The 115,105-nt window shown below is 34.6% G+C and overlaps 8 protein-coding genes and 3 pseudogenes across 11 annotated transcripts; 5 read left to right on the top strand and 6 right to left on the bottom strand.

The window, feature by feature from the left end:
• Positions 1 to 20,769: 20,769 nt before the first annotated feature.
• LOC120181173 lies at positions 20,770 to 23,073 on the bottom strand. Its single transcript, XM_039186359.1, has 8 exons — positions 22,831 to 23,073; positions 22,652 to 22,745; positions 22,436 to 22,561; positions 22,182 to 22,340; positions 21,776 to 21,894; positions 21,433 to 21,624; positions 21,262 to 21,352; positions 20,770 to 20,957 (listed from the first exon to the last, which is right to left on the bottom strand). Exons 1-8 carry the CDS (start codon positions 22,983 to 22,985, stop codon positions 20,877 to 20,879), a joined length of 1,017 nt encoding a protein of 338 aa, XP_039042290.1. The 5' UTR covers positions 22,986 to 23,073; the 3' UTR covers positions 20,770 to 20,876.
• A 1,204-nt stretch (positions 23,074 to 24,277) lies between these two features.
• On the bottom strand, positions 24,278 to 26,654 carry LOC120181144. 2 transcript variants are annotated; one of them, XR_005521738.1, is made up of 5 exons: positions 25,810 to 25,967; positions 25,342 to 25,605; positions 25,089 to 25,255; positions 24,778 to 24,923; positions 24,278 to 24,393 (listed from the first exon to the last, which is right to left on the bottom strand). XR_005521738.1 is itself a non-coding variant. In XM_039186344.1 (4 exons), exons 1-3 carry the CDS (start codon positions 26,470 to 26,472, stop codon positions 25,357 to 25,359), a joined length of 462 nt encoding a protein of 153 aa, XP_039042275.1. In that variant the 5' UTR covers positions 26,473 to 26,654; the 3' UTR covers positions 25,037 to 25,255; positions 25,342 to 25,356. The 2 variants fall into 2 exon arrangements, 1 of the variants encoding a protein (XP_039042275.1); XM_039186344.1 differs by lacking the exons at positions 24,278 to 24,393; positions 24,778 to 24,923 and adding an exon at positions 26,428 to 26,654 and having other exon boundaries at positions 25,037 to 25,255; positions 25,810 to 25,977.
• Positions 26,655 to 27,151: 497 nt separating this feature from the next.
• On the top strand, positions 27,152 to 29,190 carry LOC120181175 (ATP-dependent Clp protease adapter protein CLPS1, chloroplastic-like). Of its 2 annotated transcripts, none has more exons than XM_039186362.1 (3): positions 27,152 to 27,259; positions 28,338 to 28,488; positions 28,808 to 29,190. In XM_039186362.1, the coding sequence occupies exons 1-3, from the start codon at positions 27,196 to 27,198 to the stop codon at positions 29,067 to 29,069; spliced, it is 477 nt and encodes a 158-aa protein (XP_039042293.1). In that variant the 5' UTR covers positions 27,152 to 27,195; the 3' UTR covers positions 29,070 to 29,190. The 2 variants fall into 2 exon arrangements, with proteins under 2 accessions (XP_039042293.1, XP_039042294.1); XM_039186363.1 differs by lacking the exon at positions 27,152 to 27,259 and adding an exon at positions 27,475 to 27,493.
• Positions 29,191 to 29,359: 169 nt separating this feature from the next.
• LOC120181159 (GDT1-like protein 4) lies at positions 29,360 to 43,554 on the bottom strand. The gene is made up of 7 exons (XM_039186350.1): positions 43,486 to 43,554; positions 43,352 to 43,399; positions 43,155 to 43,223; positions 43,042 to 43,086; positions 42,907 to 42,968; positions 29,489 to 29,680; positions 29,360 to 29,393 (listed from the first exon to the last, which is right to left on the bottom strand). Exons 1-7 carry the CDS (start codon positions 43,552 to 43,554, stop codon positions 29,360 to 29,362), a joined length of 519 nt encoding a protein of 172 aa, XP_039042281.1.
• LOC120181176 lies at positions 30,482 to 59,010 on the bottom strand (annotated as a pseudogene).
• Positions 30,556 to 35,650, bottom strand: LOC120181174 (GDT1-like protein 5). 2 transcript variants are annotated; one of them, XM_039186360.1, is made up of 13 exons: positions 35,427 to 35,649; positions 35,265 to 35,333; positions 34,339 to 34,398; positions 34,180 to 34,227; positions 32,809 to 32,897; positions 32,624 to 32,660; positions 32,480 to 32,527; positions 31,656 to 31,724; positions 31,535 to 31,579; positions 31,371 to 31,432; positions 31,131 to 31,203; positions 30,951 to 31,035; positions 30,556 to 30,711 (listed from the first exon to the last, which is right to left on the bottom strand). In XM_039186360.1, exons 1-12 carry the CDS (start codon positions 35,442 to 35,444, stop codon positions 30,964 to 30,966), a joined length of 690 nt encoding a protein of 229 aa, XP_039042291.1. In that variant the 5' UTR covers positions 35,445 to 35,649; the 3' UTR covers positions 30,556 to 30,711; positions 30,951 to 30,963. The 2 variants fall into 2 exon arrangements, with proteins under 2 accessions (XP_039042291.1, XP_039042292.1); XM_039186361.1 differs by lacking the exon at positions 34,339 to 34,398 and having other exon boundaries at positions 35,427 to 35,650.
• Positions 59,011 to 67,851: 8,841 nt separating the features above from the next.
• LOC120181172 lies at positions 67,852 to 69,405 on the top strand (annotated as a pseudogene).
• A 1,078-nt stretch (positions 69,406 to 70,483) lies between these two features.
• LOC120181157 (CTL-like protein DDB_G0274487) lies at positions 70,484 to 92,924 on the top strand. Its single transcript, XM_039186349.1, has 8 exons — positions 70,484 to 70,546; positions 72,925 to 73,382; positions 74,142 to 74,325; positions 74,460 to 74,684; positions 74,804 to 74,920; positions 75,369 to 75,602; positions 92,160 to 92,419; positions 92,563 to 92,924. The coding sequence occupies exons 1-7, from the start codon at positions 70,484 to 70,486 to the stop codon at positions 92,400 to 92,402; spliced, it is 1,524 nt and encodes a 507-aa protein (XP_039042280.1). The 3' UTR covers positions 92,403 to 92,419; positions 92,563 to 92,924.
• A 1,797-nt stretch (positions 92,925 to 94,721) lies between these two features.
• On the top strand, positions 94,722 to 97,780 carry LOC120181130 (transcription factor TGA2.3-like). The gene is made up of 11 exons (XM_039186327.1): positions 94,722 to 95,080; positions 95,284 to 95,390; positions 95,479 to 95,552; positions 95,665 to 95,859; positions 96,038 to 96,112; positions 96,193 to 96,252; positions 96,344 to 96,421; positions 96,507 to 96,564; positions 96,699 to 96,970; positions 97,065 to 97,310; positions 97,401 to 97,780. Exons 1-11 carry the CDS (start codon positions 95,010 to 95,012, stop codon positions 97,545 to 97,547), a joined length of 1,383 nt encoding a protein of 460 aa, XP_039042258.1. The 5' UTR covers positions 94,722 to 95,009; the 3' UTR covers positions 97,548 to 97,780.
• Positions 97,781 to 98,083: 303 nt separating this feature from the next.
• LOC120181156 lies at positions 98,084 to 99,802 on the bottom strand (annotated as a pseudogene).
• A 3,121-nt stretch (positions 99,803 to 102,923) lies between these two features.
• Positions 102,924 to 103,760, top strand: LOC120181155 (protein PLANT CADMIUM RESISTANCE 4-like). Its single transcript, XM_039186348.1, has 3 exons — positions 102,924 to 103,272; positions 103,358 to 103,429; positions 103,528 to 103,760. Exons 1-3 carry the CDS (start codon positions 102,924 to 102,926, stop codon positions 103,758 to 103,760), a joined length of 654 nt encoding a protein of 217 aa, XP_039042279.1.
• Positions 103,761 to 115,105: the final 11,345 nt, after the last annotated feature.

The following is a 115,105-nucleotide window of genomic DNA, read 5'->3' as shown; positions in this document are numbered from 1 at the left end:
GTGAAGATGATTATGTGATGAGATTTTATGATTTGGGATTATGAAGAGTTAAGTTATTTTAAAGAATTGGTTGTAAGAATTGATGAAGAATCTAATGATTAAGTTAAAGAAAACAGTTTAGATTTTTTTTTGGGAATATGGCAGTAAGTTTGAAAATTCACCAGAAATTCTATAAAAAATTATTTGGAGATGATTGTTATATATTATGTTCTTATATCAATCTAGTTTTGTTTAAAATAAACGAGGATCAATTTCAATGTGTATACAAAAAGATATGAATTTTTAACTGAGGAAAGGTCAGAAAAACGAACAGTATATTCTGCACAAAACAGATTCTGTTGATCAACTTTGAAAATTCACTATAAATTGTACAGAATGAATTAGAATGAGTTCTTTATATGGATAGATTTTTATTCGAGTCTAGTTTTCAATGGAAGAAACAGAATTAAATTCCAGTGTGTATATCAACACATAATACTGATTCTTTAAAGGTAGTGCAAGTTGTCTGAATATGGAAATTTTAGAATTTAAGTTGAAATGGATTAGAAGATGAAGAGTAATTTTTAAATGTAAAAGTACCATTTGGGTGAGTTAGAATAATTCTGGAAATTCTGGAAAGTGTGCTGATTTTGGAGTTTAAGTATTAAGTTGGGATTGAATTTCAAGTTTATCAAGTTGTAAGGTTGAAATTGAAAAGCCTAAGAAAGTTTAGGATGAAATTGTAAGCATTTGAGTGTTGAATTATTGATTTGAACTTTTATTTTAGTTGCTGGAAATTTTATATATTTGATGGGAAATAATCATATTAGTGAAGAGCTATTATGAAATTAAAGGAAAAGTTAAGTTGAATTCTAGAAAGAATTTAAAATATGTGGTTAGATTTTATAATTCGTAAAAGTTGAAGAATCATGCTGAAAATAATTATTTATGGAATTGAATAAGTGTTTCGATAAGTTTGAAGTTATAATGGAGTTATGAGTTTGGTTGTTATCGATTTAGTTATCGATTTTACTATATAGATTTTCAAATGTTAAAACGAGCTTATATTAGTACGATACTAATATGTAGTTCGAACAATTTTTGTTTTATAATTTGGTATTGTCAGACTACGTTAAATCTAGCAATCCAAACGATTCGAAAGGAAAGGACAAAGCTCGTGACTAGGATTATTATATACAAGTTCTGTAGTGAGGCAAAGGTGAGTGCAGTTATTTATTTAATTATTTTGATCGAGGACGACTTGCGATAAGTCAACCTCATTCCAATTTACAGTATGATTTATAAAGATTATTTTCATAATATGTTATATCAGTTTTATGAATGATTTAGGGTATGAACTGCCCAAGCATGATATTTTGATTATTGGATTTAATTATGACACATGAGCCCATTGTATGTATAATGAGAATTATGGGTACACTTGGCATGCCATTAGTTGAGTATTATCAGCTTTGGTACATTCGTGTATCAATGTTATCATATCAGCTTTGGTACATTCGGTATCAATGTTATCCTATCAGCTTTGGTACATTTGTGTATCAATGTCCATCACCGTTGGTGCTTATTCAGGTTATGATGGCACTGAAGTGCATCATATCTCAATATCAGTTACGATTTGCACCATGTTGTGCATAGTGCGCACCTTACTCGCGTATCTTATGTTCTTAATAAATATGCATTGGGCTATGAAAATGAATATGCAAGTTGTGAATGATTTTCAGTTAACAGAAAGCATGATGTGCTTATTTTATTAGATATGATTTATCACAATTTTCATGAGTTCATGATTTAAAAAGAAAGTTCAGGTCTCAGTGAAGAAATCGACTTGGATAAGTTGGTTTGCCAGTTTAATGTTTTAAGTTGAATTATTTTATTTACGTTTATGATAAATTTCAAATTTTACTCACCCTAGATTATTATTGCCTCACTAAGTTATACTTAGTGCGTGATGATTTTCATGCGTAGGTTCTAATAAGGATAAGTACGATCAGTAAGGAGCTATCGGAGCATCTTTCTGGAAAGACATACATATCATCAGTATCAGTAAGATGTCTATGACGTTTCTTTTGACTTATAGTGGCATGTATAATTATGTCAGTAGTTTCTAATTATCATATTTATTTTAAATAATTTGTAATAATAAACTAGGATTATTTTAGTTTATTTTACTTAATTTAGTTTTATCGGTATCTATGTATGACAAGAATTTATTACATTATTATGTTTTTAAAAGATTTTACGAAAAGACATGGTTTAGTCAAATTACTGAATAAATAATGAATTTATTTTCATGTAATAAAGAAATAAATTATAAGCTGAAATATAATTTAAAATATATTTTTAAAGTTAGAACCAGAGTGTTTTCAAAAGAAACAAATTTTTACGGAAATTTTAGTTCAGTAAATATTTTCAAGTTGATGTGACATCTTTGACTAGTATATTGAGACATATACGGGTTAAGGGTGTTACATTTATTGGTATCAGAGGTACAGATTTAGCCGATTCTCGGCCTAAACCGAGCCTATAATATGTCAAAAAATATACACATGTCACTAGGATGTCGAAATTACTGATATGATATGGTATGATGATTTTATTTATGATGTTGCTCCTTACTAACGTAAATTTGTGCTTTTGTTTAGATGTCGGGTTCGGAAGGCATAAGACAGGCCACCAGAATTAAAGGTGAAGCAAATGAAGGCCAGTAGTGGCAGACATGTGGCTGAATGATATAAAAATAATGTTGGACAGTCTTCAATGTACGGAGGATGAGAGATTGGGGGGAGTAGTTTTATTGTTACGAGGTCAGGCTCGTATATGGTGGATGAACGTGACGATACTTGTTCCTCCAGATCAGATCACATGGCAGTTTTTCTTAGAATCATTTCAGAAGAAATATATCGGAGAGCAATTATTACTCAGATGAAGCATGATTTCTTTAATCTGATCCAGGGTGGTAAATCTGTTTACGAGTATGATGTGAGTTTAATAAACTTGCTCGATATGCCTCAGAGATGGTTTCCACCGAGAGAGATATGTCAGAATTTATTCGAGGTCTCCGTCCAGACTCAGAGACTTTTGTTGGCTGCGAACTTAACACTTTTCAAGAAGTGGGAACAAAGCAAAGATTTAGAAATGACGCAAAATGAGAATTTTCTGATAGAGAGGAGACGACAATCTAAAATATCAGGAGCATCATTCTCATCTCAATCTAAAAGAGGTCGAGATTCAGGTTATCAGCACCAGAGTAAATCCGAAGTTGGTGCACCTAGTCGAAGAGGATCCGAGGCTAAGGAAAAAGGGCGTCAGGTACAAACAATGACTACAGGAGTTGGCAGATCAGCTCAGTCTCAAGGACAACACCCATTATGTCCACGGTGTGGAAAATATCATTCTGGTGAATGTAGAGCGGGATCAGGAGTTTGTTTTCGTTGTGGAGACCCAGGTCATTATATCAGAGACTGTCCAATGGCAGGAGAGAGATCTGTTCAAACAGAGCGATCAGTGGCAATGCCTCCGAGAGGTGGTCGAGGTAGAGGTAGAGGAAAGGGATATTCAGAGACAGCCTCCCAGTCTGATGTTCGTGCTCCAGCGAGAATTTACAACATCAAGACTAATGAGGATCGTGACGATCCAGAGATCATAGCAGGTACTTTCTATCTTTATGATGAGCCTGCATTTGTTTTGATTGATTCGGGTTCAACGCGTTCCTATGTTAGTTCAAAATTAGTTAAAAATAAGAATATTCCGTTAGAACCCATCAATAGTGATATGATAGCTATAAATCCACTGGGTCATAGTGCTAGAGTCACAAGGATTAGCAGAAATTGTCAGCTAAAGATTCAAGGGGTTATATTCCCTGTGAATCTTTTAGAGTTACCATTTGATGAGTTTGAGATTATATTGGGCATGGATTGGTTATCTCGGCATTATGGTTGGGTAGATTGTCGCATGAAGCGATTATTTATAAAGGATGCAGAGGGTACCGAGATAATAGTAATTGGAGAAAAAGCGGGGTCTTTGCCTAATGTAATATCAGCCTTTACGGCAATGAAAATGATGGAAAAAGGTTGCACAGCTTTCTTAGCAAATGTGCTCGATACCCGGACATCTGAAATTCGATTAGAGAATATTCCGACAGTTCGAGAATTTTCAGATGTATTTCCTGATAATTTACCCGGATTACCTCCTGATCGAGAAGTGGAGTTTAAAATTGAAGTTTTCCCTGGTATATCTCCTATTTCAATGGCTCCATATAGGATGGCTCCAACGGAACTCAGAGAACTAAAGGTGCAATTATAGGAGCTATTAGATCGAGGTTTTATTAGACCGAGTGTATCTCCTTGGGGTGCACCAGTACTTTTTGTTAAAAAGAAAGATGGCTCAATGCGATTATGTATAGATTATCGTAAACTGAAAAAGGTGACGGTGAAGAATAAATACCCTCTTCCGAGGATCGATGATCTGTTTGATCAGCTCAAGTGTGCTTCAGTATTTTCAAAAATTGATCTTCGATCAGGGTATCATCAGCTAAAGATAAAAGAGAGGAAGATATTCCAAAGATGGCTTTCAGAACTCGATATGGTCATTATGATTTTGTTGTGATGCCGTTTGGACTAACCAATGCTCCAACAGTATTTATGGATTTGATGAATCGAGTCTTTCAGTTGTATTTGGATCAATTTGTGGTTGTGTTTATTGATGATATTTTGGTGTATTCTAAAACTATGGAAGAGCACGACACACATCTCCGTATCGTACTACAGACGTTGCGAGATAAAAAGTTATATGCTAAATTGTCAAAATGTGAATTTTGGCTATCAGAGGTTGCCTTTATGGGTCATGTGATTTCAGCAGAAGGAATTAGAGTAGATCCCAAGAAGGTACAAGCTATAGTGGAGTGGAAACCTCCGAAAAATGTTTCGGAAGTCCAAAGTTTCTTGGGGTTAGTTGGATATTATCCGAGATTTGTGAAGAAGTTTTCAATAATTGCATCTCCACTTACCAAACTACTTCGAAAGGATGTACCATTCGTCTGGAATGAAAAGTGTCAAGAAAGTTTTGAGAAGCTTAAAGAGATTCTGACTAAGGCACCGGTACTAGTACAACCAGAGTCAGGAAAAAAATTATATAATATACAGTGATGCGTCTCATAATGGTTTGGGATATGTTTTAATGCAAGAAGGTAAAGTGGTAGCCTATGCTTCAAGGCAGTTAAAGACGCACGCATGAAATTATCCGACACATGACTTGGAACTAGCAGCTGTAGTGTTTGCTCTGAAGATATGGCGCCACTATTTATATAGTGAGCGATGCTATATTTATACAGATCATAAGAGTTTAAAATATTTACTCACTCAGAAAGAGTTAAATCTAAGACAAATGAGATGGGTTGAGCTTCTCAAAGACTATGATGTGATTATTGATTATCATCCTGGAAAGGCTAATGTGGTAGCTGACGCACTTAGCCGAAAAACCTTTGCTGCTATGAGAGCGTTAGATGCACGACTATCAATGGAAGATGATGGTGTATTAATTGCAGAATTGAGATTGAGACTTGCCCTATTGGATCGTATCAAGAATCTTCAGAATAAAGATAAGAAGTGTTTAGGTAGAATGGAACAAGCAAAGAAAGGGGAAATGATAGATTTTGAAATTAAGCCTGATGGATGTTTGTATTATCAGAATCGAATTTGCATACCCGATGACGAAGAACTGAAGAAAGATCTTCTTTCTGAAGCTCATTATAGTCCTTTGACTATGCATCCAGGAGGAAACAAAATGTATCAAGATTTAAAGAGTCGGTATTGGTGGGCAGGTATGAAAAGAGCTATCACTGAGTTTTTTTTCTAAATGTCTAACCTATCAGCAGGTAAAAGCAGAACACCAAGTACCTTCGGGGTTGTTGCAACCTATCTCAATTCCTCAATGGAAATGGGAACAAGTTACCATGGATTTTGTGACAGGTTTACCTTTGACACCTAGTAAGAAAGATTCGATCTGGTTGATAGTGGATAGATGACAAAGACATCACACTTTATCCCAGTTCGAGAAGATTATTCTATGAACAAGTATGCTGAGTTATATATCAGAGAAATAGTACGACTTCATGGAGTACCCATTTCGATAGTTTCCAATAAAGATCCGAGATTCACTTCGAGATTTGGAAGTCCTTGCATGAGACATTGGGAACCAGACTAAATTTCAGCACATCTTATCATCCTCAGACAGATGGTCAATCTGAAAGAACTATTCAGATACTTGAAGATATGCTAAGGGCGTGTGTTATTGATTTTAAAGGATCGTGGGAAAAGTATTTACCTTTAGCAGAGTTTGCTTATAATAACAGTTATCAATCAAGTATCAAAATGGCTCCTTTTGAAGCGTTGTATGGAAGAAAATGTCGAACACCACTGAATTGGTACGAATTAAAAGATCGAGATGTAATTGGTCCAGATCTAATTAAGGAGGTGGAAGACAAAGTGAAAGTAATCCAAGATAATCTCAAAATAGCAGCAGATAGACAGAAATCTTATGCTGATTTAAAAAGAAAAGAGATTGAATATCAAGTGGGGTGATAAGGTATTTCTTAAGGTGTCACCTTGGAAAAAGATTCTAAGATTTGGACGAAAAGGGAAATTGAGTCCAAGATTTATCGGACCATACGAGATTGTAAAGAGAGTTGGACCAGTAGCTTATCAGTTGGCGTTACCTCCAGAGATGGACAAGATTCATAATGTATTTCATGTATCAATGCTTCAAAGATATCGATCAGATCCTTCACATGTAGTTACACGGGAGGAAATTGAGACTAAGCCAGATTTATCATACGAAGAGGAGCCAGTAAAGATTTTAGCACATGAAGTCAAAGAACTAAGAAATAAGACGATTCCATTAGTAAAAGTACTTTGGCGAAACCATAAAGTTGAGGAATCAACTTGGGAACGAGAAGAAGACATGAAGAAAAAGTTTCCTCATTTATTTAATTCAGGTATGTAAATACATATGGAAAATTCGAGGACGAATTTTATTTAAGGGAGGAGGAATATAAATGTAACACCCTTAACCCGTATATGTCTCAATATACTAGTTAAAGATGTCACATCAACTTGAAAACATTTACTGAACTAAAATTTCCGTAAAAATTTGTTTCTTTTGAAAACACTCTGGTTCTAACTTTAAAAATATATTTTAAAATATATTTCAGCTTATAATTTATTTCTTTATTACAGGAAAATAAATTCATTATTTATTCAGTAATTTTACTAAACCATGTCTTTTCGTAAAATCTTTTAAAAACATAATAATGTAATAAATTCTTGTCATACATAGATACCGATAAAACTAAATTAAGTAAAATAAACTAAAATAATTCTAGTTTATTATTACAAATTATTTAAAATAAATACGATAATTAGAAACTACTGACATAATTATATACATGCCACTATAAGTCAAAAGAAACGTCATAGACATCTTACTGATACTGATGATATGTATGTCTTTCCAGAAAGATGCTCCGATAGCTCCTTACTGATCGTACTTATCCTTATTAGAACCTACGCATGAAAATCATCACGCGCTAAGTATAACTTAGTGAGGCAATAATAATCTAGGGTGAGTAAAATTTGAAATTTATCATAAACGTAAATAAAATAATTCAACTTAAAATATTAAATTGGCAAACCAACTTATCCAAGTCGATTTCTTCACTGAGACCTGAACTTTCTTTTTAAATCGTGAACTCATGAAAATTATGATAAATCATATCTAATAAAATAAGCACATCATGCTTTTTGTTAACTGAAAATCATTCACAACTTGCATATTCATTTTCATAGCCCAATGCATATTTATAAGAACATAAGATACGCGAGTAAGGTGCGCACTATGCACAACATGGTGCAAATCGTAACTGATATTGAGATATGATGCACTTTAGTGCCATCATAACCTGAATAAGCACCAACGGTGCTGGACATTGATACACGAATGTACCAAAGCTGATATGATAACATTGATACACGAATGTACCAAAGCTGATAATACTCAACTAATGGCATACCAAGTGTACTCATAATTCTCATTATACATACAATGGGCTCATGTGCCATAATTAAATCCATAATCAAAATATCATGCTTGGGCAGTTCATACCCTAAATCATTCATAAAACTGATATAACATATTATGAAAATAATCTTTATAAATCATACTGTAAATTGTAATGAGGTTGACTTATCGCAAGTCGTCCTCGATCAAAATAATTAAATAAATAACTGCACTCACCTTTGCCTCACTACAGAACTTGTATATAATAATCCTAGTCACTAGCTTTGTCCTTTCCTTTCGAATCGTTCGGATTTCTAGATTTAACGTAGTCTGACAATACCAAATTATAAAACAAAAATTGTTCGAACTACATATTAGTATCGTACTAATATAAGCTCGTTTTAACATTTGAAAATCTATATAGTAAAATCGATAACTAAATCGATAACAACCAAACTCATAACTCCATTATAACTTCAAACTTATCGAAACACTTATTCAATTCCATAAATAATTATTTTCAGCATGATTCTTCAACTTTTACGAATTATAAAATCTAACCACATATTTTAAATTCTTTCTAGAATTCAACTTAACTTTTCCTTTAATTTCATAATAGCTCTTCACTATTATGATTATTTCCCATCAAATATATAAAATTTCCAGCAACTAAAATAAAAGTTCAAATCAATAATTCAACACTCAAATGCTTACAATTTCATCCTAAACTTTCTTAGGCTTTTCAATTTCAACCTTACAACTTGATAAACTTGAAATTCAATCCCAACTTAATACTTAAACTCCAAAATCAGCACACTTTCCAGAATTTCCAGAATTATTCTAACTCACCCAAATGGTACTTTTACATTTAAAAATTACTCTTCATCTTCTAATCCATTTCAACTTAAATTCTAAAATTTCCATATTCAGACAACTTGCACTACCTTTAAAGAATCAGTATTCTGTGTTGATATACACACTGGAATTTAATTCTGTTTCTTCCATTGAAAACTAGACTCGAATAAAAATCTATCCATATAAAGAACTCCTTCTAATTCATTCTGTACAATTTATAGTGAATTTTCAAAGTTGATCAACAGAATCTGTTTTGTGCAGAATATACTGTCCGTTTTTCTGACCTTTCCTCAGTTAAAAATTCATATCTTTTTGTATACACTTTGAAATTGATCCCCGTTTATTTTAAACAAAACTAGATTGATATAAGAACATAATATATAAAAATCATCTCCAAATAATTTTTATAGAATTTCTGGTGAATTTTCAAACTTACTGCCAGATTCCCAAAAAAAAATCTAAACTGTTTTCTTTAACTTCATCATTAGATTCTTCATCAATTCTTACAACCAATTCTTTAAAATAACTTAACTCTTCATAATCCCAAATCATAAAATCTCATTACATAATCATCTTCACCATGTAATATTGGTACCAAATGATAGAAAATTTCATGTAGATTAATTCTCTATCTAATCCAAAAAATCAAGTATATTGCTTCAAAAATCAAAATAAAAATCCTTACCTATTTTAAGACTTCAACTCACGGCCAAATGAAGGAAGAAGCTGAAAATGTGCTGCTTCTCTTGATTTTTCTAGTCTTTAATAGATAAGGACACTTGGCATTTATTTAATTAATTGAATTTAAAATTCAATTAATGAGAAATCTCAAAATACCCTTAGTAAATCTTGAAAATTACCAAATGCCATTGTATTTTAAGTTACTAAAATTCCATTGTTCGAACAAATATGAAAAACCATACTGTTCTGAGCCAAATTTCTCTGATATAAAATATGAAAAATAATATTTCCAACCATTTTCTAACATCCTTCAAATTTTTGTAAAATTTCAGCTCGATCCGAATATCTGATTTCAATACTGAAATTTACTGCTTTATATCTTTTATCAAAATTCTCGTACCAAAAATATGATCCCCACAAAATCTCTGTTTTAATCCAAACTTTTCATTTACAAGCATAAAATATATAACTTTTAAATTACAACTTTCAGTCCCTACACTTTTAAAAGTTTATACTTTAGCCACCAAATTTTCAAAACTTACATTTTAGTCACTGGTCAAATTTTTGGGTATTACACGGCATGTTATCATTCAACTTAGAATACCGTTATTTTTTACGAAAAATGATGAGTTTGGAACATAATGAATAATTAAAGGATGTAATAAAATAGTACCATATAATCGATGATCATTTGTATACTTTACACAAAAATAAAATCAAATAAAATAATGTCAATAATTATCTATATTCCCCTTTTTGTTTGTTTGTTTATTTAGGAAATTGTTTAATTCAAATCTTGCAACGCATAAATGAAACTCCTCCAATTATTTATTTAAAAAATAATTTTAACAAACTATATACATGGGTGAGGGCGGCCATGGGAGGCTAGTAGGGCGTGCCCCTAAATGTTAATTTGTCTTTTCTAGGCTTTATAGTGTAAACTACACAACTAATTCTTAAACGAGAAAATAATTTTAGTGACCGAAAATGTCTTATAATATACGATTTTAATCAACTTTTTTTGGATTTGTGAAAATGACCAACAAATTCGTAACGCGAACTCCAATTTCGCAACTCAGTTTCTAAATTCGCAACGTGAATCTGTAAATCGCAACGCGAATCTGTAAATCGACACACGAATCTGTAAATTGCAATGCGAATTTGTAATTCGCAACACAGAAGTCAAATTCGCAAAATGCGTTTATTTTTGCAACGCGAATTTTATTTTCGAATTCTAAACACAATATTAATTTCGCAACACAAATGTAAACAATATAATCGCAAATCATAACCTAAAACCCTAAATCACAACTCAGTCTCATCTCCATCTCTCACTCTCTCCGACGACATACGTCCCCATCTCCGACGAAATCCGTCTCGATCTCCGACGAAATCTGTCTATCTCCATCTCTCAGAGCCGCCCTCACAACCATTCACGGTCAAAAATGAAAAATCAACCACCGAGGGTTAGTTTTTTTTAATTATTTTTATTTTGAAATTTTTGTATTATTATTAGATTTTTCATATTTAAATTGATGATAAATTTACTGGTAATTTCAATAATAGATTAACCATTTCACTTAGATTGCTTAGTAAATTCATTTGGTTGCTGCCAATATTGCTAAACTGTTTAGTCTTTAACCCTGTGAAGTTAATATTTGTCTTTGTTTTGTCTTTTGGTTGAAGTAATGCAATTCATTCAAGTTTTAATTTGCAGAATACTATTTGAAACTTAAATTCGCAACACGAAAATGAAAATCGCAACGCGAAAATGAAAATCGCAACGCAATTGTAGTTTCGCGTTGCGATTTTCATTTTTGCGTTGCGATTTTCATTTTCCCGTTGCGATTTTAAGTTTCAGAAATTATTCTTCTTCTGCAAATTGAAACTTGAATGAATTGCATTACTTCAACCAAAAAACAAAGAAAAATACTAACTTCACAGTGTTGCGAATTTAAGTTTCAAGAATAAACTACTACTCTTTATGTTGTTCTTGAACCTGCACTAAACCTATATGTTGTCCTTTTAAATGTTTAAATAAGTTCTTACTTTTGGAATGTTATCTGATTCATTTTGTGAACTATGATAGAATAATGACTTGGGTGAATACCGTGCAAGTTTGAAACATATTTGGCTTTGTTTTCACTGTTTAATATCATGTCTGTTTATAGTGTATAATTTGTAGTTTTTGGTATAGCTAACTTGGTATGTTTATTGTTTTTGTAGAAATTTTTTTCGGCTTCATTGACCTTAAGAAATAAATTAAACCTAGCCACTACAATTGCGTCGACGCTTACACCTGTACAAAGAAAATTGTTTGAGGATACTTGCTTCGGGTCATGGCTGAAAGTACAACATCCGGGTGGAGATGCTATGTTGACCCATTTGTTTCTTCAGATCATGACTAACGATCTACCCGAGAGGATACAACGTGGTGATGAAGAGATATGGTTTCATTTTCCTCCGGTGTATACTTGTTTTGGGCGGGAGGAGTTTTGCTTAATCACTGGTCTACGCTTCAGACATGATGATGTAGGTCAGTACACTAGTCATATCACCCGCCCATCATGGTTATCTCGGGTTTTTCCTGAGCTGGAAAAGGCGAAGCCGAGTTTACACGTCGATGACTTGAAAAGATTATTTGTTAAAGATGGTTTTACTCGGATGGATGACCTCGATGTTGTCCGAGTATGCCTTTTATTACTTTTGCATGTCGGCTTTTTAGGCAAAGAGGCCAGACAACCTATTTATGAGGACCTAATATTATTGGTAGAGGACCTAAATGCATGAAAATTGTTTCCGTGGGGTTCATATCTATTGAAAGTGTTGAACTATGTTTCGATATAACAATTTAAGGCAAAATGGTTTTTGGACTTGAATTGAATTTACAAAATGTATTTGGACTTAGTTGAATTTATTCAAAATTTACAAAAATAATTCAAAGTTCTTTTAATTTAAAATTGAGCACAAAAATATTTTTATGAATAATAATTTACTATTTGAACAGTAAATTACTATTTAAACAGTAAATCACTGTTTGAACAGTACTCCGAGGCTCAAAAATTCCAGTATGTAAAAGGGGAACCGATTCCCCCCAAGGGGTACCGATTCCCTCACTGTTCATCAGCCCAACGGTCTTAATATTTGAATATTATGAAAGGGTATCGATTCCCTATGAAGGGGTACCGATTCTCCCCATTCTGGGCAGCCTATTTTTACAGAAAAATAATTCCCAAACGGCTCCAAAACATCCCCAACGGCTAGATATGACTTCAAACACATTCCAAGCTATAAATACAAGCTAAGGACACTTGAAGAAGAAAGAGAACAACTATCCAAGCAATCAAACACAAGAGAAGAGTTTTTCATTCTTATTTCATCTTTCTCTTGTAAATATTTTGTTCTTGTGAGCTCAATCTTGTAAACACCTACCTTAGAGAGGTTTTCTTGTTTACATATTTTATCCTATTGTAAAGGGGAAAGGTTCTAGCTTATCCCGTGTAAAAGCTAGGGAAAGGTTCTAGTTTAGCCCGAAAAAACTAGGGAGTTGTAAGGTTATCTCTTTGTCCTCAAAAGAAAGAACAAATTAGTGAATTTATTGGAAAATCCTTGGTGAGGAGCTAAGGTAGTGGATGTAGACTTTGGTTGAGAAAGTCGAACCACTCTAAATCGCTGTGCAATTTTCTATCTTTCAATCTCCTTACTCCCTAAACACAAAACCGTTCCGACCCCTCTTTGCAAATCATCCCGGTTATCGTTTCGAGCTTCCGAAAATCCTAACTGAAAACTACCTGGAAAAAGTTGTCGTCTGCCTTTGAGGACCGAAAAAGTTTGCGTGGCCATGGATTCAAATACACTTTGGCAGGCTTTATTTGGGCCTTTAAGGTAAGAATTTCTATATAATGTTTCCAAAATTATAATTAATTATTTAACAATTACTAATGTTTGTGTATTATATTGTTTGTAGATTTGGATATTTAAGGCTTTTCCCAGCATGCGAACATATGCAATCAAAAATTCAAATGATATTCCTAGGGCTATTTCCTGGAGGAGAATCCGACTGTTGGATTGGGAAGAATTACTACCATATACGACGATGAATAATGTAAGTTAACACAAATACTACCATATATAAACAAGTTATTACTAGTAGACGTTTAACTTTGTTTGACCTTTTATATTGTTAGGAGGCCAACTATCCATTACAGAGGCTGACACCCACAGAGGCTGAGCTTGCCACTGATTGGTGGCAAGCTAGTAAGCATTTTTTTTATGGTACGGATGATGAGCACCGCCCACTTCGAGAGCCATCACCTGATCGAGCCGATTCTACAACTTGACACCCAGAGCCATCACATCCACAACGAGAGCCATCAACTATTCCATCACATCATCGAGCCTCTTCTCCACCATCACCTCATGATAGGTGACCGGCAAAGATGCCACGACATTTATCTCCCTGTTCTCCACCTCCACGGGATGAGTTAGGGGAGTTACGTGATGAGGTCAATGCTTTGCGTGAGGACATCGGTACTTTACGTGACGACAATGGTGCATGGCATGATGAGGTACGGTCTTTATGTGGTGAGGTAGAGGTTTTACGCGATGACAATGGTTCTTTAAGTGGTGAGGTATCTACTTTACGTGATGAGGTAGCCACTCTAAGTGAGATTGTTGCATCGTTACAGAATGAGGTTCATACTCTAAGCAATAAGGTAAGTTTGTTTAATACTATATTAAAAATGCAAATAACCTTTTTCGGCATTATTTATTTGTTTATTTACTGATTTATGTATTAATTTATTTTTAGCGGCCTGATAAAGTAGATGTTTTACGTCAGGTTTTTCTTCCACGACGGGGTTCACGCATCAGACATCGTGCACGTTCCATTACGTCTCCGGTCACCCCAATAGTGCCAAGACTCCGTAAGAAAAAGCTCGATTCACCTGTGATCGTTCAAGAGGCATCTCCTATCGTTCAAGAGGCCCCTATCATCCTTCAAGAGGCCAACATGATGGATAAGAGTTGGCTTTCGTATGAGTTATCGGTCAGTACTATTCCGGTATCTAAAGTGGAGAGGAGAACACTACCAGACATAATTCTGGATAATACCCTTTGGGCTAAGATTGTAGTTGATTCTTTTCTATATGAGCGAAGCCAGGGGTGTTACGCTGATATATGCAAACTCGACGATGATATTCATTTATTTCTTGAACGGTCTTGGTGGGGTGTGCTATTAGGGGTTGAAGACAATGGCTATTTCGAATGGGGGTAAGTCTTATATTATTCTTATATTGCATTTTGATTAATTTTTTTTAAATTTATGAAATTCACTAATATATGTATTTTTTTATAAAACAACATATTGATGCATGGGTGTCACGTCTTCTGATAATAAGGAAATTGAAGAAAATAAAAAATATGTGATGGACTATTATGTCGACGTCTTTTCACGTAGCTCACTTGAAGGATCAGAGAGACACTTCATATGTGTTGGGTAATGGAAAAGCTAAACGTTATCCTGCGTGGTGGGAGGTCGATAAGGTTAGTATTTATTTTTGAATAGTTTAAAAGTGTTCATAAATAAAATTTTGATGTGCGCAATTGAATTATTATTTATGATTGCAGGTGTTTATCTATGTTTTGGAACGTCGTCATTGGCTTCTCGTCGAGCTTCAGCTCCCATCCCTGAAGACAATGGTATATGACAGCATGTTGAATTACATACCATTGTCTGATTTGAGATATATCATTTGTAAGGGATGGAGCACTCATTTGGCTAAATACTTGGATGCGATTGATTATTGGACTAATTCTGGAAACAAGAAGCCAAAGAAGTTTAAAGTTACAATGATCAGAGACGAGACAATGCCACAACAAATGGAGGGAGTCAGAGGGGATTGTGGTCCTCTCGTATGCATGTGCTTGGAATATTTGACGACAGGAAGTAAACAGTTTCTACCTCCCACAGATAGAGATAGAGGTGCAGTAGGCATGTGGTTTTGGCATTTTATGGCTAGAGCGATATATGCGAGACGTTGCCTACCTGAATCCGCGTGCTGGAAGTGTGCATAAACAATTGGTAAGTTTAAGCAAGTGTTGTTAACATATTTACTCTTTGTTGGTTTGAAAATGTTTGGTTAAGTGCCTAGAATTCAATAATTTGTTGTTTGTTGGTTTTAGATGTGTAGAAAGTGTTGTTTGACCAAATGTTTGGTTTCTGTAGGTTAATCCTGAAGTGAGCTGTGTGAAATTGATGTATTTGTGCATAAACAACTGTCTAGGGTACACTTTTTTGCTTGTTTAATTGATTTGTAAAAGTTGATTTGTTTAATTGATGAGGAAATAAGAATTATTTTTTGCTTGTTTAATTGATTTGTAAAAGTTGATTTATTTAATTGATGTGTAAATAATTCTTATTTTTTGCTTGTTTAATTGATTTGTAAAAGTTGATTTGTTGTTTTAAATTTCATTCTGTATTATGTTGAAGGCAAAAAAAACATGTTGAAGGTACACTTTCACAACGCGAAAGTCAAATTCGTTGTGAAAGTCAAATTCGCGTTGCGATTTTCGCGTTTCAAATTTGACTTTCGCAACAATCGCAACAAAAAATCACAACGTGAATTTGACTTTCGCTTTGCAAATTCAAGGAAAACACCTTTAAAAAGATAACAGACAATAATCTGATAAGTGATAACAACTGAACAGATCATAGCAATGTTCAAACTCAAGTTAATAATGAATGTCTAACTTAAATGTATGCATTCACACATAAAATACACATAATACAATGTTTGCATTTAAAAATCACCTAAGTTAATAAGTCCCAAAAGGTGAAGCCGGTTATGATTGGGATTTTGATTTTGATTGCGATTCTGATTTCCTTTTGCTTGGCACCACATGAGCTTTGGATTTTGATGAGGATCCATATTTTGGTAGAGGAAAAGATGATTGTGATGGCACTGGTGATCCACAGGTCAACCTTGTATGACCACTTTCCTTGCACCGACTACATGTCGATATCCTCTTCTCTTCATCCTTAGACGGTATACGATCGTGATTTTTTGGTCGGCCAGGTAGCCTGTTGTCCATGACTGGTGGCAAAACTGTTTGTAAGTCATATGGTATGTCCCACTCAGAAGGATATGGAATAGGGTAGACAATCTCGGCATAAGTATGTCGATATACTTCTGTAGTGTAGCAATCCATAGCGTATGCGCTTGAATCATCTTGGTTTATATGAAGAGCAACTTTTATAACATGACCAAACGGATAACCAGATGTTTTCCATTTCATACAACTACACGTCTTTGCATTTAGATCGACAATCCCATTTAAGTTATTATCCAATACTTCAAACAAAGTGTTTGAACATAGTTCAACTCTCTATGACGTTGACTTCACAACACGTTTCGTTATCTTTTTTTTTCAGTCCATGGTGTAACACGACGTTCCAATGTTCTTGTAAATTTAAATAAATAATACTTAGTAAAATATATGATAAGTTACGAATTTAAAGAAATAATACATGCATGGTTTCTTTTCTTGTAGTACCACTGTTGAATAGAGGCTCGAAAAAACTTCATTAACATAGTAGTGGGTAATTTCCGGGAATAACGACTTAGAGCGTTGATTGATTCTGCATTATTAGACGTCATGAAATCATATCTTGCTCCAAGTTGATGTACTTTTGACCATCTTTCAAACCCGACATCTTCTAGTGTTTGAGCACATTGAGGCAAAACACGTCTTAAACAATTTATATGCTTATTAAAATCCACTTCCCGATAAGCTTTTACAGCCTTCCAGTATGTCCATTTGTGATTTTTTATACCAACAGACCTTGATTTTAGATTTCTGTACAAATGAACACCACAAAGTCCATGAAAAGCATTTGGGAAACACCTTCAACATCATTGTCAATTGAGTTTACCATATCGGATATGATTGTCAGATTGCTAATAGGACCTATGCAATCCCTAAGATGCCCCATAAACCATGTCCATAGGCAAAACACGTCTTAAACAATTTATATGCTTATTAAAAATCCACTCCCGATAAGCTTTTACAGCCTTCCAGTATGTCCATTTGTGATTTTTATACCAACAGACCTGATTTAGATTTCTGTACAAATGAACACCACAAAGTCCATGAAAAGCATTTGGGAAACACCTTCAACATCATTGTCAATTGAGTTTACCATATCGGATATGATTGTCAGATTGCTAATAGGACCTATGCAATCCCTAAGATGCCCCATAAACCATGTCCATGAATCAAATATTTCAGATTTGCCAACCCCGTAAGCTATTGGAAGTATCTCATTATTAGCATCCATGGCTACTGCTAATAAGTTTACTCCAAGGTATCGACCTTTCAAATGTGCTCCCGTCAACTATAATAACTGGGTGCATGCAAGTAATAAACGAACGAATTTACAAAATAATATACACAAGACATAATCATTTAAATGTGAAATGCATGCAACTAACAAAAATGAGTCAACAAAATTATATTGATTTACTAACCGCAGCACCAATGGCGATAAACAGCAACTCAAAGCGTCCATCTCTATCTGTTTTGATATGAGTTACCGACCCAGGATTTTTCAGCTTTAAATTGTGACAATAAGCCGACAGTTGGGCAAACAATGCTTCTGGAGACCCCTTCAACAATTCCAAGGCATAACATTTGGCTCTCCAAGATTGAGAATATGAGATACTAATCTTGAACCGAGCATTCATGTCAGTCATAATTTCATGTCCCCGATATACCCTGCCATTAAAAAACATTAACTCAGCCAGAAAACCACCCAACACCTTTTTGTTTGCATGTCTATGGTGAGGAAAAACTTGGGTTCTTGAACATGTATGTTTATCAATAAAAGTCCTAACTTGAAACATTTCGCAATCTTTTATCCTCTTTGCAATCATACGCCACATACAGTTTTTGTCAATCATACACTTTGTTTCGAAACAATATTTGCTTGATTTGTTAACTTTTAGTTGATAGCCATCTTCCACACATTTCGTATACAAAGCTATCTTCAAGTCTTCCTTTGTATCAAAACAATCATCTTTCTTGATACGAATAACTTTTGTGTAACAATCAACTGCTATCTTTACCAACTCTTCTTCTGGTATCTGAAGTAATTCTGGCATATTCCAGTTATACTTCCATTGCATTTTCTTCTTTTTCTTTTCTTCGGGGACTTCTTCTTCTTATTCTTCTTCTTTTTTAGGGTTATATGAATTACAGAATGGATGTTCAACATGTTCATTCACAGCCGTAACTTCCTCCTCATTATTATCAACAACATCTTCCTCGGCAGCGGCTGTTTCATCATCAAAATTCGGGTATTGACCAATATCAAAATCATTACACGCATGGTCTGTTTCTTCTTCTGAAACATCATCAAAATCCGAGTATTGACCAAGATCAAAGTCCGGGTATTGACCAAGATCAAATTTCGAATACTGACTAGTACTCACAATTTTTTCTGTTGGCTCATAATCGTCTAACTGGTCAATACGAAAATCGTAATTTGGTGCTGAAAGTTTATTGGGATTTGGATTAGGAAAAGGTTGTGGGTTTTGAGATTGTGTTTGATATTGTGTTTGGTATTGGAAATGTGGTGAAACAAAATTTTCTTGGTGATGAAATTGTGGTGGAATCATTAAATTTTGAGGTTGATAACAACGTTGTACATTGTGAGCACCATAAACCTGGGGTTGAAGAACTTAGTTGATTACTACTCGCTACTGACCCAACTTCACTACTTCTAGGTTCAACAACATACAATGTAACATCATCTTCTTACGAAACACTAATGTAAGCAATGAATCGTTCAACGTCTTCATTGTCGGCTAACAAATAAACTTTACCTTTTCTCTGATAAAATAGCCTAAATCCACTTAGAGGCTCTAAATTCAATTTCTTTGCAACACGTAACATTAGAGTTTCATAAGTTAACTTTTTTAATGACAGTTTTAGTTGAAGATTCATGGGTAAAGGCATATATTGTAAAACGCCATGAACATTCTCCCATGACCCTCCAAAACACAAATCTATCCAAACATGATCAACATTAGATGATTTCATTCTACAAATTGTAAATTAATTTACTAAACAAACGAGCTATAAACTGCATATCATTACTAACTTAGAGAAAAACATACCTTTATTAAGTTGATAGTTGATAATTTGTGAGAGAAATCATTGAAAAATTATATAGAAATAAAATTATGTAAAAAAAATTAGGGATGAGGAAGGATGTCGTTGGATATAGGAACAGATGTTGTCGGAAAGAGTGATAGATGGAGATGGAATGAGTTACAATTTAAGGATTTATGTTATAAGTTGTTGCTGCTGCGTAGTTATATACCCAAAACATTTGTGTTGCGAAACTAAAATATGTTGCGAAATTAAAATTCGTGTAGTGAATTCAGAAATCGAGTTGCGAAAACAAAATTCGCGTTGTGAATTCAGAAATCAAGTTGCGAATTTGAAATTAAGTGTTGCGAATTTGGAAACTAAGTTGCGAAATTGGAGTTTGCGTTACGAATTTGTTGGTCATTTTCGTAAATCCAAAAAAAGTTTGTTAAAATCGTATATTATAAGGCATTTTCGGTCACTGAAATTATTTTCTCTTCTTAAACTAACAATTAATTCTTAAACTATCAATTTTGATCCGTTTTAATATTTAATCTTTTAATTTTTTCAAATCATAACTAATGTTCAATTTTTTTTATTTTAATACCCTAATAATAAAAATTTAATACGTTTAGTACTTAAACTATCAGTTTAAATACTAAACATGTAATTTATCCTAAGTTTTAAAGATAAAGAAATGATAAAATTGTCTTTTGGCTCTCTTAAAATCGATAGATTTCAGTTTAGTCCTATTGAGAAAATTATATACTCCTACATTTAAACAAAAATAACGATGAAATTATATTTTGATCTTTTAAAAATTATGATTTACTCAATTCAAAAAAAAATTATGATTTACCATTGTATAAAACCAAAAAAGCTTCGGCCCTGTATTTAGTGCTACTTATTTACTGATCAAGATTAATCATCTTTTAATTACCCAGTGGGTTTATTGAGATAATATTTTCTATTGATATTTTATCTACTATAAATTTTAAAATTTGTTTTTAACAATGGTAGATTATATGATAGATGAACATGCCCAGTGGCGTCATGGAGGCCGGGGGCTTGATACTAATGCATGCACCGTTATATACACAGTTTTACTATCAAATTTTGAAGCACTACAAGAGATTTTAAGGGGGAGGAATTTGCAATGGTTCACCAGGGGTGGGCTCTAACACCTTTGCATCCGGTAGCTCCTTCGACAAAAGCTCCTGTATTTCGAAAGGAAAATACATCATTCATGCACTTGAATACGTATCGTTTAAGCGATAACCGATGTTTAACCGAGTGATAAAAAGATGAAAGATCGGTTCAACTAAGTCATGCAGATGAACACCACAGATAAGACTCGTTCCAGATTTAAAGATCGATTTCCACACAGTTTATCAACGCCCACATGCAAGAGATTCAAATACGTTTACAGCGTTTATGAGGATATAATCAACTTGAGGTGGGATGTTTACACCATAAGGGAGGCCTAGGTTCATTTACTTTTCAAGGAGAAAGGAATCTGACCTTGAATGATTCGATTGTTCCTTCGGACCGAACTATGCTAGCAAGAAACCCTTTGCTATCTAGATCTCCGTTCTTCATTGGCACAATGAACCTAAAAGAAAGAAAGGAGCAAGAGAATTGTAAAACTTCGTTGATCAGGTTTAGCGTCAAGGAATAGTTCAGGTAATTTACTTGGCATCCAGCAGTTTAGCTAACTGCACTGCATCTTCTTGTCCAGAAACCAAAGTAAATTTCGGAAGAAGCTGCTTGATGACTGGGGTGATAATGATGTCGGCACGCTCCTTCTCGAGAAAATCTTTGTTGTATAAGCAATGAGGTTCATAATAGAGTGTTAATTGGCCCTGTGGAGAAATGACTAGATACCTGAAACACAATTCCAAGACCGTCGTGGCAAAAGCCATACATGTAAGTTCAGTCATAAGAATATAATATAGCACACCCAATGATTAGTAATGGAGAGTGCAAGCGTTATACTTAAAGTCACATTCGCAAGTTGAAGCTCAGAGAGCCTTACCCATTCTCAGGTCGTTGCCATGGAGGACCGAGAACTGGCCCAGGAGTAGCTTGAATTCTGACTTTGGAACCATTGCTCGATTCAACTTCAGACTCCTGACCAGGTTCTAGATATGTGACCTGAAAGATTCTAATGCAACAGTGAACGGAAGTAAAGCCATATGCATGGATACATCGAACAGTAGCAAATTCGGTTGAAAATTAGTTTGAAACCAGATGCTCTACAACTAAATAGATTAATAAAATGACAAGTTGTCCTGAATGAATTGTTTACATTTAACACTAGCATCAATTTATGATGATATATTCAATGAACCAGACCACAAAAAATGCAGTGGAGCGTGAACCACTAACGGTAACATATGCCTAGTAGAACCCCTGAAAACTAAATTAACGATTTAACTCACATTTCTGAAAAGAGGATCCAGCAAAGGCTTGGCATTTGGAGTTGCGACGACTCGAAGATTCGGGGACATTTCCGAGAGTGGTTTTAAGGTCCTTAAATGGCAGTGATCATCAAAGTTTTGTGTAATCAGTAAGCAATCAAGTTGAGGAAGATCAGAAAGCTGCACAAAGGAAGTTACACCCCAATTACAACAAACACACTTATTAAACAACAAAGAAAATTATATACATATAAAACATGGATACAAAAAGAAACCTTGAAATTCTTAATAAATTTCTTGGCAGCATCATAGAGCAATGGAATGCCGAAGTCCAAGTTACCAACCAGAATTGGATCAACCAAAAGTTTCACCCCACTTACATCCCACAGCCAACTATTCCCCTAAAAACCAAAAACTAAAACCATGTCAACAACAAAAAAGAGGGAGAAAATTAACTGAAATTACTAAATTAAAAAGAAAAAGAAACCCACCTCTAGGTAAGTGAGGTTGAATACATCAGTCCCAGAAGAGCTGGACCCAACAGCACTCTCTTCAGAAACAACAGCAGAAACCCCCTTATCCCACCTGTGAAACCAACCCAAAACGAAAACATATACATATAAATACTACAGAAAGAATCGTAGGTTTTGGTTTAAAAGTTAATGAATACCTGCAGGTTGAGAGCTTTAATCTATCTGAACGGAAGCTGAATGGGGTTCGAGGAATTGAGGATAGACGGGCGGGTAAGAGAGCGGATACGGGTCTGGGGCCTCTGTTTCTCAATGGTTTGCAACACAGAGGAGCGGAATTGCAATGGACCGCCATGCTGTTTTGCTTCGCTTCGCTTCTTCAGTTTAATGATTTGGAAAGCTCCCAGCACACGAACTGGTTGTGGCACCCCGTTTACTGTCACTACAGGTTTAACTAACCCCCAGAAACATGCCTATCCTTCTCTGTACTGGTTTTGATTCCGACACTTGGCACAACTCTTAACCTTTACTTTTCTTCATTTACTTTTGAAAATTGAACTCTTCATCTACTGATATTTTTTTCTTAAAATTTTGTAATGAACTCATATCAGTAAATTTAATTTTACTATTTAATTATATTCGTTTTGTTTTAACCTTATTTTATTGCATTAATTTTATTTTAACCTTATTTTATTATTATAATATTGATATGATATTTAACAACGTTGACGTGATAGCTCATATGTAAATGATAATAGATGATGACTTAATAAAGAAGTTGAATTAATTTTTATAACCGAATTCGATGACATAATTGACTTTTTTATCGAATTCGAAAACATAATTGATTTTAGGATAAATTGAACGTTCAGTACTTAAATTATTAATTTTGGTCTATTTTAATACTTAAACTTTTATTTTTTTTAAATCATACCTTGTTTTTTTCATTTTAGTACCTCTTTAAAAACTTAAGTTAAAAAAATGAAAGTTTAGGTACTAAAATAGACAAAAACTAATAGTTTAGGTACTAAACGTTAAGTTTTTAACATCGGGTACTAAAATGAAATAAAAACTAAACATTAGATATGGCTTCGAAAAAATTGAAAATATTAGTTACTAAATCGGACCAAAGTTGGTAATTTAGGTACTAAATGGGTAATTTACCCATGATTTTAACTGAAAGTTTAAGGGTTTATTTATTTTTAAAAATTTCAAAACATAAAATGACCTGTATTATCTACCACAATGTTACAAGTAAAAATTTTAACCCTTGGCATTCACCAGACCGTAAATCCCTTTGTTTTCAAAACTGTGGTAAATTCACAAACAATATGTCCTACACATTAACAAGGCGAGGAAAGACGCTTGTGAGCATTTCCTCTCTCAAAACCAAGAAAACGTTTACTACACAAAATGCTATGCACAATTATATCTTGAAACTAAGTTCTCTCTCCCACCTTTTGGGACTATACGGTATCGCATTGACAATCTTGTTACCGTGTAGCCGCGGCAACTCGTCTCCGGTGGGGATCTTCTCGTGCCAAACAAATTCGTTCTCGTGTTCGAATTTCCGTAGCATGAGCATCGATTTCTTTTCCGAAGATGGATCTCCAGGATTCTTCTCCTGGAACTTTCTTCGCGTTGGTTAGTGCATCGCGGAGAACTCAAACGGCGACTCCTAGTTGCTCGGCTATCTTTAGACTTTCTGCAAGGTATTTCAGACTTCTCAACTCATGTAGAGCTTTGCAAGATGATATAAATTCCTGCACAGTTCATCGTTAACGATATAGTGTCATCTGCTTCATAGATGATATGTTCTAATGCAACAATAAACAAGGAGTTTCTCTAAAAGTAGTCTATTTGCACTAAAATCACTCTACTATTAGGATTAACACAATGCTGCAAGGTATTCGGAGAAGACGGAACGTAGATTTTTTTTGGTGAACGAAGATCACCGATGAAAAAGTGTAAAGAAAATCACCATATGTTCATAATAAGTGAAAAAAGGCTAATCATATCATGTCAAAGTTTATGCTAATGATTTATAATTAACCAAAGTAGGCATATTTAAAGTGATAAAACTGATTAAGCTTGCTTAATCAAGGAATAAGACATGCCAGCGATTTTTGGAAAGAGTGTGTAATTACCAAAAAACTCGACGAAATATCTTTGCACTCTCCAGTATTTGAATATAGAATAGCAGTGGCTTCACCAAGTCTATAATACCATAGTGCAGCTTTGCCAAAAGACCAACAGCTGTTCCTTTTTCTTAAGCCTTCCTTATGGTTGCAGCCTGTTTCATGATACAATAACCATCAGAGAAAAAGGAAGTAGTAAAGAAGCCGATAAAAGCAAATCGTTGCATATTAAAAAAATTGCATTTAAATTTCAGGCCAAGATGCCAGAAATCTGGGGTATATATCCTATGATATTGAAATGCGAAGGCCTTAACACTAACCTGGGCTTCAGCCAAGCAAATTAGGCGCATAACAGAGCAAATGGATGGAGTTGCTTCCGGTGGCCTTTCTACCGAGTGTGCAGATTGTAAAGAAGGAAAAATCTCAATAGCAAGATACTGAAAAACACCAGCTGCTTCCCTGAAAAGAGTGGCAGATTGCACCAAATCTGGCAAAATGAGAAGTAGATAGCAATGTTACGAACACAAGACTCGTGTGATTAATAAGAATATGATGTGAGAATGCACTGCCTACCTGCTGGAAGAATTTCTATAGCCCCCTCTCCCGAAGCAATGCGGAGTAAAGGTAAAGGGTCATACCAAGCTCATAACGCAAATTATCAATTTGAAAAAACTTTGGACCCCTAAGGTTAAAGAAAGATGATGAGTTAAGAGCGCTACTCCAACGGATCTTAAGTTCTGAAATCCAATGAGCAACATGGTCGTTGCTGCACACCAAATCAACATGAAAAATAAAGTTCTCCAACAGTGGCAGGTATTGCTCCAGTTTCTGAAGGTCCTGATGAAATTCAAACCGAAAAAAGAGGGGAAACAATCAGAATAACCTATTAAAACCTCGTGTGATTAGGAAAACTAGCCAGAGACAATCTAAAGCAAGTCTCAACCACAATGAATCATGCATTACAGAGACGGAGGTGCAAAAGCAAATGGTAGTACAGATTACAGAAGCAAAAATGTGAATAAAGCAACATTAAGAAATCACCCTTAGACAATGAGAAGTCAAGCCTCCAGACATTTCTCTTGCAATAGCTTCAGTAATGAAGCTGCTCTCATTAATGGACTCCTCGATTACTCTACGCCTAGAGCTCAACTCCTTCAAATGTTCAAGCGTGGCAGAATCACGCGCAGAAAACACATCTTCAAAAATAATCTGCAAGTATAGCAAACACATCAATAAGGACCCTAAAAGTAATCAACTTGAAAAGCTATACTCTAAAACGCAACATGGATCCATTAAAAAAATACATTTGGAAGACTAAATAAGCAAAGGCGCCCTGTAAATCCTTCAAACAACAAGAATAACAAAGCCTTTCAATTCGGATAAATGAGCATCCTTTATTAAAATCACATCATCTTGTCCGCAACTGGCATTCATTCTATATCACATTTCCTTTATTGTGATCAGACTATCAAAATAAAGCCAAAAACAAAGACTAAGCCATGGAAATGGGCAATCAAATAAGGCACTTCGATCCAACTGAAAGGTTCAAATTTTAGATCACTAACACAGACAATCTCCGATCATAATCCACTTTTTACAAACTTGGAGCAAAATCAAGAGAACATCAAAACAAAAGGGTGAGCCTAAGAGTAACGCTGCCTTCTTGGAATGGAGCTTTCCGGGCTGAAGACAATGCAGCAGCATCCTTCTCGAACACGCAAAACAAAACCCAAAGGTCAAACCCACACAAAAATCCAAGAAAATGGGATAAAGAAAGACAGGGTTAACAAAATTCCAACGCAGAGGGAGAAAAGTGGAGTGAAAAATGGATAATGGGTGTTCTTTTGTTTCTTGTAGTTGTTAGTTGTAAGCAGAGATCGAAGAGTTATAAGCCATTAATGACCCAGGTCGATATCAATGTGTTTTCTTCTCGGTTTCCTTCGATTCGATTAAAATGTTACAACGAAACGAAGAGAACGAAGCGAAGCGGAGTCTTCGGTTCTTGACCCGCTGGCTTCCCGCGGAATCTAGGCTCAGGTTCCTTTGCGGGTCGGGTTTGCTAAATTATAAAAGGTATAATATATCAATTAGTCCCTAAACTTAACAACCATTTTAACCTGATACCTAAATTAAAAAGCTAAATTCTGATTTGTGGCCATTATTTTTAGCATTTTACAAGATGTTAAGTTCAAGTGAAATTAATCTTATATTACGGAAAACAGAAATAATATAAAACATTTTTGGTCTTATTTAAAAAAAACATTTCTGGTCACAAATTATTTAAATTCAACTAAAAATTGAAAACCCAAAAATAAGAAAAATATAATTTCCCCGAATATTTTATTTTTAATTGAAAAGAAAAACAGTGGTTGAGAAACATTTTTCATTACAGGTACAGAGGAGAAGGGGGACATCGCTTGTGGAGTCATGGAGACTGCGATACGTGGGAGATTAACACTCTCACCCAACACTGTCTTCAATCCCAAACCAGGTTCTCCTTTCTCGGTTCCTCTTCTCCTCTCAAACTTTTGCCCACTTTTAATCTGTTGGTTTTTTATCTTGGGTTTCTAGTAAAGTTTGTAACTTCGCTTTGTCGACGATTATCGTATCTTTTGTGCATAATTTCTCCAGTAATTCGTCAAACAATCCAACTTGTACACACACAGATGCTCTGTTAACATTTCGGATTTTAAGGGGTGAAATTGGTCTTTTTGTGCTGAGATGGGTATTTTCGAAATCCATTTTATTTATATTCGTCGCTTTGTTTATGAATAATGCTTGTGAATTGGGACTAAATTCATCTTTTCGATTAGAAGCTTCTCAGATAGGATTATCTGAAAAGCTTTGAGCTTAGAGTTAATTCAGTCTTCGAGTTGCACTGTTGGGTTTAATACTTTTTGGAGGATGTGAATTTAAACTTTTGCAGGCAAGGCAAAAGCAAAAGCAAAAGCAAAAATTGTTGCTTTAGAGTGGACATGGATGGAAATCATTATAAAACAACTCGCCTCTATTCGAGTTACCGAGTATATGGTCATAAAAAGGGTAACCGTCCCGCAATATGAATACGGTTTTTGTTGTTGGTTTGGTGAAAAATAGGAATATTTATGTCTACTGTCTGGTGAGGCATTAGCTCGTTGAACCATAGCCAGAGGTTATCTCTTCCGAAAAAAATGAAGAGCTAGATGTAGAAACTTGGTATGCTCAACCTATGGAGTACTCGGTCTCTGAATAATCTGAAATGGTTTCTTGAATTTAGTAGTTGTTTCAAATTAAATTAAAGGTTTGAAAAATATGGCTTTTCATCATTGATAATCAGAACACTGGACATTTGTGATGGTAACGTAATGTTGTTTGATTAATCTTATATATTTTCCTAATGGATTGAGTTCCTTTGATTGTTTTATTGACTGGATTTGATGAACCTCCTTACCTCTCAGCTGCTTAAATAAATAATTATATTAGATATCTAACAGAGCAAAAGCTATAGCTGATATGGTCTCTTCTATTCGGTTTCATTTCTTCTTGTTGGTTTATCAGTATTGATGATTAAAGCAAAACTATGTAAACAGGAGAGAAACAATTGCATTGCAGGGGGGCACGCACAAACCGTGGTATTCTCATGGCTATTTTGACCACAGGATCAGGTAAAGGAGCAGGAATTTTGGAAAAGCCAGTTATCGAGCGAACAACTCCCTGTCGTGAATCTGAGTTTGATCTCAAGTGAGTGCCCAAATTTAAAGTTCTTTTTGTTGATGTGAATTATGGTGTTAATTTATGTTATACCATCCTTCTCATAAATTTGCTGGCACATATCCCATTCTTATACCATTTTTGTACATCATCTATTTGACGCGTGATTATATTAATTGGTTGTATGAAATCCATTTGCTGGTGTAATTGCAAACCGAGGGGATTTCCAAATGCATTGGCACGATTAGCAGTTTAGCACTTGCAATGTCTCTGTATGGTACCTCAATATTTGTCATCCGGTAGATTTTTTCCTTTTCTTTTAACATCTTTGTGGGTTTGAATTGCTTAGGAAATCGAGAAAAATCGCTCCACCTTATCGAGTCATACTGCACAACGACAATTTCAACAAACGGGAATACGTTGTGCAAGTACTGATGAAAGTCATCCCTGGAATGACACTTGACAATGCTGTTAACATCATGCAAGAAGCACACTACAATGGCATGGCAGTGGTGATTATATGTGCCCAGGCCGATGCCGAGGAACACTGCATGCAGCTACGAGGGAACGGGCTTTTAAGTTCAATTGAACCAGCTAGTGGTGGTTGCTAAAGAGTCGGGGACGACTGGGCCAGCCATTTCATCATATATCACCATTTTTAGAGAGCTTTTAGATGGTGTATATCTCAGTAGTTCTCTTATTGTATGATCCCTAAACAATACATCCCCTATATAGTCGAAATGAAAGACAAGAATCGTTCTCCCTGGCTCTTTTGCTTACTCTCATTGATTTTGAATGAGTTGAACAACTTTAAAAGAATCCAGAATAATAAGAAAAATCCGGAAATGAACCTGAAATTGAAGTCATAACAGAAGAAAGATAATGGGAAAAGATTTGAGCATCAGAGGCTTATGCCGTGAAGCATTCCTCCGGTTCTGAACAGACCAAAATATGCACTAACCATTAATAAGCCATCAAGACTATACCCGGGAGAGGAATGATTGGATTCCGAAATTAATGAAAAGAATACCGGTGAATGCAACCTGCATCAAAGTGATAAGAACTAGGTTTCACAATTTGCTCGAGATGGAAACATGCTGACGACAACTGTGGCGTGAGGGTAAAACGAAAACAGTGGGTCTGAATTATGATTTTCTCAGTTATCCAAGACGCCAAGCTCTTCCCTCCGAAGACAGCAGCAACGGTGCACAGCGCTTGTCCTCTAGGAAAAAGAGGAAGTAACATTACTGATATGAAGAATAGGAAGGAAATAGCATTGCTTCTGTAAATACAGAGGGATATCACACGGTAAAACTTACAGAATGTCACCTAGAACCACACCGAACGGGTCCTCATCGGCAGCCAAGCCAATAGTGATTCTAGATCCAGAAATCAGGAGGCAAGCCAGTTGACTGGAAGTCAATCTTGTTCTCGAGAGCGACCACAGCGATTCTAGTGATCAAAAGCATATGATACTCTGGTAAACTGGTGTTGGCATAAGTTCAACCAAAATTTCAAAGACGTTTCCTCAAGGCCTAGACCGTCTGTCGAGTCTCGAGCTAATGTTTGCACCTATTCTCAAGATTCTTTTGATCATTCATATACTCCATTTGTTAGTTCATCTGCAGGTTATAGTGATTCTAGTGATAGCGGTTCAGTTACATTTGGTTCATCTGCCTTGTGATGGTTCGTCTCTTATCATTTATCATATCGGCCAAGCGTCTATGGTAACTCTATCTTAATAGAATGTGCCCTTCTTTAGAGTGCTTTTAGTCTTTTAGATGGTGTATCAAAATTAAGACGAGAGGATATCACTGATTTTGAATTAGGATCTGTCCCATTTACTATTTTCTTTCCCTCCAAGTTTTTTTTTTTGGTTTTACACGTACTGATTTTGACTGAGTTAACCAATTAAAAAAAATAGCAAATTCTGAAAAAGAACCAGATCATGGAAGTCGTAACAAAACTCCCACAAACTAAACAGTAGCAGTAGGCAGAATGGCATGAAAGCATACACAGTTGTTGACAATAACTAAATTACTTATCGCTGAGTTTGTCCAGTTTCATTTCTGTATGTCTAAATATTTTGAAAAAAAATTGAAAAATAATAGTCAATGAGTCAAAGTAGAAGATAGACCCTGTCACTTCCAAAGATAATATCAGTATCAAATAGCTCTTGTGCACTATCATTCTCCATGACTTGGAAGATCACGAGTTCTGGATTTCAATGTGTAAAGTTTGCGATATCTGTGACTGCACAAAGCAAAGTAACCGTGTTACGGACAAATACAGGGAAGGATCCAGGAACAGTATATGCAGTGTGTGAGCCTGCAGGAATTTTGGGTAAGCAAACACTTGTTATGTTCAACAACATTGGATCCTGATGTACAAAAAGTTATCATCTACCTAGTACCATAACCGTGGATCAATTTGGATTTCATGATATTCACTTGGTGTGTATGAATAATCAACACATCAAAATCTGCACTAACCATTAGTAAGTCATCAAGACCCAACAGGGGTGAGGAATGATTGGATTCCAAAAACAACGAAAAGAACTCCACCCGAGAGTGCAACCTGCAAGTGATAAAAATTGATTTCAGATTTTGCTCAAAATTAATATGCAGCAACTGTTGCACAAGGATAAAACGAAAAGCATTGATCTGTATTACAATTTTCTCAGATATCTGCGACGCCAAGCTCTTTCCTCCAAGGACAGCAGCTGTGGTGCACAATGCTTGTCCTCTAGAAAAGAAAAGAAAAGAAAAAGGGAAAAAAGAGCAACATTACTGATTGGCATATAAAAAAGAAAGCTAACATGAAGAATATACATACCTAGTGGTTAAACTAGGAAGGAAATAGCATCGCTACTGTAAATACAAAGAAACATATCACAAGGTAATACAACTTACACAATTCCACCAAGAACCACACCAAATGGGTCCTCATCAGCAGCCAGACCAATCGTGGCAAGCTGAAAAGAGAGTAATATAATGCTTAATCCAAAATAATGAAGAAGCCATAGAGGGTTGTTACAGAAGAGAGAGAAATATGCAGTTCATTTGCCGGAGTTCACCTGGCTCTTGTCCCCCCATTCACCGAAAAATGTGATGGAAAATGCCTGCAAAATAGGCACAGTCAAATTGTTTGACAATACGCAGGCTTATCAATATTAAACTAATAGGTTAAGTTTTAACCTTTAGTAATATTGGAGAGAAGAACTGTGTGAGAAATGGCCGGCTCTTCTTTTTCAACTCATCATCATCCTTTGAACATATAGTTGAATGTCATCAGAAGATTAACAATTTTACTGAAAAGTATTAACTTGAAAATATCAAATATAAAGCAGGACATGAATTCAGAAGCACGTGATAGATAGAGCTCACTATTATCATGAACATTTGCTGACTTTTATGTTCAAACAAACTTTATTTCCCAAATCAGATACACCGATGCATGAAATAAAATCAATAAAGTATACCATTGGCAAAGAAATTTGTTTCATACGATTAACAAGAATTCAATAAAAGAAGAAAGCAAAAAGTGTTATATGATCTCATGGAGCAATCAACATTTCCTTCAAGTATGTAGGTTAAATTGTTTAGCATCAAGGAAGTAGATATTGCTTTTTCATGAAAGAAACGAAGGAACGAAATTAATGTTGAAAGTAGACGTGGATATTAAGCCAACTGTATTAAGAATTTTATGTTCGTGATATTTTGGATTTCAAAATAGATTGGTTCAGGCCATTGACTATTACAAATTATTTCCACTCAAGTTGACTTTAGGCCATTTCAAAATTTAAAAAATATATTAAACTGCATTTGTAAAGGAACAAATATAATATATATTTTGCTTAGTTCAAGTTACTGGGTTCTTTCAAGGTTGAATCTGGGTCAACTCAAGTCAACTAAATTTACAATCACCTACGTTTCGGTTGATAAACTTGCAAGAAATTTAGTAACAAAAATGTATGTCCTATCAGTTAATCAAATGTGTTTTGACATGGTTGTTTTTGTACCTTACTTCCCTTCTTGACTGTTTTTGTGTTGTCCTTCCAGTCAGCATCCTGGTCACAACAATAAAGTAACATAAACAATGTCATTTTTTTACATTGAAAAGAAAATATCCACTTAAGCATCAGGAAATTTATTTAAAAAATTACCAGTTTTGCTTCAACTTCAGCTAATTCTTCATCGTCCCTATTGTGGAAACATAGTTAGGTCGCATCAAAATCAATTTATAGTTAAACAAAAGCATACTCTACCTAAGCGTGACAAATAGAATCACGCCCATGAAAATGATAAAGAACAACGAAAAGGACTAAAGAGATAAGAAAAAAGGTATTACCCACTCTCCATAAATCCATCCCATAAAGACCACAGACCAAATCCAAAAAACAGCACTGTTGTTACGTGATGAGTCCATTTCCTAGATATCTGCATAATAGAAATCATACAGGAAGAGAATGAGAGCATTTTTCATATCAGTTTCAAGTTTTGAGTCTGAGGTTCAAGATGAAATTCAATTAAATTAATTATCCAAGCTGACAGCTTTTTGATGCTTTGTTGCTCAGACTCTTTCTTTTTTTCATGAAGTACCCATGTCAGACTTTTAATAGTGTATTTCATAATCTGTAACTTCACAAAATAGGGATCAATCAACTTGAATTCAATACAGCCAGTGTTAAAAAGGGCGCAAGGCGCACCAAGGCGATAGGGGTATTATAGCCGAGGCGCAAGGCGAGCACCTTATTGAAGTGCTTTTTGAAAATAAAAGAAATATAGTTTTTTTCAGTTGTATAGTCGAGCAAAATATATGAGAAATTAAAATTTTTAGGATGCCACCACACCCATCACCCCCTTTAACTATCCCTTAACAATATGAATAGTTATGTTACAAAGCAATTCTAATAGCTGTAACTATCAAATCAGTAATAATACATATACAAATCATAAGGTGCTAAGAGAACAAAAAACACATACTGCATGAGTGGATGAACCATTAAAAAAATTCTCCTTAAGATATGTAGCAAACTAGAATTTAAACATTATACAAGATTACCCAAACAACAAATAAGCAAAATGATAGCATCAAAGTTTTTCTTTAAAGGAAAAAAGTGAAAGAGGAAAAGATAGCTTTATAGGGAAATGTATATGATCTAGAAACTTTTGATAGTGAAAGAATCAGAACTGAAGTTTGGGTTTAAAAGCTTCTTGTTTCAATGCATAACAAGGGGTGCAATAAAGTGCAACCAGTTGTGAGAAAAGCAAAAAAGAAGCAGGTGAAGGATGAGTTGGATCGTATTAAACAGGCTGAAAAGAAAAAGTGGCGTTTGGAGAAAGCCCTTGCAACCAAAGAACAAAGAAAATGGAAAAGCGGCGCCTTTTTGTTCCTCGGGCACGCCTTGCTGCGCCTGATCAAAGTCGCCTCACCCAGGCCAAAATAAGCGCTTCACCGTCACCTCATCGCCTAGGCGCGCCTCGGGCGCACCTTTTTAAACACTGAATACAGCTCCTTTCCTAACACAAAGCTTCCCTCTTTTCATCCTCTTTGGCAATATTTCCAGGCAAAGATGACCAAGAATAACTTAGTTAACTAGATATAGCTTGAAATTCCACTAAAACAAGCTGTAGTGTGATTGTTCAGGTCCTTTCAAAGGTAATTAAAAACTATCCAAATGCAGAAAAGTCTTTCTCAAACAGCAATCTGACCACTTACAAGATTTGGGGCAGCCCAGCCAACAACAGCAGAAAGAATAGTCATCACCTACAGACAAAATATTCCAAATAACTATGATGCTCGAGAAAACAAAAATGTTTACAAAGTTAACTTGAATGAAATGGTTGTCCAGAAAAGAGGGGAAAGAAAAACACTTACAATTAAAGCTGCCAGGCATCCTGACAACACAAGTCTCCTTGGATGACGCATTGCCAAGATCTTGAAACAAGTACAAGAGTTTAAAAAACATCAGTGTTCAAGCTATTGCTGAAAAATATGCAATCAAAGTGGTGATGGTCAGACAAGCAGAGTATCAAGGGATTTGAAATAATATTTAAGTAAAAAATATTAAACTAGAATATCCTAAAAATGAAGAACGGAAACGTCATTAAAGTAAAGCTACAAAACGACAGGTGTTTTCTAACAATTAAGTTACATATGCGCCTCCAAAATAAAGATGTATCGGCAAAAAAAAAATAATAGTCTTATACATCAAGCATTTGAACTCAGAAGAAGACATTAACTTGTTACACTTAAAGCATTAGACCATGTGCTAAGTTATCGTTTTCAAAACAATATATGCTCCATTTCTTCCCTCAAATACAACAAGGCTTACGAATGCAACTTTGAGTCACTATAATAAATACATGACTTATCACAAAAAAATAAAGTAATTGTTCAAATATTAAAGATTTTAACCTCGTGAATGACACATAATGGTATGATTTTCTTCCTGAGAAATTTTCCTACAAGTTAATTCCAGAAACACTACTAGGTTACCAGAATCCATAAGTATTTTTTCAAAATATTAGCATTTTCAAGTATACTAGCCAATGAAATATAATATGCAATGCCTTTCTGAAGGATGGGTTGAGAAATTGAATGCTTAAAGAAGCTCAATGGATGTAAAACTAGGGTCATTAACACATTATTCACCACTCACACCATCTACAATTCAACTCTAGCTTCAACTTTCAAGTCCCTTCAAAATCATTGAAATCGCGAGGCAATAAATAATTAGAATAGAATTAAACCAACCAAAAAGGGAAAAATAAATAAATATTGAAGTTCAAACTTTGACTAACCGCGGCAGCGAAGAACGTCTTGTCACCAATCTCCGATAGCACAGTCATGGCTAGAGACTTGGAAAATCCCTTTCGAAATCGGAACAACAAAATCGATGATTGATTAACGAAAAACAAAGCTAAATAATAACAAAGGCTTTAATTGGAGATATAAAAAAATACTTGCACAAGTGTGGTCATGATTGCAGCTGCAAGGATAGCTGAAAAGGAATCCCCAAACTTTCGCGGAAAATAAAGATATTTTCTTTTCTCCTTCTGGAGTTAGAAAATTGACTTTCTTCTCTGTCCGGGTGAATCCGAGAACTGAGTTAGTAACTCGGGCTGTGTCGCTGCGAGTTCTAAAACAGTAGTATTTACCCAGCGGCGACGACTACGACAAAACAGATCCAATAAATAGTTGAAGAGAAAAAGGAAGTTTCGTAAAAGGTTCAAAGAGGATGTGTTGCTAGGCGCGTGTTGTTCACTTCCTAGAACGATGGAAATGATTGGATTGGGAAGGTGAGAATAAAGAAGAGAAAAATTCGATTTGATTTAAAAATTGATTTTTTTAATTTGAAAAAAATCGATTCGAATTAAATCTGAATTGTAGTTTTATAAATTTGAATAGAATAAAAATAATTTAAGTTTAAATTGAGTTGTAAAATATAACTCGAGTAATAACTTGTAGGGGCGTGCGTTCGTTAGAGTCAAGTAAAAAAATTTGAGTTATTCGAGTTGATTAGTGTTATTTTACAACTTGAAATTGACTTGAAATTTTATTGAGTCTAGTCGATTTTTTGAGTTTTTATTTAAATTTAATTATAAATATTTATAATACTATAATACTATTTAATTCTAATTTAAGTAATTTTGATATAATCATATATACAATACAAATATAATTATTCATATTTTTTTTATATTTGATATACATATATCATATAAAGTAGAAGAACTCGACTTAAACTTGAAAATAAATTCACTAATTACTAAAATTTTTGAGTTATTCGAGTTGTATTTTACAACTCGATTTGAACTTTAAATTTTTTCGAATTGAGTAGAGTTTATGAAATTACAACTCGAAGTCAATTCGAGTCGAGTTTTTTCCGAATGGAATCAAGTCAAAAACTTAATTTTTCGAGTCGAGTCAAATTTTGCTCACCCTTAATAACTTCAATAACTCTAAATTTTAGTAATTAATAAATTAATTTTTATGTTTGAATTAAGACCTTGAATATATATAATATACGTATATCGCATATAAAAAATATGAAGAAATATATATATAATATATGGTTATAAAAAAATTTAAATTAAAATCAATTTTAATAAATTAAAATTATTTTATTTATCTCAATTTGAGTCGATCGAACACGCATCCTATGATAAGATTTGACAGCAAACTTTATGGCGTTAGGGTCACGCGGATTATTTAACTGAGTTTATTACGGAAATAAATGTGAAAGGGTTGGCGTAAATTAATATTTTAATTTAATGTTTATTTACCTTTCAATTTCATTACGTTGTATTGACTTAAAAGAAAAATTATAAATATTTTGTACAAAATACATATTCATTCAAAACTATTAATATTTTTCTCTTTAATTATATTGATGTTATTTTTGAATTTTTAAACTGTATCAATATGCTCTTTTAATTAACAGAAATAGTTGTTAATCGTTTTAATAGTGACGTAATAATTAATTAAGCTTATATAAGAGTCTATAATAACTAGGGTAAATTGTATTGTTTATTGTAAACACCAATTTTCAACCTATGTATTATATTTAATTACAATAAAAAAGAAGGAAAGACCAAAGAAAAGGGCTGGAAATCCATCCATATCCAAGCATTAAATGCCCGGTTGTCCCTGCCATCTTTACTGTGCTACCATCGCCTATCATTTCCATTCCTTTGCTGCAACCTGCCCCGGTCATTGAACTTTTTAAAGTTTTCATTTAGGCCTCTTAATTTTTTAAAATTACAATACAGTCTCCCAACACTTAATCTGTTTGCAATATGGTCCCCAATGTAACCGGTTGTTTGACGTCGTTACACTGCCGTTAGTACGTTTGCAATATGATCACTGAACTTTTCAGGCACTTGCATTTAGGTCCCCCAATTTTTAAAACTTGCAACACAGTCCTCAATTTCATTCTAAACCCAAATTTTTTTTCGATTTCGAATTTCCTTTTTCGTTTCTCTCTTCTCATTTCCAGCATAACTTTTCAGTCGGGATGCATGGGAAATCCTAATCTAACTTTAAATTATGTGGAGGTGTTGACTTGAATAAGGGTCCATTGAGAGAAGACCCGACCAAGGGACTATTGGGACCATCAACGATTCAATGTGTAATGTTAGATACAAGTCGTCTCAGGTGAAGCATAGATGTTTGATGAAATGCTTGTGAAAAAAATAGGGTTAGAAATGCAGAGTTGACAAATACTAATAAGATGAACTAAGTATCATCGTTGAAAGTCACCACACAAATTTGGAATTATTTTGTATAAATGGCATATAATAATTTCTTCGTTTAATCCTTGTGGTTAAAGATTTTCCAATAGATTATCAAATATAATGAAATCACAAACACCGCATTCACCTCTCAGTCTCTTTCGCAACTCGAAAGACATCATGACAGTGTCAACCAACACTGAATATTCAGATCATTGACATACAGTTCCAGAAACATAAAAATTTCAACAAAAAACACACAATGCGAGCTGAAAATAGGAAAATGCGAAAGAGGAAAAGCTTACTTCCGGATAGCCCAAAAGATAAAATAAATACCTTCTTGCAAGTGAGGGGGAGTACTGTTTGTGTTTACAATTTTACATGGCGGAAAATTGAATAACAAAAACCAAACGAGAGTGCATGTGAGCGAAAGAGACTGAGAGGTTTAACGAAATTTTACTGGCGAGTAGATTGACTAGCAATGGGGGCTCATTGATTTTCCCATGAGAAATTTTGATGTTGACGCCACCTTGGATTGTAGGTATTGGAGTAGGGATTGTTATTGCCTACATAATTGATGGACTCATGATTAGTCGGCATTCGCTCTCGTGGTGATTGTCATGGCATAATAGACATGTCAAACTAGCTGTCTTCACTTCCTTCACCTCAGTGGAGCGTTGTATATTCTTCAACATATTAGTGATAGTTGAGAGTTTAGCGGACACAAAGTCCTTGGCATATAACTTGAATGCCCCAGGTGCTTTTCTCCCAATTCCAAACCTTGAGGAAGGAAATTGATAATCATTGTTGGCAATCCTATCAAGAATAGCAAATGTCTCAGTAGGTGATTTGTCAAGAAATGTCTCATTTGCTGAGGCATCAAGCATCATCCTCGTTGGTGTATTGACTTCATTATAAAACATTACGACTTGCATCCAATCTTGTAAACCATGATTAGAACATTTACGAAGAAAACTCTTATAACGATCCCAACATTCATACAAATTCGTCATCAGTCTAACGAAATGATGTTATGTCATTCCTTAGCTGAGTGTTCATGTTTGGCGTGTTATAGCACAACAAAAAGCTTTTACAAAGATCACCCATGCTCCATCGAGCCAGATGGAACACCACTCAACCAAGCCCTAGCTCGGTCACGCAAAGAGTAAGGAAATAGCTTTAATTTCAACACTTCATCATGTACTGCTTGTTGGCAGAAAGAATCACATGCTCCAAGAAATTGCGAATATGTTGTTACATCTTCATTTGGCATGCCCCCAAATTGACCTATATAATTCAACATATTGAACATGACTAGTTTGAGCTCAAAATAGGTTGTCTGAATTTAGGGTGCCACAATCACAGGGTTTAGATCATCCAAAATAGGATTGAAGTGATCACGAATAGTACAAGGCCCAGCATTGGGAATTGCCTCGACATTCTGATATTCCTCTTGACCAATGTCTTGATTTCCAATTTGATACATATTTCCTTGAACACATTGATCACGTCTCCTTTGTCTAAAGAGTTTCAATCTCAAGTTCAATTGGTATCAATGGCTCGACAGAATGGCTTCTGGTTATACACCAAATAAGCCTGAAAAAGATAAAGTAAAAATATCAAGTAAACTATACTAAAAAAATAAAGAAGCAAAATAAAATACTATAGCAAACTAATTAACTTCACGTTGCCAATCCACGGTAATGGCGCTAAAAACTTGTTGCATGTTGTGTGTGTTTAATATTGAATGCAAATGATGTGCAAGTATACACAATCGCACAAGTAATATAGTGATAAGTGAGTATCGTATCCACAGGGATTGGTGGAATTTATAAGTTTAGTCAAAGCAAAGAATTATTTTATCTAAGTATAGTTAAGATGATATATATACAAATGATTTTGCCTAGCAAATGGAATGTTTAAGAGTGGAATCACAATGGTGGTACGATGGATAGCAAATAGAAATGTCGTGGCAAAGGAAATGTTTATAGTCTGAATAGGTGAAAATGTTAAGGCAATGCAAAATGGTCAATGCACAGAATAAATGAAATAACTTGATAATCCTCATACGGGAAGCTTCTACGGGAATGAACTGTGGGGAGTCACTTAGGAAGTTTTAAACTTATCTTTTAAGTTGATCTAGTCTTCTAGTGCCTTACTTGTTCGACGGAGTTTACTAAAGATGTTATATATTATCTCTAGTCTAAGAACCTAACAGAATAGGATGCCCCATCATCTCTTCTCGGACTGAACAATGACACACTAAACCATTTATTACGCTTTACCCCTCTTAGTCGTTGAAACCCTAGCTTAGTTTCTCTCGAATACTAACGAATTAGGTTCTAGTAATTAACTACAACCCATTCCTTACACTAATCTTACTTTAGTTTCTCTCAAATACTAAAGAGTTAATGATTATGTTTCTCTCGAACACCTAGTATTCTACTTAAGAAATGGACACTATCATGCATCCTACAATCTTATGAGATTAAGAACTCATAAGCAAAACAAGTAATAAGCAAAAGAAAACATTAATCAACCATTCAAAACAAAGTTTAAAGCATCCATCAATGAACTCCACCAAATATAGTCTAGCTCATGGTGGGGTTCAAATAAACCATGGAAAATCTCAATTTGTTCATTCATTCCTTACAACCCAATCAAAGATCAATCATAAAATGGAGCAAAGGTTAGAGAAGAAAGCACTACATGTGCACGGCCAATGCTTTCTTTGAACCACTACGAACGGCTATAGCGGCTAGCTCCTCTCGGATGCAAAGGCCACTCCCTCGAGCTTCACCAATGAAGGAACACCACTAAAAGCGGATGGGAAAAAGAAAAAGGAAGAAGTTGAGCTCGTCAATGGAGGAAGAGAGAGTCGGAGAAGATGATGAATTAGATCCCCAAAATAGTGTCATTTTCTTTATAAATCTAAGGAATGTTCTTAGGGAATTTTGAAAAAATTCTCATCATACCCCAAGTACACTCCAAATGTGTGAAGATTGATTCCATAGGTGGCAGTCGGTCCTATTCAGGTGGTTACCAGCACAAAACACGTGCTAATAACTGTTGTGGTTTGTGAAAATATTTTTGTGTTTTTTGCGCCAGAAATGTCAAGGCATTACTGTTTGCTTCAGCAACTTATGATGCCGCGACATTTTTCTCTGCTCGTCTTATGCTCCTTGTTTTTGCACATCACCAAATAGCCACACCTTTCCCATCATATAGCGCCTTCACAAAGTAAAATGCAATGGCAAAAACACAACCACCAAAATGCAACTATATAAAATTACATGCACCTAAAATGACCTATATGAGCCTTTAAATAATCAATAACTTAAGTGAAAAAGACCTTAAAAGTAATCTTTTTACGAAGTTATCATTCAACCGAAGTAGTAGGTCTCTAGATAATCTAGAATGGTATCTTGAATTTATTACTTGTTTCAAATTAAGTTAAAAGTATGAAAAATATAGCTTTTCATCATTGATAATCAGAAAACTGGACATTTGTGATTGTAACATTATGTTGTTTGATTAATCTTATTTATTTTCCTAATGGATCGTGTTCTTATGATTGTTTTATTGATTGGATTTGATGAACCTTCTTTCCTTTCAGCTGCTCAAACAAATAATTATATTAGATATCTGACAGAGCAAAAGCTATAGCTGTGATGGTCTCTTCTATTCGGTTTCGGTTCTGTAAACTGGCTTCGATTTCTTGCTGGTTTATCAGTCGAGTGCATATGTTGGTGGTTAAATCAAAACTATGTAAACAGGAGAGAAACAGTCACGTTGCAGGGGGGCATGCACCAACCGTGGCGTTCTCATGGCTATTTCGACCACTGGATCAGGTAAAGGAGCAGGAATTTTGGAGAAGCCAGTTATCGAGCGAACGACTCCTGGTCGTGAATCTGAGTTTGATCTTAAGTGAGTGCTCAAATTCGAAGTTCTTATTGTTGATGTGAATTATTGAGTGTTAATTTGAGTTGTGACCATCTTTCTGGCACATATCCCATTCTTAGACCATTTTTGTACCACATCTATTCGACGCACAATTAGCACTTGCAATGTCTGTGTATGTTATCCCGATTTTGGTTTCTAGTAGATTTTTTCCTTCTCTTTTATCTTCTTTTTGGGTTTGAATTACTTAGGAAATCGAGAAAAATTGCTCCACCTTATCGAGTCATACTGCACAACGACAATTTCAACAGAAGGAAATACGTTGTGCAACTACTAATGAAAGTCATCCCTGGAATGACACTTGACAGTGCTGTTAACATCATGCAAGAAGCACACTACAATGGCATGGCAAAGGTGATTATATGTGCTCAGGCCGATGCCGAGGAACACTGCATGCAGCTACGAGGGAACGGGCTTTTAAGTTCAATTGAACCAGCGAGTGGCGGTTGCTAAAGGGTTGGGGACAACCAAGCCAACCATTGGGTTCCTTATCACTGTTAAATATGCCCTTTCGAGAGAGCTTTTAGATGGTGTATATCTCAGTAGTGCTCTTATTGTATGATCCCTAAACAATACATCCCCTATAGTCAAAATGAAAGACAATAATCGGTCCCATTTACTTATTTTCTTTCTCCCGGGCTCTTTTGCCTACTCTTACTGATTTTGAATGAGTTGAACATCTTTAAACAAAAATTCCAGAAATGATAAGAAAAATCTGAAAATGAACCTGAAATTAAAGTCGAAACAGAACAAGAAAGCTAATCGGAAAAGAGTTGAGCATCAAAGACATGCTGGGAAGCATCAAGCATTCCTCCAGTTCGGAACAGACCGAAATCTGCACTAACCATTAGTAGCTTCATCAAGACTGTACTGAGGAGAGGAAGGATTGGATTCCGAAAATAATGAAAAGAACTCCACCGGCGAGTGCAACCTGCATCAAAATGATAAGAACTTGGTTTCACAAATTGCTCGAGATGTTAACATGCAGACCACAACGTGCGTGATGGTTAAAGGAAAACAGTGGGTTCGAATTACAATTTTCTCAGATATCCGAGACGCCAAGCTCTTCCCTCCGACTACAGCAACAACGGTACACAAAGCTTGTCCTCTAGGAAAAAAAGGGATTAACATTACTAATCAGCATATGCAAGAGAAACCGTGAAGAATATACATATAGAGTGGTTAAAAGAGGAATGAAATAACATTGCTTCTGTAAGTACACAGAGGGATATCACAAGGTAAAACTTACAGAATGCCACCTAGAACCACACCGAATGGGTCCTCATCAGCAGCCATGCCAATGGTGGCAAGCTGAAAGACAGTAATACAATGAAGATGCAATAATGGCATGTTAAGGAAGAGAGGGAAATTTGCAGAAGTTCACCTGGCTCCTGTCGCCCCATTCCCCAAAAAATGTGATGGAAAATGCCTGCATGCGAAATAGGCACAGTCAAATTGTTTCACTACAATTCACAATAGGTCATGTAAAGTTCTAACCTTCAGAAATATGGGAGAGAAGAACTGTGTGAGAAATGGCCGCCTCTTCTTTTTCAGTTCATCACCATCCTGTTGAGCACACAGTTCAAGGTCTTCAAATAAGAAGCAGGCCATGAATTCAGAACGACATGACAAATAGAACTACACCATTATCATCAACACATACTGAGTTATTAGTAAATCAAAGGTTTTTGTACCTTACTTCCCTCCTTGACCTTTTTTGAGTCGACCTTCGAGTCAGCATCCTAGTCACATCAATGCAGAAACATAAACAATGTCTCTTCCTTTCATTATACATCAGGGATATATATATATATATATATAAACTTACCAGTTTTGCTTCAACTTCAGCTAATTCACTTATCCCTATTGTCGAAACATAGTTAGATTGTCGAAACATAGTTAGATCAAACAATCAATTTATAGTTAAACAAAAGCTTACTCTTCCTAAGCATTACCCATCTTCCATAAATCCATCCCATATAGACCAAAGACCGAATCCGAAAAACAGCACTGTCGTTATGTGATGCGTCCATGTCCTAGGGATCTGCATAATCGAAATTAAAACCGATCCAAATGAAGAAGAATCTTTCTCCAACAGCAGTCAAACCACTTACAAGATTTGGAGCAGCCCAGCCGACAGCAGCAGAAAGAATAGTCATCGCCTACAAATGAAAATGTTTCAAACAACTACGATGCTGGAGAAAACAAAGAAGTTTACAAAGTCGACCTGAATGAAAAGGAGAAAATGTAAAAACACTTACAATTAAAGATGCCATGCATCCTGACAAGACAAGCCCCCTCGGATGACGCATTGCTAAGATCTTAAGCAAGATTTTAAGAAACATCAGTGTTCAAGCTATTGCTGGAAAGATGCAAAGTAGTTATGTTCAGAGGATCAAGGGGCTTGAATTTACATACAAGTTGAAATATGAAAATCAGTATGCCCTAAAATTAGCAGGCTCTGAGATGACTTGTAGAAATTAGAAGAAGAAGTAAAGATTTGATTTGAAGATATTTCAGCTTGATTATTCCCTTAAGTTTAATGTAACATACATACTAGAGACTTGGAAAAACCCTTTCAAACAACAAAAGAGAAAGAAACGATGATACATGAACAAAAATCTAAACTAAACTAGAACGAAAAAAATAAAATTTTACTTGCACAAGTGAGCTCATGATTGTAGTAGCACGGCAGGGTTGGGATAGCTGAAAAATAAACCCTTAACTTTCGAAGAAAACACAGGTTGTTTTCTTTTGCCTGTTAAGAGTTAGAATATAAAGTTTCGCCACACACCCTGAGTTGTTAACTCGGGCGGTGTTTTTGGTACCCAGGGGAGGCTACTACAATATAAAAAACACGAAATAAAAAAAATGAACGAAACTTATGTAACCAGGGGAGGCTACTACAATATAAAAACACGAAATAAAAAAAATGAACGAAACTTATGTACCCAGGGGAGGCAACTAGCGACTACAATACAGAGAGATCAAATAAATAAACAGTAAGTTACGAAGGAATAGTGATTAGGTTCACGTGGCTTTTCTACCTCGTACCCAAATATTCCGATTCGTTTTAGTTGTCATATTTGTTTGGCCTGTCAGTCCGTTACTTTCATTATTAGGATCACGTGCCTTTTGCCGTCGATCGTCACCGTTTAATATGGTACCAAAGAGTCTCTCATCCTTTTTTGACGTCATTATTGTTGAATCCTGGTAATAGCACTTGTTCACGTCCTTTAGCATATGTTCGATGATCGAATCATTTGATCGTTTCCTCGTCGGAGATGTTTCACATCAGATGTCTGAAAATAAACAGACTAGTTTATGGCTTGATGACACCAATTTCTGAACGGATTGTTGCCTAAGTCGCCTGTCGATGATCACTGCCAGCAGAGATTCTTATTCTCTTGAAGTTGTTGTGACAACTGTTCAGTGTCAAAATAAATTCATTTTTCTCAATTAATAAATAAGAAAATACGTAGTATAGAGAAATAAGGTTTGAATCCTCAGAGACTTAGAAAATCATAAATTAATGTTTGAATAGTTTTTAACCAGGCGAAAAATAGTAAAATGGGGGATAAATTAAAGCAATTAAAGTAAAATAGGATGATGAAGATTGTGAATAAATATGGTAAAAATCGCCTCAAGCTTCGCTTTGATTCAATTTCCTTTAGATCATCGAATAAGATTTTCTCTTCGGGATTCACGTCGGTTACTTTGTCTAAAAGGGCTATCCCGTGACTCTATCTTGTATACCGAACACACAAGGCAATCTTTGATTCTGGCTTCGATAATTGATTCTAACGACATCAATTGTCGTAGATCAATTACCGTTTAAGTTCGTAGCGTCCGACTCGGATTGTTACTTCTATAACCGTCAATTCCGATCTCAATTCCCTCTTGGCGAAACTATCTCGCCAAGTGTGTTCCCACGAAGTCGAATTGCTTTCTATAAGCCGAATCTTCCTCCCACACATTTTATCGCAACAACCTCTTAACCAAAGTCAATCTTTGATTTTGAAACCTGTTTTGATTTTGAAAAATAAGCGCAGAGATTGAGAGAGATATTCCGAAGATATTAAGGGACCGTTTTAATTCTCCCGTTGAAATTGAATCATCGCGACAGCTCTCGGCTTTTGAAAAGTTTAGCTAAGCATGAAAAAAGTCATACTTAACATTTTGAAAACAAAGCTTGAAAAAAAAAGAAAAACTTGAAAAGTAAAAAGAGAACTTTAATAAAACTATAGAAAAAATAAGAATGTAATTTGAGTGATGAGTTTAGGCTTACCCCAAGTGTGTATTTATAGCCTCTCAAAGCCTAAAGGATAAACAAAGAAAATAAATAAAATAATCATAAAGATAATTATTTTTAATTTAAATTCAAACTTAAACTAGTCTCCTAATGCAACTCTGCTCGTCAATCTTCCAGAAGGCGTGCGGAGGAAGTCTTCTAGAAATCGTCGCTGACTGGACCTTCTAGAAACTGCCACGTCAGACCGAGTCGTGCCCATGTCTCCAACCGTGACCAAATAATAAAAAAAATACAGAATTCGCTCGTTTTGTCACAAATTCTGGAAAGCAATGACCTGTATAAAAATAAGTATAACACGACCAATTTAGCAGCAATAATTCCACAAAATCGAAGAAATAACAAGCAAAGATTAACGATTTTGAACACTCATCAAATTCCCCCTCACTTATATCATGCTTGTCCTCAAGTATGATTAATCAAACTAGTCAAAAATTTCATTTACCGTTGTTTGTCAAGTTTCACATTCAATGAAACAAGGTAGAGACCACAATAACTATTCAAGTCAAGAAATCAATCAATTGAACATCATCAATTGGAGCAAGTCAAGTGCAATTGTAATATCATTCATTCATTAATCTCAATGCTCATAACTCAACACCTTACCGGGATTCACTCAAATCACTCGATGTGTTTGGGGTAAAGAAACTCTCAATGTCAGAATTGACACGGTATTACCATAAGCCTGCAAGTAAATCAAATCTTCACTACTAATAAGAACAAAATGCATAAATCAAAGGGTCTTTTATTGGTTGTAACGAGGCTTAGGTAAAGATGGGGAAAATGCTAAAAATTCAAGGCAATGAACTGACAAATAATAATTTCAACTCCATCAAAACATTAAGCACAACAAGATAAAAGACGACATATCAAACAACAAATTTCTTGTCGAAATGCATTTTTTTCTTTTTCACACTTTTGTTGTTTTGTTTTCTATTTTTATCTTTCATGTCTTTTTTTCTCTCTCTTTTTCTTTCGAACATCCTTTTTTTTGAACTGTTTTTTTTTCTTTCTTTCATTCAACATTTGTTTTTCAATGGAGGATACAACAACAAAATTATTCACTTGCCCTGAAAAAGGTAGAAAAGAGGGATAAAATAAAAAGACTCGGGTTTATGAATATGGTGAAAACAAAGAAACGGGAATATGCTCAAAAGTGGTTAGCTAAGGGGAAAATACATAGGTAGGCTTTTTAGTCGGGAAACAGAATGGTTAATCCTAAGGTGCCCAAATCATCTTTAAGCATCATGTTCATATGTAATCTCGACAGTATTTAACATGCAGGTTCTAGAATACCAATGCCAAATTCGACACACTCAATCCAACAAAATGCGAGCGAAAATGATATGCTCGTAAAGGCTCAAATCTCACCAAATTGTTTCATGCATTGAGCTAATCACATTTCAACAAACGAAGTCATGGAATATCACAAAAACACCAACTTATCACAATTCATGCTATTCGCTATCAATAATATCCTAACCTAAGCAATTATGTGTTCCCAAATAAGCATAGCAATCCAAAAAATTTCAACATGGCAAAGACAATCAATGAAATTTCCGATCAATTCAACCAACATATACTAGATTCAAAGCATAAACATAAGCGAAAGGAAATTTAATCCTACACTCTACTCCCCCTCACTTAAAGCGTTTTGCCTCAAAACGAAAAATTAAAGTGCAAGAGAAGGAATAGAGTACTCCCTGGATCTAGTGTCGACCACGACCATGGTGGGAGGTGAAGAAGTGAATGGCTCGGGTTTGATGCCGTGAGCTGAAGCATGGTCAGGTTGTATCGTCAGTGGAAAATCAGGTTTTAAATCCTCTGTAAAACCGTAAACCAGATGGAACATTAGTAATAGTTGAATGAGATATGATCAAAATTTACTTCAGGAGTATTTTCCGATGTCGCCGAATGCATTGATAGTTGTGGAAAAAAAAGAAGTAGTGACTACGGTTGGCGTAGACTAGAAGGATAGTGATGGAGAGCGCGACAGAGATGGATAACGAACAGTGCTAGATCCGGGTGGAGGAGTTGCGGCGTTGCCCAATTGGTTTCGCACCATTGTGGAGTGGACAGGTTGAAACACGTTAGCACGAGCGTAATGGTTTGGTAAGGTCAGCGACGGTGAGAACAGGAAGAAACAATGGTGTTTTTGAGGAAGGAAAGAAGTGTTTTGAAAAGGTTTGGTGATTTTTGTTTTCTGTCGTAGGGGGATGTTAGAGTTGGAGGTGAATTGGATTTTGATTTTTTTAATAGGATAAAAGGGAGTTTAAAAATTAAAAGGTGATAGAGATAGGGATGGTGGGATCCATTTGAAAGAGAAGAGATAATTGAGGAGTGGTGGGCGGCAGAAAGATAATCAAAAGGGGGAAAGAATTTTCATATGGGTTTTGCTAACATGCGCTGACCTTCAAAGGGTTGTGCTAACGTGCATCGACCTTCAAAGGGTTGTGCTGACGTGCGTCGTTTAATGAAAAGGTGTGCACGGGTCTTTCCTTGTTCCACTGTTCTGCGTTTTTTTACCAATGTTCCCGGGGTTCCGAAATTGGCATTATTCGACTGAATTTGCCGCAATGCTTCGTCGTTTAAGTCTGAATAAAAATATTTGATTCCTGCATAATAAAAATAGAAATTAAATAAAACATGATCGATCGAATAAAAATAAAACAAAAAAAAAAGTAAATATAAATATATAAATGTAACGGAATTGAAAACAATGGGTTGTCTCCCATGAAGCGCTTTATTTATCGTCGTTAGCTTGACGACCTGGTTCAGACTACATGTTTCGTGACAAACACTTCTACTTCATTCGCTTTTTCCAACTAAGAAATTCCTTATGAGAAATTTGAAAATTCTCAAAATATTTCTTCGAATATTTCCAATTTTAAAATCTTGTCCAGAAGAATGGCCGTCAAAACATCTTTTTTACCAAAAAATGATTTCTTCAAACGGCTCCTTGATGATTTCGACTTAATTTTTGGTGCCTGCAAAAAGGAAGGTAAATCTTTATATTTTAAAGGAGTTAAGATCAAATTTGAATCAACAACTGAAATATTTTTCAACTCCCTTATGTCGTCTTTTTTATCATCTGATTCCTTGCATAAATCATCAACCAAGTTAGATTTACCATCAACAAGTTCAAAAATGCCAACAAAATTAATACTATGAACGTTATCCGGATATATCATTGCTTTATAAACATCAATTTTTAAGATCTCACCGTCGAACTCCATAGTAAGAATACCGCTTCGAACGTCAATTTTTGCATTTGTCGTGCTTAGAAAGGGACGACCGAGGAGGATTTTAGAACCAATGTTTCTACGATCATTTTCCATATCAATCACATAAAAATCAGCAGGAAAAATTAAGTCTTCTACCTCTATTAGAACATTTTCTATGAGTCATTCAGGATAAATAACTGATTTGTTGGCTAGCTAAAGTGTAACTCTCGTCTTCTTCAAAGGCTTGGTGGAAATTAAATTATAGACGGAGAGAGGCATTATATTAATTGATGCACCAAGATCGCACATAGCTCGCTTGATTTTAATCTCACCAATTTACAAGGTATTGAAAACATATCTTGGTCTTTGTACTTCGGTGGAAGCGGTCGTTGGAAAACTGCTGAGACGTTCGCGCCTAAATCCACTTTCTCGACCCCGATAAGCTTCTTTTTAGTCGTACAGAGATTCTTCAAAAATCGCAATACCTTGGAACTTTCCGGATAACCTCAAGGAGAGGTATATTAACTTCCACCTTCCGAAGTACGTCTAATATTTCATTTTCCTCGGTTTTTTTTATCCATTTTGACTAATCTCGATGGAAAAGATGGTGATACTTCATAGGGAGATGGCGTCGGATCGTCCATTTGTTCTTCATCATTCTCTTTCTGGGATCCTGCGTCAGCAATCTTCTTCTCTTTTTGGACTGCTTGGTCTGATGGAATAGGTGGCGCCACTACTGTACCACTCCAAAGAGTGATGGCACTGTCGTTCTCCCTCGGGTTTACTTCAGTTTAAGACGGAAGCTTACCTTGTGATTCCATGTGACTTACGGTTTGAGCCAGTTGGCTCATCTGCTTGTCTAACTATTGTAGGTGGGCTTCGGTGTGATTATGAAACTTTTCTTGTAAAAGCGCTAAGCTCTCGATAATTAATTCTAGTGATGTCTTTTGCGGCTGTTGTTGTGGTGGATGTGGTCTCGATTGATAGCTTTGATTTGGTCTTGGGTTCTGAGCATAGTTGAAATTCGGATGATCCCTCCATCCTGGGTTGTATGTATTGTCGTAGGGATTATAAGCTCTTTGGGGAGGTCTGGGAAATTCCCGACTGCATTGACTTGAGCTGTTGCGTCATCTTGAATCAGTGGACAACCGTCTGTCAGATGATTAGGCAATGCTCATATTCCACATACTCGATTTTGCCCTATCTTTCCTGAAACAAGAGAGTTTACAACTTCAGTTATCTTATCGATTTTATTTTCTAAGGAAGATGAAATTATCTCATGAACCTTCGAGAAGGTTCATTATTTGTGCGAAATTGTTGGAAATTTGCAGCCATTGTCGATATTAAGTCCCTAGCCTCAGTAGGGGTCATATTCACCAAGGCTCCACCGCTGGCTGCATCGATCATCTTCATTTCCAGGGGAGATAATCCTTCATAAAAGTATTGAAGGAGTGTTTGTTCAGTTAACCCATGTTGTGGGCAACTAGAACATAACTTCTTAAAACGCTCCCAGTAGTCATAAAGTGACTCTCCATCAAGCTGCTTGATTCCTAGTATTCTTCTCCGTAGTTCACTTACTTTTGTCGAAGGGAAAAACCTATCAAGAAAAAGACGAGTAATTTGAGCCCATGTAGTAACATAATTAGGAGGAAGATAAAATAACCACTCCTTAGCCGAATCGACTAAGGAAAAGCTCTAAGTTTTATTTGGTCCTCGGTTACTCCCTGTGGTCTCATGCTGGAGCAGACCATATGAAATTCCTTGAGATGTTTGTGTGGATCCTCGTTCGACAATCCGCGGAATGTAGGGAGGAGATGAATAAGGTCAGTTTTCAATTGGTACGGAGTTTCCCTGGGGAAAATCAATGCTCAAAGGCACTTGTTCAATAGGTGTCACGGCTAACTCCCGGATAATAAGATCGACCATCGATTTATATTACTTGAATTCGTTTCTTCTTCTGGATTTGTTTGTTGCCTTCTTCTTTCCCGAAGTGTCTGTGCGTGTAGTCTCCTAGCTTTGGCTTCAATCTTCGGGTCGTACTCCACTAATGCTCCCGGATTAGTCCTGGTCATAAATCAAAAGCAAACAAAAATTAGTAACTTTGGCAAAGTCCCTGGCAACGGCGCCAATTTGACAACTGTCGTTTCGGTGTCAAAATAAATTCCTTTTTCTCAATTAATAAATAAGGAAATACGTAGTATAAGAAATAAGGGTCGAATCCTCAAGGACTTAGAAAATTACAAATTTATGTTTGAATGATTTTTAACCAGACAAAAATAGTAAAATGGGGGGGGGGTTGCAATATGAGATTTAAATAGTAAAAACAAGTAAATAAATTATGGCAATTAAAGTAAAAATAGGATGATGAAGATTGTGAATAAATATGGTAAAAATCGCCTCAAGCTTCGCTTTGATTCAATTTCCTTTAGATCATCGAATAAGATTTTCTCTTCGGGATTCACGTCGGTTACTTTGTCTACAAGGGCTATCCCCGTGACTCTATCTTGTATACCGAACACCCAAGGCAATCTTTGATTCCGGCTTCGATAATTGATTTTAACGACATCAATTGTCGTAGATCAATTACCGTTTAAATTCGTAGCGTCCGACTCGGATTGTTGCTTCTATAACTGTCAATTCCGATCTCAATTCCGTATTGGCGAAACTATCTCGCCAAGTGTGTTCCCAGGAAGTCGAATTGCTTTCTATAAGCCGAATCTTCCTCCCACACATTTAATCGCAACAACCTCTTGACCAAAGTCAATCTTTGATTTTGAAAACTGTTTTGATTTTGAAAAATAAGCTCAGAGATTGACAGAGATATTCCGAATATATTAAGGGACTGTTTCAATTCTCCCGTTGGAATTGAATCATCACAACAGCTCTCGACTTTTGAAAAGTTTAGCTAAGCATGACAAAAGTCATATTTAGCATTTTGAAAACAAAGTTTGAAAATAAAAGGAAAAAGGAAAAAACTTGAAAAGTAAAAAGAGAAAACTTTAATAAAACTAGAGAGAAAGAAGAATGTAATTTGAGTGATGAGTTTAGGCTTACTCCAAGTGGATATTTATAGCTTCTCAAAGCCTAAAGGATAAACAAAGGAAATAAATAAAATAATACGAAAGATAATTGTTTTTAATTTAAATTCAAACTTAAACTAGTCTCCTAATGCAACTCTGCTCATCAATCTTCCAGAAGGCGTGCGGAGGAAGTCTTCTAGAAACCTGACTGGACCTTCTAGAAACTGCCATGTCAGACCACGTCGTGCCCAGAGTCGTGCCCATGTCTCTAGCCGTGACCAAATAATAAAAAAAGCAGAATTCGCTCGTTTTGTCACAAATTTGGAAAGCAATGACATGTACAAAAATAAGTATAACACGACCAATTCAGTAGCAATAATTCCATAAAATCTAAGAAATAACAAGTAAAGATTAACGATTTTGAACACTCGTCATGTTGTATATGTGTTTTTGGATGGATGCTGAAGCTAGAGTGCAGGATCTGATGAGATTACCTGTTGGAATCAATAATGTCTCTCGATATGATAGTGGTACTGTGGTGAATACAGTCAATTTCAGTAGAACAATGAATCAAGAGCATACTGATTCTAGATCCAGAAATCAGTAGGCAAGCCAGATTACTGGAAGTCGATCTTGTTCTTGATAGCAGCCATTGTTTCAACTTGTGGTAAACTCATTCATTTGGTCGATCTTCGTCGGCATAGGTTCGATAAAAATTTCAAAGACACTTCCTCAAGGCATAGATTGTCTGCCGAGACTCGAGCTAATGTCTGCACCAATTCTCAACATTCTTTTGATCGTTCATATAATGTCATTTGTCAGTTCATCTGTAGGTTACAGTGATTCTAGTGACAGTGGTTCAGTCAGATTTGCTCAAAGTCAACTATTTGTTGGTTTCCAATACCAATTCCAGTGGGACAAAGTGGTACCTTGATTCTTATGCTACAAGTCATTTGTCGAGTGATCCGAGACAGTCCACTGTGGGTCATCGTTATACTGGACATGATAAGGTTCCGCTTCGTGATGGTTCACCTCTTATGAACCATCACTTACGATTTCTCGTATCGGCCAAGCATCTATGATAACTCTATCTCAGTAGGATATGCCCTTCTTTAGAGTGCTTCTAGATGGTGCATCAAAATTAAGACGAGGATGGTACTGATTTTGAGTAAGGATCGGACCCATTTACTATTTTCTTTCCCTTTACTCGTACTGATGTTGAATGAGTTGACCAATTTTAAAATAAAAGAAGAGAAAAATAGCAAAATCTGAAAATGAACCTGATCGTGTAAGTTATAACAGAACTCCCACAAAGTAAACAACACTAGCAATAGGCAGGATGGCATGAAAGCACACAGTTGTTGACAATAACTAAATTACTTACAGTTGTCCTTTAGCGTTTCTGTATGTCTAAATATACTGAAAACAAAAGAAAATTTGAAAAAGAACAGTCAATGAGAGTCAAAATAGAACATAGAGACCCTGTCACTTCCAAAGATGATATCGTTTTCCATGACTTGGAAGATGACGAGTACTGAATTTCAATGTAAGTTTGCGATATCTGTGACTGCACAAAGCAAAGTAACGTGTTACGGACAAATACAGGGAAGCATCCAGGAACAGTTTATGCAGTGTGTGAGCCTGCAGGAATTTTGAGTAGGCAAAACAGTCATGTTAAGAGACAACATTATCCATTCTTAATTGGCTCCCGAACTCTTCTTTCAACAATGTTGGTGCATTTTCAGTGTGGGAAAAAAAGACGAGGGATAATCGAAGCCTGATGTACAAAGCTAACATCTAACTAATACCATAACAGTGGAACAATTTGGAGTTCATGATATTCACTCGGTGTGTGTGAATAATCAACACATTCATCGCAAGCAATTTCTATAAGTGCCAAAAGGATCCCCACCCACCCCGTCAACTCTAATGAACAGTTTTCAAAACATCAAAATCTGCACTAACCATTAGTAAGCCATCAAGACTTAACGGGGGTGAGGAATGATTGGATTCCAAAAACAATGAAAAGAACACCACCTGAGAGTGCAACCTGCATCCGAGTAATAAAAATTGGTTTCAGATTTTGCTCAAAATTAATATGCAGACAACTGTTGCATGAGGGTAAAACGAAAAGCATAGATCTGTATTACAATTTTCTCAGATATCTGCGATGCCAAGCTCTTTCCTCCGAGGACAGCAGCAGTGGTGCACAATGCTTGTCCTCTAGAAAAGAAGAGAAAAAAGGAAAAAAGAGTAACATTACTGATTCGAATATAAAAAAGAAAGCAAACATGAAGATATATATAGATAGAGGTTAAAATAGGAAGGGAATAGCATTGCTTCTGTAAATACAAAGAAACATATCACAAGGTAATAAAACTTACACAATGCCACCAAGAACCACACCAAATGGGTCCTCATCAGCAGCCAGACCAATGGTGGCAAGCTGAAAAGACAGTAAAATAATACTGAATCCAAAATAATGAAGATGCCACAGTGGTTTGTTACAGAAGAGACAGAAATATGCAGTTCATTCGCTGAAGTTCACCTGGCTCTTGTCCCCCCATTCACCGAAAAATGTGATGGAAAATGCCTGCATGCAAAATAGGCTCAGTCAAAATGTTTGACAAGATGCAGGCTTATCAATATTAAACTAATAGATTAAGTAAAGTTTTAACCTTTAGAAATATTGGAGAAAAGAACTGTGCGAGAAATGGCCGGCTCTTCTTTTTCAAGTCGTCATCATCCTGTGAACATATAGTTGAATGTCGTCAGAAGATTAACAATTTTACTGAAAAGTATTAACTTGAAAATATCAAATATCAAGCAAGCCATGAATTCAGAAGCACATGACAGATAGAACTCACTATTATCATGAACATTCATGAACATTTGCCGACTTTTATGTTCAAACAAACTTTATGTCCCAAATCTCATACTACACCAATGCATGAAATAAAAACAATAAAGTATACCACTGGTAAAGAAATTTGTTTCAGACAATTAACAAGAATTCAAGAAAAGAAGGAAAAGGTGTTATATGATCTCATGGAACAATAAAAATTTTTCTGAAGTATGTAGGTTAAAATTGTTTTGCATCTAGGTAGTAGAAATAGCTTTTTCATCAAAGAAACAAATGAAAGAATTAATGTTGAATGTTGATGTGGAGATTAAGCCAACTGGATTAAGCATTTTGTATTTCGTGAAATTTTGGATTTCAAATTAGACTGGTTCAGGGCTTCAGGCTATTGACTATTACAAATTATTACCAGTCAACTTGAATTTAGGCCATTTCTAAATTTTAAAAATATATTAAACTGCGTTTGTAGAAGAAGAAAAAATATCTATTTTCTTAATTCAAGTTACTGGGTTATTACAATGTTGAATCCGGTTCAACTCAAGTCAGCTGAATTTACAATCACCTGCAAGGGATTTTGTAACAAAAATTTATGTCCTATCAGTAAATCAAATGTGTTTTGGTATGATTGTTTTTGTACCTTACTTCCCTCCTTGACTGTTTTGTGTTGTCCTTCCAGTCGGCATCCTGGTCACAACAACAAAGTAACATAAACAGTGTCATTTTTTTCTCATTGAAAAGCAAATGTCCACTTAAACATCAGGAAATTTATTTTTAAAAATTACCAGTTTTGCTTCTACTTCAGCTAATTCTTCATCGTCCCTGTTGTGCAAACATAGTTAGGTCACGTCAAAATCAATTTATAGTTAAACAAAAGCTTACTCTACCTAAGCATGACAAATAGAATCACGCCCATGAAAATGATAAAGAACAATGAAAAGGACTAAAGAAAAAACAGAAAAGGTATTACCCACTCTCCATAAATCCGTCCCATAAAGACCACAGACCAAATCCAAAAAACAGCACTGTTGTTATGTGATGAGTCCATTTCCTAGATATCTGCATAATAGAAATCATACAAGAAAGAATGAGAGCATTTTTCATACCAGTATAAAGTTAGAGCCTGTGGTTCAAAATGAAATTCAATTAAATTAATTAGTCAAGCTGACTGCCTTTTGATTGTATGTTGCTCAGACTCTTTGTTTTTCATGAAGTACACATGTCCGACACTTTGATATGGGGAAATGACCTTCAAGAATCCTTCAAATGTATAGAAAATCTAGCCATTACTGTGTTGGATACATACCCATGCTTGACACTTAAAATCGAGTTCGGGTAACATGACTTTGCTGTATGGTCAGAACGAAGGTCATCACATTGACTCTAGAGTTCAGAAAAATAACAGGTACTGATGAAAGCACAGGTTAAAGTGGCTGACAGTTTCACTTAGAATCCAAATATCCATACTAAGTGTACATCTAAAAAGGTTTAATCAACATTTGTAGAGCACACAAAGAAATGCAACAGGTCAGGCAGTCATTCTAAACAACCACAGTGGTTCTAAATTTTCATATATTTGATAGATAAGACAGCTAAACTGGAATCAAATTTTCATATGCAACACTCGAGCAAGAAGTTGAAAATCCAACCAAAATTATCCAAAATCTCAATAATCGAAATCATATGGAAAATCCACGTCACTAGCACCAAAGCCTCCTAGCAACTGATATCATAATTATTTAACAAAACCAGAATATTAAATAAAAGCTTAAAATCTAATTCTTGAAGCATCATAATTCCATTGCATTCAGCCATATTAGAGAGAGAGAGAGAGAGAACAATCATAGCAATACTAGTTAAGAACAAAAGACGCAATCTATATATTACTAAAAAGCATACCTCCCTAAACCAAGGATTTTAACTGCCAACAACATAAACCTCATCAGAAACGCAACAAGATGTCGCCCTTTTAATTTATTTTTTCTTTTGGATAATTTATGTTGCTAGAAGATCCTAAGGGGGCAAACAACAGCACAGATAGCAGCACAAAAAGTATCAAGGTATTTTACATAGCTATAAGTGGGCAAAGTTATAGCCACACAAAAGTATCTCCAGTACATTTCATAATCTGTAACTTGACAAAATAGGAATCATCAACTTGAATTCAACACAGCTCCTTTCCTAACACATAGCTTCCCTCTTTTCATCCTATTTGGCAATATTTCTAGGCAAAGATGGCCAAGAATAACTTAGTTCACTAGATATAGCTTGAAATTCCACTAAAACAAGCTTTAGTGTGATTGTTCAGGTCATTTAAAAGGAAATTCAAACATATCCAAATGCAGAAGAGTCTTTCTCAAACAGCAATCAGACATTCAGACTACTTACAAGATTTGGAGCAGCCCAGCCCACAACAGCAGAAAGAATAGTCATCACCTACGGACAAAATATTTCAAATAACTATGATACAAGACAAAAAAATGTTTACAAAGTTAACTTGAATGAAACGGGTGTACAGACAAAGGGTAAAAAAGAAAAACACTTACAATTAAAGCAGCCAGGCATCCTGACAAGACAAGTCTCCTTGGATGACGCATTGCCAAGATCTTGAAACAAGTACAAAAGTTTAAAAAACATCAGTGTTCAAGCTATAGCTGAAAAAGATGCAGTCAAAGGGCTGATGCTCAGACACGCAGAGTATCAAGGAATTTGAAATAATTTTTAAGTAAAAATATGAACCTAGTATATCCTAAAAATGAAGAATGGAAACATCATTAAAGTAAAGGTACAAAACGACCGGTGTTTTCTAACAATTAAGTTACATATGCATCTCCAAATAAAGTATCAGTGAAAAAGTTAATAGTTTTATACATCAAGCATTTGAACTAAATACATGTCTGCTTCAAGAACCAGAAGAAGACATAAGCTTCTTACAGCTTAAAGCATTAGATCATGTGCTAAGTTGTCATTTTCGAAACAATCTATGCTCCATTTCTTCACTCAAATGCAACAAGGTTTAAGAAGTTAACTTTGAGTTACTATAATAATACATGACTTAACACCAAAAAGAAAATAAATGTTTGAGCATTAAAGATTTTAACCTCGTGAATGACATATAATTTGGTTCACAGCTACCAAGTCTCGAACCTTGTCAAGGTTACACTGACAACCACCTAACCATTGAGGACAAGACAGGAGATGGTATGATTGTCTTCTTGAGAAATTTGCCCGCAAGTCAATTCCAGTAACACTACTAGGTTACTAGAATCTATAAGGCTTTTTTCTTTCTTTCAAAATGTTAGCATTTCCAAGTATACTAGCCAATGAAATGTAATATGCAGTGCCTTCATGAAGGATGGGTTGAGAAATTGAATGCTTAAAGAAGGTCAATGGATGTAACACTAAGGTCATCAACACATTATTGACTAATTCAACCCTAGCTTCAACTTTCAAGTCACTTCAAAATCAATGAAATCGCAAGGCAATAAATAATTTAAATATAACCAAACCAACCACAAAGGGGGGAATTATTAAAAGTTCAAGCTTTGACTAACCGCGGCAGCGAAGAACGTCTTGTCACCAATCTCCGATAGCACAGTCATGGCTAGAGACTTGGAAAATCCCTTTCAAAATCAGAACAACAACACCGATGATTAATTAACGAAAAACAAAGCTAAATCATAACAAACAGAAAAATGGAAAGGCTTTAATTGGAGTTGTAAAAAAAATTACTTGCACAAGTGTGGTCATGATTGCAGCTGCAAGGATAATTGAAAAGGAATCCCCCAAACTTTCGCGGGAGATAAAGATATTTTCTTTTCTCCTTTCGGAATTAGAAAACTTTCTTCTCTGTACGGGTAAATCCGAGCACTGAGTTAGTAACTCAGGCTGTGTCGCTGGGAGTTCTAAAACAGTAGTCTGTACCCGGCGGCGACTACGACAGAACAGATCTACTAGTAAATAATCGAACAGAAAAATGAAGTTTCGTATAAGATTCAAACAGAGTGTTTTTTGGGGCGCGTGTTGTTCACTTCCTCGAACGAGGGAAATGATTGGATTGGGATGGTAAGATTTAGCGGCAAACTTTACGGCGTTAGGGTCACGCTGATTATTTTAATTGAATTTATTACGGAAATAAATGTCAAAGGGGGAATGATGACGTTAATTAATATTTTAATTTAAAAATTATATATTTATTTACCTGTCATTGACTTAAAAGACAAATTATACACATTTTGTAAAATAAATTATAAGGGGTATTTAAGATTCCGCATGGATTATTACTATTATTATTTTTCATAATATTAAAATTATCTTTTGAATTGTTAAATTATCAGTTAATAGAAATTGTCGCTCTCATCGAATCATCGTTAACATATTTTTTTTGTTTAAAAGTGATATGAGTTAAGAAATAACTTTAAGAAAAGCCAAAAAGCTAATCACCTTCCTCAATAAACAATCATCGACATACGAGAACTTGTGCAATTGTTTGCATTAGCCTTCCTCAATTTCTCTCTATTAAAAATAAGATAAAAACACCGACAAAAGTAGTATTTCGATAAGACGAACTCAGTGATTAAATTGATGATTATTATCTTTAAAGGTTTCGGGTTTAAGTACCAATAACTACTGTATATTTAAGTGTTTGTTGTCAAATGGTTGAGAATGTTTAGAATAGATACTATCACTTATAATCATCATAGATTAATTAAAAATAAGATAACTACTGCATTAGCCTTTGTTTCCACACGAGGATGTTCGTGTAACACCCATTTCTCGTATCCGTCACCGAATACAAATTAGATATGTCGCATAATACTTGTAAAGCATTCCTTATTCGAAAATCGTTAAAATTTTATTTATTTTAAAATTTATTCAATTTAACATTAATCGCCAAAATTATTTAATCACGTAAAATCAAATTATAATATTTTATCATTTAATTCAAGTTCACTTTCAGGCAGCAACATGACATTCTATACTGTTTCATATAATAAGTAGAACTGCCTAAATAAAAATCCATCTTTATGCTAGTAAAATATAACTTTACCCAATATATAAAACTAAAATTCATATTCATAGCTACATATTTCTTACTTAAATTCTACACATATAAACTATTACAAACCATTTAAATATTATTGACATATCATAGTTTATCGAACCCATATTAAAAATATTTCAAACACTTATTATATGTATACATGCCAACTAAAAAATCAAAATAATGGTAGGATGTCATTACTGATACCGGTAGATAATCCTCGATAAATAATGCCAAGCTAAGCTCCTCTCTCTACTCGATCTCTTTTTTTTCTACGCATGAAAATTATCATACGCTAATTACACACTTAGTAAGGCATTTTCATAATATAAATAATACATATCAATATATAAAAATATCACATAGATTCTAGTACAGAAAACATCATATGATAACATATAATCATATAAAACTCACTTACTAAAGTCATAGCAATGTATAAAACATAGTACGTATATCATATAATATAAAACTGATTTTTAAAACCATTTCATCATACTGTAATATGTAGATCAACAATTCATATATAAAGCTTTTATGCCGAATCAGAGTACTCGATAAAAGATTTACTTTCAATGAATCAATCAAGCCTACATTTTTTTTTCAATTTCATTCAATTCATATGACCAACGTATAACAAATGAGAATGCATGGTACGTGAGTCAGACTCGAGTGTTCGCAATATGCAGTTTTACTGCCACGTAGATAAATTACACTTTAGTACCACATAGATCACTTGCACCATCAGTGCAACATAAATGTGCATATACTATAAAATACAACATCACTATACCAATAATCAATAATATCATAATGTCAAAGTCAAATGCATCATGCATTTCATATTGCACATTTAGTGCCAGATAAACATACAAGTACTGTAGAACGCATTATTACTGTACCAAAAATCAGGAATACATCGCACCATCATCATATATGTGCAGGCACCAATATCACATGCGTGCCATAAAATGCATCAAGTGCCACATAGAGTGTACAAATATGTAACAATACAATAATCACCTCATCTCATGGCATGTCAATTGTACCAATCACTTTCAATGCATATACAAATGGACATTTTCATCAAAATCATATACCTTTATTTTATCTGAAGTATTTATAGATGCATAATGTCAAAATATCATATAAAAGTGCATTGAGCAGTTCATTCCCAAAATCATTCAAATACCATTTAACAAAACAATATGAAAATATATAAAAAAATATCGACATCGATACTTATATCAAAATCATAATTTATTCATTTATCAAAAGTATCCATAAATATGTATGTATTAAAATATCATAATACGATTCAAATATTTTTCTTACCAAATCATTCGAGGTTGACTTATTGCAAGTCTTCCTCATATCATACATATAATAATAAGTAAGAATACACTCACCTGATATACTTAGCTTACAAATATTTCTTAACAATTCAAGTTCTATTCTTGAACTTTTTCCTTACTCTTAAGTTTACTTAGATATGATCTTGTAAAACCCACGGTCATAAAGAAGAAATGGTGAAGAAATCTTGAAAATTCTAATTAAAAATATTTATGCCATTTGTATTTTAAATAATTAAAATGAATTTTTAAATGACTATTTTACCCGTATAATCTCATGTTAATTATCAAACCACGTGTCAATTTTGTTCATCCAAAAGTCAAAGATGAACCAATTAATTCATGGCTTCCAACTCTATCCTTAAAGTTTTCCCGAAATTACAATCTCGCTATTTTAATCCAACGATCCTATTTTACCATGAAAAATCAACTTAAATCCAATGATCCATGTTAAATCCTAGACATGAAATGTCATTATTAACCTTACCTTGTAATCCTTCAAAATATCTTTAAAATCCTATTTAATTCTATTATTCAATTTTTTTATCGAACTTTATTGCTTTATATCTTTTAACATGAACTCCGAATTAAAATTATGAGTGACATGAAAATATTATTTTTAGGGAAAACTATTTATTTGTGGGATAGTTTTTGAGAAATTATCATTTTGATCCCTAAACTTTTCTCAATTTATACTTGACTACTGAACTTTAATTTATTCATTTTGGTCACTAGCTAAATTTTGGATGTTACAGTTCTAAGATGGAAGGGTGAGAAATCTGGATTGTACTCATTTCAAAGTGGATATAAACTCTTAATTATTCGATCACAATAGGCTACCTAGTAAAGCAACATTTATAAGAATTACCGCATGGAAGTTGACATTAATTTTTTCATCATCATATTATTACTATTATTATTATTATTATTATTAAATAAAAAAGTACAAGCCCCAATATATTTCAAATCCTGGAGCCCAATAACCAGGCCTGTTTACAACCCAGACCCAATTCAGGCCCAATCAGATGGCCCAACCAAATCCTAAAACTAGATTAGGGTTTCCATCTCAATACCCTAACTGCCTCAGCTCACAGCCGTTGGAACTGACTTTGATCCAAAGGCCCAGATGGTTCCAGATGAAACCCTAGGGTTATGCTACCCTAGGGACCACGTGGCGCCGCCTCCACATCCATCCGACGTTCCATACTGCCACGACGCTTTAACTGAAGTCTCCAAAAGCTCTACGTCGGTCGTCCACGTCTCTGCTATATGGTGAGTCACCACCATAGTTTGGTGACTCACTGAAGCCTCCTCTATTGACCGGTCCGAGAGCAATATCATGGTGGCTATAAAAGCCACCGATCCTGCAGAGAGAAAAAAACAATGAAGAACCCGAGGAGAAGAACAACCAACAAGTAACCAACAGCAAACATCAACAACCGAAAGGAAAAACAGAGAAGAGACTTACCTGGAGGACTACACATCATCGGAGCCTTCAAACCTCTGTGGAACCACCGAAAACCGAGGTAAAACCTTTGGTTTTGTTTAGATCTACGGGTTTTAAGAGGGTTTTAGGACTAAAGGTGCTCAGATTCGAGTTCAGGGTAAAAATAGGAAAATTTTGGTGTAAAAATTTTATTTCCAGCCACCGCGGATGGTGGCGGCGGGGGTTGTCGACGTCAGAATGAGGCGGTCGGCCGGTGACCGAGCTCTTTTCGGCCGAAGATTTTAGAGAGAGGGCAGAGCATTTCTTATCCTCTCTCAGTTAGAGAGAGAATGAGAAGAGAGGAAACGAGGAGAATGGCTTGAAGGGCTTGTCATTTAGGGTTTATATCCCTTCCCAAACAATGTCGTTTTGGGTAGGGGTATATGCGTAATTTACACTAATGGCCAAACCATACGCGCAGTACCCACAGTTTTGTAACTTTTCATTATTAGTCACTTAAATCAATTTACAATCCTTTTAATTCGATTTTTTAATTTTATTTTCATTATAATTTAATCACTATCATACTTATATATATTTAGGGTAAATACTATATTAGTCCCTCATAATTTAATTAATATTTATTTCAATCACCTATTAATAAATAAGGGCTAATTACACTACTAGTAGTTATATTTTTTTATGTTTCGAATTATGTTCATTAATTTAGATATTTTACATTTTAATCTTGTTGTTTAATTTTATTTAATTACTATTTATTTGCATTTTATTTTTATTATTGTCTTTTTTTTATTTCAATATGTTCAAATTATTACTTTAATTATTATTTTATTATTATCTTAGTCATATAAATATATATATATATATATATACATATTTGTTTAAATAATAATATTTATTTATTTTTAATATTAAGAAAAGGGCAGTCTTAAAGCAACTAGATGTCATATTCTGGTATTTTAAAATTAAATAAATATCCTACTTATAAAAACCAAAAAATACATATTGTTTTATTTAAATTATTTTATTAGGAAAATTATTATTTTTAATATTTATTTATTTTTCAAATATAAAGAAAATACAGTCTTAAAGCAACTAGATGTCTTATTCTGATATTTTAAAAATAAATAAATATCATGCTTATAAAATATATATATTTACTTCATTATTTTTTAGGAAAATTATTATATTCTTATTAATATTTATTTATTAAAATTAAAGAAAATACAGTCTTAAAGCAACTAGATGTACTTTTCAGATATTTTTAAATAAATAAATGTCTTTACAAAAACCCTAAATATATATATATATATATATAATACTTTTTCCTTAGAAATATCAAATTGAATCTGAAATAAAATGATCGTAATTTAAATTCATATTTGAATTCTTAAAATCTATCATTAGAGACAATTTATAATCAACATGTACCAATTTTGGGCGTTGTGGGGGTGATAATTCTTCCCCAAACGTAACCGACCACGAATTCCTTTTTATTTTTAAAAAGAATGGATTTTTGGTTAAATGCAGACCATTTTATCTTTTAACTGATGTTTTCTTAAAAACTCTTTTAAAAGATGATTTTTAGGTATTCGACCTACCTAACCCAAATAGGTCGATGGCGACTCCCAAAACATTTTTTTTAATCAAAATCATTTTTTATCCACATTATATTTCCGCCAAGTAAAATTTCGTGTCCGAAAAAACCGGTTACGACAGAAATTAGTTCACAACTACGTTCCTACGCTGTTAAATCTAGTAGTTAAGCATGTTGCTTCAGATTATACATGTCCTAGATGTCGTATGGCTGTTGAAGATGTTCTCCATGTTACCAGAGATTGCATATTTGCAGTTACTATCTGGAATAATTTAGGTTTTCAACAGACAATTACTATGTCACATCAATCTTTCTATGACTGGTTAATAGGATTTTTTTTCAAGGGTCTAGCTCGAGCAAACATGGTTTGATTATTATAATTCTTTGGGCATTATGGTTTTCACATCATAAATTACTCTGTGAAGGCATAAATCAACGCGTTGAAGATGTTATTACATTCATAAAGGGTTACTTTGAAGAACTTGTTGATGCCGGATACAACGCAGGCAACATGAAAACATACTCTAGAATTATAATTCGTGATAACGAAGGCTTCATTCTTGGTTCCTGCCGTAGAAACAACTTGAAAATTACCTGTGTCTTTGCAGCGGAGGCTATGACCATCTTTCAGGGGATTCAATTTGTCATTGATCTGAGCCTGCAACATACAATAGCAGAAAGTGACTCTCAGTCATAACCAAACTCAATTCTAATGGTGCGGATGTATCATAGGCATGCTTACCAAAAATATTAAGTAGCTGTCACTTATATTCCGCTCGTGCCATTTTTGCTTTACCGGTCGGAATAACAAGTAGTTTACACATGCAATGGCAGCTCCAGGACTAGCACGATCTGAAGACCATTTTTGGACTGAAGATGCCCCAGATGTGGTTCTCCACATTGTCGAGGACGATCGTCCTCAAACCTCCTTGAACATCTTCATAATGATTTATGAATTTAGACAACTTAGGCGTCTCCCCTTTAGTAAGCTTTCTCATTTGCTCCTCCATCATCAATCTTGTACATCCGAGGAAGACGAGTTGGATGAATCCTCTCTGATCTGTGTTTACGCAAGGGCATGCTTTGTTTTATGTTTTTTCACATGTTTTTGTTTTGAATATAATTATTTTATATGTGTTCTATTTATTTATAATAAAGTAAACGGACAATTTATTCACACAAAAAAAAAATCTTTCAATAATAGAAAACTCTATATTTCAACTAATGATAGTAATAATAATTAATTTTATTAAATAAAAAATAAAAGATTTAAACTAAACAAATAACTTGCATTTCTCATAATACCATGAAAGATCATAAACAAGAAACTTAAAAAAATACAATGAAAGAATTAAAATCTCACCTAAATATCTTCGACAAATAATAAATATAAACAAACATTAATTTAAGATAAAAATACATATAATAACATTAATTTAATGATAATAACATATAATAATTAAAAAAATTTAAAACAGATACTATAACATATAATCACCATATATTAATAAAAACAATATGTTCATTTGATTTTTAATTAAAAAATATGTCAATTTGCAAATTTCACGTGACCTTTTGTCCCCACCACTAATTACCCGTTCGGAAGGGAGCGAACGAACGAGAGGGGTGGTCCAGTGGTTCACTTTTAGCAAAAGTTCCACATAGCAGAAAAGAAAAAGCGACTTTGACCGAATGATGCTACGTACCATAATGATTATCATGGAATTGCACGAGAAAATCATCACTCTCCACAACTTAAAACAAATGATGCATACATATGTTTTACTTTAAATAATGTCGAGAAAATTACAAGTACAACCCAAGATCCTATGCGCTTTTACCCAAAAAAAAAAAAAATCACCATAACAACGAAATATTATCTGTCAAATACATTTTCTCTAAATATTATCGATCTAGTATTTTTTTGATAAAACACAGATCATAAAACATGCCTTCACACGGTTCTGTCCGAGTTACTGTCACGGTGGAAAGGCACTGATCATAAGGCACATTTTTGCATGTTTATGTCCGAGCTGATGTAATATTAGAAGACGTGGATCATGAAGCACACTTTCGTGAAATTCCATATGAGTTATCAAAAGGCGTGAATCATGATATATGCCCTTCATTTAAATCTAACAGTCTGTCATAAATACCGCCCAACTCCTTCTCTCCCTCTTCTTCCCCTATAAATATTCTCTCCCTTTCAATACTCACAACGCAAATGAAAATATTATATTTCTTCATTTTATCTATCATTCTATCAAGTTTTAAGAAGTTATAGTTATACTTTTTAGAAGGTGAATTTTTTTTATTATATTATAATCACTTAATAGTTTATATTATTTTATTATATTTTATTTTATTGTATTACTTTTTACAGTTATAAAATAATAGATGACTTTCATCTTTTTAAATTTCTCAATTATAATAAACAATAGTTGAAATATGTCTCATTTTAAAAAAATTTAAAAGATTAAGAGTCTTATATCTACAAAAACAATAGCTGAAACAAACATAATTAAATAAATAATATAAAAATTAAAATATAAACTAATGCTAAAAAATAAAAAAAAATCACAATAATTTAAATAACACAATTTAATATTGTTACAGTATCGAAAAAAATTTCTCGAGATATGATATCGCCTTCTATTTTATAACTGTAAAAAATAATAAAAATAATTAATACGATAAAATTTAGTCAAATAATTAAATATAATATAATAAAAAATAATTTTACCTTCTAAAAATTATAACAAAATCTACTTAACTAGATAAAAAAGAACGTGAAAATAATTTTGGTGTGTTTATTTTTTCATTCAGGGTTTTTATAAGGGAGAGAGATGGATGAATAGTAAAAATGTAAAGATCAAGTAATAATAGAGTGCGGAATAATTTAAAAATCCAACGAAGATGCGCTCATCATTCACTCTTTGTCATAAAGAATGTTAATTTAATAATATTTTAAAAAATATCTGAGAGATAATATTTCGTATATATATGAATTTTAGGTAAAAACGCTCAAATCCCAACACTAAAAAAATTAATCAAACTTGTTAACGTACGAAGACAGTGATCCAACAGATCGACATGGACAAGGAAAAGCGATGGATTATTGGATCCACCCGTTTGGAGATCGGAACAGAAAACGCCTCAAAATCAACATGCAAAGATAATGACCCCCTCGACAAAATTACCATCTCTGAAGAGAAATCTAAAGTTTTGCATTGGTTGGATAAATAGTAATTCACACCCTTTCTCTTTTGCTCCCACTCGAAATTTTTATCCTTTTTTCTATTCTCCGTAAAAGCCCACCGTTAACACCCATAGTTAACCTCCAGCTACCTTTCTCGCTCAGCGAAAATGGGTCTTCTTTTTGGCATTATCTTCGCTGGTTGTTTATTCTTTGCAGCTCCGTTTGTCGGCTGCTCTCGAAACTTGCTGCAAATTCACCCGCCGACGATGGTTCTCGACGTTGCTGACGCTCTTGAGAAGACCAGAAATGTGCTCTCATTTACCCCTGTAGGCCAAAGCCTCTCGGCTTTACCTTCGCCTTCTCCCTCGTCTTTTCTCTCCATTCATATTCATCCCAGGGCTTCTGTTCATAAAAGCTCCCACCTTGATTACAAATCGTTGACTTTATCCCGACTTGAGCGTGACTCAGCTCGAGTCACCTCGCTAGCCACTCGGTTGGATCTGGCTGTCAACGGTTTTTCAAAGTCGGATCTGAGACCGCTTGATAAAGGGTCGGAGTTGGGAGCGGAGGACCTAGAAAGTCCTATTGTGTCCGGTTCGAATCAAGGAAGCGGAGAGTACTTCTCCCGAGTTGGAATCGGGACACCAGCGAGTCAAGTTTACATGGTTCTCGACACGGGCAGTGACGTCAATTGGGTACAATGCGCACCCTGCGCCGACTGCTACCAACAATCCGACCCGATTTTCGAGCCATCTTTATCGTCTTCCTACTCGCCGCTAAATTGCGAAGCGCAACAATGCAAGTACCTTGACGATTCCGAATGCCGGAACGACCGCACCTGTGTCTACGAGGTTTCCTACGGCGACGGCTCTTACACCGTGGGTGACTTCGTCACTGAAACCATCACCCTCGGGTCGGATTCTGTAAATAATGTAGCCATCGGTTGTGGCCATGACAACGAAGGCTTGTTTGTCGGGGCGGGTGGCTTGCTCGGTCTCGGCGGCGGACCGCTTTCCTTTTCGTCCCAGCTCAACGCTAGTACTTTCTCCTATTGTCTCGTGGATCGTGACTCCGACTCAGTTTCCACCCTTGAGTTCGACTCGGCTCTCCCTCCTAATGCCGTTACAGCTCCATTACTCCGTAACCACCAGCTAGACACGTTTTACTATCTCGGTTTAACCGGTATCAGTGTGGGCGGCCAGTTGCTTCCGATTCCCGAGTCAGCTTTCCAAATAGACGAGTCAGGTAACGGCGGGATTATCATAGACTCGGGGACCGCCGTGACTCGGTTAAGGACGGACACGTACAATGTTCTCCGTGACGCATTCGCTAAAGGGACAAAGAACTTACCGTCAGCCGGCAACGTAGCATTGTTCGACACGTGTTACAATTTGTCTTCAAGAGTAGCGTGGATGTTCCAACGCTGTCGTTTCACTTCCCCGAGGGTAAAGTTCTACCGTTACCGGCTAAGAATTACATGATACCTGTTGATTCTATCGGAACCTTCTGTTTCGCGTTTGCGCCGACGTCCTCAACGTTGTCGATCATTGGAAACGTGCAGCAGCAGGGGACACGTGTCGGTTTCGATCTCGCAAACTCCCGCGTAGGATTCGTGCCCAACAAATGTTAGAAGAAATTAGTTTTATTTATTGGAAACATTTTTTTACTGTTTGTAATTTATAGTTTTCAATGTTGGTGAAAAAAATGTTAACTTTTTACCGCTCGAGCGGTGTACGCAGTTAACTGACGTGACGGTGTGGGGTGGGTTGGACGTAAACAATGTCGTCGGTGGTGGCATGTTAGTAAATTAATTGAATGCGTGAGGAGAAGAGTGGAAAAACGTAGAGACTCCATAGATTATTGATACGAGTATGACCATTGAGTCGTTTTATTAAAAAGAAGGATTCGATGTATCAAACATGTAGTAATTTATTTATGGGGTCAGTGCTTACATGGACCGAACATAAAGGAATAAGTATCAAGTAACCTATTCGTCCACGTGTCCACTAAATTATTGTCACTTATGCTTGAAACAGCCCAGACTTAACCAACCTTTTGTAATTTGGTTTTGTTCAACTCCTTAACATGTTTTCTTTGTTTAGCAACAACCTGCAAAATTTGTGTTGAAGCCACTGGTAATTAACCTTTTATTTTTTGAAAATATTTATTTTTAATGATGTCTTTTATTCTTAAATTTTTAATTAAACCAATATCACAGAGAATATGGATCCTAAACAACTCATTTGAAATATATTTGTTTTTATATTTTAATTACAAACCTTTTTTATGTTTTTAATTAAAATTTCATAATAAACATTCTTATATTTAATTTTTTTATGTTTTATATTTGTTTACAAACCTTTTTTTTTTATTGAAACTCTTAAGAGTTCTTGTTCTCCGAGCATATATTACGAGTGAACCACAATGCATAGAAATTATTTTGACTATCTCTTATAAGTTTACGTGACTTAACAAGACAAAATTTAAAGTCTAACTACTAAATTTATACAATCTATCGGTCTATTGCCGACTAATAAATAATCATAATCGTCCTACAATAAATAGACACACTAAAAATCAATAAATTTCTTAGATCAAGATTAAAAAAGAGGATGAATCCTCAGTAATCGGTTGATTCTATTTCTTCTTTCTCATGATCATTCACTCTTTTTACCATAAACACACCGAACAACAATTGTCCTCAATCATCGTATTATCGTAATGACTCGATTTAGACCTTTTTCAAGCATTGGCTCACGATCATCATTTTTTCGGTTATGACTTTTCGTTCAAATCGTAAAAGGGTGAATCGTTTACAATTAGGGATAACATCATGTCAGGTTAGGGTCGGATTTTTAGTCAACCCGCCTGACTTGATTAGAAAAATACATAATCCCACCCGACTCCGATCTTACCTGAATATTTAGAGTATAAATCCTACCCAATATAAAATAAGGATTTAATTAAAAAATAATAAAATCTTTAAGGAAATTACATTATTATCCACATGCCAATTATGAGTTTTTTCACCCACCACCCAAGCACTATATGACCCAACATCACCCCTTGAAAAAATCGGCCCGACCCGACCCGACCCTATTTACTATGGATGAGCAAAACTCGACTCGAAAAATCGTTTTATTCAGTTTTGAAATATTCGAGTCAACTAAAATGATCAAATCGATATTCGAGTTCTAGTCGAGTTGAAATTTTGAAATTTCTAGTAACTCGAAAAACCAAAAATTTGACTAAATATTTTGACAGTTTTACGATTTAGTCCATGGTTTCACTGTTCATTCAATTTCTTCTTCATTTTAAGTCCAATTTTTACCAAATATGAACCACATACTCCTAAATCATCGTAGAATATATGTTTACTTTCAATTTTTCTTTTTTATAACGAATTTTTTATTTTTCAATTTAATCCCTCATTTTCCCATAATTTCATTATTTCTTCAATTCATGCTTTATTTTAAGTCCGTTTTTACCAAATTTGAACCACATGCTCAAATACCACAATAGAATACCTATGTAACTTCAATGCTTATTTTTTCACTAAAAATATACTCTCTCTTTTATTTAGTCTTTTAACTTTGCATTTTACTCAATTTGGTCTTTTGACTACAATTGTTTACAAATTATTTATTCCCATCAATTCCTTGACTCATTTATACTCTCATCAATATTTTACTCTCAAAACACTTTCTTTAAAAATATAATATTTATGAATATATTTTATAATTTAAATTGTATTTGATATATTAAATAACGTTATAATGTGAAAAGAATATAAAATATATAGAAACTCGACTCAAAAAAATTTCAAGCTAAGTTCGAGTTGTAAAATACGACTCATCAACTAGAATAACTCAAAAATTTTCGACTCGACTCGATCGAATGATCACCCTACTATTTACAACCAACGAATCAAACTTATTCTCGTCACAAAATCATATAATTTAAAACATAATTTAAATATAATAAATATTATTTTTTAAAATTCTAAATCTAATCCTACAAGAAAGGAAAAAACTCTAGGAGAATGGAGGATAATATTTCGATCTATAATCCATGGCCTAAAAAAATATGAAAAAATTAAAGATAAATAACTTGAAAAACCGATTGAATATACTTGCTCAACAAATATTATTTTTTTCATATTTTTTGATTTATGAAATTTTAATTTCTTAACACTATATACATACTTAACGAGTGACAAGAAAACCGAGATACAAAGGATAACCTTTAATCCCAAGTTAAAGAGAAAAAAGTAGCCGCAACGGCCACCTACCAAACGCAACGAAAATAACAAACTGTCGAATCCGACATCAACAACTATTTACTGTCTCTCATTAATGACTTTCAGCTAGGAGTGTTTAATAATTTAATTAATTAGTTATTTAATAATAATCCGCCTCCATTCCCCCCTCCCAACCAAATCCTACCCGGATTTCTTCACAGAAGATTCCTAATCAACCCCATTGACATTCCTTCGTCTTCTCATTGTTATTTTCAAACCTTCTTCTTCACGTTTTCTCCCACAAACTTTGACAAAGCCCTTTTGAGTTAAAAGTCGATCAAATAATACTTGCAAAAAAAAACTTTGCTTCAAACTTTTAGAATTGACTGCCAAAGGTAATGCTTTAGTTCCATTTCAGCAAAGGGCTCTGTCTCCTCTCTATTCTCCATGAGCGATTCTATCATCTCTTCTTCCTCCTCTGATTCTGCCTCCATCGCACCGTCGATCAGGTAATGCTCGACTGTTCTCCTCCCATTTCTAGTTATTTTCTCTGTCCTATTAGTCAAGACACTACCTCTTGTCTCATGCTGTAGTTATATATCTTGTTGATTTTTTATTCAACAAGCTAAGAATCTGAATTCCCAAGTTTCATTTTTAAAAAAAGTAAAATCAGGATCTTTAATTGTTTGATTCCGTTGATTTCTCCTTCTTCATACGATTAGTGTTTCAAGTGTTTTGATATTTAGTTTAGACTATTGATTAGTGGTTTATGTAATAATTTTTCCACTTCTGGCTTTCAAGTCTCACCTTTTGTGACATTATTTTCAATTGTTCAGCATAATCCTGAATATTTAATAACCAGTCACCTTTTTTTTGGGGGTGGTGGTGGTGGTGGTGGTTAATCTTTAAAGTAAATGACTGAACCACTCTGATAAATTTGTTTAGTCTAAATTTATTGCATTTTTGTTTTTGTCTCAGAATGTAGGGAGGAATGAGAGAATTATAAATGCTGACCAAACGTTTTCTCCAGACTTGCGTCATTGGCGTGATGTTTTCTGGTTAGCCATATTTATAATTCATTTGATTCTGTTAGGGTTCGTGCTCGCTGTTCTTGGACTCAATAGGTTCAGGACAGCAGATAGGCTAAACATTGATAGATATACTAATCGGGTTTGGGAGAATAGTAATGGATTGACAGAGACTTATTGGACCAAGTATGCTGTTGCCGGTGGGATTGGGACTGTCATTGGATGTCTTTGGTTGTTGTTGCTTGGTTCTCGCGCGAAACAAATGATGAAGGTTTCGGTTCACATTTTGACTACATATCTTGCTGTGATTAGTGTTTTATGTTTCTGGTGCGAACTATTTTTCTGGGGTGTGGCATTTGCAACTGGTGCTGCGGTGCAGTTCTTGTATGTTATAGCAGTTATAGACAGGTATGAGCTAGGGACATATGTTTTGGTAATCATGAAATGTGTTATCTTCAGTTTATTGCTTGTTGGATGTTGTAAGGAGATTAAAGAAACAGGTTACAACTCCTTTATCCGTTAACCACTGTTCCTGATTCATTTGTCGACTGAAATATTTCCTTGGTTTTATAGAATTTACTCCATCTTTTTACTAAATTGAATAAATTGTTTAATTTCTGGCCGGGAGTGAAAAAGCAACTATATGGTTCTATTTAGAGTTGAAATAACCTTTTATAAGTTGAAACGTTGAAGTTTTTTTTTGATGGCATATATTGACAAGAAGGAAGTAATTCTGATAATATGCAGCCTTGGTTCAAGTAGCAGAATTAAGAGAAGGGTCACTGAATTGAGTCAATACATACTAGATAACGAGGAGGATCAGTTTATCACGTAGGAGTTGATATTATTGGTCATGTAGGCTCATCATTTTTCAAACAGCCTTAGTAGGTTAATTTCAAATGTCCACTCACCAAGAGTTGTATTCGCCAATATATGGTTATAAATTGTTTTCTCAAGTTTCCATTCAACAAACTACACATGAATTAGCTATCTTCTTTGAAGTCATAGTGGAGAATCATAGCATGCTTATATCAAGCCTAGGTTTGTAGATCTCTGTTAGTTTCAATGTGGTCAGGACTCCGGAGTAGGAAAATATAATTATGGTTTGGAGTAATCATATCTTATGAAGTCTGCTTTGACTAGATTGTTTTTCTTTACATTTTACAGACTTCCATTCACCATGCTGGTCTTGCAAAAAGCTGTCAAATTGGTATGGAGTCTTCCTGAAGTTATGCGAGTAGCATATGCGTTTATTGCTGTCATGCTTTTATGGATGGGCATATGGTCGTTTGGAATATCTGGTGTTGTGGCTTCAAGCAGGGGTGACCTTGGACGCTGGTGGCTTCTTGTGGTGAGCTAGCAAGTTTTGCCTTTAATTCCATCTGTTGTCACTGTAATGAGAGTTGCAGGAGACTGCTATTAGGAAAATGGTCAGTCAAGTCTTAATAAAACTAGTAACGTCATAACGTGCCTTGATACTCGCAGGTACTCTCTGTAAACTTATTTTGGACTGGTGCTGTTCTCTGCAATACTGTACATGTTATAGTGTCTGGTCTTGTGTTTCTTGTTCTTATTCATGGTGGTCGAAATGCTTCATCAATGCCTCCCAACTCATTGATGAAATCTCTACGGTATGCTATAACAACATCTTTTGGAAGCATTTGCTACGGGTCACTTTTCACGGCTGCTATTCGGACTCTGCGATGGGAGGTAAGCACACCAGCATTTTCTTCTTCTTCTTTTTTTCCAACTGGTTCACTATTTTTTTTCTTCTCAAGATTCAAATGAATGCTTTTTTTTTCAGTACTTAATTTGAAAATGCATTTTAGATCAGAGGATTTCGATCAAAAATTGGCAACAATGAGTGCTTGCTTTGCTGCGTTGATTTTTTGTTTCAACTTGTGGAGACCCTTGTTCGATTTTTCAACAAATATGCATATGTCCAGGTAGTTCTTGTATACCATTCTCTTGATGGTTTCTCGTGTATATGATAACCTATTTTTTTGAGCACATGTAGCAACATTACATCCATGATGTTATCCTTTTCAATGTAGCACAGATATTGATTTGTTGATGGCACTCTTAATTATAAGGGCACGTCAGATATTGTAGTGAAGGGGTATCCAAAGGTTTTAGGTCAATTTATTGTATGAGATTCTTCCTATTTTAGTTTTGTCCGTTTATCTCATGAATTTTCCAGGCAAGAGAATTTTTTGCTTTCCTTTTGTAGTTGGATGGTGGATATGCTTAGCAACAAAATTTATTTTCTTAAAAGAATGAACAGTTGATTTCTCGCATGACATATAGTAGTATTATTTAAAGCTCTTGCTGTTACAAATTCATATGGAATATTACACTACCATAGTATGGTTTTGCATGCTCTGTGCAGATCAGATAGCTATTTATGGAAAAGGTTTTAACCGATCAGCAAGAGATGCCTGGGAGTTATTCCAGTCAATAGGAGTTGAAGCACTAGTTGCATACGATTGTTCCGGTGCCGTTCTTCTGATGGGTACTATCTTGGGTGGACTTATCACCGGAACTTGTGCCGGGGTTTGGACTTGGATTACATGGAAGGACAGAGTGATCATGGTGGGGTCCACTGCAATGTTGATGGGGATGGTCTTGGTTAGTGCGTTTTCTATTCTTCAGTTATATTATTCCTATCGGTAATTACCATTTGGAAATCCTTGATCCCTATTGATAAAAATGACCTTATCTGTTTATAGACATATTGACACCTTATTTTCTTTCTTTCTCTTTCTAAAGTAGTGCTAATAATATATCTTTAGGATCGGTTGTATTGTCACTTCCTTTGTATTTTGAATGTTAAGGTATGGAAAATACTTGGTGTCGTAACCGGTTTTCGTCCGGGCACGAAATATTTATTTGGCGGTGAAATTGATGTGAATAAATGGTTTTGGAAATAATTTAGGAGTCGCCATCGGCCTTTTGGGTCAGGTAAGTCGAATACCTAAAAAATATCTTTTAAAAGAGTTTTTAAGAAAACATCAATTAAAAGATAAACTGATCTGCGTTTTAACCAAAAATTCGTTCTTTTTAATAATAAAAAGGGATTCGTGGTCGGTTACGTTTAGGGAAGGATTAGCACCCCTACAACGCCCAAAATTGATACTTTTTAATTATAAATTGTCTCTAGTATTAAAATTAAAAATTAAAAAATATATTTAATTTATAATCCTATTATTTCAAAATTATATAAATAATATTTATTTATTTATTTAAAAATATTAGAAAAGAACTTCTAGGTGCCTTAAGACAGCTCTTTTCTTTGATATTAATAAATTGATTTTAAATAAAATTAAATAATAATTTTTATAATATTTAATTTTAAAATACCAGAATAGGACATCCAGTTATATTAAGACTGTCATTTCTTCGATATTGAAAAATATTAAAATAATTTATTTAAAAAAATATAAATTATTATTTATCATATATATTTATGACTATATAATAATAATAAAAATATTTAAATATATAAACAATTAAAACAATAAAAATACCATTAGAATGATATTTAAAAGCAGTAAAATAAATGAAAACATTTAAAATTAGTGACTAAATTATAGTAAAATTAAAATTAAAAACCTAATTCATAATTAATCAAAATTATAGGGTTTAAACATGTTATTTTCTTTTTTATTATTTAGTGACTAAAATAAAACTATATAAAATTCGGATAATAAATTAAAATAAATTAAAAATATAAAATCGGTATTAAAATAATAATTAATAAACCATGAGGGACTAAATTTGATATTTACCTAAATATATATATATATATTCTGATAAGGACTAAATTAAAATAAAATAAAATTCGAAGACCAAATTAAAATAATCAAAAACTACTTTCAGTGACTAAATCGTAAGGATTACAAACTATAGTGACTGCGGAAATGGTTTACCCATGATGGAAATTACACAGATACCCTCATCAAAACGGCGTCGTTTTGATGAGGGTATTTATACCCATTTAAGCGGCCCTAAGGGCCATCTTTCTCACTTCTCTGGTTTTGCTTCTCTCTCTTTAGAGAGAGAAGCTCTCGTTTTCTCTCACCGGAAGAGAAAACCGGCCTCCGTTTCCGGCGCCGATCGCCACCGCCGGCCACCGCTCACGGTGACCGGAATTCCTAAATTACTCTAGAGCATAGATCTCGACCTTCTAAGGCCGAATATGGCCTCCGTTTGTCTTAAAATGCTCTAGATCGTTCTAGATCTAAAATAAATCGAAGGTTTTACCTTCGGTTTTACAATGATTCCGGTGGTTCCAGACGATTTAAAGGCTTCTACGATGGTAAGATGCTCCTTTTCCTCTTCTTTCTGGTTATTGGCTTGCTGTGATTATCTCTTCCTTTCGTTTTTTTTTTTCTGTTTTCTATTTTTTGTTCTCTGTCTCTCTGTGGCTGTCTGTTCTTCTTTTCTTTCGCAGGTATGGTGGCTTTTATAGCCACCACGAGGTTCTGTTTGGACCGGTCCCGAGAGGGATGTCTAGGTGAGTCACCATAGCTATGCTGGTGACTCACCATGGAGCTCGATTTGGGCTGCCATCTGGTGTTCTGGAATCTACGGCGGCGAGGTGGCGTGGCAAAAGCAGCGTCGGCAGCGACTGGTTGGACCATCTGGCAGTGGAGGCGTCAGCAGCAGCGTCTGGAAGCTGGAGAGGCAGCTTGAGCCTTCTGGAAGCGGCGGCTGGGAGCTAGGGTTTGAAAACCCTAGCTGAAACCCTAAATTGGTTTAGGGTTTCCATCTGGTCTGGGCCGGTTCTAGGTCACTGTTGGGCTTCAAATTGTAAATGGGCTCGGGGATCTTGTAAAATGGGTTTGTAATATTTATTTTTTATTTAATAATAATAATATAATAAATTAATAATTAATAATAATAAAATGAACTGAAAAATTATTGTCTACAGCTGCCCCTCTTTGCTCATTCTTGTGTTAACAAGAATAGAGCAAAGACGAAAAAAAATAATAATTTTTCATTCGGCTTATTTTAAGTAATATGGAAATGTTGAAAACATCATGCACTGAAGGGCTTACAGATGACCCTAAGGCTTTGAAAACATCAAAAAGCTCCTGAAGGCTTTTTGGAAACATCATGCACTGTAGGACTTACAGATGACCCGAAGGCTTTGAAAACATCAAAAAGCTCCCGAAGGCTTTTTGGAAACATCATGCACTGTAGGACTTACAGATGACCCGAAGGCTTTGAAAACATCAAAAAGCTCCCGAAGGCTTTTTGGAAACATCATGCACTGAAGGACTTACAGATGACCCGAAGGCTTTGAAAACATCAAAAAGCTCCCGAAGGCTTTTTGGAAACATCATGCACTGAAGGACTTACAGATGACCCTAAGGCTTTGAAAACATCAAAAAGCTCCCGAAGGCTTTTTGGAAACATCATGCACTGAAGGACTTACAGATGACCCGAAGGCTTTAAAAACATCAAAAAGCTCCCGAAGGCTTTTTGGAAACATCATGCACTGAAGGACTTACAGATGACCCTAAGGCTTTGAAAACATCAAAAAGCTCCCGAAGGCTTTTTGGAAACATCATGCACTGAAGGACTTATAGATGACCCGAAGGCTTTAAAAACATCAAAAAGCTCCCGAAGGCTTTTTGGAAACATCATGCACTGAAGGACTTACAGATGACCTGAAGGCTTTAAGAACATCAAAAAGCTCTCGAAGGCTTTTTGGAAACATCATGCACTGAAGGACTTATAGATGAGGGAAATAGTTTACTAAGTAAAAAAACTAAGGAAATCGTTTTCTTACTTTTCAACAATTTCATTTTTAGAAAAGATTGAATGAGAAACTATGGAAATCGTTTTCTCATTATTTTTCAAAATAACATGTTGATTGGGTAACATGCCCCAATTTCAAGATAATTTTCATTCTTGTGGATTGCATCCATCTCTTCTTCACTTGATTAATATGGAGATGTTGAATAAATTCTTCTCTTTCTTCAGAAGAGTTCTTCTCATTATGAACTTTCCGCTGGGGATGATGTTGACCTATTTCCTGTGATAGAGTCATTCAAAAAGTTGAATAAGCTCTTGATGAGTTCTTCTCATTATGAACTTTCTCTAGAAAGGCTGATGCTAATCTATCTCCTTCTGTGATAGAATTATGCAAAAAGTTGAACAATTCTTCTTATTATGAACTTCTTCTTCCTTCTTCAGATGAGTTCTTCTCATTATGAACTTCTCTAGAAAAGCTGTTCCATCAAGTGATGGATTTGAGCAAAAGGTTGAACAAATTCTTCTTATTATGAACTTCTTCTTCCTTCTTCAGATGAGTTCTTCTCATTATGAACCTTCTCTGGCAAAAATAATCCATCAAGTGATGAATTCAGACAAAAGGTTGAACAAATTCTTCTCATTATGAACTTCTTCTTCCTTCTTCAGATGAGTTCTTCTCATTATGAACTTTCTCTGGAAATGATGATCCATCAAATAATAGATTCAAGTAAAAGGTTGAACAAATTCTTCTCATTATGAACTTCTTCTTCCTTCTTCAGATAAGTTCTTCTCATTATGAACTTTCTCTGGAAATGATGATCCATCAAATGATGGATTCAAGTAAAAGGTTGAACAAATTCTTCTCATTATGAACTTCTTCTTCCTTCTTCATATGAGTTCTTCTCATTATGAACTTCTATAGAAATGTCAATCCATCGAATGATGGATTTGAGCAAAAGGTTGAACAAATTCTTCTCATTATGAATTTCTTCTTCCTTCTTCAGATGAGTTCTTCTCATTATGAACTCGACCTGGAATGTTGATCCATTGAATGATGGATTTGAACTTTGCTAAAATCTTTGAAATTCCTGTCAAATATTCAACATGGATAAAATGAATGAAAATGCTCCTATTTTGCAAATGTCTAAATATGATGCATGAATGTTGATGCAATCTTCGTTTAACTTCAAAATGGTGAACTCGGTTTTCCTCCACTTCATCATTTATTGCCAGGGTCACCTCTGGATATCAGTGTAGCAACTTATGCTATCAAGCTTGCATTTCTGAAGAACCATCTGATCAACTTGTATCTTTATGTCTTCTTTGCTTCATGAAAGTCTCAGAAGAATTGTTTCACTTGTGGAACTCTTGCTATAGTCAGAGCTATGACTTTGATGCCCCATCTTGTATTGGATAAAACCAACTTTATTTGTTTGGACTTGTGTAGAAATCCCATAAAGTTTTCATCTTTGAAAAGAGAATCTGTCATCTTTAAAAAGAGAATCTATCATCTTTGAAGAGTGTAGATGTAGATATGCCTGACTCAGCAGGGATTAATCAGGAGAATAGAGTCTGTTCTGATTTGACTCTTGAAACATATCACAAGGAGGATTTATTCCAATTCCTTTCATGTCTCCACATCTAATTGGATCTCGAACAAAACAACTCAAACCATATCATGTAAAGATGTTTAACAACAACCTATTATTTGATCTTAGTTGGCTCAACTAGTTTCTTGTTGTCAAAATTTTCAGCTTTCCTTGGAAAGGAATCTTCATTATATCTCACTTTTAATCTTGGGGTTGAAGAAGACAAACTTCATCTTGGATCAATAAATGGAAACCATATGATCGTAACATTGGTTCAGCATCAGAATAGCAGGTTCGTAAAACATTTGATAGTGCATTCATCCTTTCCTGTGGCTTCTGTTCAGATGTTCGTAAAACATTTGACAACACATTCATCCTTTCCTGTGGTTTCTGTTTAGATGTTCGTAAAACATTTGACAACACATTCATCCTTTCCTGTGGTTTCTATTCAGATGTTCGTAATTATTGAAGTTCTTTGCCTAGTGTTCAAAGCTTTTGAATGATGTCACAAGACCATTTGAGAACAAAAACTCAGTGGGGATTCAAGTGTAATGTTGGTATGACCAAAAAGTTGGTCAAATTCACAAGATATGCTGGTGTCGAATTGAATAGAAGACACTAAATGATCTTGATATCATCTCGGGCAAAGACAAATGTGATACTGATCACATTTTCTTCTATAATGATCTTTGTAGGAAGTAGCAACACATCAACTGTAGGATCAATGTACAGAAAGATATCCGTGGAATTTTTGCAGCTGGGGATGAAATATAAATGATAAAACCAAAATAGATGAAAACTCAGTTCATCTTGGCTAGCAATGATGATCCCAAATAACAACGGGAATAACCGTAATATAAGTGAGAGTCGAGTCTCCCTTTTCAATGTCATCAAGGACGCAAAAACTGATGTGAAAAATAGCTTCATAATCTCAATAGTATGGTTGAAACTATTTGCTAGGAATCTCAAAGAAATATTTTCAGTTATTACCGACACACAGAAGGCCAAATTCAATGCTGAGATCTTAAGGAACTGAACCCTGGATCAAGTAGTCTACCTGGGGATCATCTTTATTCATGCAACCGTAATGTAGTTTATCAAAGAACACACTGTCATGTGACATACGGTTAAGAAGATTAGGTATTTGAAAACATACTTGCTGAGTAAACATTTATTCAACATCATGATCATAATGTAATTGCCTGATGAACGAAGCAATTATGTATAGTCAACTTGACTGTCACTGTTTTACCATTTTCATTCTTCATATCTTTCTGTCTCATTGGAATCATTTTCTTAAATCAATGATCTTGACACAGGATGATATGGGCCTTCAACATGCCCCAACATTGGCTAATACAAGTGTTCAAAACGCATCAACAGTTCTGATTCTGATTGAAATGGGTTTTCAGCATGCCCCAGCATTTTGCTGATAAATATTCAGAATATTTCAACATTTCTGATTCTGTTTGAAAAGGGTTTTCAGCATGCCCCAATATTTTCTTCTTGTTAATATGAGTCTTCAAAATACACCACATGGATCTGTCTGAAGTGAGCTCTAAAATGCCCCAATATTGCTTCTTGTTAAGATGAGCCTACAAGAATGCCCAAATATTCATATTGCTGTGAGCCTTCAAATTGCCCCAATATTCTATTTCTGGTTGAAATGGGCCCTCAAGATGTCCCTCTAGATTTATCTGATTCACTCTCAATCTCTGTTTGACTGGAATGTCATGATCCCCACGAGGTCCAATTTTGACATTGATTTGTTGTAGGTACTTGTAGCTTTATTCGTGTCCCAAATCTATTTATCTTGAATACTCTCATTCTGGTGTCACTAAACAGTAGTGTTATCAAGTAACTGAAATTTCTTCATGTTGTCACAAACTTAAGAAGTATTCAATCATTCTGACAGAAACGTCTGAGATATGTATCTTCTGAATGAGGTGACCCTTTTCTGTATCTGGAGGGATTTAGTCAGACAGAGCAGTGAAAATAGTTTGGTAATCCGTTCCAGGCTGACATAGTGGCTTATCATCTTTCAGTGAAAGCCATCTCTGAAATATACTTTTCCATGCAACATGTTAATTCTGATAATAACTCATCTGATTATGAAGCGATCTTTCAGGATGATTTCACATATATTGATAGTTCTTCTGATATCGAGGAAATCATGAGTTCTGATTCTGATGAAGAGAGTAAACTGTTATACTTGACAAAAATGGGATTCTCAAAGGCTGAAGCTTCAATAACCATGGAGATATGTGGTTCAGATTCATCAATTGCAGAATTGACAGATTTTATATGTGCTGATCAAATGGCTAGGGTTACTGATGCACTTCTTATGGTAGAAGATAGGAAGCTATTATGCAATGATCCCAATTACAAGCAAAGGCAAAACTTGGGTTATGATTTGTGGAAAAGGAAGAAGCAGAGGAAGCTTGAAAAGAAGCTTCTTAATGAAGATGATCATGCAGTTCATATTTTAATTCCAATGATCGGTTCTGTAGTTCCTACCAAACCAGATCAAATAACTCAAAGAACACTTCCAGAAGATGCTATTGAGTCTCCTTAGTTCTCCTATGAGCAAATTCATCTTCTAAATTCAATGATTGGTTCTGTATAACCAGATCAGATAACTCAAAGAACACTTCCAGAATATGCTATGAGTCTCTTTCAGTTAATGTTTGGACTAGGATATCACAATATTTATTCGATGTAGAGCCAGAATTTGTAGATTCGAAGCATTTCCATGCTGATACACTAAAAAGGGCTATATTCATAATTCTGCCAATTAAGAACAGATTTCCTCTTATCTTGTTTTCTCCATGCACTATACATGATATTTTTCCATTGACAAAGAAATGATAGTCTTCATAGGATCCAAGAACAAAATTGAACTGCTTACAAACATGTACAAGAAGTTCCAGATTGACAGAAAGGATATGTAAGGCTCTTGAAGCTTTATGACGATGAACTACCTTCGAGTATCCAGAAGTATGTTCTTAATGAGTGCCGAAACTGGAATCCGGTATGAGTTGGAAGAAATAAATTTGTTCCACTTGAACCTGATGAGGTAGAAATGCTTCTAGGTTTCCCTAAAAACCATATATAAGGAGCTGCTAGAGACATGTTATCTGGTGATATCAATGTCCTGTTTCTTTTTTTCTTCTGGGATCAATAATGCAGAGGCTGTCTTCTATTGTCTTGGCATATTTTTGAAAACAGATGTGCAAGAACTGAATGATGATCGATTGGAGCAATTGATGAGTAGTTTTGTCGAATTCGACCTTGTTGTCAGTGGCATCCAGCGTAACAACCTTACTGGAAGAAATAAACATCATTGTGATAAGATAGAAGATTTTTGTTGGTGCATTTTCTTACAATGGCTGCTACGACAACTATCTCTTTTGCTGCTTCAAAATACACACTGCCATAACATACTCTTCCCTAACCATGGACAGGTTTAGTTGATGGTAAAACTGGTTATCTCAACTTTTGGAATCCTGTACGGCATACAAATGTAAAATTTGTTCCAATGTCTTATTCTGTGCTATAAGTCCTTAAATTCAAATTCAGCAATCTTCTGAAGGACATAATGAATATCATCTTGACAAAGAAAATGATCGGCCTAGAAGAAGTAGCAATGATGTATCAAGACTTGAGCCAACATCACGGTATAACCAGAGTGCAGGTAGTGACTTATTCATGGCTTTATGATGTAATCTTCTAGAGAACATGAATTGATGGTTGGGGAAAATAATCTATCTGGTGATGCTTATCGCCCTCAGCATGAGATAAACGATAATCTTTCTTAATGAACTACTGATAATGTCATAGAAGAATGTCACAAGTTCAATTATCCATACTTTCTTGCTTCTTAGACCACTTGCCTTCAAAAGTGTGAAGTGTTTCATCACTCTGGCCTCGTTCATTTTTTTTTTACAACAGAGGTAGAATAAGCAACAATTGCTTCAAAGACCTTTCTCATTTGAGATTGTCCTGTTTGAAAATGTTTTTTTTTCTCCTTTCTTTATTGAAGAATGAAAGAATTTTGCAAAGTATTGCCCTTCTTAGGTTCACAATAGAATCAGATCATAAACAATGAGTTTAATAAATATCAAATCAACTACACTTTTAAATCATTCAAAAATCATAGTCCTATGGCAAGTGTCAAAATTATTGACTGATTTGAGGTGCGGGTGGATTTTGGTAAAGTAGGTTCTTTCAAGTTGGTTCAGTATGTCGTTTTGGCTTACACTAACTTGTAGAGATGCTTCTTGTTTCCCTACTCTCAGGAACGTCTTTGGGATGTGCGGTGCTTTATTAAGAGCTTAAGATCGTCTCTTATGTCATTGTTGCACCATTTATTATTCGAGCCGCCTTTTTTTAGGTTTTCAACTCGAATCCTCCTTTGGTTTCAAGATGTTATTTAAAAATTTACATCTTGAACCCCCCCTTTATCATTTTTCATATCATGCATTAAAGATTTTTTAAAAAAACAATTTTTGCAAATAACAATCAATCTTGGAAGGCGGAATGAATTCTAAAGATATCATCTTTTACTTAGAAATCCATGTATGATTAGAATGGACTTTTCAGGTACGTAAAGTAGGCCATGGCTTATGGTTACGAAAGAAAGGGATAAAAAGGCCCAAATAAGTGTTTAAGGGTAATCAAATCAAGGATCAATTCATTCTGATGCCATCAATCTTGCCTTACTTAACTTGGATCTGCTTTGTTGGGGATTTTTTTCATCATTTGGATCCCTCTAGACTGCCAAATTTTGGATTCGTTTCCAATTTCTCATATCTTCAGCATTTCTTGCTCTTCTTGTTCGTACTTGCTCAATAAGTCACCCATCTTTATTCGATTTTCCTTTTTTTTTTTTCTTTTTCTTCTTCTTCTTTCTTTGCTGGATGAATATAATACTTCAATTGCTTTGAGCACCTCTTTTTCCTTTTGCATTTTGGAGGTTTTCCATTATTCTTGATTGGATTGATCTTCAAGCACTCTGTATTTGACATACTTTGTAGTTCAAAACTTTCATGACTTCATGGAAACTTGTCTTCGTAATAAAACTGTATTGACAATCTTTATTCTTGTGAACCAATATCCTTTACCTTGCCCCCTAATGTAGAGGGTAATCCTTGGTTAGGGTTGAATTAGAAGAAACATTATTCAGGCTCAAATGGGGACAACAAAGGATATATATATATATATTAAAGGATAAATGAAACAATGCCGTTCATCATCTCATACACAGAAACCTTTGTAAAAAGAGGTATCTCCAGGGGAATGAATATTCAAGATTAATTTTACTTACATGAAAAATGTAATTAATGCATGATATATTTATTTCAATCAATCACTTTCCCCTTCTTCTTTGAGTATGCCCTAATCACTTGAAATTATCATCAATGAGTTGGTCCATGATGCCTCATCTCGTCTCTTCTTGCAGTAATATTCACGAATAGTTGAAAGTTTGGTTCTTTTGAGGTCTTTTAGTTTATGATGGTTTTGTGTTTGGAAGGATAAATGTGTGACTCTTAAAGTTATGTATATGGTGGAAGGGGTAATATCATAAACCAATTAACTCTATCCGAGAAGGTGAACATCTAGAGTTGATGTCTCAAAAACAAATAGAGACATTTCTTCAGAATCTCAGATAAATGTAGTGTCAGGATTTGGTTTTGGTAAGGGTCGAGTAATTGGCATTGGATGGGATATTGAAGATATAATTTTACCACTTGCCAATAGATCTATAACTCTTGAAAAATTAAAAGAATATTTAATCTACTTGATATTCAATAATCTCAAGATTAAAATTTGATTCCTTGCTCATAACCATAAAAGCAACACAAATTTATTTATTATACAAAAGGCGGAGAAAGGAACAAAAAACAAGTTCAAACAAGATGCTGAAAGTAGAAAGGTACTACAGTGGTAGATAACACTTCCACTTATTTATTTTGCCATGCCTCATTATTCCTCTAATGTTGGGTATGTAATAGGATCAGGATTCTCATCCTTATTTGCCCCCCATTTCTTGATTATTTCTTGTGTCAAAACCCCTTTGTCAACAAGCATCTCAATTTCTTTTAACAGTGGCCTACAATTGCCTGTAGAATGCCCGGATACCCCCAAGTGAAAATTACAAACTCTATCTTGATCATAGCTATGAGCAGAAGGATTTGATGTCACTTTAGTTGGTCTTGGTGTGATGTACTGACCTTTAACCAAATGAGGGTATAAGTCTGAAATAGAAGTTTGGAACACTTCTAAAGTTTTTCTTGATCTCATGACTTTCTTTGGTCGATCCGAACAGTTACTTACTCTTTTTCTTTTGCAGTTGCGGGGATTCTGGATGCGACATACATTCACATTATCAGCTTTCGCTTTTTGATCTGTTGGGCTCTTGTATGTGACTTTGTGTTTTCTTCATTGATACATTCTCAATTAAATCTCCACTTGTCACAAGATTCTCGAATTCGTTCGTCGGATTTGCCTGCATTAACTCGCAGAAAGGAGTGGGAATAGAATCCCGAAACATACGTGATATTTCTTCTTCTAACATGGGAGGTTGAACTTGTGCTGCTATTCCTCTCCATCTTAGGGCATATTCTTGAAATCTTTCATTGGTTTTCTTCTTTACTCTTCGAAGATCCATACGTGTTGGAGCTAAGCCTTTAACATACCGATATTGTCTCAAAAATGCATCAGCTAGATCTACCCATTTCTTGATCTGTTCTTGGGTCAACTGATTATACCAGACTACTGTTGGACCAACAAGACTATCATGGAAAGAGTGAATTAACAGGTCATCAGAATTTAAATATCCTCCCATTTTTCTGCAAAACATTCTCAAATGGATTAAGGGACAACTGGTGCCATCATATTTCTCAAAATCAGGCATTTTGAATTCATGGGGAATAATTAAATCTGAAACTAAGCTAAGCTCTCTTGCTTCTAATTCTTTGTGGTAGGCACTAACATCTTTCATGTTTCTGATTGCTTTCTCTGTCCTCTTGACTTTATCCTCATATTGTGAATAATTAATGAGGCTATTCTTTGGGTTTGAGTGGGATGCCCTAGGGTATGTTATCTTTCTCGACTCTTCAATCTGATAGCACGATTTCTCTATAACAGTTGTATCTTCTTTATCAGATTCCATTCCTTGGATAATTTGATCTGATCCATCTGGTACTGAATCTGAAACTTCTTTCCTTGTATCCCGAGGTAACCCTGTCAATGGTTCTGGCCAATGGTTTTGTAGTCCTTCATAAGATTGCTCCATTGTTTTCATGATGATGGTACAGTAAAATAAATGAATGATCTTGGTTTTTACTGTTACAGAAACCTTTCATGAATTATTTATATGTTTTTATAATTAAAGTACATGACAGTAATTAAATAAAAATATGAAAAATGCATAAATAGAAAAATAAGAATGCAAAATGTGCAATTCATAAATATAAAAATACAAAATGAAAATGCACAGATACAAAATGTAAATGCATGTATGAAAAGGTGTTACTTAAGAGTGATCATCTTAGAACAGATTTCATTGAACACAAAAGCTTCAGTACATCAAACAAAACTTTTACATGTAGGGGACAACTTTTAATCCTAACTTCAACAAAACTTTTCATATAGGGAATAACTTTCCCATTTTCTTCTCTAAAACCAAGTTAGATTATCAGCTTATGGGCCATATTGCTTGTCTGGACTGCAGCTTCTTTCATGACATTCTGGGGTTCTTTCATCACCTATGTTAATTCTTGGAGTTGATCATTTTCCTTTGCGAGAGAACATTTGTGTTCAAAAAGTTTTTGGAGAAGATCTTCATGTATGCTGCAACTCTTTTTCAGTTTAGTGACCCCTGATATCCACTCTTCTGGGGTGTTTCCTATTCCAGCATTTTGAAAAGCTTGACTGACCTTCTGGAAGTCTTCATGTATGGTTTCCATTTTGGTGCACAATTTATTGTTTTCAATCTTCAAATGACGTATTTGAGCTTCACACCTCAGCAAATCTTCTTCTCTCTGGGTGCCCCTACTGATATTCTTACCTTTGAAGATTTTTGGTATTAATCTATCAGGACCCTTGGTTACCAAACCAGGTCGATCATTTACCATAAAATTTAAGGTTCCATGATCCAAAAGACTTTGGACTCGGCGTTTGAAGGCAAGACAATTTTCGATAGTATGTCCTTGAGCTCCGGTATGATATTCACAATGAACGTTGATGTCATACCAATTTGGATACGGAGGTTGGAACGGTTTTATGTAATATGGAGCTATTTCTCGTGCTTCAAGTAACTTTTCATACAAATCTTTATATGATATAGGTACAGCATCAACATGAGAAACACCTTTTGTTTTGGATTGAACCTGAGTTTTAGACGTCGGGAGCAGACCAAACTTTGATGATTTCTGATTACATGATTTCTTCTCTTCTCTGGGAGCTTGTACAGTCGTCACCATTTCTTTGGTATCTCCATACGATTTGTGAATACGAATGATGACTGTCTGTAATTTCTCTAATTGGTTAGGAATCAAAATCCCTTGCGTATCTGAAACTGCAGAGTTAGATTCATTGAGCTCTCTCTCTTTCTGTGCTGGAATCTCTTTTCCTTTGGCCAAAACAGATATTCTATCCATCATCTTGGTCATCTGCTCTCTTATTTCTCGTATTTCCTTTTGCTCTTCAATGGGCATACAATCTTTGGGTGAATAGCTCTTCTCTATCTTCAAAGTTCCCTCAGGATGTCTTTTCTTGGCCGCATCATATTTTGTTTGATCATAGAACTTTTTGTTCATTTATGATTTCTTTCTAATTTGATGAACAGTCTTTTCAGTTAACACCTTTTGGTCATGATCATGTAATGCAAACAAAAGAAAATAATTTAAACAAATTAGAGCAAAAATAACATACATGGGAAAATAAGAAAAAATAAAATGGTTAATACCAAATAATTGAAAGAAAATTTTATTTATCATGGTATATAATAAATCCTAACCTCATGATTTCTAGTTCCATGCTTTGTTTGGAAAAATTAACCTAACCGCATGATTTTTAATTCGCAGGCATTTATTCATAAAATAATAAAATAAAAGCTAAAGCTTTATTTCTCCTTTGTGTATACCTAAGAACAGAGGTTCAGTACTGTCTTAGATCAGGAGGAGTTCTAAGTTTTATTACATGTAGGGTTTTAGTTCTAGGAGTAAGGTACTCGAATTATCCTTGTTAGTGCCCCCTTGGGCTGTCAACCCTCAATCCTAGTCCATTACAGACTTAAACGGATCGAGTTCAATTCGAGGGGATACATTTCTCTATGACTAACACGGAGAATAAATTCTCACGAAGACATAGAGCATATGAACCCCAAAAGTTACTTGCTAGGTCTGACACGGAGAATAAATTCTCACGAAGACGTCGCTTTCACTCCCACTTAAAAGGGACAAACTCAATTATAGAGCTTTATGTTATGCAATGCAAGTGTTGTGTGTGAGGAGAAATGTTCAAACCTCTGATAGAAAAATAAAATAATTAATACCTGAAAACAAATATTAATAAAATAATATAAAAATAATAAGTAATAAAAAATTTGAAAGAAAAGAATTAAAAATTAAATAAATGAATTTTTAATTTCTAATTAATAGAGACAATTTATAATTAATTTTAAAGTTTGACAAGTCCCCTGCAGAGTCGCCAAGCTGTCGTAACCGGTTTTCGTCCGGGCACGAAATATTTATTTGGCGGTGAAATTGATGTGAATAAATGGTTTTGGAAATAATTTAGGAGTCGCCATCGGCCTTTTGGGTCAGGTAAGTCGAATACCTAAAAAATATCTTTTAAAAGAGTTTTTAAGAAAACATCAATTAAAAGATAAACTGATCTGCGTTTTAACCAAAAATTCGTTCTTTTTAATAATAAAAAGGGATTCGTGGTCGGTTACGTTTAGGGAAGGATTAGCACCCCTACAACGCCCAAAATTGGTACTTTTTAATTATAAATTGTCTCTAGTATTAAAATTAAAAATTCAAAACTATATTTAATTTATAATCCTATTATTTCAAAATTATATAAATAATATTTATTTATTTATTTAAAAATATTAGAAAAGAACTTCTAGGTGCCTTAAGACAGCTCTTTTCTTTGATATTAATAAAATTGATTTTAAATAAAATTAAATAATAATTTTTAATAATATTTAATTTTAAAATACCAGAATAGGACATCCAGTTATATTAAGACTGTCCTTTTCTTCGATATTGAAAAATATTAAAATAATTTATTTAAAAAAAATATAAATTATTATTTATCATATATATTTATGACTATATAATAATAATAAAAATATTTAAATATATAAACAATTAAAACAATAAAAATACCATTAGAATGATATATTTAAAAGCAGTAAAATAAATGAAAACATTTAAAATTAGTGACTAAATTATAGTAAAATTAAAATTAAAAACCTAATTCATAATTAATCAAAATTATAGGGTTTAAACATGTTATTTTCTTTTTTTATTAATTTAGTGACTAAAATAAAACTATATAAAATTTGGATAATAAATTAAAATAAATTAAAAAATATAAAATCGGTATTAAAATAATAATTAATAAACCATGAGGGACTAAATTTGATATTTACCTAAATATATATATATATATATATATATATTCTGATAAGGACTAAATTAAAATAAAATAAAATTAGAAGACCAAATTAAAATAATCAAAAACTACTTTCAGTGACTAAATCGTAAGGATTACAAACTATAGTGACTGCGGAAATGGTTTACCCATGATGGAAATTACACAGATACCCTCATCAAAACGGCGTCGTTTTGATGAGGGTATTTATACCCATTTAAGCCGGCCCTAAGGGCCATCTTTCTCACTTCTCTGGTTTTGCTTCTCTCTCTTTAGAGAGAGAAGCTCTCGTTTTCTCTCGCCGGAAGAGAAAACCGGCCTCCGTTTCCGGCGCCGATCGCCACCGCCGGCCACCGCTCACGGTGACCGGAATTCCTAAATTACTCTAGAGCATAGATCTCGACCTTCTAAGGCCGAATATGGCCTCCGTTGTCCTAAAATGCTCTAGATCGTTCTAGATCTAAAATAAATCGAAGGTTTTACCTTCGGTTTTACAATGATTCCGGTGGTTCCAGACGATTTAAAGGCTTCTACGATGGTAAGATGCTCCTTTTCCTCTTCTTTCTGGTTATTGGCTTGCTGTGATTATCTCTTCCTTTCGTTTTTTTTTTTTTTCTGTTTTCTATATTTTGTTCTCTGTCTCTCTGTGGCTGTCTGTTCTTCTTTTCTTTCGCAGGTATGGTGGCTTTTATAGCCACCACGAGGTTCTGTTTGGACCGGTCCCGAGAGGGATGTCTAGGTGAGTCACCATAGCTATGCTGGTGACTCACCATGGAGCTCGATTTGGGCTGCCATCTGGTGTTCTGGAATCTACGGCGGCGAGGTGGCGTGGCAAAAGCAGCGTCGGCAGCGACTGGTTGGACCATCTGGCAGTGGAGGCGTCAGCAGCAGCGTCTGGAAGCTGGAGAGGCAGCTTGAGCCTTCTGGAAGCGGCGGCTGGGAGCTAGGGTTTGAAAACCCTAGCTGAAACCCTAAATTGGTTTAGGGTTTCCATCTGGTCTGGGCCGGTTCTAGGTCACTGTTGGGCTTCAAATTGTAAATGGGCTCGGGGATCTTGTAAAATGGGTTTGTAATATTTATTTTTTATTTAATAATAATAATATAATAAATTAATAATTAATAATAATAAAATGAACTGAAAAATTATTGTCTACACTTGGTGCAGGTGGGACTCGCAATGGTTGTTGTGGAAAGCGCTGTTACATCTATTTACATCTGTTATGCAGAGGACCCTTCCTTGATTCGAAGATGGGATCATCAGTTCTTTAACCAAATGTCAGAGACACTGCACCAGCGCCTTCAACACAGAAGTTCTCGAGCCAGGGAAGTATTGACTCACAACCAGCTTGACAGCCGCATGCAAGACACATTCCATCTTCGACAACTCGACGTGCCAATCCAAATATAATTAACTTTGTATTAACGGTACGTGCCAATCATTTTTTCGTTGATCTTTGTTGCAAGTTCCAGCAGGTAATTAGTATATTTTCCGAGTTCGTTGGGAAGTTGTAGAGGAACATCTGTTGAGATGGTCCTAATAAAAATGCAAAAAAATTTGTTTTTTTCAGTTGCCAAGGGAGCGAAGCCTTGTATTATTATCATGTTCCAGATTATGGCTCCCGGTGGTGAGTTTATTAAAGGCTCGCTGCTGGTTTACCAGTGGGAGGTTTCAATGCAAAAAGGTTGAGCACAGATATCTAGGGTGAAAGTGAACCAGAAACTTACCCTTTTCAATAGGCTTGCCAAAAAATAACGGGATGGTCCATGAGTAGAGTAAGTGGACACTCAATTTATCCCCAAATGCTGGTGGAAATATATTTGTTGCGAGTGATTTTATGAGAAGAATACAAGTTTCAGATGCAACAATTGGTCTGATGATGATGATGAAGCAACAAAGGCAGGTCCCCATTCCTTTGTTTTTTATGCAAATTTGAAGTTGCTATGACACCGTTAAAACGAAAACACGAGTCTTTTCTTTCATTCTCATTAATTCTCAAAATGCATGATCCCCAAGAATATCATGATTTGAAGCCTTGCACACATAATTTCAGACATAAGCCTGGTCTCTCATAAGACTAGACAGACAAAACAATAAAAACACGAGCACTGATCCCCACCATGAAAAGATGCTACTCTTCCAACTTTATGGTTGAAACATAACACAATCCCACCCAACCAAGGCGCCTCAGATAGCGTCATAAATTCACAATGTTTTGTTTGTCACTCCCCTTTTATCATCTCTGTCTCTGCCACGATGTCAGAAGAACCCAGAAATCACATTGATAAACATTAGTTTTTCCCCACCCTGCTGATGAACTTAATGAAGAAAAAAACCCAATAAATATAAGCCTGCTCGTCTGCTTTCGGAAGGGGGCCGGGGTTGCTTTCGATCCAAGCAAAACCCCTTGTTTTAAATGGCGTTTTTAACCAAAAATAGCTCTAACAAGGAAATATACATGTCGGCCATTCTTTATTAAAATATTATTTTTCTAGCATCTTTTTATTTTTTTTTTACAAATTCAGACCATAAAAGACGTCTTTGTAAGATTTTATCTGAACTATCATCACGGTGGAAAGACATAAATTATGAGACGTATCTTTTCGAGTTTTATCCTAATTGACATCACGTTAGAAAGTACAAATAATGATTATCGACTTTCATTTAAATCCAACTATCATAAATACCGTCCAACTATCATATGTCTCTCCTCCCTTATAAATAGCCCATCTCTTTTAACACTCACACTATAAATGAAAATATTATATTTTTTTCTTTTTATTTATAGTTTTATCAAGTTTGAAGAAATTATAATTATAATTTTTAGAAGCTAAAAATTCTTTTATATTATAATTATCAAGTTTTAAGAAGATATAGTTATTATTTTTGTGTGGTTTGATGTTTACATTTGAGGATATTTATAGGAGAGAGGATGAGTGAATAGTCAATATTTAAGGCTTGTGTAATAATGAAACACGTAATAATTCAAGGTGATTAAAAGAAAATATGCCTCATGATACACATCTTCTTATACGTGTCAGATTTTCTTACGAGTATATATTTTATGATCATATCTTCTAATATAACATCAATTCAAACAAAACCTCGTAAATGCGCACCTTATAATCCATCTCGTGAATACACACTTCATAATTAATGTTTTTTTGTTAGAAAATATATTAATTCGATAATAATTAAAGAAAATGTGTCGAGATATAATATTTTGGTAATTTTTTATTTATAAAAATGTCTTTTAAATGAGTCAAAAGCTCCATGTTCATTAATATTTTTTCCATTTCAGAAAGCAAAGGCGAAGAAGACGTACTGCTAGGGGAGGAAAATTAATAGATGACATCTCATCAGCGTCACATCATTAAGGCGCAAAGACACTCTTTCCCAGGGAGCTACTAGGAGCAGAGAGAGTGGGGGAATAAAATAATAGAAGGAAAAAAAAAAAGAATCCAACCCTAAGCTCCTAGTTACTAAAACAAGGCAGTAGCAGTGTACATATACTTCCTCTCTGCTCAGAAGCAGAGAGAGCTAGGAGAAAGACAAAAAGGTTTTTGGCCTTTGGGAGGAAGGAGGGTTTTGTCTTCGGCAGTGGGCTTCTTTGTTACTCACTCGTGCGTGCTAAATATGAACAAAAGAAATGCATGGGGTACTATTCATTACGAAATCAAAGCCTTATATAACATGTAAGAGTTAAGTATTTTTTACAGTAAAAGAAAGGGAGGGTGGAACAAACGCTCAGCAGGTAGAGAATGAGGAAATGATGCTGGCAAAAACAACAGTAGGTGGGGTTATTGGGAAGCTAAAATCCCTACTCTGAAAACGTAATAATAAAAAAGTCTGTTGTGTTTCTTAAAACTGATACGATATCCCTTCCTTTCCTCCATTAAAGCTCCTTCCCCTAAGGATTTTTACTCCAGCTTCTTTGTCTTTCTCTCTCTCTGCCTTCCTTTCTTTGGAACGCAACAGCCTCTCTCTTTATAGTAAACGAGGAAAAAAGAAAAGAGAATGCAGAGCTTCAAAGCTGCAGCAACAACAACTAACCCGGACATGTTTTGCCACTCTTCTTTTTTTCTCAGGTATATTTACTTTCACTTAAAGTCATGGTTTTGGGTTCTTTTGGTGTGGTGTTTTGGAACTACATGTCTTTGATTACAAGGCAATGATTGTATGAGTATCTGAAGAAAAGAAATGAAACAAAGGTGGCTGCTTTTTTTAATGTTCTGTTGGAGTGCAGAGAAAGAAACATGCATTGTTGTTCTGATTGTTTCAATCAAAACAGGGGGGACGATTGTAATAGCCGTCACCAGGCACGTTTCCTGGATCTTGGAGAGCTTGATCACCCAGCTGTTGCTTTTCATCACGATGATGCCGTTGATTTAAGCCCAAGTATTCATTTTTTCCTTATATCTTAATAAAAATGTTTTTTAACTCCTTTTTTCTAAACTACTCTCTTCGTTTATATGCTTACTCGTAGGCTCCGCTTTTAGTTTAAAATCCAGCAATGTTGGTGTTGTCGCTAATAACATACACTATGGCGCCTTGAACACGGTACTCAACCCTTCTACCAACTTCACTCTTTCAACGTAAGTCATAGCCTTTTTTTCTGCATATTTCGTATAGTTTTGATGTTATTTTGCAAATGGTTTTGCTTTCCCTGCAGAGCATTGGTGCAACCGAGATAGTTTCCAGTGGAACCGGGTGTTTGGATACAGGGCAGTTCATGTACCAGAAGGGAGAAGCATTTGGTTCTTCGTTGGGGAATGGACATATTGAAAATTGGGCTGACTCTGGCCTTGCCGATAATAGCCAGCAGACTGACACTTCTACTGATGTTGACACTGACCATAAAACCCAGGTTTTGTATCTTTTCTTTCCTTTGATCATGTAAAATTGCACTGGAAACATCTTTAGGGTAGATAAGCATGGTTGTTTATGATAATGAATAGCTGCTTAAATTAGAGTTCTTGTTTGGCTTTGGTGAAATAGTAATTATCTTGTGATTAGTGGTTGCTGATTCTTAATGGCGTTTATAGCTTAATGGACTTCAACATGGACCTGTAATGATGGATTTGGTGGACCAGTCTAAGTCAAAATGTGGTGATCAAAAGGTTGTTAAACACTGCTGAGTTGTGTAAATCCGTTTTAATGATTGACATCTTTGTGAGTTCATTCTTGTTTGCCACTTCAGATGCTTCGCAGGCTTGCTCAGAACCGAGAAGCGGCAAGGAAGAGTAGATTGAGGAAAAAAGTAATGTGTATTTTGTTTCTTTATTAGTTCTTACCTATGCTGGACAAATGAAGCATGTTTGGATCATTGATGGGTTTTGTCTTTTTGACAGGCGTATGTCCAGCAACTTGAGAGTAGTCGACTTAGGCTTACAGAGCTCGAGCAAGAGCTTCAAAGGGCACGGCAGCAGGTATGAAAATGTATTCGTGTCATCTTTATCATTGGTGTTTAAACCAAAGTATTTTTGTTCCTTATTGTCTTCCACTCTAATGCAGGGGGCTTTTATCACGACCGGACTTTCTGGGGACCATGGTCATTCGGTCATGGGAAATGGTGAGGAGATTTTAGATACTGTTAACTAATTTTTCATTCATACATCTAAATGCTTCATAATATTGCTAGAGGCATATTGTTGAATTCTGGTTCACCTATTACTGTATATAATTCTTACTCTGTCATGCTTCCAGCGGCTCTAGTGTTTGACATGGAATATGGTTGCTGGGTCGATGAACATCAACGGCTGATAAATGACCTAAGATCAGCTGTAAATTCTCATATGGGGGATAATGAATTATGCATTCTTGTTGGGGGTGTCATGGCGCATTATGATGAAGTTTTCAGGTTAAAAAGCTTTGGCACCAAGGCAGATGTATTTCACATGCTCTCTGGTATGTGGAAAACGCCTGCAGAGAGGTGTTTTATGTGGTTGGGAGGATTCCGTTCATCCGAACTTCTCAAGGTGATTAACTACCGGATAATTTTGGTACTATTAACGTGATGCATTTGAGAAATATCTGCTTTGGTTGATGACATTTTGATCTTGAAACTTGTAGATCCTCGGAAACCACCTCGAGCCTTTGACGGACCAGCAGTTAATGGGATTATGTAATCTGCAGCAGTCTTCTCAACAGGCTGAAGACGCCTTATCACAAGGAATGGAAGCTCTGCAACAATCTCTAGTAGACACCCTTTCGTCTGCATGTTTAGGTCCGACTGCTTCCGGAAACATTGCGGACTACATGGGCCAGATGGCGATTGCAATGGGAAAGCTTGCCACATTGGAGAACTTTCTTTACCAGGTAAACAACATGGTATCGCCCGTCCGTCTGTCCTGTATCCGTGAAATTAAGTGCTTATCAGTGTCATTTACTAGTCATTTTGATATACAGGCTGACCTTTTGAGACAGCAAACTTTACAACAGATGCATCGAATTTTAACCACTCGACAAGCAGCCCAGGCACTTCTAGTCATTAGCGATTACACTTCTAGGCTTCGAGCACTTAGCTCTTTATGGTTAGCCCGCCCTAGAAACTGATTTTCTTTCATTCCATGAAAGCTCATTTCCATTTCTTTAATGCTTACAGTTTGGTACATCTGCCTAAAGAAATGGGAGTAATTTAGAAGAGTGTTGTATATTAAGTTAGGATCTGAGGAATTTGTTGTGATTGTAGGTAGGTAGTGTAATTTCACATTTGAGGCTCTATATTATGAATACTTTGACAATGTTGTAATCACCTCAAGTGTAATGCTAACTTGGATAGTTCAATGCTTGCAAGTGTTCTGCTTTCAAGATCAAAGGTTACAGCAATTAAATCATGAAATAAACATCAAGGACTAAGTTTATTATTATACCATAAATCAAATCAAAATAAACGTAGTAATTGAATGGGAATTTCATGCCACAAAACACTAGTCGAATGGGAATTATATACATGGTTAGCTGAATACCATTATACGATACAAATATATTTTTAACTAATTTTATAAATAATATTTATTTTTTATGATAAAACCGCTAATTGAACTATCTAATTTGACGTGTAAATCCACTAATTGAACTATGCCATTGAATTATTTTACCATGCGTGGTACTACAATGGGAGTTGTCACTCCATCTGTCATCCACTTAGCCAAGTTGCCCTCCCAACCTATTAAGAATTAAATTGAGAAATAAGGATAATTAATTAGTGTTTTGGGCTGAAATTGATAAGAATTTTGTGTTAGATTAAGGGTAATTAAGCAATGTGGCATTGTCATTAGTTACCTAAGGAGGGGTCGTCTACGTGAGCTCGGAGTTCCCGGTGCTCTTGACAAAGAGTCCACATGCACAAAAGGTGAGCCACCCAATCCGGCAACGGCGTCTCCGACAACGAGAAATGCTCCCTCAGCTTTATCCCATTTTTCGACCTGAATATCCATCCGAATAGCACGACCCTTGTGGCAAAGGTGGAGGAGGCTGGCCGATCTGCATGCTGCTCATGCAACTTATAATAAGAAAAGACATCCTACATTTTATTGCATCAAAAATTCCAAAACTTGATCAGCAAAAAAAGAGGTTGCTTACCTATTTCTCCTCTATTGATAACCTCGGAATTTTGTCCCATGGTGATGCAAGGACACATACGGGCATGGTTTTCAAAATCGGACCGGTTAGCGAACCGGCTATGCTACTGGTTCAACCCGTCGAACCGGTCCGACCGGTCGAAAGAACCGGACGACGTCATAATTATTTAAAAAATTAAATAAAAATTCCAAAAATATTTAATAAAAAATAATTTTTTATATCACAATTCATATTCAAAGCAAGTCATAACATATATAAGTTAAAAATCATAAAATCAAGTGAAACAAAATGATTCAAATTAACTACAACATAATATTTAAGGTAAAACATATTAAATAATAAATATAATTATATAACTATAATTAAAAAATAAATTTGGGGCTAAAAAAATCATAACAAAATGATATTGTTTGGTTTAATTTTTTTTAAAACAATCTCACATAGCTAAGAAACATAGAAGATCATCCAACTAACTTCTATAAATAATAGAGGTAATTTGACATTCAAAATTATGGAGCCTTTTGGTGAGCATTGAGTGAACTATTCTTTCACTTCAATCAAGCTCTAATTTTAGGCTTCAATCGAGCTTCTAATTTTTTTTTGAGTTCAAGCCTTTTCGAGTTCAAGTTTCAATATTATATTTCGAGTTCGAGTTGAACTTGATAATTTTTAGCTCGTGAGTTTGAGTCGAGTTGAGCTTACTTTTAAAATTTTCAAGTTCGAGTCGAGCTCAGCAATACTCGAGTTCGACTTAGCTCGTTTAACAAACGACGTCGTTTGATTTAATTTAAAAAAAAAACAAAATTGGCGGTTTTTTTCGGTTTTTCCCAGTTTTCAGCCGGTCCGGTTTGAACGGTTTAGCGGTTTCGGCCGGTTCACTAATAGTGGTTCAACCGATCTAAATTGAACCAGACTAGACAACGATTCCCGGTTGAACCGGCCGGTCCGGTCCGGTTTGCAAAACACTGCATACAGGTGAAAAAACCTTCAACAAGAACACCAAACGGAACACGACATCAAATTAAGAACATCAATCGAAACAAAGGGTAAAATAAATTTTTATGGAAAATTTTGTTTGAATTACAATTGTAAACGTCTCTGTAACACTCGTAAATACCGGTTGTCCACAATCCTTCGGGCAATGGCTTCATGTATGCTCGAGACGGAGATGTTTCTTGGTCTGGTCTGAAAACTGGGATTTCAGCTTCGGTTCTATGAAGCATCATTCCGGCTTCTTGCTCCAAACAACAACATATGATCGAAGGAGTGTTTTCTCCCCTTTCGGGATCTTGGTTTTTCTTTTCAATCCAGGAATTGGACAATCGGTTGTTCTATAGAAATGGTGATGAAACTGCAGATACGTGGAACCAATTAATACGTAAACTGCAAACAGAAACATGGTTTAACAAGAGGCTAAATTAATATGCGGAACCGGTTAGCTGAAAGAGAAAATTATGGCCCCTGATATTCACCGTTTGAGATGCTTCGACACCCTGGTTCTGTTCCTTCTCATCTGATTAAAACTGACCTCCAACTTTCAAATCCAACGAAATTGATTCATTAATCGTACCCTATTATGGGAACCTTCCTTGATAACTAGATTTCTGTGTTGAAATCTGAGGGATTTTTAGGGTTTTTGATAGCTGGGCAAATACGATGACGGGGTTTTAATCAAGGCTATAAACAGAAGGATCTTTAGAGATGATGCGAAGAATTTGCATGGCCCCCATATGCAAACCTCGGGACATCTATAATAAGTAACCTTTCTATCCAATGTGAAAGATTCTATATAATAATAATCAGCATGTTTGGGTTGAATCATGTTTAAATTAATACAATTATAATTTTAAATAATAATAATAATATATGTTTTACTTTTTTTTTCCTTCTTTACAATTTGTGTCAATTTTATTGATGAATCTAATTTTTTTTCTTTATTTTTGTTTAACCGGCAGCGACACCGACTTTAATATTGGTTGCCGCCCGCCGATTATCTTTTTTCTTTATTTTTTTAGTATTTTAATAAGAATAATTATATCTTTATGACATGTTATCTGCCTTTATGATACATTTATCTATGTCTTTGTGGCATGTTGTTCTCTACCTTTTGATAACTTACTGTTTTTTACCGTTTTTTTTGTTTATTTTTTTTAGGGTTGGATTTGACATCGCCACGACTGATTAAGATTGTGCTTATTTGTTATCATCATGATCTTCCATGCTTTGGACCCTCGGATTGATTTGGATACGCGTTTTGCGTTCGTCGATAGTTTTCTCACGTCGCTTGACTCTGATTTGCAATTTGTTGGTAGTCTTTCAGTTGCTTCATCACCTTTTGTGATTCGTTTACCGATGCAGTCAAATTTGTTCGAATATTTATTTTATTCGAGTTTTTTGATTATGTTTTTATAACTTTTTTCTTCTTTGGTCTTTATGTTATCTATGAAATGTCATAATTATATTTTAGATTTATGGTTGCGCTTGTAAATTTTCATTATAATTTTGGATATTTTCTATTTTTAATCAAAGTAGCGATTTTCTATCAAACAACAACAACAACAACAACAATAATAATAACAATAACAATAATAACAATAGCACGAACCAACTTACCTCAGTGTTTAAAGGAATCGTTGTTGTTTCTATAGGTCACGGGTTCGAGAACCAGCGACTGCAGCAGGGTGATTGAGCGTTCACTGTCAAATGGTTAAGAGTATTTAGAACATATACTACCTTGTAATCACCTTAGCTTACTAAAAAAATAATTATAATAATAAAATTATATTTAAAAGGATGTCGATAATTTAATTAGATAAATAAATTATTGGACTACGTACACAAATTATATTTAACAGGATCTCAAACGACTATCATACCTTAGTCATAATGTTAACGTTCAACTTAGACAACCGTCAATTTTTAATAGAAAAGGACGAGTTTGAAGCATAATGAATAGTCGAGTGATCATTTTGTAACCTTTAATAATCGAGGGACTCAACAAAGCAACATTCTATAGTCGAAGGACTATTTTATAACTTTTAATAGTCGATAGACCAATACTCTATAGCCAGAAGACCATTTGTGTACTTTACACTAAATTATTTTGAAAAAAAAAATTGTCGTCGTTCTTTGTTGGGTAATTTTTTTGACACCCAAAAATCATTAGTGGATGTCAATAAATTTGTTAAAGTTTTGAGCAATTACCGACAATCTTAGTGCTAAGAATAAAAAGAAAAAGAAAAATAGGGACTAATAATAGTAAGAATCAAAATAAAAGAAAAGAAAAAGCATGAATCTTCCAAAGAAATAAAAATTACAAAAAACAACATAAAAAAAGAAAACATGAATAATTACATGTTAAAGAGAGAAATACGAACCAAGTCAAACAAGGACAACAATACACGTGTATGAGCCTTAGATGTAATAATTCAAAATATATATGTATATATATAAAGATATAATAAACACTTATAAAAATCCATATTCATTCAATTTAAGATTTTTTTAATAACAAATCCACTGATTGGGTATTAGTTGTTATAAGTTTATAAATGTAATACCAATTGAAAAAGTCAACCATCTAAATATTCAAACCTTGACCGTATAATCTCTTTTGTATTTGTATGGTGCCAAGAGTAAGGAAATTACAAATAGAGGGTTAGTCCTAACAATCATAGGCACCAAAAGGCCGTAATTGTATCTGTCTTGGAAGGGGCCTTTGGGAATTAAGGATATAAATTGTCGGCAGTTTGGCCTTTATAATTGGTCATTGACTTTGGGCCATGAGAAGAAGAATCACACCGAAATAAACTTTATATATATATATATATATATTAATTGAGGTAATTACATGGTAGTATACGTTCAAAGATAATTGTTAATTTTTTGATATTAGACACTCACATTTATGTCATATATGGTGCTCGAATTAGATCCTCAATGAATAATAATAATTATTTTATCACATAGACACTTGATTTTTGCCACCAAAATAAGCCTAGTCTCCCTATTGTTTAAATGGTTATAAATATTAAAGAGTGGTTGTCATCAAAATTCAAGAATGTAAAATAATATTCAATAACTAGTTGGTAGGTTGATATAGAATCAATGTATGAAAGTCAACTAAAGCTATTTTATTACTGAAATATTGGGGTTCTTAGTGCAAGATTATTAGTATAATTAACTTGATTAAGATAGCTAACAAAGCCAGCGAGGATTTTACTTTCTGTCATCACAAGTCAACTAAATGAAACCATGTTGATTAAGCCCTTAAGTCAACCACGCCGGAACTCATATCTCCTATAATTTAGACACAAAGAGAAGACCTAGACACTAACCGAGTCGAAAATGGGAAGGCTGCCGATGGAATCCCAATCTCAGTTCCAATATCCTCAGCCTCAAGCCGCCTATCATCCTTATCCACCGCCGTCACAACAGCATCAAGCCGCCGTAGTTTATCCGCAGCCTCAAAATAGTGTTAATGTTGTACAGGCTCCACCGTACCATACAACCAGTCCAATGTCGCCAATGCCACAGAGCCACCCTAATGTTGTTCCCACAAACGGTTCATTACAGGGAGGATTATCCGTCGGAACGCCCGTGCAACATCGGCCGATGCCTTTGCGGCTAACAAAACCGGTTCACAATGTCCCTTGGACCACCGGGCTCTTTGATTGCATGGATGATCCAACCAACGGTGAGTCGCCTTTGTAATCACATTATATCGATCGTCATTCAATCACTTTTTTACGGGAAAATTTGTGTGATTTGGTTGCATGCAGCTCTTATCACGGCCGTATTTCCTTGTGTGACGTTTGGGCAGATAGCAGATGTACTTGACAACGGGAACACAAGTAATAGTATAAACTAAAACTTCGATATTTTAATTTTAAACCACTTGGATTGCTCTTTTGACTGATGATTTGAGCTACTAATATAAATATGCATGCAGCTTGTGCCACTAGTGGGATTGTTTATGCCTTTGCACCGTGTGTGGTGTCCGGACCCTACCGGAAAAAGCTCCGGCAGCGGTTTGGGTTGGTAGAGGCGCCGGCCTCGGATCGAGTTATTCACTCCGTGCTTGAACATTGTGCTCTCTGTCAAGAATATCGAGAACTCAACAACCGAGGGATCAACCCTGCTCTTGGTATATTTTTCTTCTTCTTACAAACAAACTCCACCTAAGTCACAAAATATTTATATGTATGTTTATACATTATTATCTGCAAAACACACATTAATCACATCTAATAGTCTGCCATGACCATACATACATATGTATAATGATTACTTTTTTACAGGACATCACGGAAATTTAACGAAACAACATACTGTAGCCCCAATGACGCCGCCAACGAATCAAATGATGAACTAAATCAACTTATGTGTCGCTTTTCAAGTGATTTGAATCGAGTAATTATATTATTCTCTATCTGTTTTTTTTTTTCCTTTCTTTCTTGTTAGTGCATTATTCTCCTATTTCATTAAAAAATAATGGCTTAAACAAGTTAACTACGATGACTTATATAATATATTACTGTAGTATCTATAATTATATTTGTATGAAATTTATGATTGAATTTATTGTTTATAATCTCTATTACTCCTACAATCTTGATTTAATAAATTTTAAGATAAATTATGTAAATAGTCTTTTAATTATAAGAATTTTTTAGTATAACGAGAGATAAAATTTGAGTGATCATTTCATGATAAATCAATAATATAAATCATTGTAATATAAAATTTTCGAAAGTTCAATGATAAAAAAGTGATTTTTTAATTTAATTTATCTCAAATTTAACACAGTTAACTTTTGTATAAAATATTATATTTATGGCACGTAAACTAATATTATTTATTATCAAATTACTAATCACAAGGTAAAGTAGTTATAATTAACTCACCAAACAGAAAATATGAATGATGGATTGGGAAGTAGAGCGTGCAAATTTTTCTGTTCCTCGGGAAGCCAGCTATCCACCAATGACTAGGGATGAGCATCTAACTCGAACCCGACGGGTTCCGACCCGACGGGTTCCGACCCAACGGGTTCCGACCCGACGGGTTCCGACCCGATCGGGTCGGGTTTTTTATGTGGTGGTTGGTTCGGGTTTAGGGTGAAAAAAAGCCGATCTGACCCGAAAAATATATATAATTTTACCCTATATATTTAAGAATAATTACAATAATACACCTCCATATATTATGTTTTTTTAATTTAGTCACTGTTTTTATTGAATAAAAATAATTTTATTATTATTTCGGGTCGGGTTTTTTAAACTATCTATCGGGTCGGGTCGAGTGAAAAATTAATTTTGTCGGGTCACGGGTGGAGGTCCCCTTCTTCTCTGGTCGGGTCTGATGGACCAAAAATCCGACCCAACCCGACCCATGCCCATCCCTACCAATGACATATTAGGGGTGTTAAAATCCGCGTAATTGATTTCAGGTACCGGATCTTTGGATATTAGATTTTTTGATTTGTGTCTCGATCCCGATGTTGTTCTAAATACCTGAATTTTACGGGTACCCGTAATTCGGGTAATCGGGTATCTAATTTTTATTTTTTTTAAAATTATTAATTTTTTTAAATATAAAACTTACATTATTAAAAAATATTATATTAATTATTAAACATACAATTATTAGGTGAGTGGGTTTATTTTTTAATTTTATTAGTTTAATTTAATATATAAAATTATTAATAATTAAATATGTAATATTATAATATATATAAAAAATAATTATAACTGGGTATTCGGGTAACCGGAAAAATGGAATTTTATGACCAGAGCCCGACATAGAAAATGTCGGGTCGGGTTTTTTTTTATAAAAATACCCAATATTTTAATTCGAACAGTCTGGTTGTCGAGTCTAGTCAATCGGGTCGGGTATTTTTGAACACCCCTATGACATATGTCATACTGCATGGCTTCAATGACGCATATTAATGTTAGGGTGGACACGTGTCTATTATGAAATTGTTTAGAATTCGAATTTTCTTCTTTAAAATTTAAAGTTTTCTTTATTAATATATGTGTCTCTACCTTGAAATTTTATGATGTCTACCATGAAATTTTATCGTGTTAAAAATTTTATATTATTAATATATGTGTGCTGACTTAATTTTTTCTAAATCCACCACTGCAGGGCTTAATATTCATTATTCTTAAATCTATAGACATTTATTGTGTAACTAAATCTTATTGTAATTCGACGTAAAAACAATATACTTTTTCAATTAAGTGTAAATATAATCTTCTAATTATATTTATTTAATTCGTAAAAGAAGATATAAGAATCGGAACAATTATACATATAATTATATTTTTCAGTTTTTGTAACTGTTGTTATTATTTTTATAATAAATAATAAAAGGTTTATATACATACAGTTTTTTTCTTATAACATCAATTTTAAACATATTAATGTTTTAACTCTATTTTTATTTACATATATGCGTGTGAAATTCTTATATATATATTATTTATTTATTTTTACTTATAACACCAACTTACATTTTTATATTATTATTGTTACACACTGGTTTTATAACATATATTAATTATATTATATATTTAGAATACTATTTTTTAACCCTACTAATTTTATTTTTACTAGTGATTTTACTGTCAAGCACTTTATTTAATATTTTAAAAAATTAAGGATTTAAGGTTAAAATATATTATAACATTTATTATAATCATGAACGAACGTAAGATTTTATGTTAAGTATGTGAAATTCTAAAATTTTAAGAATAGATGAACTTATAAAATTTTAATGTGACAAAAACATATTTTCAATATAAAATACATAAAAAATCTAAAATATATAATAATTTTAAATTTTCACGAGGACAACTACCACACTTGTCCCCTCATTGAACTATCCATGATTATATTATAATTAAATTTATTTATTTTTATTAAAATAGTCATCTATATTAATATACATTATAATTAAATTTATTAGAATAGTTATTTTTTCCTTTAATGCAAAATTTTAGAAAGTTCAAAAGACATTTGAAAATAGTAAAAATATTTTAAAACTATGCAATATTAAAAAACATACACACATATATATAATATTTAAGGCATTAAAAATGAAAAAATTGAAAAATCGGGAAAATTGAAAAAATATTAAAAAATAGATAACATTTATTAAAAATCCATTACTTTTTTTCATTAGTTGATAAAAATAAAAAATATCTTTTAAAAAAAATTAAGATTCAAAATATCATTAAGTACATTATAGGAACTATTCCAGTTATAATTATGTTCCATTACAAGTGAAGCCATGTGGTTAAATCTTATTGGCGGATCCAGAAATTAAAAAAAATGAGGTCTAAAATTTTAATATATATTTTTTAAAAATAGGGTATGCATAATTTTATTTTTTCCATTTTTCCTTAACATATTAAACTAAATTTTACTTTTTTTAATAATTGGGATGAAATTGGCCCTAAGAGGCTTAGTGCATCCACCCAGGTTAAATCTAAATCTGTCATCACACTCAAAACAACAATATTTTGTCCAAAATTTAAAAAATGGGAGTTGCAGACAAATCAAACTAGAGATCATTTATGGGATCAAGTACATAAATAATACTTTCGCCTAATGTTTGGTTTACAAGAATCAAACTAGAGATTATTTATGGACCAATTAGTTTAGAATATTGAAAGTACCGCCACCCTAGACCTGGTTTAGTTAAGATCTGAGGGCGAGGTTTTGGTCAACCTCGTTGTTCGGTACCTTCATGTTATGGTCCATGCCTTGGTGTTCTTGCTCAAATGAATGTTCCACGTGCACCTAACATCTCATTTCCTGCAAAACCATACGACAAACCTGTTACCTGTCTGTAATATTTATCTGTTTGTTTGGAAAATATGAAGAGTTTATGTCTAGAATTATTAATCCCTTCTTATATCTTACATCGTTTATGAAAAAAAAGGCTCCTTCGTAGTTGTAACCCTAGATGATGATCAAAGCTTTTATACGTAAATTTGATTATAGGGACAGTGGATGGTAAATTTGGATGTAATGATTTTAGACTAAATCTTTTTTTTATTTGGACGTAGAATTGTAACCGACGATTCTATGTAGAAGGGTAAACTTGAGACGACGAGCACTCGAGCAGTATATGGATGAAGAGAAGAAAAGATAATTCAGGCCTCCCTCTCTCGTCATGCTTGGTGATTTATATTTTAACCCTTAGTGTTGGTGTAAGATATAGGGTCATGATGATGATCTTATGCTGACATAACAAATAGATACGATTTTCAGATAGTAGATTTGATTTTATAGGATCACATATGAGTCTATAAGTGATCGTGTCGAGATACTAACAGGTCGAAAGATATGAAATCCCAAAGGCTCGGTTTAGTGGAGGAGTTCTTTCGGAGAACTCTTACTCTAGGCTTTGATCGGTGAAGAACCAAAGATTTTGATAGGCTGGGAAATGACAATGAAAATGAGACTCGTGGAAGGGACCCAAAAGAGGTACAACAATGATGAAGTTATAAATATTAATATCTAAACCCTAAATACTAATAGTCATGTTATTGATTAATGGAATGCTTAAAACTTTTCAGATTTAAAGACAGAATCAAACCCTAAATACTAATATTCACAGTATATACCTGTTCGGAGGAGTGAGTAATGTTGAGGGTTTGTGTTCCATGTGGGAGGTTTGCTTCCATACTTCTTTCACCGAGACGACGACGACGACAAGGTTCAATGTATATAATACATGAAGTCGAAGGTTTTAATAATACATAGAGGGAATATTTTGGTGGTTGAATTGAATATGGTTGAGCCATCGTTCCTTGGTGGTTGGATTGAATGAGATTGAGATTACGTGTGTACCCTAAAATCCGAATTTATTTATGTGATTTGTTTATTTTACTGAAGGTGCCTATACTGAAATTTTATTTGTACTCATCCCATAAGAATTTTTTTTGTTATTAATAGATATGTGCTCACCCTGAAATATGTTGGAAAAATTATATAATGTTGGAGCTTTGAATGAGAAATTGATCCAAATATTGTTGAGGAAAATGTGAAACCAATTGTTGGTTCATAAATGTCACTACAACAAAAGTGTTCTATAGCGGCGTTTTTAGCGGCGTTTGGAGAGTAAACGCCACAAGATATTGAAATATAGCGGCGTTTATAATCCAAACGCCGCCAAATGATAATATAGCGGCGTTTCTTCAAAAAACGCGCAATAGAGTAGTAATTTAGCGGCATTTTTGGAACAAACGCCGGTATAGAGTTATTTATTATGGCGTTTTATTAACAAACGTCGTAAAAGAGTAGTCATTTAACGACGTTTTTGTACAAACGCTGCTATTGAGTATTAATGGTGTGGCGTTTTTTGATAAACGCCGCAATATTATTGTATCTAGTGGCGTTTTATGTACAAACGCTGCAATATATTGGACATATAGTGGCGTTTTAACAAAAAACACCGCAATAGAGAAGAAATTTTGTGGCGTTTTAGGCCAAATGCCACAATATAGCAGTAAGTTAGCGGCGTTTATACCTCAAACGCCGCAATAATTAATACTTTCGTGTCGTTTTTAGACAAACGCCACAATAGTATTAATCAATAGTGGCGTTTTTTTATAAACGCCGTAAAAGTATGTGATATAGTGGCGTTTTGCTTAAAAATGCCGCAAAATGTTAAATATATGGTCCTCCTTTTCTCCTACCTGAACCCTAAAATCATTTTAACTCTTCTTCCCTCAAACCTTATTCTCTGGTACAACAACAGGCTGAGAACGATTCCAAGCGACGTCGTCTTTTGAATGTCTCGGCGACCAAATCGGCCATCTGATCGACGAACTATAACACAATTGCACGATTTGATCCTTCTTAAATTAATGATATTTTTCATTTTTGTTTTTGTGGGTATTCTGAAAATGGGGAAAACCCAGAAAGCTAACGCATTGAAAAAAAAGGAGCAGGTGTTGCCTTGAGTAAGAGAAATTATCGTAGGAATGTCTGTGTGGCGTCTTTGCTCTGACGATGGATCAAATTATCGTTGGGAGGCTATCGGTCCGGTCTCGCCGTCGAAACTAGATGATGACCAGAAAGGAACTTCTATTGCTCCATACCCTTCCATGGTTGATCTCGTACTTGAAGGTAATAATCTATAAATCTTTAAGCCGCTATATACTATTTTTCTATGGTCACTAAAATTTCATAGATCATACGCATGTAGGATCTTCGAAGCTTATTTAGAATGATGATAGAGGAGTTGATAAATACCCGATGTTTAGAACCGAATTTGGTAACTCTATGGCGTTGAAAGAATCTTCAATTGCAAAAGCAGTATGTATCCTCAATGATGACGATGTTTCCTCTACTGTTACTCCAAGTAAACATTTTATATCATCTGTTTAAATTTATTTCAATGTTTGATTCATTTCCCAAGCCACCTTCAATCAAGCTTCATAGTGTAGGTGGAAGTTTGTTATCTGTTTCAAGTGAAGCACTGAAGCGTGCAAAGAGTCTTCTTGGTGAACCGGAGGTAGGGGATTTATTTGGTGAAATGGATGAACAGTTACTCCATATAGAGTTTACAGGGAGGAAAAACTTAACGATGCGTCGTAAAACAAGGAAAACAACTTTCCTACGTCCTTCCCTCACGAAGAAGCAGAACTAAATATATTATAGTGAACAATATGATGCAGACTGTTTATGCATAACTTTAATGTTTCTAAATTTTAATGTATTTTGTTGTTAAGTATATTTATGCATAACTTATGACTTAATTGAAATGTATGGATGTTGGTAATTAGGTTAAACTACAAGATAGTAAATTTATGTTATGTACAACATAAATTAAATATTTAAAGAATGTTAATCTTATATAAATCAATGTATTTAGCAGCGTTTGTATCGAAAAATGCCGCTATAGGTTCGTCTATAGTGGCGTTTTTACAACAAACGCCGCAAAAGGGTTAATCTATAGTGGCATTTTTTTTCAACAAACGCCGCAATAGGTTTAACCATACATTTAATTTAATGTTTATCAATTTTAATTTATTTTGTTGTTAGTTTTTATTTTGCATAACTTGTGGATTCATTAAAATGTATATTTGTGAATTAGATAAAGCTGCATATATCAGTCAGTTTAGTTGATGTCGAGTAGAAATTAAATATGTAAATTCATTTTTATCTAAATAAAGGTAATTTAGACATATAGCGGCGTTTTGTAATAAACGCCACAATAAATTAGTACTTTAGCGGCGTTTATTACAAAATGCCGCCATAGGGTTCACATATAGCGGCGTGTTGCTAACAAACGCCGCAAATGATTCGAACTTTAGTGGCGTTTTGATAGAAAACGCCGCAATTTTTTTTTAATTAAATGTCATTAACTTTAGACATATAGCGACATTTTTAATAAACGTCGCAACAGATTTGTACTTTAGCGGCGTTTTGAGATTAAACGCCACTAACTTGAAACATATAGCGGCGTTTGCATTTCAAATGCAACAAAATTGTATAATTAGTGGCGTTTATACACAAACGCCGCAAAAGGGTTAAACTATAGTGGCATTTTTTCAACAAACGCGCAATAGAGTAGTACTTTAGCGGCGTTTTGAGAAAAACGCAGTGATATGTATAATCTATAGTGGCGTTTGTTTTTTACAAATGTCGCAACATAATTGTAAGGCAACTTTAAAAAAACCAGTAAATAAGAAATATATTACAAAGGGTAAATCTAAAATCCTTATTTGTGTCTTGAGAGGAGCAACTGAAGCAGCAGGGAAAAGAAGACATCGATTTTTTCTACGCTAAAGCTATCTCTCTCACTCCTTTCACAAACTTCCGGTTCCTTCCTTCCTCCCTTTATCCCCCCATTTTTTGATCTCCTCTCTCCGAAAACTCTCTTCCCTCCATTTCGTCTTCAAATCATTCAAATCCACGGTCTTGGATCGAGGTATGTTTGATTCCGATTTCCCTTCCCATATTTACTTTAGATCTTCATCGTTCATTCAATCTGATTTTTTTTTTACTTTTGGAAGTTGTTTGCATTTTTTTAAATATTCTGGTCGCGTTTTACAATTTTTAATGTTTTATCCTAGGTTTTAAATCTTGGTTTATTTCTTTGCTCTTTAGGTTTGTGTAAAGCTGAATTAATTAGTTTTACAAGCTTTCATTTGACTCGAATTGAATTTATATTTTTTTGACTATCAAAGTCTTAAATGCCGACTGTTTTGGAAAAACTTTAGAATTCTGATTTAATATATGTTACTGCCTTTGCTTTTGGATAGTTAATGTATCTTTTACCCTTATTTTGCATTTATGTGATTGTATCCTTCCATTTTTCTTTCATCGTGAAACTTTCAGTAGAGTATGCAATCAATTCATTAGTTCTTTTTCTTATCATTCTATTTTGGAGGAGGCAGACAAGTACTGCAAGTTGATTTTGGGACATCTATCACAAGGACATGGAAGCTTGAAAGGTGTGTTATTTGCCTCTATTTCGCTAGCAGCAGGTCTCGCTTTCATATCCCAAAATGTCCAATCTTTGAGCTTAGATAAGTTTTCTGCAATCTTCAATCTATCTTAGGCAGTAGTTTTGTCTTTGACTAAGGTACACCAGCCATAGGTTTAAATATGTTCACAACAGGACACATCTTGAGATACTTAGTCAGAGGTTCGAGTGTTTTTCGTGTTTAATTAATGAATTTTTTCGGTTTTTTAACTAAAGATCAGGCCCCGGCTGCCGAAATGTGTGTCGATAACCTAGTATTGACCTGTCTGGGTTTGTGATGTTTCAAGTTGTTAGCCCTTTCTTAACGACTGACTAATAGTTGTTTGGTTTTATTTTCTGGTTAAATTATGGACACTGCAAATGAAAACAAATGCGAGGTTTTAACCTGATTGATTAAATCCTTCCTTTGATTGATTAAATCTTTTCACAATGCATCACTGGTTTTTTATTGACATTTTGATTCTTCTAAATCTAACTTGGTAATTTGATAATAGTCTTTCAATTCCGTACAATTTAACTGTCCATTTAACTTGTGTAGTCTATACTGCGATGGTTGCATGAGGAAGTTTGTGTATTTAACCTGATTGTATTTTAACTTGAACTATCCATGCTTTATAATATAGACACACTCCATCTGCATTTTAGTTGGTATTTGTAGGAAATAATGTAAGGGTTTCATATGTAACTGCAGATTTCTCAAGATATTACAGAAAAAAAGGAAAATAGAGTTAAACATCATTTAGCCAGATCTCACACTTGAATTCAATTCTACACCCACTACAACTTTTCACCCACAATGAAACCAATTAATGCTGCTCAACAGTCTTAGGTTATGTTAGTTGCACTATAGCTAATATCAAAAGCATAAACAAAAAGGAGTTGGGGAGTGAGAGGAGAAACATCTAAAAGGGGAAAATGATATAAACTGTTTCGGAGTGGTCTAGGCCTTCTCTGTTTCATATTGAAGGTGATTAAGTTTTTTAATTTTTAGTTTATTTTTTAAAATACGTCAAAGGGGTTGCTAGATTTGGTGAAGAGAAAAGTACAACTGATTGCAAAGAACGAAAGCCGAGGAGAATTTGTAACACTTTTTTTGTAGCTCTCTCCAACTGTCACCTTTGATTATTACTTCCACCCTTTCTCTAAGCTGACCTATGAAATTTTCTCAATTCTTAAGTTTTTTTTTAAATTCTTTTTTCCTTTCCTTTTCCCTATTTTCTCGTGATTTAAGATCACACTAAAATTGTATAGGAACACTGCCCTAATAAATCTAACCGACGCCATAATTATAAGCTATTTTGAAAGTGAAAATGATTCAAATGAGGATTAAACTAACTATAGACCATATATATAAGGAATCGTGTTCATTAGTTTAATGATTAACATGCAATTCCGTGATTCACACGCATTAAATTGTAAGATTTTTGTTAAAAGAACTGGGATCTGGGATGCGAAAATTAGGTTCGGTTTTCTCCTTATTAATTTGTGAGAATACACTGAAACGATTCCTGAAAATCAATAAAAACGGGTTAAAGAAACGGGAGGGGATCCCAAGGAGAACGGGTTACCTAGAATAATTAACTACACCAATGAATATAGGTGTTAAAATGAACGGGTTAAAGAAACGCCTTATAACTACTTTGATCATTTTCAAAACTGACATTTAATAATTTCTTCTATAGTTGAAAATGCTGGAACGCGCAAGACTCGAGGACGTACAACTTTGAAGGAATTATATCAACTTCCTCCTGGGCATCGTGTCAAAGTTTCAAGAAACGATGTCGGTCAACCTATTGGCCCAGAAGCACGTCTTCTAGCAGGTTACTTAGGCATAGTTGGACGTAATGCGAATCTGTTACCGATCAATTATGAGTCATGGCGTGAAATGCCTAATAGTAACAAAAATCAAGCGTTGGATTTTATTAAGGTAATAATGTCATTATTAGTATATACTCTATAGCAATTCAATACTAATGTATACTTACAGTGCACACTTATTTGTTGTATAGGAGAAATTTTCTTTAGAGGTCTCTGACGATTATGTGAAGCAAGCGTTAGGGAAAAGATGGAGGGACCACAAGAGCTCTTTAAAGAAGAAATACTTCAAGAATGATCTCAGTCTTGAAGAGAGGCTGCAAACAGTCCCACCTGGAATGCTCAGGTACCAATGGGAAGATGCAGTCAGATTTTGGAGTTCACAAAAAGGACAAGTATGCTGTATTTTTCAGAAATAATTGTAACAAATTATAAAGCATCATTAAAAGTGGTTGTTTGACATTATAGGACCGAGAGCATGTTGGTGTCACTAGCATGCAACATCAAAAGTTTACGCACACGGCTGGATCAAAGAGTTTTGCTTGTATAGCTAATGAGGAGGTATTATAGATTATTGACATTGTTTTTTGTATTCCATGTACATACAAACTCATAGTAATTATATTATGATATTTTGTAGGAAAATACATCTGGTTCTAAAGTTGGCCGAATCCAACTATTCGACATGACACATACGAAGAAGGATGGAACTCCTATGACTGCTGAAGCTGCAGAAATTATGGTATGTTTATTGGGTACATGTTTTAAATTTACCTGAATTTATTTATATTTGTACCATGACATTTTTTATTTTAATTAATTATTCACCTTATTAGTAGGAAAAATTGAAAGAGAAAAGGGCGGAGTATTATGCTTCGGGTTCGAGTCACGGTCTTGTTAATGATGACGACATTGAAAACCGAGCTATTAATGACGTTTTGGGTCCTGAAAGATATGGTCGAATGCGTTGTCAATGATCATTTGTTACTCCGACCAAATATTTTGGATCCAGTTCATCACAATAAATGTCATCACAGTCTCAATCTTCCCAATTAGAAGTTAGTCGTTTAAAACAACAATTGGATGATATGGATCAACAAATGGCTAACATGAAAGCGGAAAATGAAGCAAGGGAAGCAGCGGCAGCACAGAGAGAAGCAACATATCAGCAGAGATGTGAAGAATTTGAAAAACGACTCAA

Source organism: Hibiscus syriacus, unplaced genomic scaffold, assembly GCF_006381635.1.
Source record: "Hibiscus syriacus cultivar Baekdansim isolate YM2019G1 unplaced genomic scaffold, ASM638163v2 tig00112517_pilon, whole genome shotgun sequence".
Taxonomy (NCBI): domain Eukaryota; kingdom Viridiplantae; phylum Streptophyta; class Magnoliopsida; order Malvales; family Malvaceae; genus Hibiscus; species Hibiscus syriacus.
The sequence above is the reverse complement of the archived record's forward strand: the minus strand, read 5'-3'. Positions and strand labels throughout refer to the sequence as shown.

Excerpts from the sequence above, each read along its gene's own strand:
- LOC120181175 (XM_039186362.1), top strand. The coding sequence starts at position 27,196 with ATGGAGACTGCGATACGTGGGAGATTAACACTCTCACCCAACACTGTC. Across the intron at positions 27,260-28,337 it reads TGTCTTCAATCCCAAACCAG|GAGAGAAACAATTGCATTGC; the intron begins GTTCTCCTTTCT and ends CTATGTAAACAG. Across the intron at positions 28,489-28,807 it reads GAATCTGAGTTTGATCTCAA|GAAATCGAGAAAAATCGCTC; the intron begins GTGAGTGCCCAA and ends TGAATTGCTTAG.
- LOC120181159 (XM_039186350.1), bottom strand. The coding sequence starts at position 43,554 with ATGTTTCGACAATCTAACTATGTTTCGACAATAGGGATAAGTGAATTA. Across the intron at positions 42,969-43,041 it reads AATGGGGCGACAGGAGCCAG|CTTGCCACCATTGGCATGGC; the intron begins GTGAACTTCTGC and ends ACTGTCTTTCAG. Across the intron at positions 29,681-42,906 it reads GTGGTTCTAGGTGGCATTCT|AGGACAAGCGCTGTGCACCG; the intron begins GTAAGTTTTACC and ends TCTTTTTCCTAG.
- LOC120181130 (XM_039186327.1), top strand. The coding sequence starts at position 95,010 with ATGCAGAGCTTCAAAGCTGCAGCAACAACAACTAACCCGGACATGTTT. Across the intron at positions 95,081-95,283 it reads CACTCTTCTTTTTTTCTCAG|GGGGGACGATTGTAATAGCC; the intron begins GTATATTTACTT and ends CAATCAAAACAG. Across the intron at positions 97,311-97,400 it reads TGGAGAACTTTCTTTACCAG|GCTGACCTTTTGAGACAGCA; the intron begins GTAAACAACATG and ends TTTGATATACAG.
- LOC120181173 (XM_039186359.1), bottom strand. The coding sequence starts at position 22,985 with ATGGCGGTCCATTGCAATTCCGCTCCTCTGTGTTGCAAACCATTGAGA. Across the intron at positions 22,562-22,651 it reads TCAACCTCACTTACCTAGAG|GGGAATAGTTGGCTGTGGGA; the intron begins GTGGGTTTCTTT and ends TTTGGTTTTTAG. Across the intron at positions 20,958-21,261 it reads GAACAATCGAATCATTCAAG|GAGCTTTTGTCGAAGGAGCT; the intron begins GTCAGATTCCTT and ends TTCGAAATACAG.
- LOC120181144 (XM_039186344.1), bottom strand. The coding sequence starts at position 26,472 with ATGCTGCTGCATTGTCTTCAGCCCGGAAAGCTCCATTCCAAGAAG. Across the intron at positions 25,978-26,427 it reads GAAAGCTCCATTCCAAGAAG|ATTATTTTTGAAGATGTGTT; the intron begins GCAGCGTTACTC and ends CTATACTTGCAG. Across the intron at positions 25,606-25,809 it reads TGACTTCTCATTGTCTAAGG|GACCTTCAGAAACTGGAGCA; the intron begins GTGATTTCTTAA and ends GAATTTCATCAG.
- LOC120181157 (XM_039186349.1), top strand. The coding sequence starts at position 70,484 with ATGACTTTTCGTTCAAATCGTAAAAGGGTGAATCGTTTACAATTAGGG. Across the intron at positions 74,326-74,459 it reads GACGCTGGTGGCTTCTTGTG|GTACTCTCTGTAAACTTATT; the intron begins GTGAGCTAGCAA and ends TGATACTCGCAG. Across the intron at positions 74,685-74,803 it reads TTCGGACTCTGCGATGGGAG|ATCAGAGGATTTCGATCAAA; the intron begins GTAAGCACACCA and ends AATGCATTTTAG.
- LOC120181174 (XM_039186360.1), bottom strand. Across the intron at positions 32,661-32,808 it reads GATGGATTTATGGAGAGTGG|GGACGATGAAGAATTAGCTG; the intron begins GTAATACCTTTT and ends TTTCCACAATAG. Across the intron at positions 31,580-31,655 it reads TCTCTCCAATATTACTAAAG|GCATTTTCCATCACATTTTT; the intron begins GTTAAAACTTAA and ends CCTATTTTGCAG.
- LOC120181155 (XM_039186348.1), top strand. The coding sequence starts at position 102,924 with ATGGGAAGGCTGCCGATGGAATCCCAATCTCAGTTCCAATATCCTCAG. Across the intron at positions 103,273-103,357 it reads CATGGATGATCCAACCAACG|CTCTTATCACGGCCGTATTT; the intron begins GTGAGTCGCCTT and ends GGTTGCATGCAG. Across the intron at positions 103,430-103,527 it reads ACTTGACAACGGGAACACAA|CTTGTGCCACTAGTGGGATT; the intron begins GTAATAGTATAA and ends ATATGCATGCAG.